Here is a 144179-nt window from a genome sequence, read left to right as displayed (position 1 = left end):
CAGCGGATTGTTTCTTGGTTTTTGTTAGGGGTTAAGGTTTTTAAGGGTTAAAAATTATACATGTACTTAAAGTTAGTAGAAATAGGGACTTCCCTGGTGGTGCAGTGGTTAAGAATCCACCTGCCAGTGCAGGGGACACAGGTTCGATCCTTGGTCCAGGAAGATCCCACATGCCGCAGAGCAACTAAGCCCGTGGGCCACCACTACCAAGCCTGTGCTTTAGAGCCCACAAGCCACAACTACTGAGCCTGCACGCCACAACTACTGAAGCCTGTGTGCGCTAGAGCCTGCGCTCCACAGCAAGAGAAGCCACTGCAATGAGAAGTCCGTGCACTGCAACGAAGAGTAGACCCCGCTCACTGCAACTAGAGAAAGCCCATGTGCAGCAACGAAGACCCAAAGCAGCCAAAAATAAATTTAAAAATAAATAAATAAAATAAAGTTAGTAGAAATAATAAGGTAGACATTTAAGTATTCAAGGGGGTAAAAGATGTGTGTTTTCAGTAAAAGGAGGACTGAAAAAAGAAAATCAATTTAGTTAAGAGAAAAGAAAGTGGTATTGTCCTGAAGTGTCTCCAAGAGAGATATTAAACTAATTATGCTTATTTGGTCTATTATATTACATGGGAAATATTGTCAAGTAAAAGGTAACATTAAGCCTTCTCTTTTTCTTTTTGCAAATTTAAATTTTTTTATTTTTTATTGAAGTATAGTTGATTTACAATGTTGTATTAGTTTCAAGAGTATAGTAAAGTGATTCAATTATACGCGCGCGTGTGTGTGTGTGTCTGTGTGTGTGTCTGTATTGTTTTACATATTCTTTTCCCTTAGTGGTTATTACAAAATATTGAGTATAGTTCCCCATGCTATACAGTAGGTCCTTGTTTATCTACTTTATATATAGTAGTATATATAGGTTAATCCAAACTCCTAATTTATCCCTCCCCACCTTTCCCCTTTGGTAACCATAAGTTTGTTTTCTATGTTTGTGGGTCTATTTCTGTTTTGTATACAATTTCATTTGTATCTATTTTTAGATTCCACATATAAGTGATATCATATGATATTTGTTTTTCTCTGTCTGGCTTACTTCACTTAGTATGAGAATCTCTAGGTCCATTCAAGTTGCTGCAAATGGCATTATTTTATGCTTTCTTATGGCTGAGGAATATACCATATCGTCTTTCTTCTTTATCCATTCATCTGTTGATGGACATTTAGGTTGTTTCCATGTCTTGGCTATTGTAAATAGTGCCGCAGTAAATATTGGGGTGCATGTATCTTTTTTTAAAAAAACATCTTTATTGGAGTGTAATTGCTTTACAATGGTGTGTTAGTTTCTGCTGTATAACAAAGTGAATCAGCTATACATATACATACATCCCCATATCTCCTCCCTCTTGCATCTCCCTCCCACCCTCCCTATCCCACCCCTCTAGGTGGACACAAAGCACCGAGCTGATCTCCCTGTGCTATGTGGCTGCTTCCCACAAGCTATCTATTTTACATTTGGTAGTGTATATATATCCATGCCACTCTCTCACTTCATCCCAGCTTACCCTTCCCCCTCCGCATGTCCTCAATTCCATTCTCTATGTCTGCATCTTTATTCCTGTCCTGCCCCTAGGTTCTTCAGAACTTTTTTGTTTTTTTAGATTCCATATATTTGTGTTAGCATATGGTATTTGTTTTTCTCTTTTGGACTTACTTTACTCTGTATGACAGTCTCTAGGTCCATCCACCTCACTACAAATAACTCAATTTCGTTTCTTTTTATGGCTGAGTAATATTCCATTGTATATATGTGCCACATCTTCTTTATCCATTCATCTGTTGATGGACACTTAGGTTGCTTCCATGTCCTGGCTATTGTAAATAGAGCTGCAGTGAACATTGTGGTACATGACTCTTTTTGAATTATGGTTTTCTCAGGGTATATGCCCAGTAGTGGGATTGCTGGGTCGTATGGTAGTTCTATTTTTAGTTTTTTAAGGAACTTCCATACTGTTCTCCATAGTGGTTGTATCAATTTACTTTCCCATCAACAGTGCAAGAGTGTTCCGTTTTCTCCACACGCTCTCCAGCATTTATTGTTTGTAGATTTTTTGATGATGGCCATTCTGACCGGTGTGAAGTGATACCTCACTTTAGTTTTGATTTGCATTTCTCTAATGATTAGTGATGTTGAGCATCCTTTCATGTGTTTGTTGGCAATCTGTATACCTTCTTTGGAGAAATGTCTATTCAGATCTTCTGCCCATTTTTGGATTGGGTTGTTTGTTTTTTTGATATTGAGCTGTATGAGCTGCCTGTATATTTTGGAGATTATTCCTTTGTCAGGTGCTTCATTTACAAATATTTTCTTCCATCTGAGGGTTGTCTTTTCATCTTGTTTATGGTTTCCTTTGCTGTGCAAAAGCTTTTAAGTTTCATTAGGTCCCATTTGTTTATTTATTTTTTATTTCCGTTTCTCTAGGAGGTGGGTCAAAAAGGATCTTGCTGTGATGTATGTCATAGAGTGTTCTGCCTATGGTTTCCTCTAAGAGTTTTATAGTGTCTGGCCTTACATTTAGGTCTTTAATCCATTGTGAGTTTATTTATTTATTTATTATTTTTTTTGTGGTACGCGGGCCTCTCACTGTTTTGGCCTTTCCCGCTGTGGAGCGCAGGCTCCGGACGCGCAGGCTCAGCGGCCATGGCTCACAGGCCCAGCCGCTCCACGGCACGTGGGATCCTCCCGGATTGGGGCATGAACCTGTGTCCCCTGCATCAGCAGGTGGACTCTCAACCACTGCGCCACCAGGGAAGCCCCATTTTGAGTTTATTTTTGTGTATGGTGTTAGGGAGTGTTCTAATTTCATTCTCTTACATGTAGCTATCCAGTTTTCCCAGCACCACTTATTGAAGGGGCTGTCTTTTATCCACTGTATATTCTTCCCTCCTTTATCAAAGATAAGGTGACTATATGTGTGTGGGTTTATCTCTAGGCTTTCTATCCTGTTCCATTGATCTATATTTCCGTTTTTGTGCCAGTACCATACTGTCTTGATTACTGTAGCTTTGTAGTATAGTCTGAAGTCAGGGATCCTGATTCCTCCAGCTCCATTTTTCTTTCTCTTCAGGGTCTTTGTGTTTCCATACAATTTGTGAAATTTTTTGCTCTAGTTCTGTGAAAAATGCCAGTGGTAGTTTGATAGGGATTGCATAGAATCTGCAGATTGCTTTGGGTAGTAGAGTCATTTTCACAATGTTGATTCTTCCAATCCAAGAACATGGTATATCTCTCCATCTATTTGTATCATCTTTAATTTCTTTCATCAGTGTCTTATAATTTTCTGCATACAGATCTTTTGTCTCCTTAGGTAGGTTTATTCCTAGATATTTTATTCTTTTTGTTGCAATGGTAAATGGGAGTGTTTTCTTGATTTCACTTTCAGATTTTTCATCATTAGTGTATAGGAATGCAAGAGATTTCTGTGCATTAATTTTGTATCCTGCTAATTTACCAAATTCATTGATTAGCTCTAGTAGTTTTCTGGTAGCATCTTTAGGATTCTCTATGTGACAGCTTTACTTCTTCTTTTCCAATTTGGATTCCGTTTATTTCTTTTTCTTCTCAGATTGCTGTGGCTAAAACTTCCAAAACTATGTTGAATAATAGTGGTGAGAGCGGGCAAACTTGTCTTGTTCCTGACCTTAGTGGTAATGGTTTCAATTTTTCACCATTGAGGGAGATGTTGGCTGTGGGTTTGTCATATATGGCCTTTATTATGTTGAGGAAACTTCCCTCTGTGTCTACTTTCTGGAGGGTTTTTATCACAAATGGGTGTTGAATTTTGTTGAAAGCTTTCTCTGCATCTATTGAGAGGATCATATGGTTTTTCTCCTTCAGTTTGTTAATATGGTGTATCAAGTTGATTGATTTGTGTATATTGAAGAATCCTTGCATTCCTGGGATATACCCCACTTGATAATAGTGTATGATCGTTTTAATGTGCTGTTGGATTCTGTTTGCTAGTATTTTGTTGAGGATTTTTGCATCTATGTTCATCAGTGATATTGGACTGTAGTTTTCTTTCTTTGTGACATCTTTGTCTGGTTTTGGTATCAGGGTGATGGTGGCCTCACAGAATGAGTTTGGGAGTGTTCCTCCCTCTGCTATATTTTGGAAGAGTTTGAGAAGGATAGGTGTTAGCTCTTCTCTAAATGTTTAATAGAATTTGCCTGTGAAGCCATATGGTCCTGGGCTTTTGTTTGTTGGAAGATTTTTAATCACAGTTTCAATTTCAGTGCTTGTGATTGGTCTGTTCCTATTTTCTATTTCTACCTGTTTCAGTCTCAGAAGGTTGTGCATTTCTAAGAATTTATCCATTTCTTCCAGGTTGTTCATTTTATTGGCATAGAGTTGCTTGTAGTAATCTCATGATCTTTTGTATTTCTGCAGTGTCAGTTGTTACTTCTCCTTTTTCATTTCTAATTCTATTGATTTGAGTCTTCTCCCTTTTGTTCTTGATAAGTCTGGCTAATGGTTTATCCTTTTGTTTATCTTCTCAAAGAACCAGCTTTTATTTTTATTGACCTTTGCTATCATTTCCTTCTTTTCTTTTTCATTTATTTCTGATCTGATGTTTATGATTTCTTTCCTTCTGCTAACTTTAGGTTTTTTTGTTCTTCTTTCTCTACTTGCTTTAGGTGTAAGTTTAGGTTGTTTATTTGAGATGTGTCTTGTTTCTTAAGGTAGGCTTGTATAGCTATAAACTTCCCTCTTAGAACTGCTTTTGCTGCATCCCATAGGTCTTGGGTCGTTGTGTTTTCATTATCAGTTGTTTCTAGGTATATTTTGGTTTCCTCTTTGATTTCTTCAGTGATCTCTTGGTTATTAAGTAGTGTGTTGTTTAGCCTCCATATGTTTGTATTTTTTACAGATCTTTTCCTGTAATTGATATCTAGTCTCATAGTTTTGTGGTCAGAAAAGATATTTGATATGATTTCAGTTTTCTTAAATTTACCAAGGCTTGATTTGTGAACCAAGATATGATCTATCCTGGAGAATGTTCCATGAGCACTTGAGAAGAATGTGTATTCTGTTGTTTTTGGATGGAATGTCCCATAAATATCAGTTAAGTCCATCTTGTTTAATGTATCATTTAAAGCTTGTGTTTCCTTATTTATTTTCATTTTGGATGATCTGTCCATTGGTGAAACTAGGGTGTTAAAATCCCCTACTATGATTGTGTTACTGTCAATTTCCCCTTTTATGGCTGTTAGTATTTGCCTTATGTGTTGAGGTGCTGCTATGTTGGATGCATAAATACTTACAATTGTTATATCTTTTTTTTGGATTGATCCCTTGATCATTATGTAGTTTCCTTCTTTGTCTCTTGTAATAGTTTTTGTTTTAAAGTCTATTTTGTGTGATATGAGAATTGCTGTTCCAGCTTTCTTTTGATTTGCATTTGCATGGAATATCTTTTTCCATCCCCTCACTTTCAGTCTGTATGTGTCCCTAGGTCTGAAGTGGGTCTCTTGTAGACAGCATATATATGGGTCTTGTTTTTGTATCCATTCAGCCAATCTGTGTCTTTTGGTGGGAGCATTTAATCCATTTACATTTAAGGTAGTTATCGATATGCATGTTCCTATTACCATTGTCTTAATTGTTTTGGGTTTTTTATTGTAGGTCTTTTCCTTCTCTTGTGTTTCCTGCCTAGAGAATTTCCTTTAGCATTTGTTGTAAAGCTGGATTGGTGGTGCTGAATTCTCTTAACTTTTGCTTGTCTGTAAAGCTTTTAATTTCTCCATCAAATCTGAATGAGATCCTTGCTGGGTAGAGTAATCTTGGTTGTAGGTTTTTCTCCTTCATCACTTTAAATATGTCCTGCCACTCCCTTCTGGCTTGCAGAGTTTCTACTGAAAGATCAGCTGTTGACCTTATGGGGATTCCCTTATGTGTTATTTGTTGTTTTTCCCTTGCTGCTTTTAATATTTGTTCTTTGTAGTTTGATTAATATGTGCCTTGGCATGTTTCTCCTTGGATTTATCCTGTATGGGACTCTCTGTGCTCCCTGGACTTGATTAACTATTTCCTTTCCCATATTAGGGAAGTTTTCATCTATTATCTCTTCCAATATTTTCTCAGTCCCTTTCTTTTTCTCTTCTTCTTCTGGGACTCCTATAATTCGAATGTTGGTGCGTTTAATGTTGTCTCAGAGGTGTCTGAGACTGTCCTCAATTCTTTTCATTCTTTTTTCTTTATTATGCTCTGCAGTAGTTATTTCCACAATTTTATCTTCCAGGTCACTTATGTGTTCTTCTGCCTCAGTTACTGTGCTATTGATTCCTTCTAGAGAATTTTAAATTTCATTTATTGTGTTGTTCATCATTGTTTGTTTGCTCTTTAGATCTTCTAGGTCCTTGTTAAATGTTTCTTGTATTTTCTCCATTCTATTTCCAAGATTTGGGATCATCTTTACTATCATTTTTGTGAGTTGTTTTTCAGGTAGACTGCCTATTTCCTCTTCATTTGTTAGTTCTGGTGGGTTTTTACCTTGCTCTTTCATCTGCTGTGTGTTTCTCTGTCTTCTCATTTTGCTTCACTTACTGTGTTTGGGGTCTCCTTTTTGCAGGCTGCAGGTTTGTAGTTCTCCTTGTTTTTCGTGTCTGCCCCCAGTGGGTAAGGTTGGTTCAGTGGGTTGTATAGGCTTCCTGGTAGAGGGGACTGGTGCCTGTGTTCTGCTGGATGAGGCTGGATCTTGTCTTTCTGGTGGGCAGGTCCGAGTCCGGTTGTGTGTTTTGGGGTGTCTGTGACCTTATTATAATTTTAGGCAGCCTCTCTGCCAATGGGTGGTGTTGTGCTCCTGTCTTGCTAGTTGTTTGGCATAGGTTGTGCAGCACTGTAGCTTGCTGATCGTTGAGTGGAGCTGGGTCTTAGCATTGAGATTGAGATCTCTGTGAGAGCTTTCGCTGTTTGATATTACTTGGGGCTGGGAGGTGTCTGGTGGACCAATGTTCTGAACTTGGCTCTCCCACCTCAGAGGCTCAGGCCTGACACCCAGCCGGAGCACCAAGACTCTGTCAGCCGTGCGGCTGGTCTTCTTAAAGCCGGGCCACCTGCAGCAGCCTGACCAATGGAATATTCAAGTTGGAAATGTTGCCTTAGCACTGGGTGCTAGAGGAGATCTCCATCACTCCATACCAGAAATAAAAAAGGATGGACAACTCCCTTATACGTTGTAAAGACTTCTGACAATGGCAAAAAATCAGTTCAATGGGGGCAAGGAAAGTCTTTTCAACAAATACAGGAGAAATAATTGGTTATGCATATGGAGAATCTTGAGCTTTACTTCTTAGCCATGATGCACAGTTAAATTCTGTTCCTCCAGGGAAAATTTCAGGGCCCTGCCCCTGCCACCACCAGTAATAGAGATGGCTTGGGAAGCATTAGAACCACCTCTAAGCTGGGGTTTTTATGAATCTGAAGTGGCTCCTCCACCGTCTCTTTCCCTTTCTGCCAACGGAAGCAGAAGACTCTGAGGCTTTAGAACAGGGCCGTGCTCCTCAGCATGGTCGAGGTCATCAAAAATGAGGAAAGTATGAGAAGTTGTCACAGCCAAGAGGAGCCTTGGCTTCCCATGGCCAGCCGGGCCCGCATCCCCGGCAAGAATTGGCTCCCAGGCCCGACGTTTCCAGGTACCCGGAAGGGGGAGCGCATTATCTTTTTGAATTATGGTTTTCTCTGGATATATGCCCAGGAGTGGGATTGCAGGATCATACAGTAGCTCTATTTTTTGTTTTTTAAGGAGCTTCCATACTGTTTTCCACAGTGGCTGCACCAATTACATTCCCACCAACAATGTAGGAGCGTTCCTTTTTCTACACACCCATTTACAAATGCTGCACCTGGCAAGGGGTTAATCTTCAAAATGTACAAACAGCTCATGCAGCTCAATATCAATAAAACAACCCAATCAAAAAATGGGCAGAAGATCTCAACAGCCATTTCTCCAAAGAAGACACAGAGTTGCCAAAAGGCACATGAAAAGATGCTTAACATCGCTAATTATTAGAGAAATGCAAATTAAAACTACAGTGAGGTGTCACCTCACACCAGTCAGAATGGCCGTCATAAAAAGGTCTACAAAAAAGCTTTCTTTATATTATGTCTAAAGTATGTATTATCAGTGTTCCAGAAGTTATATGAAATTCCTGGAAATTTTATACATCCTGACATAGAACGTTCTCTGTCATCAAAATTGAGGTTCATGCTAAAGGGACTGAACCCGAGTATTAGGGAAATGCCCTTTCATGCAAAGGCAACAACAGAATGTCAAGATTATAGCTCCTGCTGGTAAAGGCCATTCAGTGTCTACAAAAAAATTAACCCTCATTGACAGACTTTTGCCATCCTGATGTCCTTGTAACATGGCAACAGTCTGCTCCTACATCAGAAATTAAGATGGGTAAGCAATGCTGTTAATTAAACAGTCAGGGCTGTGGGAAACGCAAAACAGCCTCTTGGTTCTTCCTGGCTCCCTGGAAAACCCCATTATATTTGATGTGTGAAAGCCTTCCCTGGCTGCAAGGCTGATGCACTCATAATGATAAAGAAACTGTTAGAAAATGTGTTTTCCGCTTGGTATACTTTCCACAATCTCCAGCGAACAAGGCGGCACCCACTTCACTGGACAAGTCATACAAGCCTTAACAAAAACCTCATCAACTTCTGAACTTAATCATCAGGCAAGGTCAACAAAACTAATAGAAAAACTGGACTCAAGCAGAACAAAAGTTAATTACATGGGACTGAATGAACTGATAAATATGATTATCATTTATATGACTTTTTGTCTGAACTATGACTGGCTTTTAAACTCTGTTTTCCAGATAGAAGAAAACCTTTCCCTTTAAGCTAATCATGACTGATAGCAGTTTGGTAAAACATACGTTTGTAACCAGAATGGAAGCATTTATCTCTTCTCTCTACCTGATTCCCCCTGAATTTAGAATCTCTTCGGTTCCTAGTAGGCTTTCCAAGTGAAAAAGGAAGGCCACTTCCTGGCAGAAATAAGAACCTCAAGATATTTTGGAACTTGAGAAGGGAGGAATGCACCTAAATCTGTAGGTATTGTAGGTAGAATCCAATGGCATGGCCTTCCTGGCCTTGAGAGGCCTTTGAAAACTTCAATTCGAGATCCCTTATGAAAAGTTCCAATAAAGGCCAATTTAACAGAGCCTATATGATCAATTACACTTATGTAGATAATCAGGCCAAGTGTATAGAAACCAGACTTAGTTTGCAAAAAACAAAAAATCTTAAATGACTATGGTCGAAATGAAGATAATTTAGAGAGAAAAATTGTTTCAGTAATACACCTTTGTAGATATTGAGGTTTTATATATACTGAGGTGTTGTATTTACTACCTACATCCAAGAAACCACTTTGTTGTTATGTCACATTATTGTAAAGTTTAATTGAATTATTAAAAGGATATTCGAAGCTCACTTCTGAATCTGATCACAGTGATCTATCTTTGGATGAAGGTCAGGTGCTCCATGACCTGCACCTAGGAGATTGTGCATACTGGAAAAGATATCATTTAAAGGACTGTCTCCAACCTAAAGGGAAGGATTCTTATCAGGTACTCTTAACTAGATCATACACAGTGAAACTGAAGGGAATGAACTCTTGAATTCATATTTCCCACTTAAAAGGGGCCTCTGCATCGGACTGGTTTACAGAGGGGACTGCTAACCTCAAACTCACCTTAAAACAACCATCAGGCCAGGTGGAGAAGCTGACGACAACAGTGGTCGACAGCTGACCCAAGTATCCAGGCCAGGCCTGTGAGACCCATCCTACTGGTCCAATAGAAGTTATTCAAATGTTTGTCTTCCTATCAAAATTGAAAGTTACTCTTTTACTTCTAGCTATACTTTTGCCCCAGTATTCAGGATGGGAAGAAAATTTTTTAGTAAAGCCGTCACAAAGCGTATATACTGGGATAGGCCCTTCATAATACAATACCGATCCCTGACTTTTCAGATGTTCCTCATGTTACCACTCACCCAGACCAACTTCCCTCTGACCTAATCTTTCAAGTTTAAATTCTTCAACATATTAGTATGTCCATTCCTTATCTGATACTATCTTCAGTTCTTAGAGACTGAGCGCAACTTACCCCGAACCCCCTCCCTTTCTTCCTTACTTCATTGAAAAATGTTTTAATAGCTGACAAATAGAAGGTTTATGTTTATTAGAACATTATGCTACCCCATTGTCTATACATCAGGAAAGAGATGAACCTCCTTTCTCTCTTCTTTACAGGGTCAAGCAATCTATGTTAGCAAGATAGCAAGACACCGGTGGCAAAATCTTTGTGGCATCTTGGTTCGTAATGCAGGAGTGTATGTACACAGAGATGATCAGACATTTATCAGCCACCATTGGTCAAATAGCTGAAAAGACTGCACTGCAGCACAACAGACATCCCTAATTCCTTAGCCCAATTAGAATTAGATAATTGGGTTGTCTTAGATTTTCTAGTCCTCACACTTACGGGTTAAATTTTTTTTTATTAGAATGGAGATAATAGTAACCTGTGCGACCTTGTTATTACAATGATAATTCCCGAGATAATGGTCAGTAGAATGATAGTAAAAACAATAGGGTTTCTTAGTACTGAAAGGATACAAACCAACATTCTTGGGGTATGGGCCCAATAGCTCAGTTAGCTGACTTTATTCTAGAATGTAGTACAAACTGATAGCATGAAGAATTTAACATTAAGGGTAGGTTCAATTTCTATGATTCTGGAAATAAGAGCGTTTAAACCTCTATTATTTACTCTGTCAAAGTAACTCTTTCTTCAGACATAATATGTTTGTGGTAGGATGCCTGATGTGATGACAGGTAGTGAAACTTCTTGTATACACAGGGCTAATGTTAGTGGTAAAATTTTTTCATAAGAGATATATATGCTGATCGTATATACATGTGGCTGATTCACTTTGCTGTACAGAGGAAACTAACACAACATTGTAAAGCAGCTATAATCCAATAAAAAAATTTGTGCGTAGGATGCTTGAATTCATAGAAAGGAGACAGCTAGGAGTGCTTTAAGGATGACATTGGCTGTATAGAATTCTGGCATATGGGGGTTGTCAAATGCTCCTAAAAATAGGGTTGTTGTGAAAATATTTATTACAATGATATTGACATATTCTGCTAGGAAGAACAGGGTGAATGCGTCTGCTATGTTTTCTACATTGAACCTAAAGACAGGTTTTGATTCTACTTCTGCTCAATCAAATGCAGCTCTGTTGGTTTCTGCTAGAGTAGAGATAAACATGCTGGCTAGTGGTCAGGATGGGAAATTTAGTCAAAGGCATTCTTGTGTAATAATTACTGTTGAAAGTGTAAATGATCCATTTATCAGTAGGACTGATAAGAGAATAGTTGCTGCTGTTACTTCTATGACACTGTGCTATTGCCTGTAGACCTCCGATGACTGTGTTTTTTTTTTTTTTTTTTTTTTTTTTTGCGGTACGCGGGCCTCTCACTGCTGTGGCCTCTCCCGTTGCGGAGCACAGGCTCTGTTCGCGCAGGCTCAGCGGCCATGGCGCACGGGCCCAGCCACTCCGCGGCATGTGGGATCCTCCTGGACCGGGGCATGAACTCGTATCCCCTGCATCGGCAGGCAGACTCTCAAACACTGCGCCACCAGGGAAGCCCCAACTGTGTATTTTGAATCCGAAGCTCATCCAGATCAGAGGATAGTAGAAATGGCGAGGTTTGATATGACTGCTATAAATAGCACACCTAGGTTTATATTAACTAGCAGATAGGGCATGGGGAGAGGAATTCATATTGTGAGAGCCAGGGTTTAGAGCCATTACTGAGGATGTAATAATACATACATAAAATGAGATCGATGGTCATAGTGGTTCTTTAATACATAGTTTGACTGCATCAGCAAAGGGTTGTAATAATCCATAAGGGCTGATGATGTGTGGCCCCTTCTGGTTTTGTATATAGCCTAGGACTTTCTGTTCAATGAATATGACGAACGCTACAGTGAGTAAAAGTGGAATAATGAGTGAAAGAATGCTGATTATATGTATTTTCTTAGGAAAAGGACTTGAACCTCTGCGGAAAAATGTTTTAGTTTTACGCAATTTACTGGACTCTGCCACCCTAACAAACCCTGCTCTATAGTGGGGTATGTATCAATTAATTGAATTGAAATAATATCATCAATTAATTTGAAGAACGTTTTATAACGAAGGCCTTATTTCTCTTGTTCTTTCATGCTGGGAGAAATCTAGAAGAGAAACTGACCGGGATGACTCTAGTCTGAACTCAGATCACATACATAGGACTTTAATCGTTGAACAAACAGATCATGAGCAGCAGTTATACCATTCAGATGTACTGATCCAGCATCAAGGTCATACATCCTATTGTCAATATGAACTCTAGAATAGGATTGTACTGTTATGCCTAGGGTAACTTATTCCACGTATCAGTATTTTGGATTAATAATGATAAAGCATTTTGACTAGTTGGTCTAAATTTGAATCACTCAGAGGTTGTCTTATTCTCCAAGGTCACCCCAACCAAAATTGTTAATCCGTTAAAAGCTATGTTATCCTTTAAAGTTCAGTTATTGTTTATTTTTTTGGATTAAGTAATCAATTAAAGCTCCATAGGGTCTTCTCATCATATATTATTCCCACCTCTTCATGGGAAGGTCAATTTCACTGATTAAAAGAGACAGTAAAACCCTCGTGTGACCAATTATACAAGGCCTCATTTAGAGAAAAAAATGACTATGCTACCTTTTCCACACATAGGGTACTGTGACCATTAAACAAGTGTCACTGGGCAGGCAGTGCCTCTAATACTAGAAGTGCTGGAGTTAATGTTTTTCATAAACAGGCAGGGTTTGTGATTTCCCAGTTCCTTTTGCTTTTTAAAAATTTTTCCTTAAATGCATGCCTGTGTTGGGTTAATAATGGTTTTAATAAATAATTAGGTAATGGTTTACGTTGATTTTACTGCTAACTATCAGCGGGTTATTCATTCTGATATAAGCTTATGCCAGGAGAAATATTTCTTGTTACTCATATAGACAGTATTGCTTCTATTAATTAATAGATTAGTCCCTTATTAATTTTGGGGTTGGTTTGTATACTATTGGTATTATGATGAATATGTGGTTGACCTTGAATGCTTTCTTAATTAGTGGCTGGTTTTAAGCCAGCTGTGGTATTGTTTATGCTTACTCTCTAGGGAACTTTGTAACTAAAAGCTGTACCTTTTTAGAATAACATTTAAAATTATGTTAAAAGTGATGTTTATTTGTTTGTTTTTTGCGGTGCGCGGGCCTCTCACTGTTGTGGCCTCTCCCATTGCGGAGCACAGGCTCCAGACGCGCAGGCTCAGCGGCCATGGCTCACGGGCCCAGCCGCTCTGCGGCATGTGGGATCCTCCCGGACCGGGGCATGAACCCGCGTCCCTTGCATTGGCAGGCGGACTCTCAACCACTGCGCCACCAGGGAAGCCCGACCTAACGTTTTTATGTCTGATAATTATGCTTATTGCGGTATTGTTCTTTACCAGGGTATCCTGAGGTTGGTGATATTTAGGGCTGGTGAGGTTCATCAGAGTTTATCAGTTATAGAATAGGCTCCTCTATCGGAGTATGAATCAGTGCCAAGTCCTTTGAATTTTAAGCTAGTAGATGCTAGTAGTACTCTGATGCTAAGAATAGTGGCTTAACTAATCCCAGTCTAGATCTTAGCTGTCCTGTAATCAGAAATGTTAAAGTCACTTTCATCGCTTTTTATTTTAGCTATGGCTTTTTGCAGCTTAGCGAGGACATCATTTTATTTTGGGGGTAATCTTTAACATGCTTTACACTGGATTTCTACTAGCTTGGGTTAATCTTATGACCGAGGTGGCTGACATGAAAGTTACCAACCCTAATTAGTTCATATAACTTACCCAGACTTCCATTTTGGGCTTAATTTTTATCAACGTCCATTCCCATGGGGGCGTAGTTTAGCGAGTTGTTTTGAATTGCATTTTAGTGCGCTTGATGCCTTTTAATCTCTTTTGATTTAGAGGCATTCTCACTGGGATGCAGATACTTGCATGTGTAATTTCATGTGAAATTAATGGAAAGGCTAGGATCAAAGCTATGTGTTTATGGAGTTAGTAAACTCACCCAGGCATTTACAGGGCCTTGCTCTAATTATTAAACTCCATCAACAAGTTGAGTAGGATTTGTACGTATCACATTTATGTACTTAATTGATGCATGGATATTCAGTGTACTAGTTTGGGTTGTGTTAAAATTAGTATTGAAATTTATTTTTTTCTTGTGGAGATTATTAAAATGTCATTTTTATTTTAAATTTTATTCAAGGTAAATGGCAGATTGAGGGGGACGTCTGTCTATATAAGCCTTATATATCTAAGTAATTCAATGGTAGAGTTAGGAGGCTAGTTTGTAGTTGTACTAACTTTGGGCTGGTGAAGTGAAGGCAGTAGGTTTATTGAATGAGTTAGTTGAATCTTATATAGTTCTATGCTTTGACTTGTTTTGGGGGTTTGGCAGGGTGATAATTGTATATAAATTATGAGAATTAGCAGGGCTAGGGGTTTGATTAAGCAAGCTATTTACCTGATATGAGTGTGCATGTGTACAAAAGTGTGTAATTGCTCAATATCCTGTGACCACTGACTCAATAACATATGATGTTAAGAGTCTCATGCCCTACCGACTGAGCTAGCTGGGCACGTGGTGGGAAGCAGCTGCACGGCACAGGGAGATCAGCTCGGTGCTTTGTGACCACCTAGAGGGGTGGGATAGGGAGGGTGGGAGGGAGGGAGACGCAAGAGGGAGGAGGTATGGGGATATATGTATGCGTATAGCTGATTCACTTTGTTATAAAGCAGAAACTAACACACCATTGTAAAGCAATTATACTCCAATAAAGAAGTAAAAACAAAAACAACAAAAAACATATGATGGTAGATGATGTTGGAAAATAATATTCAGTTTCAGCTCAGCTACAAATTTCTTGACGGTGTGAAGGCCGCTATGGCCATAGCATGTCACAGAACCTCCCCACCCACACCAGTTCCAAATACCAAAAGCATGAAACCAGTTATGTGTGAGCCTGGGCTGATTAGTCATTAGTCCATCGAGGTATATTAATGAAGGCGAAAGAGTGGGTGATTTTAGGTGAGATGGTCCTGAAATAAGAACCAGATGCCATTCGTTTATAGGAATCCCCATGGTTCATGAGCCTAGAATGAGGAGAGAGGCATATCTGTGGGTGGGTTGAAGGTTTATCGTGGCTAGATGATTAAGCTCTGGTTACAGGTTATGATAAACATGTTGAGTGGAAATGATTTGATTTTATGTGGTATGTATGATAAACATAGGTCCTATATAATATCAGTCACTTCAATTACCCCTGTGAATATTTGTGGGGACTGGAATCTAATGTGAATTGAAATGTTTAATGCATTATGTAGTATCAATAAGCTGATGTACATGCTTATACACATGCAGTAGATAATTCATGATTATACATATGTATTACGTATGAGAAATCATATGTACTTACTTATGTGGAAGAGCACATAGTGCACAAAGTACATAGGAATGTTAGTGTAATGTTAGTGTCCCATAAGCAAGTTGTTCAGGGAATCGTTTAAGTAGAATTTCAGTTTTGGGTGCTGATGGTGGAGCTGGAGTTTCTTGCTTGAGTCTTAGGGAGTTATGCTACTCTCCTTTTCTGGTTTAGAAGAACCAAATAATAAATATACTACAAAAACTCTTCATTTTAGGAGGTTATTTTCAATAATGCTTATTAGTGGCATAAGGACTGTAATTCTAAGAAAGTATAGAGTAGATCCCCTTTGTCCGATGATAACAGAATGGTGATCAGTGGTTTGTCTTCCAATCCATGTTAATGTTCATAGGTCCACTACAAGTACTCTGAATAAACATTGGCTAAGAGGTCATAATATTATACTTTGTTGCTTTGCTGTATGAAGTTTTGGGAAGATTGAGGAATGAGATGGCTAATGCTAGTACCTCTCCTACTTGTTGTGAATGGATCAAGAATTGCATAGGAAAATAAGAAGTATCATTCTCGTTTGATGTGAGGGGGAGTGTTGAGGATGTTAGGTGGAATATAATTGTCTGGGTCCCCTAGTAGGTCATGTGAGACTAGTAGTAGTATTAATAAGCTTTTAATTGGAACAAGGTAACCAAGATATCTTTAATTGTCTAGTATGGATGAAGTGGGATTTTGTCCATATAAGATGAGATCCCTCTTGGACTGTTAGAGCCTCTTTCATGAAGGAATAATAGGTGAAGAACTGTTAAAGCTGCAATAATGAATGGAAGGATAAAGTGGAAGGTGATGAATAGGGTAAGGGTGGCTTTATCAACTGAGAATCCTCCTAAGATTCAATTGACTAGGTTAATGCCAATGTAAGGAATTGTTGAAAGGACATTTGTAATGACCATTGCTCCTCAAAAGGATATTTAGCGTCATGGTAAGACATAACCTGTAAATGCTGTGGCTATTACCTTAAATAGTACGATAATTCTGATGTCTCATATTTCTAGGAAGGTGTAAGATCCATAATACAGGCCCCTCCTTACATGGGTAAATAAGCAAACAAAGAATAGGAAATGTCGGTTTGCATATAAATATCAGATGATTCATCCGTAGTTTACGTTTCAGTAGATATGCTTAACTGAAGAGAAGGCAGTTATTGTATCTGATGTATAGTGTATTGCTAGGAATAACCATGTTAAGATTTGTAAAATTAAATAAATATCAAGCAGGGAAGGAAAATTTCATCATGATGAGATTTGATGGGGCTGGTAGATCAATAAATGCATTGTTAACAATTTTGATTAATGGGTGGGATTTTTAAATGTTGGGCATTAGTGTTCTTATAGTTGAAATATAATGATGATTTTTCAAGTCATTGGCCATGGTTACATTCCATGTAAGAATAATGATGACAGGGACTTCCCTGGTGGTCCAGTGGTTAAGAATCTGCCTGCCAATGCAGGGGACACAGGTCCGAGCCCGGGAAGATCCCACATGTCACAGAGCAACTAAGCCCGTGCGTCACAACTACTGAGCCTACACTCTAGAGCCCGTGCGCCACAACTACTGAAGCCCTTGTGCCTAGAGCCCATGCTCTGCAACAAGAGAATCCACCGCAATGAGAAGCCCGCGCACCGCAACAAAGAGTAGCCCCCGCTCGCAGCAACTAGAGAAAGCCCATGCGCAGCAACGAAGACCCAACACAGCCAAAAATAAATTAATTTAAAAAGAAAAAAGAATAATGACATAGATTGTATTTATTTTAAGTACTATTTTGGTAGTTAGTTTTGTAGGTTTTTCTTCAAAACCTTCACAGGTTTATGGTGGGCTTGGGTTAATTGTGAGTAGTGTGGTGTTGTAATGAATTGTGGTAGATCGTTTTTGTGCTTAATGGTTTTTAAAATTTACTTAAGGGGAACGTTAATAGTTTTTGGTTATGCAACAGCTATGTCTACTAAGCAGGATCCTGAGGTTTGAGATTCTGATAAAACCCTCTTAGGTATATTTCTTTCATGTCATGATGGACATGCAAATTAAACTCACAATGTGAACATCCATTCACATACAATAAATGGTCATAATCAGGAACAAACAAATTAAAATGCTGGCAACAATGTAGAGAAATTGGAACCCTGACACATTGCTTATGGAAATGTAAAGTGGTGCAGACAATATGTACAGTAGCGTGGCACTTCCTCAAAAAGATAAAAGCACAATTAGAGTTGGGTTCAAGAACTCTACTCCTAGAAATATGCCACAAAGAAGAGAAAGCAGGTGTACAAACAAAAACTTGTACACGAATATTCATAGCAGCCTTGTTGACATTGGCCCAATGGTAGAAACAATTCGAATATCCATCAGTGGATGAATGCATAAGCAAAACAGGGTAGATCTATAAACTCCCATATTATTCTGCCACATACAGAAATAGAGTAAGATGCTGCAGTGGATGTGGAAAACAGTATGGCGTTTTGTCAGACACTTAAGTTAACGTATGATCACATCAAAATCCAACCCACAGGCTCACGTCGGCTCTCACCAGCTGTTTCAAACCTAGGGAAACGTCTTTTTGCATTATGATCCTGTTTTCTTCTTTTGGAACCATGACTGATACATCTCATCAACTTCACAACCTTGATGGATTGAAAAGTGCACAGGATATGATCTGGTTTGCCTTTTCTGTATGGTAACAAGTATCAGTACTTCATTCATTTTTATTTCTTGTGATTAATTGTACATACCAATTACCATTTAAAACATTGTAAGTGCAAAATTCTATGGCGTTAACCACATTCACATTGTTGTACAAATAACCTCAGCATCCACGTTCAGAACTTCTCCATTTTCACGGTGACTCTCTGTGGCCATTTGACACTAATTCCCTTTAGCCCCTGGCAACCGCATTTTGAATACTTCCTTTGAATCTGACTTCTCTGGATAACTCCTATAAGTGGAATCATATCGTTTTTGTCCTTTCGTGACAGGGCTATTTCACTTCTCCTAATGGCTTCAAGATTCATATATATTGTAGCACATGTCAGAATTTTCTGAATTTTTAAGGCGGAATGACATTCCTTTGTGTGTACACCACGTTCAGTTTATCCATTGATCCATCAATGGATGGAGACTTGGTTCACTTCCACCTTTCGTTACTATGGTTAATGCTGCTGGGAAGATGGCTGTACCCATATCTGTTCCAGTCTTTGTTTTCAATATCTTGGGTATATACCCTGATGTGGAATGAATGGATCGTACGTTAATTCTCTAATGAAGTTTTTGAGGAACTGCCATACTTGTTTCCACTGCACCATTTCTCTTGATCCCTTTTATGGCAGAATAATACGGCGATTTATGGACCAACTGCATTTTGTTTATCCATTTACCCATTGGTGGACATTTGCATTGTTTCTTCCTTTTGAATATTGTGAACAGCGCTGCTATCAATAGATGTGTACACCTGTGTTTAATACTTTCTGTTATTTATTCTAGGAGTGGAGTTGTTGTTCCATCTGGTAATTGTATATTCATATTGAAAACATAGGTTGCGCTCTTTTCCATGTCCACAATAATGATTAACGGTTCCACTGTCTCTGCATTTTTGCCAATATTAGTTACTGTTAATTTTCTTGATTATAACTATTTTAGTGTATGTGAAGTAGTTGTTGCATTGTGGATTTAATTTGCATTTCCATCCTATCTTTTCATCTGCTTGTTGACCATTTGCATGTCTTGTATAGAGGCGGGTCTGCTTAAGTCTTTTTTTCATATTTAAAACAGCTTGTTTGTTGATGAATTGTACAATAACAGTTCTTGATATATACTGGATAAAGACCCATCCGATATATAATGTGGAATTATTTTCTTCCATTCTGTGGGCTGTCTTTTCACTTTCTGGATTGGATCTTTTGATGCACAAAAGTTTGATGTACAAAGTTTTCCATTCTGAGGAAATCCAATCGGTTTCTTTGTTGTTGCTTGTGCTTTGCTGTCAGATCTAAGAAACCATTGCTAAATCCAAGTATATGAAGGTTTATTCTCATGTTTTCTTGGAGATTTTACAGTCTTCCCTGGTATTAGTGGGGGATTGGTTCCAGGACTCCCAGAGCTTACCAAAATCCATGGATGTACAGGTCATTTTTATAAAATGGTACAGTATTCGCAAATAACCTGGGCACATCTTCCTGTATACTTTAAATCATCCCTAGATTATTTATAAGAACTAATACAGGGCTTCCCTGGTGGCGCAGCGGTTGGGAGTCTGCCTGCCGATGCAGGGGACAAGGGTTCGTGCCCTGGTCCGGGAGGATCCCACATGCCGCGGAGCGGCTTGGCCCGTGCGCCATGGCCGCCGGGCCTGCGCGTCCGGAGCCTTGCTCCGCAACAGGAGAGGCCACAACAGTGAGAGGCCCGCACACCGTAAAAAAAAAAAAAAAAAAAAAAGAATACAATAGAAATGCTATATAAATATTTAAAATACAATGTAAATTCTATGTAAATAGTTGTGGGCATTTGGAAATTCAAGTTTTTCCTTTTGAAAGTTTTTGGGAATTTTTTCCCTAATATTTCTGATCTGGAGTTGGTTGAAAACATGGATGTAGAACACGTGAATACATGCGGCTGAGTGAAATTTTATTTTTTACATTTAAGCCTTTTATGTATTTTGAGATACTTTTCATATGTGGTATAAAGGGTCCAGTTTCCTTCCTCTGCCTACGGATAGCCAATTGCCTAGCACCATTTGTTGAAAACATCATTTCCCCCCAATTTCATGCTGTTTACTCTCGTCTAAAATCAGTTCATCCTATACAGATGGCTTTATTTCTGGGATCTCCATTCATCTCTATGTATAGCTCATGCCAGTATCACAGTGTTTTATTTCCTGTTGCTGTGTACTAGCATTTGAAATTGGGAAGTGTGAGCCTCCAACTTTGATTTTCTTTGTCAAAATTGTTTTAGCTGTTTGGGGCCTATTGAAATTCCATAGTTTGGGGCGTCCGATTCTCCCCTTCGCATGTATGTACCCCAATTTCCTTATGCATTCATCTTCTAAAGAAACCCTGATTCCTGGAAGGTTTAGACGTTATGAGTAGAGCTTCTGTGCATAACATTGTTCTTTTTTCATTTGGATATAGTTTTTCAAAGCAGTTCTGTGAATACTGGAGGCATAAAGATGGATCTCAAGGGGTGAGACTTGCTTGGCCTTGGAAAATACTGCCAAACTGTATCTCAAGCGGCCATATTTGTGCGCCATCAGCAACGAAGGAGAATTGCCGTTTGGCCCCATCCTCCAGTGATCGGTGTTGTCCTTTTGGGAGGAGGTTAGCAGTTCTAATATGTGTGTAGTGCTGTCTTATTGTTTTCATGTGTAATTCCCTGATGGTATACGACATGGATCATATTTTTGTCCCCTTTGTAATCTTCTTTGGCCAGGTGTTTGTTCAGATCGTTACCCATTTTTAATGCAGCTGTTTATCGATTTTTGTATAATGTGGGTACAAAGTCTTTATCAGATATGTATTTTGCAAATATTTTTCTCCCAGTTTGTTGCTTGTCTTTTGGCTTTCTGAATAAGGCATTTCGCTGAGTAGAAATTTTTAATTTTATAGAACACATGAGTATTCTTACCCTTTTGTGTGTGGGCTTTACATGTTGTGATAAAATTCGAAGCTTATGATCTACGTGACCAAATCCATGGCCATGTCAATTTTCTTATATGTTTTAGTCTTTAATTTTTATAGTTTTATTTCTAAATGTGTCTGTGGACAATTTTGAGTGATTTTGGGTGTAAGGTGTAAAGTTTGTATCTACATTCATTTCATTGCATATGGTTTCTAACTGTTTTATAACTCTTTTTGAGAATTCATGGGACATTGCCTCCACCTATCTTTATTCCCAAACATTAGTGGATTCGGCAGGACTGCCAGCAGTGAACTCAGCCTCCACTAAACTGAGTGGGTGCGGCCTGCATTTCCTAGTTTGCCAGCAGAGGGCGACAAGCACGTCTCTCTTACCAGTGCAGGGCCTGCCTGATCTGCCCACAGACCTGGCTCTGTGCACAGCTGACAGGAGCTAGGTCTCCTTAGGACGTACCAGGGATTTGGTTTCAGAACAATGCAGGTCTGCATCCACGTTGAGTGGATCTCTGTTTCTTTAGGACCTGCTGCAAGGTGCTGCCATGGGAAGAAAAGTGATGAAAAATTGAGGAGAATCTTTCGTGCATGGCTGACTGCTGGGGGTCTGTCATCAGAGGACCCAGCAAAGGAAGGGCCTGATGTGAAGAACTGTGTATTTCAGTTAGCTTTGTGTGCGAAGCAGACGATGTCCAGTGTCCTTCTGCTTGTGATGTTCCATTTTCCAAGCAATTTATTGGGGAACATGTCCTTTGGCTACTGCATGTCCTTTGGATGGCAGCTTTGTCATAAATTAACTGACCACGTATTTGTGGGTTTATCCCTGGGCGCTCTATTCTATTACTCTGGCCCGTGTGCCTCTTTTGTTTACTCCAGCTGCTGGTCTCCTTTGTCAGGATCCCCTTGGCTGTTCGGGGTCCTCTCACACGAATAGGATGCTAGTCTCCCCAATCCCCTGCTGCCGCCTATGCCTGCAAGACTCTTCTCAACACAGCAGCCAGAGCAATCCAAGGAAGCCAAGTCCACCATGTTACTCCACTGCTCAAAATGGTCTCTCATCCCAGGCATCCCAGTTCCTCTCAATCACCTCACTGTGGCCACACTAATCTCCTTTGCTGTTTTGAGCACACCACACGTTTTCTTTCTTCTGCCTGGGAGGACCTTTCCCCTCACATCCTTAAGACTCCCTTTCCTCGCCTTCTTCAGATCTTTGTTCAGATGTCACCTACCTTGTGAGGGCTTGCCTGACCACCTAATTTTAAATCGTATCCCAGCCCTCCCGGTCTCCCTTCCCCGCTTTACTTTGCTCCATAATACTTATCACCATCTGACATTTTATCTGTTTGTTTAATCTTCCGTCTCGCCCCAGAATGCAAACTCCAAGGAGGCAGTGATTTTGGTTGTAGTTTTACTCCTGACAACTACTTCTGATGTACAGTTTAAGAGACTTGGGATCAGGAGTTGGAATTTAGCCCATATTCCAGTGTTTCCCAAACTTTAAAAACAAATGTCCCACATTAACACAAACATCTCAGCCTCCATATTGCAAAGGGCCTTCAGGTGAGAATCATGGTCTCACCTATGCTATTTGTACCAGTCAATATTTTGTTGACTTTTCTGTTCTGTGAATTACAAAAAGAGGTGTTTTTTGCATTTTCAAGTATAAAAATTATACTGACTCATGCCTTTTCAAACTACACCTGAGCCCTCCATCTCCTCAGGGAGACTCTGATAGGCCTCTTGAGGGGTCACTTACCCCACACTGCATTGAGTCTGACTAAAATAATGGGTGCTTCTGTAACAGTGCAGTGTGGCCTTCTCAGTTCTGGGTGGAGTTGAGAAATATGTTAAATTTGGAAAACAATATTGTTCACTCCAGACAGAATTTTCCTTGATGAGCAAAAACTTCATGTATCTAAGACCATGTCAAAAAGTAGATGAATGCAAAGAAAGCAAAGGCTTTGACAGTATGAAATAAAAAGGATTTAACATACAAGGCAGAAAACTGAATGAATCTTAATAGGACTTTCAACAGGTTACCTTCTCTGCTGTTAATATAAAATCTAGGTATAAGCTTAAAATATGATGGCAAATGGTTCACCAAACTGAGAAGTCGCATGGCAAAATGACAAGCCAATGAATGAGACTTTCGGCCACAAAAGACTAACCCTCAGGTGAGGATACATATGAGGAATGATGACCCAAGGTCTCTGGACATGGATCAGTTTATCTTTGAAGTACATCATGTCTATCCAAGACAGGTATTCTCTGAAGGGCCACACTGGTCATTGAGACTTGGGGCAGTCGAGAAACTTACACCAGAGAATGGAACATAAAGGGACTCTGCTTGGCCTTAGGTGTCTCTTGTTTTGGAGTCATGAAACTTAGAAATCCAGCAGAAGTATTGCCCACTCTCTCTTTAAAGAACTGGTTTATGTCATAGAATAGAACCCTCACAGAACCCTTTGATGTTTCTATTCTAAGGTCTATTCTTTTTTTTCTTTTGAAGGAACTAGTCTATAGATGTGCATTGTATCCAGTTGATTGATGTTGTTGAGTTCAACTATGTCCTTACTGATTTTTCTAAGGGCTATTCTAATACATGGGCTAGTATGAGTGGGATTCTGGTATTTCAGTAAAAACAAGATGCTTAGAGATTCAGAACCCTATTCCTTCCTCTTTGTTAACCTTCAGTTCCTCTGGAGTTGCAGGGACTAGTTTTTATGGAGGTTTATTTGAGGATACTAAGAGGCTGCTGAGGCACTAATGGGGAAGATTCTGGCTTCTCTCGTTGGGGGTGCAAGTCAGCTCTAGACTATTTACTCAGAAAAGAGGGGAATATATTCCCACACAACAGAAGTGCATGGCTCTCGGCAATGATGGGACCCTTCACAGCACCTGCACACCGTAGGTCTTCAAAACAATTCTGCTGAATGAATAAATAAGGACCTCAGTCCATCAAAAATCAGTCTAGATAAATGCAGAAGACTACTGCACCCTTTCCAGATGGTTTGTTCTTTGTTACTGAGGACTCCTCACTTCTGCTATTCCCTTCCTAATAGGTGAGGTACAATAATTTTAAATGAGAAGAAATTCTTACATCAGTGAGAAAGTAAGGTCACACAAAGAGTGGACAGGCTTCTTGTAATTTATTTGAGTTATTTTCAAGCGACAGCTACAAAAGTTCTTAAGTTTTATAATACTTTTGATAAGAAAATAAAATTTAAATAAAAATACATTCTCAACAATACAACATGGTTACACAAATTCACTACATTAAGTTTTGATAACTTATATTTTCAAACTGGACACTGTAAAAAACCAATATTTACTAGCAACATTAATTTCCAAAAGTTAATAAAAATGGAAGCAGATAATATCAAGACTGGCAATTTAACTCTAGAATGAGTCCTGTATTTTTCACATACTGTAAGGACACCTAAAAGGCTTTGTAGCATTTTGTCTTTACAGGATGTACCATTAGAACAAATTAAAGGTGCTTTTACTTAAAAAAACAAAAAAAACAAAAAAAATCTGTCTTCTAAAACCTGGCATGAATGAGCCTTTCTGATAAATGAATGAAATTAGGCTTCAGAAACAAAAACAAAAGCCACATCATTCGTCATCTTTTTTTGTACAATAAGGAAAGCCTTGTTTTGACACTTAACCACTACCCGTGATAAACATATTTTTCTTTGGCAAAGAAAATAGTTCAATTTGATAAATTATATTCCTGGGAGTAAAAAAATGTTGCTATTGCCCATTATCATATTAAATGAATATTAAAAAAACAAAGCTAAATAAAGAACAAAACAAACGATAACAACAACAAAACAAGCAACATACCAGCATAATTTTAAATGATAGAAATGGATAAACTAAGAACCAGAATTGGCATTTATGGCAAGAGTTTCTCCATATCATCCTTTTCTTTCCTTCTTGGGGTTTTCAGGGTTTTAGGGTAAAGTGAGCTGCCATGTATTTTTTTCAAGTTTAGAAAAGACAGAGAAAGCAGATCAGGTAGTAAAAATCAAAGTACTCATAAGTAACAGCAGAGGAATGAGGAGGCCCTTGGGAGCAAGTAAGTACCTTGGTTATTTTGGGGTCCCACTGACATGGTCTCTTATTTCAGAAGACTTTCAAAGAAAATTTCATGTCATATTACTTGTTTTTAGGCTATGCCAAGGTGGTTAATTCCAGTCAAACTGGCTGTTTAAAAAGTGTCATGTGAAGAAAATAACTAGTAACTGAACTCTTCAAATTCTGAGTTACGTATTCACACAGCCTTGGTCCCTTTGAGAATGCTGTGATCTTTAAAAACCGTCATAACGGAGGGCCTGACATTAGAAATATTAGAAGAATATAACTAAAGAAGCCACTAGAGAGTAATGAGTGGTACCTGGCAATGCTCACATGGCCTTTCCAGGCAGACATTCAGAGACCCTTAAAATGAAATTTCAATCTGAATGAAATTCAAAAGTGAGAAATTTATTAAATGGTAAAATTCTTTCACAATGATGAATCAATGTAGTTTATGGAATCTACTAGCTCATAAAATTTAAAAGACTTTTCAAACCTGTCTTTAAAATGGGCCAGCAATGACCTACCATAATGCAGACTAGGACTGATTCTTAAATAAAACCAACTGATTTTTACAAGTCCTTTAGAGACTTGTACATTAGAGACATTGCTCCATTACAATCATTTATGGAACAACTTTGATGACTGTGTGTGAATGGTCTTTAAAAATAATTACCTAGTAACATTATAATTTAAAAACAATTACCAATAACATAATTGGCAAAGTGTATCTTGAAATATAGCTTATGCTCAGGGAAACAAAAAAAGCACTACTAGCTAGATTTACATTAATAAGTAGTCACAGTTTTAAACAGAAACATGTAAAATACTCCAAAGTTCAAAGTACCACATTTAGAAAATGTTTTGAATTTAAAAAGACAAAATAAGAGTACCATGGTTTTTAATACTGATGAAGCAAAGTGCATACCTCTTAACTTCAAGGTGGCAACTTGCTTCGATTGCTTATTTACAGTTATGATTTTCAGGATAAAAGTAAATTAGGGAAAAATAGGATTCAAACAGTTGCTTGCCCAAATTCCATTTGGCTAGCAGGCAATAAGAAAACAGCAGTGAAATATAAACATTTTCAGGAAAGCACTATTTCTAGACTTAAACACTGATCATTCAACTGATCATAAAGATTAGATACCACGGAGTATCTAAAGTATAATCTGGGGTGGCCCAGATGAGTAAAGTGCGCCGAGTGACTGTTCTTGAGTTAGATCTCAGCCTCACGCTGGGAGGAGGGCGTCCTATGGTGGTGGCCCTTATAATAATGGAGTAATGAGTGAAGTCGAGTGAGTTTACCACCACCTTTTCCCATTGTTTACTTTCTCTTCTTTTTCAAAAGTGAAGTCCTTAGAAGTCACATTAACCTGAACTCTCAAATCAAGAAAATGAGTACCTGATGTTTAAACAATGAAAAAAATTTAGTGGTCTCATTTTATTTCATCTGCCGTCACTCATCCCAAATGTAAACAAGATGCAGACAACAGTTCATGTTCCCTGATTTCTCCTATCTGAGTTCTGTTTGCATCATCTCTAAATAGACAAAAGATCTACCAGCTTTCCAGGATACTCTGGCAGTTTTCTAACATTTCTGTCGCTGTTCCAAATGTAATCTGTAATGACCAATGGACCAAAGGAGATCATTTTTTTTTTTTTTTTTTGAAGAGGGAAGGTCTAGATGAACTAAATGGAAAGCTCTGAATAGTCATGGATTGAAATATTCCAGTAAAACACAATGTTGGCAGTATAGAGCAGGCACTAATGGTTGTGAAAAGTCCACAGAACACAGAGTGTTAGAAGAAGAAATGGTTTCTTGCTATGGAGGAGTTCTCCTTTTGTTACAAAGCTTCTTTAGGAAGATTCTTTCTATTAAAAAGAAGTTGCAGAAACATGGCTTTTGACACGTAAGATATGAAGGGAATCTTGGGTTTTAAATTCTCTAGGAACACATCAATACCAGGATTCCCAAACAGTTAATTTCAATTATTAAATATTAAATACAAGGTGAATGCAGGTGACAGTAAAGCCAATGTTCATTCTTAAATACTATGAACAAAATATATGATGAAATGAAAAACTCCAACAAAAATAATATTTTCCAGTTCTTCTGAGTCAATTGGTCAAACTCTAAAATGTTTTCCCAATAATTGGATTTTCCCTAGAGAAAAATAGAGGAAATAAGATGAACAAATAAAATATTTAGTACAAGAAAGATTGGAATTTTTTAACAGAGGAAAATACAGCTGGGAAAGGGGGTGTGGGTACAGGAGGAGTGTGTGTGGCTACAGGGGGAGAGTACTATTTAAGAAGGGTGGTCAAGCATTGACTAGGACCTCATATGGAAACCTTCCGGGGCTCCAAGAAAACTGGATTACTACTGTTAGAAGAGAACAAAGTATACTAACGTAGAAAAGACAGTATTAGGATGCTTACACTAATCTTCCTAATGTACTGAGCCTTCTATCTAGGGAGAACACAAATATTTATACCTGTCAAACTGATTTTTATTGTTTATAAAGCATATATAATTATCAATCCACACAGGTAAAAAAAAAAAGTAAAAATGGCGGGGCCAAGATTGAAAGCCCCTCCTTAATCAGCTGTATGACCTTGTGCAAGACACTTAGCTTCCCTGAGCCTCGGTTTCTCTAGCTGTGAAATGGGAATATAACGCTGTTGGGCTGATGTGAGGATCAATGAGAGAGTGTGCATTGTGGCAAACACTTAGTTGCTGGTCCAAGAACCATCTCTCCCTATCTACCTCTGTGCGAATCGAAACCTGACTCTAGCGCTAGTACTGGGCAGCCCTGTGTTTCAGGGGAAGCTAGGGGTAACTTTGGACAAGGTTTCCTTCCTCTTGAGGAGGAAATAGCTTTGTCTGCCCCTGGCTGCTATTATTAAAAATGTGGGGCTCTGAACTATTGCAGCCCAGCTGTGACCATGAGGGGACAAGTTTGAGGAAGACAGAAATCATCTTGTTGAAGATGGCTGAGGCGCTGGATTGTCCTTGATGACACTGTTGAGCTGAGCTAACCAACTGTAGAAATCGGGACTTAATTTGTAAGGTTAAAAAATTTCCTATTATTTAAGCCACTTCAATTGGGATTTTCTGTTACTTGCTGCTAAAAACTATCTAACTGATGCAACGTAAAGTACTAGGTACAGTGCCCAGGGGTAAGGAGTAAGCTCCTTAATAAATATTAACTCTTGCTGCTGTTTCCACCAGTGTCCATCTGCATCTGAGATGGATCCAAAGCATCAACTACAAGCTACTTCCAGCACTACGAAGCTGATTCTTTTTTTCTAGTACTTAGTGTGTATAAAGGTACTGTAAGAGATAAGGAAGAGGATCAGCAAAACAAAACAAAAACAGAAAACTACTAAGTATCCAGTTCAAAGATTACATTGAAATATAACATTAAAAAGTGATGACAAAGTACTGCACCAATATAATGAAATGATACCAGAATTGAAAAAGACAAAGATTCCTGTATGAGTGGCCAGGGAGATTCTTGCACAAGAGAAAGGTTCTGAGCCGGTTTTGAAAGACGAAGGTAAGCAGGAGGCCTGCACTTCAGGTGTGAGTACAGGGTAGCAGAGGCAATGAAAGTATTTTTAAAAATACTTACTTGCTCCCATATTTTGCACTACTTGATCTTTTCTTCCTATACTTTTCATGAGGTTCATCTAGCTTCTCTACGACGCTTTTTATTTGTTGAATTGTCTTAAAGGTTGTTACAGAATCCTCGATTACAAATTTAGAATAGTCATCAGGCTCTTTCTGTGGTCCTTGATAGACTGCTATAGTTCCACAAGCCTCTACAAGAAGCAATAAAATCTCTGATCAGACAACTAAATTCATTAAATGTAATTTGTATTGATAGTATAAATAAGAACTTTTCGGGCTTCCTTGGTGGCGCAGTGGTTAAGAATCCGCCTGCCAATGCAGAGGACATGGGTTCGAGCCCTGGTCCGGTAAGATCCCACATGCCGCAGAGCAACTAAGCCCGCGCGCCACAACTACTGAGCCTGCGCTCTAGAGCCTGCGAGCCACAACTACTGAGCCCGCGAACCACAACTATTGAAGCCCGTGTGCCTAGAGCCCGTGCTCCGCAACAAGAGAAGCCACTGCAATGAGAAGCCCGCACACCACAACCAAGAGTAGCCCCCACTCACCACAACTAGAGAAAGCCTGCGCACAGCAACAAAGACACAATGCAGCCAAAAATAAAAATAAATACAATAATTTATTAAAAAAGAAAAAAAACTTTTCAAGGGGCTCAAGCTGGGAAGATCTCCCCTGGAAATGCATAGATAACCAAAATACATATATTTTATTAATTATGATAATCACATTTATTCAAAAACAGTATTTTTACTTGATGAATATTATGAAAAAGGCTCCCTTTGGGAGTTTGTCAACTTTCATATAAGTAACATTTTGTTAAATCTATGAGGTATCTTTGACTTTAAGAAAATGCCAAAGCAACACTTCAGGCATTGGTAATGAAGGATCATGGTTATATAAAAGTATTTTAATTGTATAGTTACCTTCCATTTTCTGCAGCTTAAGTAAACTGAGGGTAAAAAGGGAATAAATTCTTTCTGTTTCTCTGTCTTCATCAATATCTATTTGGATGTCTGCAGGGACACCTCTATGGTAAAAATGAAATCAAAGACATTGGAAAAATATCACTTTGTTAACATGCTAAAGACTTTTGATGGTTTGAGACTGAAAATAGAACCACAGAATTTTGCAGAAGGAACCTTAGGAATCTAATCTAATTTGATAATTAAATAAAATGGGGCCAAGAGAGGTTTGGTCATTATGTGACTAATCAAAAGGAAGGGAATTTTAAAGTGAAATCACTTTCATTACCTATGCTTCATCTCATTACTCTTTAAGTCTACAGGGCTAAGCCCTTCTTCCTCGGTATCTTGCCCAAGCTTGCACATCTATTTAAACATTGCCCGTTTTTATATTTTGACCTGTGCAACCATGATTTAGTTGAGAACATTTTCATCGCCCCCAGAAGAAACCTGTATTCATTAGTACTCCCCATTCCTCCCTCCCACTGGCCCCTCACAACCACTAATCTACTTTCTGTCTCTATAAATTTACCTATTCTGGATACTTTATGTAAATGTTATCATATGGTCTTTGTGTCTGGCTTCTTTCACTCAGCATCTTTTCCAGGTTCATCTGTGCATGTATCAGGACTTCAATCCATTTTATGGCTGAATAATATTCCATTGTATGAATGTAACACATTTAAAACATTGCTTCTTTAATCAAAAAGAAACTTACGCAGTACATGGCTTGCAGCCCAGAGCGTTTTCACTGGTCTCCAGACAGCAGAGCCAGTTTCCGTTTAGATATGCAGAGGGATGATAAGAGCTGAGCCTGTTCTGATTGCATCGGCTCACCCTGCAGAGTACATCTATCCATTCATTAGCTTCCACACAGTTATTTGCCTGGACATAGAGTGGTTTCTCTGTGTGTATCACTTGGAACATCTTCATAGGCAATTAAGACAAAAAGTTAGTGACAGGGTCTAAAAACCAAACAGTACAAAACACAAAAAGGTACATAAGAGAAATCTAGTTTGGTTGGCTAGGTAACTGCTGCTCAGGTATCGTATAAACTATTATGTTTCAAGCAAATTAGTCCCTGGGACTGAGTCACATGGTACTAAACGGTACAACAGAGTATAATTTTTAGAAATCACACAAATCCAAAGGAAGGAACTATCATATAATCAGGAATAAAGGGACAGAATTTCAGATGGAGGAAAAAAGTATGAGTAAAGACAAAGCAGTGGGAAAACAGAAACAAGGAAATCATCTTGGTTGACTTGAGTGTATTGGTATGTACTGAAGGGTAGCAGAAGATAAGGTTGCACAGACTGGTTGCGACTATATTCTTAAAGCCTTGAATGTCAAGCTGAGAAGTTTGAGAATATACAAATATTGAGAAAAGTACCTTTAACTTAACAGGGGAGGCAGACTATATAAAGCATCAACAATAATGGACAATTTTAAGACAGATTTCTAGCCACCAATTATAAGATATTAATGATTAATAACAAATACTAAAATAAACCTTTTTAAATTTCCAGCTAAGTAATATATGCAGTTTAAAAAGCTTTAAATTATGTAACTTACATTTTTCTTGTTGAAAGAGCTCTCTTCCAGTTTTTCCACAGCAAGAATGTTTTTCACTGGAATCGTGTAAATTGCATCTTTGCCTAAATTATAAAAGAAGTAGGATAAAATTAAAATAATTTCCATCAGAATTATAGAGGTGAGAGGTTAACTCCATAAGATTTAAGATCATTCTCTTGATGGTAGGTGTATAAGAAACTTACAGATTTCCAAATGGTGCATATATAAGAATCCTTTGTTTTATGGAACAAATGAATTTTGATTGTTTTCTATAAGGTGACTCCCTCTTTATTTTTTTAAAAATAAAATTAAAACATTTTCAAGGAAAAATGAGGGAATAAATCTGATCTCCATGTAGAAAATAAAAATGTTATTATATTTGTAACATTAATTATGTGGGGACTGAAAATATACTTAGCAATAAAGGTCTACTCAAAACTTGTGGAGACATGGAATTTTCTTTCATGGAGTTATTAAATAAACAATGAATCTGTATCTAAGTGGATTTTTCTGCTTTTCCAATCAAATATTTAATTAAGGAATTAACCCTCAAAACAATGATTTGAAATTGAAAAATTGTTCATTACTATCACATAATGGCTGGTCAGCTGACTAGAGCTACCAAATTTACTCTAAGAGATACAGGAAATAAAAGTAAAATTTTATTTGGTAGAGTGAATCATTAACCTAATTTAAGAATTTGGGGACTTCCCTGGTGGTCCTGTGGTTAAGAATCCACCTTCCAATGCAGGGGATGGGGGTTCGATCCCTAGTCGGGGAACTATGATCCCACATGCCACGGGGCAACTAAGCCCGAGCGCCACAACTACTGAGCCTGCATGCCACAACTGGAGATCCTGTGTGCTGCAACTAAGACCCAACACAGCCAAAAATAATAAATAAATATTTTTTAAAAAAAATTTGGAAATTTGAGTTTTCTAAAAGAGCTTCATAATAAGGTGGCATGAGGATACGAAGCATTTCAACTTAACAATTTACTTGAGAATAAACTACATTCATATAGTCATAGAAACTATAAGAAACTATAAGCAAATATAATTATGACTTTTTCTGGTCATTTTGTAATGTTTTTCTTAGAGAATCAAAGCTTTGCTTCCTCTTCCACCAAACTTTGCTTTAATGACATGTGGGTTGAAGTGCTGGAGGCTAAGACCTTTATATTTTCCATGGATTAATGTACAGCTTTTTGGTCAAAGACACTAATTTGATTAATAAAGGTTTTCTTTCTTGAACAGAGAGGTTAACAGAGTATTTGCTAAGCCTGGTTCCTGATGTAAAGTCTAAAATTCGTGTAATTCAAGAAGATGTGATATACAATTTTTAAAGATAAAGTCACTTAATTCAACTATCATACACTGAATGTTTACTATATACCAGACACTGTCCTGTAACCACTTGGGATACAGGCATAAACAGAACGCATAAGGCCCCTAATGAAGTTTGCATTTAGGTCTGGAAAGACTGACGAAAGACAAATATTAGGTAGAGATGAATGCTATAATGACAACAACCCAAGGCGATATGATAGAAAGTAGTTGGGAAGTTACTTTAAATTGGGCAGGTAGGGAAAACTTTTCTGCGGAAACGACATTTAAATTCAACAAATACAAATTACATATACATGGGAAAATAAGAAAAGACTATCAGCAGTCTCCTGGGAGCTAGCTACAAGATCAAATTTATGAGGAGGTGTGGGGAGATGGGAAGGGAGTAAACTGGAAGAAGCCACAGCCCAAACCACACGTAGGAAAAGACATCTGTAAAAGGAGGGCTGGTTTAGAAAAGCTTCAAGCCAGAGTCAATGGACATAGACAGTTGGCGGGGCGAGGGGGAACACGCTCAGACATGTGTGATGACAGTCATATCACTGATTGGTACGCTGCATCTGGAACAGCTGGGTCAATTAGGTCCTCACCGCCCCCCCTCGCCCTGCCACCTTGTGCTAAGCAGCAGTCAACAGAGGCACAGCCCCAGGCTAAAGCAGTAAGGATGCGTACTGGGCTGTAAAGCAGGGCTGCCACAGGCTGTTGAAAGCATTCACGCCAGAAGACAAGCACGAGCACCCTTGCCCCTCAGCAGCTCGTCCTGTCCCTCCCTCGAAATCACTGGCTGTAAGCTACTGAACACTCAAGCAGGTGAATGGACTGTAACACAAAGATGAGCAAATCGCCAAAAAAATCACCAAACAGATGAGGAAAATCAGCACTCTGGAGGAGGCACACATACAACAAAGAGAATAACATCTGAGGAAATCAGAGGTATAATAAATGAGGGAGAAAGGAGACATGCCTTTCGGTACTAATCTACATGGGGCACCACAGAGATTCCAGAGAATTTAAAAATTTTGCAGGAAGTTTCTATCTTTAGATTTGTTGAATACACAAAAGCATGCCCACATCCTAGAATTGCTGTATTTGTTCATTTCTGGACAATACAGCATATGTAGAGAAAGTGCTCCAGGCACATATGATGTTATTAGAGTTAATTTCAGTTGATAATGTTAATTGAAATGAATTGCAAGGTGAATTAGTAAAATGGAAGATTTTACTGAGGACTTTCTAAAGTACAAAAGGACAAAGAAACAGAAAGTAAAAATGTTAAGAGCCATGATGGATGAATTTAGAAGTTTTGATATCTGTCTAATAAGCATTCCAGAAACAAACTAGAAAGTGTTCGGAGTAAAATTACCAATGAAAATGTCCCAGAGATAAAGGTATAAATCTTCAGATTGAAAGGATCCATCAAGCTGAGCGGGATGGAAGAAAGGTAATACTTAGACACTGGGCAGTAAAATATTAGAGCCTGAAGATTAAAGAAAAGTCCTAAGAGTTTCTAGGGAGAAGAATCAAGGCTAAGAATCAGAATGACATCAAAATTCTCACTAGCAACAAAGGAAACTAGCAAACCATGGAGAAGTATCTTAAAAGTTCTGTGGGAAATGATTTTAAATCCGATCTAACTTACTCAAGTGTAAGGGTAAAACAGACTTTTTTTTTTATTGCAAGGACTCAGAAAATTTATCAGCCCTAATGCCTATCTGAGATAATTCCTTGAGGACATACTCTTGCAAAATAAGTAAGAATTCAGGAAAAAGACAAGTACATTATATAAAAAATAGTGCTGGGCAAAGAAATCAGAAAAATTGATAAGCATGGTTAGAAAAATCAAAACATAAAAAGGTAAAAGAAACAAGAGAACCTCTAATGATTAGTGATGTTGAGCATCCTTTCATGTGTTTGTTGGCAATCTGTATATCTTCTCTGGAGAAATGTCTATTTAGGTCTTCTGCCCATTTTTGGATTGGGTTGTTTGTTTTTTGATGTTGAGCTGCATGAGCTGCTTGTATATTCTGGAGATTAATCCTGTGTCAGTTGCTTCGTTTGCAAATATTTTCTCCCATTCTGAGGGTTGTCACCTCACACCGGTCAGAATGGCCATCATCAAAAAATCTACAAACAATAAATGCTGGAGAGGGTGTGGAGAAAAGGGAACCCTCTTGCACTGTTGGTGGGAATGTAAACTGATACAGCACTATGGAGAACAGTATGGAGGTTCCTTAAAAAACTAAAAATAGAACTACCATACGACCCAGCAATCCCACTACTGGGCATATACCCTGAGAAAACCATAATTCGAAAACAGTCATGTACCACAATGTTCACTGCAGCTCTATTTACAATAGCCAGGACGTGGAAGCAACCTAAGTGTCCATCGACAGATGAATGGATAAAGAAGAAAAAGAAACGAAATTGAGTTATTTGTAGAGAGGTGGTTGAACCCTACAGTGCAGTGAGTCAGAAAGAGAAAAACAAATACTGTATGCTAACACATCTATATGGAATCTAAAAAAAAAAAAAAGGTTCTGAAGAACCTAGAGGCAGGATAGGAATAAAGACAGACATAGAGAATGGACTTGGGGACACAGGAAGGGGGAAGGGTAAGCTGGGACGAAGTGAGAGAGTGGCACTGACATATATACACTACCAAATGTTAAATAGTGGGAAGCAGCCACACAGCACAGGGAGATCATCTTGGTGCTTTGTGACCACCTAGAGGGGTGGGATAGGGAGGGTGGCAGGGAGACGCAAAAGGGAGGAGATATGGGGATATATGTATACGTATAACTGATTCACTTTGTTATACAGCAGAAACTAACACACCATTGTAAAGCAATTATACTCCAATAAACATGTTAAAAAAAAAAAAGAAGAGAACCTAGTACTAAAATTTCAGACGACTTCATTAGGTAGACGCTATTAGGGAAAAATAAATTGAAAGCATGCTCATGTTCTTTCTCAGCTTGAACAGAGACTGTGATTAACTGCAGACAACAAGGTAAACATGTAAGTTTAAACCTGTCTATTAACAATTTAAAGGTAGAAATAGGATGCCCAAATTCTCTCAGTAGGTAGGACAGAATGAACATGAGTGGGACTGATTATTCCAATTAAAAAGGCAGGAGAAAAACCCTCAATAAACAGAAAAGCCTAATAAACAAAAACATAAAACAAAGTAGCAATTACAGTAATCACAATAAATGTGAGTGTATTATATTTCCTTATTAAATAACTAAAATCCAGTTTAGGTTCAAATCATCATTACCTCCTCAAAAAGTTAACCATGAAGTTAGTTACCATATGACTCACTGATTCCACTCCTAAGTACATAGCCAAGAGAACTGAAGACATATGTCCACACAAAAACATATATGTGAATGTTCACAGCAGCATTTATTCATAATAGTAAAAAAAAATGGATACAATCTAAATGTACATCAACTGATGAACTGATAAACAAAATTCGGAATATATCCAAACAACAAAATATTATTCAGCCATAAAAGGAATAAAGTACTGATTCACGCCATATCATAGATGAACTTTGAAAACATTATGCGAAGTGAAAGAACCCAGTCTTACAAGGTTATATACACATTGTTTAAGTCCATTTACATGAAATGTCCAGAACAGGCAAATCCATAGAGACAGAAAGCAGATTTGTGTTTGCCAGGGGCTGGGAGAAGGGAGGAGTGAGCACTGACTGTTAATGGGTATAGGTTTTCTTTTTTGGGGGGATTAAAATGTTCTGCTACTAGTGGTGATTGCACAACTTTGTGAATATACTAAAAATGGATTGTACACTTTAAGTGGGTGAATTTTATGGTTATGCGAATTATATCTCCATTAAAAAACCATTACCACCCCAAGAAAAACAGAATTCCAGCTATATATCGGTCCCAAGGAACACAGATGAAACAAAATAACTGTGAATCTATCTTTTGATAGTAGTGTAAGGAAGCTGAGTAATTCCATTCCTTAGAAAGTAAGTATAAAACTGGGCAAATTATTAAAAACAACCACTTCAGAGCACTGGAAAATAACCAAAGGCAAGTAAAAATCTGAGACGTGTTTACTCAACGAACAACTGCTACCGCATAGGATAAGAACTGTGCAGTTTACAGTCTTCCTCCCTGAGGGTGTTTCCAAATTGTCCAGATCAGTGAAAACTCACAGCTTTACTGGCTGGAGGTTACAAATTCAGTTTAAGGGTGAGATTTTGGAAACGAGAGCTATAGAAAGGCTGAGATAATAAACCTGCCACATCCTTGGCTAACTGCTAAAGATGCATGTATGTGCCATCCCAGAGAGTCTGGCAAAAGTGGAAAGGCTGGGGAGACATGTGAATTTGCTGTGCCTTTGAATGTGTTCCGATTCACAAACAGCTCAGGTGATGAAGGGTGGAAGACTTACTGGCTTCAGGTATTTGAGCACTATGCTCAAATCGCTGGCTGACCACTGAACTAAGCAAGCTCAGGTGAGAGCCCTAGGGAGGGAGGTAGGATTAGGGACAAAAAAAATCTGAGCAAAGACAGCAGCAGCTATACACTGACAGAGAGAAAGATAAAAAGAGACCGACAGACACACACACGGAACAGACGTTACAGTCTGAGTTCTTCAGAAGAACAAACAGAATCCAGACACACTATAATGTATTACCTACAAAGCCCAGTTTTTAACTAAAAAATGAGATGTGGAAAGAAACAGGAAAAGTGTGACCCACACTTGGGAAAGAAAGCAGCCAACTGAAACTGACTCTGAGTGGACTCAGACGTTGAATTTATTCTATTAGTGAGCAAATCCACTATTATAAATATGTTCAAATAATTCAAGGAAAATATGCTAATAATGACTGAACAAATATGGACTCTAAACAGGAAAAGTGAAACTATAAAAAGAATCAAACAGAAATTTTAGAGCTGAAAAGCACAATAAATGGAATGACAAATTCACTACATGAGCTGAAGAGAAGATTTGAGATGGTAAACAAATCAATGAACGTAAATAGAAACTATCCAATCTAAAGAACAAAGATAAAAGGGAAAGAAGACAAATAAACTGAGTCTCAGAGAGACCTGGGAGACAATATCAAGCATGCCTGAATAAGTATATTTGGAGTCCTAAGAAGGAGAGAAAATGGACAGAAAAAAAATATTTGAAGTAAAAAATTTCCCAAATTTGGTGAAAAACATTAGCTTATGGTTTAAAGAAACTCAAATCCCAACAACCTCTTGAAAAATTTCAACTGCCAAGCAACACATTTTATGCCCATTATCATAACAAAAAAGAAAGAAAAAGGAGTGATGATATAAAGAGTGGGAAAGTCTTACTTTAATGAAGTTCGGTTTATCTTAAAAAGATGTTTAGTGCATTTGATATCCTAAGAAATCCCTGCATACTCTACAGTTGCAAAGATATTTTCACTGAGGCCTATGATCCTCTTACCTTGAATTAAATTTTTTGTGCAGTATGAGGTAAGGTGAAGTTCATTTTCTCGTTTATCCAGCTGTTCCAGCACCATCTGTTGAAAAGACTTTCCTTTCCCAACTGAACTGTCTTGACACTTTTGTCAAAACTGAATTGACCATATATATGTGTGTGTGTCTTTCTGGACTCTTGTCTGTTCACTGATCTCTCTAGCTCTTATGACAAAATTTCAGACTTGAATTACTTAGTAATTAGTAGTCTTAGTCTTAGTCCTCCAACTTTGTTCTACTTTTTCAACATTGGCTCAGCCACGTTAAGTCCTTTGTTTTCCCATTGACATCAATTTTAGAATCAACTTGTCAATTTTTACCCAAAAAATCTTGGGATTTGGAGTGGGATTGTGTTAAAATCAAGATGAATTTGCGAAGTGACTTCTTGAAAAATATTGAACCTTAAAATCCACAAACATGATGTATGTCTCCGTTTATTTGCATCTCCTTTATTTTATCTCAGCAATGTTTTATAATTTTCTTTAAAGTCTTATACTTATTTTTTAAAAAATGATCCTAAGTATTTTAGGTGGGTGTTTTTGAAGGGGGGGCTGCTACTATAAATGGTATTATTTTTTAAATTTCATCTTCTTTCTTTTTTTTTTTTTTTTTTTTTTTTTGCGTTTTGCGGGCCTCTCACTGTTGTGGCCTCTCTCGTTGCGGAGCACAGGCTCCGGATGCGCAGGCTCAGAGGCCATGGCTCATGGGCCCAGCCGCTCCACGGCATGTGGGATCTTCCCGGACCGGGGCACGAACCCGTGTCCCCTGCATCGGCAGGCGGACTCTCAACCACTGTGCCACCAGGGAAGCCCCATCTTCTAACATTTTGATGCCAGTTTATACAAATACAACTGATCTGTATATACAAATCATGTATCCCAAGATCTTGCTAAATTCACTTATCAGTTCAAACAGTTGTTGTGAAGATTCCTTAGGAATTTTTATGTAACTCCATATGTCCTTTTCTTCTTTGGGGGGGAGGGGTCTTACTACATTGTTTACAACCTCCAATACAATGCTGAAGAGAACTGATTAAAGTGCATAATCCTTCCTTTGCTCCAGATCTTAGATATGATGTTACATTTATTCTAATTACTTTTTATACTTGGGCTTAACCTATCATTTGGCTATTTGTTTTCTATTTGTCCCATCCGATTTTTGCTCCTCTGTTCTTCCCCTCCTGCCAAATTTATTTTTTGTGCAGGGGAGAGATGGATTATACTTTTTTCTTTAAAGTTTTCTTCTAGAGATTTATACAGCCTTAACTCATTACAATCTACTTAAAATTATTCTTGTGTCACTCCACATAAAATAGAGGACCCTTGCAATAATTTACTCCATCCCCTTCCTTTGTGCTACTACTGTCATATATTCTACATCTAAATTTGTTATAAACGCTGTAATTCAATGTTATAAATTCTGCATTAAACAGATGTTTTTAAAAAATTAAGACAGACATTATTACATTTATGTACATATTTACCATTTTCAGTGCTCTTCATTCCTTCCTGTAGATCTAAGTTTCCATCTGGTGTTACGTCACTTCAGCCTGAAGAATTTCCTTTAGCATTTCATATAGTGCAAGTCTACTTAACAACTTATCTAAAGGATTATTTTCATTTTTGAAGGAAATATTCACTAGAGTTCTAAGTAGAGAGCTTTTTCCTTCAGCACTTGAAAGACATCATTCCACTGTCTTTTGGCTTTGGTTGCTTTTTATAAGAAGTTAGCTGTCACTTGTATTGTTCTCCTGTATGTAATCTGTCTTTTGTTCCTCTGCTTTTGAGATTCTTCTCTTTATCTTTGGTTTGATTATTATATGTCTAAGTGTAGTTTTCTTTGTATTTACTATGCTTGGTGTTCACTGATCTTAGGTCTGTAATAAAATGTTTTTCGCCAAATCTGGGAAATTTTAGGCCATTATTTTTTCTAGTATTTTTTTCTGCCTCTTTCTCTACTCTGCTTCTAAGATACCAATCATGCATATGTTAGACTGCCTGATACTGTCCCACAACTCGGTAGGTTGAAGGTTCTGTTCATTTTTCCCAATATTTTTTCTCTGTGTTGAGTGGATAATTCTCATTAATCTGTCTTCAAGTCCACTGAATCTTTCTTCTGACATCTCCAAACCATTGTTAAGCCCATCCAATAAACTTTTCATTTATGATGTTGTACTTTTCAATTCCGATTTCCATTTGATTCCTTTTTATAGTTTCTATTTTTTTCTTTTGCTGGAATTCCCCATCTTTTTAATCATGATGACTATCTTTTCCATTAAACCCTTGAAATATTTATAACAGCTTTAAAGTTCATATCTGCTAATTCCAACATGTAGACCATATAGGGGTCTGTGTCTGTTAAGTGCTTTTTCTCTTGACTAGTGTTGTATTTTCCTGTTTCTTCTCAAACTTGTTAATATTTCACTGTATACTGGACACTAAGAATAATACAGTGTAGAGACTCTGGATTCAGTTATCCTCCCTCAAAAAGTTACCTCATTAGCTGATCACTCTGAGGCTTGGCTTTATACTTTGTTTATATGATACTTTGTTTATTTAAATCTCCTTAATCCTAGGGCATAGTCTTTACTTCTGAACCACCACCTTCTAAAATTCCAAACTCTGTCTCTGAGGAGGAAAGAAGCTGAGATCTCTTCTCATCTTTTTTAATCTTTCAGTTACTGCTTTTCACTAGCCTCTCTGAAGTTCCCCCTAGCATGAGCAGTTCGAGTCAGCTAAGGATTTCAGGGGAGTTCAAAGCAGATTGGAAGGCTCCTCCTTTTAATCTCCTCAATTTCTGCCTTCTCTGGCAGCCTTGAACTCTGTCCTTTGCCATTTCAAGGCAATAAACTATGGCTTTCTGGGAATTCTCTGGTGGTCCAGGATTCCATGCTTCCACTGCAGGGGGCATGGGTTCGATCCCTGGTTGGGGAACTAGGATCCCACATGCCATGTGGTGCGGCCAAAAAAAAAAAAGCAAACTATGACTTTCTGTTTGAATTCTACCACCTCATACTGCACAGATTGGGAGGCTCTCGGGGGGAAAGCCAAATAGACATAAATCTCACCCAGCACAGTTCTCATCTTCCAAGGGTCAAATTCTTCAGAGAGCTGTTTTATATATTCTGGCCAAAGTTTTTAGTTGTTATCTATGAGACAGTTAGTCTAGTACAAGCTTCTTTACTATTACCAGAACTCCCATGTCTATTTTTAAAAAGCAACTTCATCAGTCTACTTGTGTAAGCCCAAATCCCTGGAGTTATCCTTGACTTGCTCTTACTCTTGATATCCGACCCTATAGCAAATCTTGTGAATACTATCTTTAAAATAGATCCAAGATGTGATCTATTTTTACAACCTCCGTTGCTACTAACAGGTCCAAGTCATTATCTTGTCTCCCCTGAATTAGTGCAGTAGCTTCTTACTTGGTCTCCTTGCCCCCTTCAGTCTAATCTCCACACAGCACTCCACATGGCAAGGGAGATCAATCCTATCAAAACATAATTCAAATGATATCATTCCTTTGCTTAACACTCTCCAGTGCCCTGCCATGTTATTCAAACTCCTTCAATGATCCACAAGCCCTATAATATCTAGCTCCTCCATGGTCTTTTTGATCTCAGTTCCTGTGATTATCCCCTTATTCATTTTTTTTTTTATAGTCACAAAAGCGTTCTCTTGTCTCTTGAATACTCCAGGTGTACTTCTGTTTCAGGGCCTCTGTACCAGCTGCTGTTAGCTATGTCTGCGTCACTACTACCTCAAATTTATCCACATAGCTCACTCCCTCACCCTCGGTCTGTGCTCAAATGTCACTTTCTCAGTGAAGGCTTCCCTGACTAGACTTTTTAATATTGCAACTCTCCTGAGTTCTCTATTCCCCTTCCCTGTTTTATTTTTGTCCATCTCATTTATAATCATCCCATATAGTATAGAATTCTTTTGTTTGTTTACTGTCAATCACTACTAAACTATAAGATCCATGGGGGTAAGGATTTTGGTATGTTTTGTTCACTACTGTTTTCTCCAGAGCTTGGAACAACATCTGGCACACAGCAGGCACCCAATAAAATATCTGTTGAATATAATGCACAGACAAATCAATGGTGTTCTTTAGTTATTAAAGAAAAAAAATACTGCAGAGCCCTGTGTATGAAAATATGAGCAGGTAAAAACCAAGTCAACCTAAATGTATTGAGATGCATGTTTAAAACATCATGGAAACTTCTTTTATATTGTCCACAGGTTATATGAGCTAGAACACTGACATCATATGGAAGTTGTGTAGGCTGTATGTATGTATCTGTGTATAACAGGTCATCTAAAAGTAGACAATATCTAATCAACTTTGGAGAACACAAATGGAATTTCAGAGATGAATTTGTTAATAACTTATTATTTAAAAAAATAACCTATTAGTAGTAAGCTTGGCAGAAATTTTAGAAACCCAGAGCAGTGGTTCTTAACGTATTCAGATAACAGCATATCTGGAAAACATGGTGTCCTCTGAAGAAAACAATTTATTAAAAATTAATAAATGCCTTAATGAAGGTAGTAAAAACATGGTCCTTACCACTGAGGATCTTAAAAAACTAGGGCAAGAGATAGATAAAATTAATGACCACACAGTGTGACATAAGTTATCACTAATGTGCTAAAGAAACATAGTAAGAGAATACTCAACTGAGGTGGCCAGAAGCTTTATGAAAACGACTTCCATAAAGAGCTGACGCTTGTTCTGAGGGTTAAAGGACAACAGATTACACAGGTAAAGAAGGAAAGAAAGGGATTTCTAGATAGAGCAAATGCAAAAGCATGAATGTAAAAGAGCACAACTCAAAGGAGCTTCAAGAGTTAGTCTGGCAAAGTGACATATGGAGAATGCAGAAGATGAGGCTGGATGAGATAGGAAGAGGCTGGAACATCAATAACTCATTTGATTCCAGCATACAACTAGGAGAACTTTTACTTGTAGAAGATGACCATGTTATAGTGTATCAATATAAAATCATAATCACACTCAGATCCATAAGAAACTGTCAAGGTAATCATGACTGATAGCTGACTGAATGCCCTACGATATTCATTTGCCACATGTTAATTCAGTGATATTGAAGATTAATTGCTTACTATTACTAAGTGGGCATCAAAATTTAATAACTTATTTGAGAAAAACCCTTAAAATTGAGAAAATTCTATTAATTACTTTTCCGGTAAACTGGAAAACTATTATTTGATTCTAAGTGGTAGAAATACTTGATTCAGAATACTAGTGTTCAGTAGGAGGAAAGAGTGAAAGATTCAATGATTTAAAGCTATGTTACAGAATATTTGGGAGGCGCTCTTTCAGACACCAAAGTCGTAAAGTGTAATAAGAGCCTAATTACCTAGCAGTCATAGCTATGCAAAAAACTGCAAGGAAACAGGAAGTAAGCAAAACATTTGCTGAACAACCAAAGAGAGAATCCAAAGCCTATGGATTTTATTCACAGAGGAAAGTCCTGAAATCGTCAATCAAGGCCTTTTAATCTTATGTATAATTTTAACAAACACAGTACCTACATCTTCACTCATAGTATATTAGCAGTAGAAAATGGAAGTAGGGGATAAGAGGTGGGAGTGAGATGCTACATTATTGTTCACTGACAGCACAAGAAATTTAAGGTGACAGCCTGAACACAGAGGGGGATAATGAAAAACTGTATAAAGCAAACACAGGAACACAAAAAAGCACAGCAGTCCAAGGCATGTAGCTGGGAAGTAAACAGCTGCACACACCCATAAGCAGCCCAGAAAACATCACTAAATCAGAGTACTATATAATAATTAATATTATCAATGACAGCCCCAAGCCATCTAGAAAATGTTAACTTACGTTCAATGAACTCTTTTTTAGAAGGCAGGGAAGCATGTAATATATTTTGGAAAAATCCAACAAAATAGTTAAAAAAAAAAGCATGGATGCTTAAAACTGTAGGCTTTGGTAAATAATCTTGAAACTTCATATAACAGAGCTGATTCCTCCAATGCCATTCCAACATGTTAAATTTCTTAAGGCCTGAAAATAATGTAACTTCTAATGTGTCTATTTTATACCTTAGAGCAGTCTAATCATTCTAGAGAATTTTATCCTCATAAGATCACTGGATAGAACAGAAGTTCTTGAGAACTGTGCATGGACTCTGGGACTATGAACTCCCTGAAATTATATGCAAGGTTTTGTGTCTATATTTGTTCATGAATTTTTCTAGAGGAAAAGGGTCCAAAGCTATCATCTGATTTCTAAAGTCTTAAGCCAAAGAAGACTTTAGAATGTTGGTTTAGATTAGAAAATACTTTAAATGAGGAGAAAATAGCCAACTTATTCACAGAGGATAACTAACTTACCTTAAATTTTATTCCAGTGTACTGCTGATGTAAACATAATTAGCATATTATGCCAGCTATTTTAAAAATGGTGCTATATATGTGAGAGCATTTATATAGTATTCAACATAAACTGTAACTTCTAAAACATTAAAAATATGCTTAGCTTAAAGAATGCTGTCTGGAAGGGCAAGTATGTAGCTGATTGATCCTTAGTCATTGGAATATTTATATTCCACAATAAATTATCTAGGTGCCTAAAAATATAGTGCATTTGGCCTCTTATGTCTTACTAATATATTTGGACATATGTAGTCATTCTGGCTAAGGATCCTCAGGAATTATGAAACAAAAAAATTTCTTTTCACTCTTCTAGAGTCTCCACTGAAGCACTCAGCTTAACTGAGTCTACATTCTCTTGAAAGTATCTTACGTCTGGTGTTTGTTTTTATCATTTCAGAATTTATACCAGAAGTTCTCTTAACAGATCTTTACCTAACAGATTTGTCAGATTAACCAAGACTCTCCATTTCCTCTGTAGAACTTACTGAATGATGCTCATGGGATGCTGAATGCTTGTGGCTGCTAGGGTACTAACTATTAAGCTTGTACCCTTCTGTTTCCATTGGTTAGGCTGTTTTGATTACCAAGTCCATTGTGTTTGTTCCCAGACCTATTTATGCCATTTTTCCATGGTGTAATTATAATTTACTTAAACATTATGTAAAGTGACAAAATAAGTGCCGCCTACCAAGAGGCATATATTTATTTGAAAATCAGGCAAACACTCTGAAAAGCCTTTCAAAAAAGGAGACCAACACCCACACAAATAAAGTTGATTTATATGGGGGTGAGACAGCTGCAAAAACTTAGGGTGACTATCATGACACTCTAAAAGGATTCTATAATTTGACTACTTTTCAAGTATTTAAGTTCTAGCTTCAGTTTAGAGAAATCAACCTGAAAACTGATGCATTAGGGTTATGTTTGCACAAGAAAGAGGGGAAATCTAATCTATAGATCCATATTCAAAGAAAAGATCTTGGCTATCATAAGACTGCTAAACAAACATATAAATATTTAAGGTATGAATGCATCTTTTTGTTTGTTTTTAAGTGATTCTTGCTTTAACTGACCTTTCTGGTTAAGTGAACAGCTTTGGATCCTGATCACTCTGAACAGAAGGAATTTTACTGTATGTGACCTATGATCTAGATACTAAATTCTTGCTAAGGTATCAGAAACTAGTGGCCTTCTATGGATAATGCTTTACCCCCAAAGGAATAAACTTAAAAGGTAGAGATTTTAAGCATTATGTCAGTCCACTGAGGGACAAACTTTGCCTCTCCGAAGCCCTCAAATCACACTGTAGGAAGATGGCTCTCTGTACCCAAACAGATAGCCAATTTGTGCCTTTTCAGGGGGCAAATTACTAGAATTTTCATCTTGGAGTTAGCTTGGCAATAGTCTAGAATGAATCTTTTAACTGAATAGGAATCACAGCCTATGGTATGACTGTAGGAACTTTTGGCAAACCACTGAAACACTCTCATTTACTAGAAACTGATTCTTACCAATTTGACTCTGGAAGTTAAAATTCTGAGTTTTAAAATATCTAACTGTTGTTCCTTATAGATTGATTACAAAAACAGGGATTTACTAGGGATTTTTAGAAAACAGAGCATACTGTAGGAACACCACTTTTAGTAACACAAGACATTCAAAGGGAGAGAAAAGTGTAATTTACATGGTGTTACTCGTCAAATATTTATTGTATTTTTAGTGTGTGTACATCACTGTGAGAAACCATGAACTACAGTAACATTAGTAAAAAGGTTCGCTAGTCACATTAAGCAGCAGAAAAAGAAATCTTCAGTGGGAATCAGGAAAAGCCCCACAATAGAGCATAAACACAACTACCTGGCTGCTTGTGGTAGGTGAGCTCTCTGCTTGTTAAGCAGAACCACCGTTTCTTGAAATTCTTTTTTCCAATCCGAGTTCTTCCCTGAGCTCTTTTATACATCTCACTGCCAAAACAACAGATGTAAACATTTAGCTACAAATATTAAAATAATTAATCCAAAACAAAGAATTATCCTTTAATTTTAAATGACATGAAGAGCTGTCAAAGACTATATTAAGTTTATGAAAATGTCTTTGCCATCTATAACTCCTGCATTTATTTTGGCCATACTAAGGGAATAAAGTCCTTAAATAATTTGATATTTACAACTGTACTATCCAGAACTAAAAAGGTCAAGTGAGTAATTTTCCCCTTTAGCTTCCAATGAAAACACTACTTTAAGACTGAATAATGCTGTTACTTTTTTCAGTACTACTCTACCACCCATAATCTCATTATATTTGCAAAACAACTATAGCACTGTATGGACAAGAAGTCATGCCCATCTGGCATAAAGTTTATAGGATAGTGAGGGTGACTTACCTGATTCATGTTACTTAGGCAGTTTTAGCACAGAATAAAGCCCAGATTTCCTCACTCCTGGACCCATGCTCTTTGTACTTACTTAATGTCTATACTGAAATATGACTTTAAAATCTAATTTCATTAAATTACCCTTCTTTCAGGTGCACAGGCTCACTGGTACCACTGGACACTTTAGTTTCAGTAGATGAAATTTCATCCAAGAACTAAATGGGGAAAGGGGCAAATATTACAACTTTGTGACAAGGTACATCATAAATTCAGTTTATCAATGTCGCTGATAGATAATATCGTGAAGTTCTTCATTATTAAGGAATAAAGCAAAATACATACTTAATTGTAGAGGAAGTCCCTAATTTACATATGACAGGTATTCTAAAAGTTTAACGTTAAGTTACTTAAAACCCAGGATATATGTCCCTGTAGAAATAACTCAGCCCACAATTCCTTAACTGCAACTCTGAAATCTAAAAAGCTCTGAGTACAAAGAGTTTTTTGGTTTGCTTTTGATTTACAGTAAACTCATTTACAGTAACTTAACCTGAACTGGTGAAAGGCTACTTATAGCCTGTATTTATCCTACTTAGTGTGAATATTCACTAATGTGCTACACAAACATTACTGTGAGGCACACTGGGGGTATTTTATTATATAATATATAGCACATATCTATTATCTTTCAAAACTTTGAAAAACTGAATTCTGAAATACTTCCGTTCCCAAAGATTTCAGACACAGGATTGTGAACCTATACTGTGGGTCAGGAATTGTCAAACTATAGCTCAGCAGGCCAAATTCAACCCGTTTTTTGTAAGGCCCACAAGAACAGTTTTTAAATTTTTAAAGGGTTGTAAAAACAAAGAAAAATATGTGGCAGTCCCCTTATGCAGCCATCAAAGCCTAAAGTATTTACTCACTGGCCCTTTACAGAAGAGTTTGCTGACTTTCATCGTATATAATTGACTTTAGCCCAGAGAGCTAGTATTTCAGTTATGACTAAAGTGTAACTGGGTTCTTTGGAATAGCCTGAAAATCTAATAACCATTTAGAAACTTCCCATGGAAAATGTAGGAATGTGGTGGCTCAAGAAAAGTTGAAGTACCCAAATCTAGCAATGGCAAACTACCCAGTGAAAAGCATGTAAGCTTCAAGAATATGCTACCTCAACTGGTCAAGAGATTCCTGACATGTGGCCTTCTCTTCATGGGAGAGAGAAATTAGTAGTTCAGGAACAATTCCTGTTCTTAGAGAGGAATCCTATTTTGCTCCATAAAGGAACTATTTATTCGTTTAGTCCTTGTTTTTTCCTTTATACTTTTCTATGTTGTCCTGCTTAGGGTTTAAAACAAAAACAAAGTACATTCCAATAAGGATGACATTGAGGCACAAGTGAATAATCTAAAGTAGAGTTTGTGGGCACAGTCATTTTCTCCTAAGACTGGCTGTAGATTGCCCACCAGAACCTCCACTTGTGGGATTTTCCAGTGGAATGTTTACTTCTAGTTTGCTGGAAGAAATCTTGGTAACTGAAAGAACAAGAACAGAGTTTCTTTTGAATTATATATGGGTGACACAGAACAAGTATCCAAGGAAACTAAAGAAATGTCCTACTACATCTTCAGTTCTCACAGATCAACCATCCACTAATGGAGCGTGAAAGAGTTATTTAAATATTTCATTTCTTAATATTTGCCCGCGGGCACTAATTTTCTTATTTGATAAATATTTATTATTTATTTATGGTAATTATTAAATTTATTATTTATTTGTCATATTGTTAAGGAATATGAGGTAAATCCACTTATATAAGGTGAAAGAAAACATAATAATTAAGATGGACTACAGGCAGGGTAAATATAGGCCCCAATTTGCTCAGGGCCATCCTTGTCTACAACTTTGGTCCCCTCATAATCAAAGTACTCCTTTTCACCCTTGAAAACTTTGTGGTTTTGGACACTGAATTATATGGTCAGCCTGTTTACAGACCTATTCAGGGTATTTTTCCTAAACTTTGTGGAAATTGTATAGGATTCAGAATTATAAACTATTTTCTTCTGGAGCAGTGATCAATGTCACTAGTGAGAACACCACTAATTGAGAAATTGGGTTTCATAAGCTTTTGTACTTTCTAGCACTGCACATATCTAGATTAGTAAATAATAAAGAAAATTCATATATTAGGGCAAAATATCCTACGTAAATGTGAGACAGGAGATGTACTACAGTGATAGTGCATGAGAATGTGAGTGGGTGACTCAGAGCAGATCAGGAACAGACTAAACTCCTGGCACCCTTAAATACTTTCTCCACTGACATTACCAACTATACACATTCCGATTGTATCAGGAAAAAGAAATCAGATGCTGCCACAGCCTAGGTCATAAAAAATGGAAAAACAACCCCAAAACAAAAGACAGAACATCATAATCTTGCCAACAAAAGTCTGCCTACACTGTCCCACAAACTGTTTCAACAATGTCCTGAGAATAAAAGGGCAGCTTTTTCTTTGCCTATTCTTTTGAGAGACTTTCTCCTCAAAAACATTCAATGGTTGCTGAAAAACATTTTTTTTTTTGGTTGAACTTGCGCTATTATTCAAGACGAAAAAAATCCAAGTGGCTTTAATTTTTTAAATGATCACTTTCATTTACGAGTCCCTGTAAGAAATTTAAAAGCACACAAAAAACTACAAACAAAATATACTCCTGGCAGTCACCTGTGAATCATGCTACAGAAACTGAATGCAATCTTTAAAATCTAACCATGCTAATTTAGATTCATTAAGTTAGAATTGTGATAAATAAGATACAGTAATTTCTTCAAGCTAAGTTTAGATGTACTTCAAAATAACTTTTCTTTACAAATTTTTAGGGTTTTATAACAATGCTACTTTTTGTTTGGGGTGATTCAGAACTAAAGACTCAAGAAATTACAAATCTTCCCAAAACATTCTCTACTTCTAAGTATAGCAACTTTTGTTTGTTGCAGCTCTTTTGTTATGACCTCATATACTATAGACTTCTGTACACTTTAAATTAAAGTAACTTTCCTCAGGTTACTAACCACAAGCCTATATTGTTTATAAGATATTCAATAATTCATATATTTTCTCCAACGGCAATTAAGTGCCTACTATACATCAGGTACCATTAAGTCTTTCCCCCTAGACCAGAGGTTCTTAATCAGAGGCAATTTTGTTCCTCAGGGGACTTTTGGCAATGTTTAGAGACAGTTTTAGTTGTAAAAACTGGGAACATGCTTCTGGCATCTAATAGTAGAGGCCAGGGCTGCTGTACATTTTACAATGGACAAAAATGTCCCTCATAGTCAAGAATTGCCCAACCAAATTGTCAACAGTGCTGCTGTTAAGAAATATCAACTCTAGATATTTGTAATTTGTGTTACTAAGACACTGGCAATAGTAGCTGTTGCTAAAACTCATTTAGGTATTTTCACAGCTGAAAAATCCATAGTTCTGTATGGGAGGAGAAATATACTAAAAGACAGCCTTTTCATGTTTGATGGACAGGTTAAACATTTTTTTTAAACTGGGGATTGATTCCTAGGAACAATATAAAATGTTATTTGCCTAATGCTATATGATAAGAAGTTAATATTTCCAGAGTAAAACAATCATACCTTTTTAACTGCCATAATATATCCTTCTTCTTGAAACATTTTGAAAAATTCACACATGAATGTTTCTTTGAAACTTGACTAAGAAAAAAACACATGGAATTTATATATGTTAAGTAGAGAACTAAGAATATAATTGACTGTATTTTTAAATTTAGGATTAGGGCCTAAAGGGATTCAATCGTATATTTCAAGAGAGTTATGGGGCTTGGAGCTGAAGATTTCTCTCAACAGCTGCTGAATGATTATGGCACAAAAAGATAAACAAAAGGCTTTTGCATCTGTTAACTAGACTCTCTTTCCCATCTTAGACACATTAGTTTAAATGAAACTGTCTTCTGTAAGGGTGACTAAGACACAACATCTAAAAGACAACTATCGCCATCTACACATATATATGTTTTTGGTTCTGCTTTGTTTTTAATTTGAAAGGGAGTAAAGTGAGGGAGAAGGGATCACAGGGTACAACAACATTTAGAAGTGTGAATACAGAGCAAAAGATGTAAAGACTTACCTTGCTTTTGGACAGACTCCCCCAGCTTCCCAAAGTTTGAATGGTTTTTGAGATGAGAGTTAATGTTCTAACTGTCTGTGGATCCTAAAGAATGTAGAAAAGACACAAAAAGTCTTGTTAGGTTTTCAAGAAATAGAATTTGTGTAAAAAGTAGAATAGAGTGAACGGGCTACTTTGCTCTGAAACAGTGACTCAAAAATGTTCGTTCAAACCAGCTAAAATCTAGCTAAGGACTGGCACCATTCACTGAACTAAGGAATTAAGAGACTAAAGAAGCCACATGTAATTGACAGTTCCTCTCAAAGTAATTATATCTAATGACATGTTATACTTTCTTTTGAAAGCCATAATTTAATCAATATTAATTTTTGGGGGGTGGGTACAGTATGGCAGATGGGATTACCTAAAAAATTGTATTCACTTTTGGAATGTCAATGGCATCTACTTTTTTCTACCATATGACTTAAAATGGCAGTTTCCAAATTTCTGTATTCAACCCACTTGTAAGCATATTCAATACTTTTATGGCTTCTGTAATCAATTCTTTTCACCATGGAAGCAAAGACCTAAATTCAACTTAGGAAATGAGAAGTCACTTAGTTCATGTAGGATCTTAGCAGAAGGTAACTATTTGAGTCTATTATCCAGGCCTATCTACCAGAAAGAAGTAAATATAAATAAAGTTGACTAAACAGTGCTCCCTAATGAATCCTTGCTGCTTCCTTTTTTGTTTTTAATTGAGGTATAATTTACATACAATAAAATGAACAGATTTTAAATGTATATAGTCTGATGAGTTTCCACCAATCCATCCATTTGTATAACCAATTCCCTTATCACTACATAAAACATCTTTTTTGTTTTGGAGATTCAAATACCCATAATCTGCCATCAAAAGGTATGTTGAAGGGTTTCCCTGGTGGCGCAGTGGTTAAGAATCCGCCTGCCAATGCAGGAGACACAGGTTCGAGCCCTGGTCCGGGAAGATCCCATATGCCACGGAACAACTAAGTCCGTGCGCCTCAACTACTGAGCCTGTGCTCTAGAGCCCGTGTGCCACAACTACTGAAACCCGCGTGCCTAGAGCCCGTGCTCCGCAACAGAGAAGCCACCGCAATGAGAAGCCTGTGCACTGCAGCGAAAAGTAGCCCCCGCTCGCCACAACTAGAGAAAATCTGCACACAGCAATGAAGACCCAATGCAGCCCAAAATAAATAAATAAATATTTTTTAAAAAAAAAGAGATTAAAAAGAATCAAAATAAAATTAAATTAAAATTAAAAAAGACATGTTCAAGAAAATTTAGATACAGAAATGCTTTAGTTTAGTGTTTGGTTGACATTCCTTAATATTTTAGTATCCCCACACTGAAAATAGGCAGTGACTGTGAAGGTGAAGAGATGACCAGGATGTAAGGCAATTCTGGAAAAGAAGGAATATCTGAGATATGATCATTACGATATACTCGTGAAACAGTTACACACCTTAATTAAGGTTATTCAGAAATATTTTAGCTACAACATCCAGAAAATATTTTAGCTACAATATCTATAAAAGGTCCCTCCAATTCTCTGCCTTTGAAGAATATAAAATTCTTAACAATGTGCTAACAACCTGAATTTGAACTGAATTTCATCAAGACTTCCCTGTTGAAATTTGGTTTTGAAATCAATGTTTTAGCTCATTATTTTCCTGAACTGAAAAAAGTGAGCAAACCATATTTTACATAATTTCTGCATGTCAGAGGTTTGTTTACACCAACATGGCCCTCACTACTATTTGACAATCGTATCATTTAGCTACTGCTGATTCCCTAGTGTACTCTACAAAGAAGCCGTTCTAAATTTTCACCCTGCTACTATCTGCCATCATAATTTTTCATAGATGCCCAGGACCTTAGTCATCTGGCACCTAGTACACAGACTAGCACCAGCATATAGTAGATGCTGTATTACATTTATTAAATTGAACTGAAACGTTGACTCTGTCACCCCAAAACAACACATCTTATCCTTTTTTCCTTATATTAAGTTGAACCATGTGAAATTGCTGTTGACTATTTTTGATCTACAAAAAAACCAAAACAAAACAATTTCATAGGATTCACCATAATACTTCAAAGGAGAAACTGTTATTTCCCCCGGCAAGTTTATCCTATCACTTTTTCTTTTAAAGACACTCTTTCTGAATCATCCAGTACATTGATATATTAGTAAGGCCCCATCTGTCTTTAATTTCTCCCTTTCTGTTGGTCTCTTCTCCTCTATTTAAACCATACATAGCTTTTCCCATTTTTGGAAAAGACATCATTTGATGAGCTCTCTCTCTGAGCTACCATCTTTCACCTATCAAACATTTACTGAGGGCTTCCCTGGTGGCGCAGTGGTTGAGAGTCCGCCTGCCGATGCAAGGGACGCGGGTTCGTGCCCTGGTCTGGGAAGATCCCACATGCCACGGAGCGGCTGGGCCCATGAGCCGTGGCCGCTGAGCCTGCGCGTCCGGAGCCTGTGCTCCGCAATGGGCGAGGCCACGACAGTGAGAGGCCCGCGTACCGCAAAAAAAAAAAAAAAAATTTACTGAGCACCTACTTGTTCTAGAAATTGTGCCATGTGCTTGGGATACACAAATTTGAAAAAGATCCCGCCCTTGCTGTTAAGGTATTGACAGTCCACATGCAGAGACAATAAACAGATGATTATAGAACAGTATGACAAGTGCCATGACAGAGGAAGCCCCAGGGTGCTACAGGCACATATAAGAGAGGAGCCTAACCCAGACCGAAGGGTTAGAGAAGTCTGCCTTGGCTGAGTCTTGGAAGGAGCTATCAGTGAGAGACTAGGGGATAGGATGAGAAGGAAAGTTCAATCTTTCTTCTTTACTATGAAACTTCTCAAAAGAATGGTCTACCATGTCAATGTTACTATAACCCATATTTTAAAATTAGTGTTTTTCAAAAGAAGTATTTATTCATGTGTATATGTACACACACATGTACATACTTGAATTTGCCCGTGTCTTTTAGCAGCAGGGCGAGCTCACTTTTGATATATTTCCTAGGTAAAACTGCATTCACCTACTTATTCCTTAATCTTCTGCAACTGGATTTTCTTCTTTTCTACTCTACTAATATTCTCAAAATCCAAAGAACTTATAAATGTAAAATCTAACAACCTTTAACTGGTTCTCCTCCTCAACCACTCTGTAACTTTCAATAATAGTCTTGACAATGTCATCGCCCTCAGGTCACTGGGATCATTCCTTGCTCTCAATTTCTATAGTATGGATTGTCTATACTCCTTACTTGGTACTAATCAGGTGCTAGTTTTAGATTTATGTATGTAGTTTTAGATTATGTGTCTTATATATTTGCCTTATTTCCCCAATTAGAATGAAAGGCTCACTTAAAAGCAAACAGTAAAGTTATATGACAGTTTGAAGCAATCCTTCTGACATACTGATTGGAAAGGTGACTTCAAATAAGGACTTTACTGTAACATCTGTTACAGGGATATGCAAATTCAAGTCTGAATATAAGGCAGGGTCACAAGCTCAGAGGTAGGAGTTCTGTTTATGTCCAGAATGTCATCAAGCTTTTGCTGCCCCACAGTTCTGTACAGCTTCAGTAATATAGCCACAGAAAGGACAGCCCTGTGAACAAAAGGCACTGGCCCAATCCTCCGCTGTAGCTACTCAGAGACCATTTGTTCTTTGACAAGAAAGTGTGTGTTGCTGCCACAGCAGCATGGTTTTACTCAGCTCTCAAAGTTAAGTAAGTGGCCAATGTGTAGCTGTCAAGAGAAGCAGTGGCTGCAGAGCCCAGTTTAACTCCAAAACCTGTGGGTCTTCCCTACACTGTATTAGCGAGTTTCCTAAGGGCAGGGAGTGTCTCTTCCTCATCACTGCATCTCCAGTGCTGAGCACAGCATCTGATACACTGTAGGTGCTCAAACACCTGACTGCCTAAGAGGCAGGAAGGAACAGGGGTAAGCTTACAGCCTGGGAAGACTGAGTGAGTCAGTCAGTGAACTTTCTTAATCCAGTTCAAATTGAGTGAGATCAAATCATAATTTATTAGTTGTGTGACCTTGGAGAAGTTCTTGAATTGTGGTTTTCTTATCTATAAATAAAGATGAGAATAGAATTTACCTCACAGGGTTACTGGGAGGACTAAGTAAGTTAGAACATATAAAGTACTTGAAGAAGGCCTAGTACAAAGCAAGGACTAAATAAATGTTGGCTTTTATTATTTGTTATAAAAATCAGAACAAAAACAATTAGATAAGATTATAAAATGTTTGGAACATAAAAGGTTAAAGAATTAGCAATAATACACTGTAGGAGAAGGAAAAAGAAACAGCAAAAATAAGGAATTTTAAAATGTTAAGAAACATGTAAATCTATGCAGTGCAGATTCAGATTTAAGTAACTAAATACGACTTCAGAATAGAAAGATTATATGCCTTAAGTTTTAAATCTCATATATTTATATCATCATCTCGGGTGAATAAAAAGTAAAAATATGGAGATACCAAACAAATTACATTCCAATGAAAGTTTCTACGCCTTTCAGAAATGAGCCTCTTCAAATTTCTGTGAGATTTAAAGATACCTGCAAGATCAAACTAAACCTATAACTAATGAAAGAAAAAAAAGACATCCCTGTATTATGGAAATTTACAAACATACAGAATAGCAGAGGGAAAAGATGATGAATCTTCTTTGTACCCATCACCAAGCTGCAGTTATTACCAACATAGTATTATTATTCATGTGCATATCTTTTAACAATAACAAAAAAATAGAATTTTCCACCTTCTCTGAAAGAATCAAATGGCTAAGAAAAACGCCCAGTAAATTTAAGTATCCGTTATAAGAAAACATAGCCAAGTGAAATTTGCCTGTTATTTTATCTTTTCTTATTTTAATAAAAATAAATTAAAATGGAATAAAGCTTTGAGAAGAACAACACTTACTGGATGATGAGGTCGCAAATGAAAAGTATGAGGTGATACTACCGCTACAGCAAAGAAACGAAGAAACACAAAGCTGCTCACTGCAGAATACTGAACATGAGGGTCATCTGCAGGAAAAAAATGGTGAAATGTCATGCACAAAAACACTGAATTAAAAAACAAAGATGACCAGGTAAAAAATATTGGAAAAACATGTAAATTAAATAGGAGGTAAATATAATTTGTATAGTAAGAACTGAGTTGATGAAATGATAGTAATGGTTATGAGTAAATTAAAGGAAAAAAATCCTATGACTAAAAAAAATCTGAAAGAAATAATAAAGAAAGTGAAAAACAAAGCTGCTATGTTGTCAGAAATATTTTAATTTGGAAAAATACCTCTTTCCTCATCTGCAAGAAGAGACTCCTGAAATTACAACAACAAAAATAAAAGTAGTATCTAGCACTACCTAGTGGTAATACTGAATCCCCTAAGACTAAGATAGGCGATTGTCTTCAGTTTTAGGATACTGTTTCAATTTTCCCTCAAAAATCTTGACAATATCAAAGGTTATGTAATATAAACAATTAGACAGAAATCTTTACTTTAAAAAAGCTACCAATATTCCCTATAAAAATGCAGATGAACTGAAGACAACTTGTGGCTTTGATCATTCAGCTACAGCTTTTGTTGCTGACTGGAGTCAACACAATGCAACAATCAATCAGATGGTAAAGAAGCAGGTGAGGGAAACAATGTCTGCATTTGGTCTGAGTTTTAACTCTTCTAAGTCACTCAGCAGGTGGTCACCCACAAGTCATTTAATGTGTAGTTCTTTAATAATACTTGCTTCCCATGACTGCCTCCCCACTCCCCACCCATCTTCCCAGGGCAGTAAGAACAAATGAGAAAACAATGAAAATACTTTTTGAGAATAGAACTATCACTACTGGAGTCTACTGAGAATATCTAAGGCCAACAAAAAGATAGTTAAGGAAATATGTTTGCATTTATTAAAAAATCATAGGATGTGTTTTAGATTATTCACATAAAGAAGAATTAAACAGCTAATGCATACTGAAGGCCAAATTCACTGGGTAGTGTAGAGTACACTGATTAGTAGCATGCTTTGGAGTGGGCCGGGCCCAGGTGTGAGACCCTGCTTGCCTGCTGGCCATGTCACGGACCTTGGGCAAATTACTTGACTTCCCTAAACCTCAGTTTCATCAACTGCTGAAGGGGAGCAGTACCTATCTCATGTGGTGTTGTGTAGGTGAGAGAGTGGAAGATAATTCAGGCTAGCACTGTGCCTGTTCACTAAGTCCTCCTCAATGTGGTTATTATGATCTAACACACTATTTAAAAATACAATTTCAGTCAGCATTTCATCTTTCCATACTTTAATGTCTCTGCTCCCCTTATTTTCATTACAAAGTCTAGATTTAGTATGCTTATTTCAAGTTAACTGTTTATATTTTTACTATAATTAGCAAACACATCTAGGGCTGAATTTATCTACATGTTAGTTGGACAACTCAACCCCACTTTAGCTTTGGGTAATTTAGTGGAGCAGCAGATAACTGCACACACCTGTGTGCACATAACACACTTAAAAAATATGATAAAATAGCAAAATCTCTTCAGATGGTTACAGAAATAAACTTACAGTTTCACACGGCTGGATAAGACTGATAATTTAAGCAGCTGCCTTACCTCCTTACCCTCCCCCCCATTACAGGCAGATCTGGAAAGACAGCCATAGTAAGTTTATTTACTTATCAGAGATGCATATAATTAGAATAATTCCAAGTGTTGAGAATCAGAGATAGCAACTGTTAATTTAATTGAAATGTTTCTAAGCAAAGCCTTGACACAGGTGTTCTTGCAAAATTAAAGCATGCCAGATATTGATATGTTACCTCAAAATTCTATGTATATTGCAACAGAGATGTTTCTAATGTCTAAAACCATTTCTGCAAAAACCTCTCATCACTAAGACCTTAGCATTCTCAAACTGTCAAATCTAGTCAGTTGTACAGAACTTAAAAATTCTCACTATTTTGAATGCATGCAAGTGGAAAAGGTAGTTGGTACAAATAACAAAGCTGTTTTTGTTTATCATATCTAACGGTCTTGTAAGCAGCTGGTATAAATACTTATATACTGTTATGGTTCTAAATTTATGCCTTTCTTAAAATTAGTGTTGATTTTGATTTGCTTGTATAAAGTTGCTATTATATTGAAATAAGCAAGAGTATTCTGTTTTGAGATTACAAGAAAATTAAACAGGTGTTTCATTAAAATGCTAGAACTATTTCGAAAAATGAAAGAAGACTATATACTTAACAAACCATAAACACATAAACTAAATAGATAATAAATCTACAGAAAAATCAAGTATAGAAAAAAAAGGAGTATTTTAGTAAAACAAGGCACTTACTAGGAAATCTTTGAGTGGCCATTTGCCTTAGAGAATAAAAGATATCACACATTACAGTGGGGCAACTCATACTTGATTTTACGATTGTACTGAATAACTTGTCTACATAGTAGCGCAGATTCTCCTGTAGGATTTAAAAAGGTAAACATTAAGATTTTGACTTTTATACATCTTCAACAGCCTTTATGGAAAAAAATGCAGCGAAAATGAGATATATTAGGCAGTCACCATCTAGTATTCTAAAGCTTTGCTTCCCTTCTCTAAACGCACTCAGCTAAAGGACAATTGCATCCTGAACTCATTTAATGAATTAGATTTAGACTAGTTAGATATAAGAGGTGAATGTATGGAATAAAATTCATAAGAAGCAGCAGAGAATAAAATGATCCAAAGAGAAATGAGGGAAATAACATTCTAAAAACTAGACATAGGAAATGCTGCTAATAGTATAGGCATTATGCAAATAAAAAGCACTGCTTCCCTCCAAATAACATTACTACAACATAAGTGAGAGATAGGTATACCATTAAAACCAATTTTAATGCAGTTATAAAGACAGAGAAGACTTACCTTATTATTTTCTACATTATCTCCCTCTTTCAATTTAATAGGATCAATTTCACAGGATTTTGAGGATTCACATATCTGGAAAATAGATTAATTCTTCATCTAATGCTCTTTTCTAAATAATTTGGCAAAATGAAAATAACTATTATTTTTCTGATCATACAATTATAAAAATTAAAACTGTAACAAAGTTTAACCCCCCCATCCAGAGATAATGTATACAATATGCCTAAAGAACTGTATCAAAAAACATTTCTCATATATTTGAAACTCCAGCTAAAATAAACCCTATAACAAAGAAATAATTATGTAGAGTATACTACAATGTGCCCTTCAAGTAATAATCCATTGATGGAAAAGTAAATCATTTATATTACTTCTAAAGTGTTCACCTGTGTTCTTTCAGTAATGTGTGAATGGATATATCATCCCCATCGGTAGATAACTTGATGAAAGAGATGCTATAATAAGGACAAACTATTAGTATCAGAGGTTATATTCTGTACCTCATCTAGAATAGGTTTTAATGTTACTTTCAGGTAGTGCCTTCCCACTATTTTCATCATCTCATCCAGACATCGGGTAGCCAAGGAATTTCCTCTAAAAATTGTGTTTGCATCTCTGAAATACAAATAGAAATAAGGTGAAACCAAGTGTAATAAACAAAGGCTGTAAAATCAATAATGAGGTATTTGACTTTGGTCATATATACAATTTTAGTAATTTTTACCAACCTGCTACAATTAGGATTTTCAAACTTACCAAAAACATAAAAAAATAAGTTAGCAAAAAAAAGTAACCTATATTTGAACTACAAAAGTAGTGTGTGTCTAAAACAAGTGTTAGACTATGACAGGAACAGGAAGCCATCTGATTGCTTTTAATGTCACACATGGGCATATAAGGGTGCTACATAATGGATAAGGAGGAAAAAACCTTTCTGTCCTGGTGTTTTATTTGTGACATGTGACTCATTACAATAAAGAAGCAAAGATTAGTAACAGGAAATTTTAACAATGAGTGAAAAAAATCTTTTAATTGTTAACTTTACTGTTGGTGGATACTGCTTGCTAACTTAAAGAACTGCCTTTTATTACTTGCTAAGCAGTTCTTTTAAGACCTCTATACAGAAAGAGGCTGGTCAATACAAAAGAACTGAGATTACGAAAACAATTTGGCAAATTAAGGTCCAATTTCAACAGCACATAATCAACATTTAATAAAATATAACTCTTACTGTGTATCTTTCAAGTCTAATTCAGCTACTGCAGTGGCAAAAGGAACAAGTTTATCATGGTGGAGCAGCAGTCGTACAAGGGGCAAAACAGCATCATTTTTATCTCGACATATTTCACCCAAAATGTAAGCAGATGAGGCAGATATCGGCTAGAATATAGAAAGGTAGAAAACAAGCACAAAATCAAAGAAGCATGATTAAATATTCAATCATTAGCCTTTAAAAAGTAATTCAAATATGTTCATTAATGATAACTGTTGTATAGAATAATATTTAATTTTCTAGATTTTTATCAGAGATGAAATTTGGAGCAGATATTGGTATACAGTACTCTGGTTCAGAACATATATATATTTATATATATATATATATATATACACACACATACATACAGAGTGTGTGTGTGTGTGTGTATATATATATACACACACACACACACACACACGTATATATAGTTTTAATAACTTGATACTCTGAAATCTTTTCCTCATAATTTACAGAATTATTCTAGCCTTTCCATATTAACACACAAGATTTTTAAAGTACCTGAACATCTGGTGATTTTAGCAGCAAAGTTTTCAAAGGACCATAGTACTCTGAAGGAAGCACACAGTCTTCTGTATAACATATATTTAATCGAAGGGATCCCAGGTCATCAGTTTTAGATGACTTGTTTCCATTGTCTCTTGGTTGTAGCAAGTACCTAAAGTAAAAATAGAATCAATTCTATGCAATGGTAATGGGCCTCAAAGTTGGTGAGGTAAACAAACAGCTAAGCTATCAAAACACTAAATCCAAAAAGTCAACTTAATATATAACGTTAGGATAATTCATTAAATAGCACAGTATTAATTTTCAGAGGCTTAATAGTGGCTGTCTATTGAACTAGAAAGCTAAAAATAGATTTTAATCCAGGAAAAAAAAGTACAGATAATACAAAAATCAAGATCTCAAAAGGACTGAATAAGAGTCTGATTAGCTTGCAGGTTAGGAAAAAAGTAATAAAAAATGAAACACAAAATCCAACATATTATCAAAAATAACTCTTTACCAACTGAATTTAAGAAAGACACATTTGGTTGAAATAGATAAGACATACTACAAGAAGGTATAAGTGATCTCATTTTAAAGTAAATCCTACATTGTAAAAATTTGAACTTATTTTTTAAAAGTCAGTGATTGAAGGTTTATAAATGATTTTTATATTATTAAAGAATTAACAGTACAAATATATTGAAAATGTTTTTATTTGCAAAAATCAGATTTACATGAATTTTTCCAGGTAAGTAAAAGGCAAAAAATATATATGTAAAAAATAGAGGCAGCTTTAAATATTCCAAGGAAAGAGAAGTGTTTAGAAATCAAGAGAAGTTTGTAGGACCAAAACCAGAAATCTAAGTTATTTTTAAAGACTTTCTGTCATGGAAATTTAAAAATACATACAAAAGTAAAAAGAGTAGCATACTGAACTCCCATGTACCATCACCTAACTTCAATAATTATCAACTCAAGGTTATTCTTGTTTTAGCCGTCTCTCTACTCACTCCTCCCATCCCACTCCTGCATTATTTTAAAACAATTTCCAGGTGTTTTATAATTTCATCTATAAATATTTAAGTATATATAACTATAAATATATATATAAGCTTTTAAAAATCATTACTATCCAGTCAGTATGCAAATTCTCCCAAACTTAAACAGTTTTCTATGTTCTATTCAAATCCAAGTTTTATAGATTGTAATTGGTTGATAGCTTAAGTTTCTTTTAACTTATAGATACCCTCTAACCACTAAGAAATCAGGTAATTTATCTATACAATTTTCCAGACTTGGGACTGTGTTAACTCTATCTCCATGATGTCATTTAACATGTTCTTTTGTCTCCTCTGTATTTCCTGTAGTATTGTAGATAGATCTAGGGGCTTGGTTAGATTCAGATTTCATATTCTGGCAAGAACATTTCATTTAGAGTGTTGTGTAGTCCCACCAAGAGGCACTAATGTCTGACTGTTTTCTCTTTTTGTGATATTAGCAATCACTGATGGCCACTGCTGAGAGTCATTAATCTACACAGGTTGCAAAATGATAACTATGATTCTATCATCCCTCCTTCACTCATTAGCTAGAATGCTTTTTATAAAGGAGTCAGTAGTTTTGATATTTACTTTTGATGTCTTCCCCTAACAGACTAACTTGTTTAAAAATAGAAGAGAGGGGGTTTTAATAGAATTCTAGCTTTCAGAAAGATATGATAAAGATATAAAAGAGAACTAGAGAATTAACCAAGAAAAATTTAAAAGATGAAGGAATGGTAATGTAAGGAGAAGAAATTATACAGAAATTATATCACTACCCACAAAACAGGAATTCTTGTCTCAGAAGACCAACCTTCAGAACTTCTAGTCTCTGATTTGAGAAATAATGATTTAAAGAATTTGCCTATGGAAATAATTGGAAATAAGCCTATTAGCAAAAATGACTCTGAAGTGCCTCTAAGGGAAGTCTAGCTGGCTGATCCCCAAGCATCCTGACGTGGGCATCACTTTGGTCAATTTTCAACAATGCAGTGTATGTTCTGTAGCTTTGCAGACTCAGATACCTAGTTTTAACAGCACATCTCAAAGTGAACCTGAATTGCAATGATTGAGCACAGAGACTAATATATTTAAAACAGAAGGCCAATTACTAAATTTATGAAAAGAAATACGGTTGACCCTTGAACAACATGGGTTTGAACTTCACGGTTCCTGGAAGTAATCCCCCATGGATACCGAGGAAAGACTGTACAACAGTGAAATGGCAAAGAGACCCACACTTTTTTGTGACTAATACATTTTATTATGGAAATGTTAATTCACAAAAGTAGGGAGAAGAGTGATAATATTAGTAAGCAACACCCTCACCATCACCCCCATGCACTTATCACTTGGCTTCAACAATTATCACTATTTCCCATAGTGTTTCATCTACATCTCCTACTTCAACTAATACCTTTTTTTACCTGTTAATACAATTGTTTATGTTTGATCAATACATTTTTTACCTATTGGTAAGCTATTTGGAAAGCCAAATTATTTAGCAGAAGGTGCTGTGGTGAGTACAGAGACACAACACAGAGATCTAAGGAAATCTTAAGAATCTCTCAGCTAAGACAATTTTGCCAAGGAAAGAACAATACTTCTAGAACAGAATCCCCTTACCGCTTGACTGTGCTTGAATGGGCAGCAGCCACCCATGTTGGCCTCTTTGGGATACATTTTTATTCTGCCCCTTCTATTTTAACTCATGTTTTCCATATATGGAAGGATAAAATTACTTGTGTTACAGTTAAAACCCAGCCTCCCAGGGACTGTGCCTACCCATCCTAAACAGTGTCCTCATACTCTAGTCAGGTTACAGACTCTGTTTTGGTTTGTTCTATAGAAATTATACTCAGAGGGCATCTCTAATTCCCTTATCTCCGAATTACTGGGGGAAGGAATATGCTTTATCCCTCTGGTACTCTCATAAAACTACAAAATACCCGCAAAATAGGTCTATAGTCGTAACATGGCACATTCTTTGCAGAGGGATTAGGGCAGTGTTATGCCAGTTATTCGTTTTTATGCATACACTGTTCTAGGATGCTCAGGAACTCCAGAAGGGCTTGCTCCTGCCACTCTTTTTAAACCTGTCTCCTTAGGTTTCTTTGGCAGGATAAGAAATTCCTATAGACAAAATACTCCACCCATGTCTACTTGAACAAAATACAGAATTTCAAAATTGCCCTACCCATTCCTTGAAAAGATCATTTTTTTAAATGAGAAGGGACCGCTCAATTTTCTTTTTAATAATATTTTATAAGCAAGGGACACTCAAATCTTTGCTGGCAGCTTAAAACAGAGAATATTTTTGAGTTTTAAACATATTCAAAAATATTTATGCCAAAGTACAAATTTATTATTTTACATTGGTTAAGAGCAAAAACTTTGGAGTCAAAGAGTTTGGTCCAAATCACAGCTGTATGACCTTGGGAAAACTGCTCAATCTCTCTGTGCTTGTTTCCTCACCTCTTAAATAAGGGGTAATAATAGTATCTAACTGATTTAATCCCTAAGGAGGTTATGTAAGTAAAGCACTTAGAATAGTGCCTTGTACACAGTAAATGTTATTTATAAAACATTTATATACATATAACTATTACCACTTAAAATATATTAAATAGCTTTTCCGGTAAACAGCCTGAGGTAACCTCTAAAAATGGTTCATTATTCCCTTGACCCAGAAAACCACAAAAAATCAGGCAAATCAAGAGGTTCAAATCTTCGTGTTCACTTTAAGAACACTCGTGAAACTGCCCAGGCCATTAAGTGTATGCATATCTGAAAAGCCACCAAGTATCTGAAGGATGTCACTTTACAGAAGCAATGTGTGCCATTCCATCATTACAATGGTGGAGTTGGTAGGTGTGCCCCAGGCCAAACAGTGGGGCTGGACACAGGGTTGGAGGCCCAAAAAGAGTGCTGAATTTTTACTGCACATGCTCAAAAATGCAGAGAGTAATACTGAACTTAAGGGCTTAGATGTAGATTCTCTGGTCATTGAGCACATCCAGGTGAACAAAGCCCCCAAGATACGGCACAGGACTTACAGAGCTCATGGTCGGATCAACCCATACATGAGCTCTCCCTGCCACACTGAGATAATCCTCACAGAAAAAGAACAGATTGTTCCTAAACCAGAAGAGGTTGCCCAGAAGAAAAAGATATCCCAGAAGAAACTGAAGAAACAAAAACTTATGGCCCAGGAATAAATGCTGCAAAAAAATAAATGCAAGTAAAAGTTAAAAAACATATATATGTAAAATAACTACACGTAATGTCATTATTTATATAATTATGTACATGTAATTTATTATTTTAAAACATTGTTACAAAAATCTCAATTTAAACAATCTAAAGGAGCCCTGGTGAATTAAGCAATCTTGTATGAATTAGAGCTAAAAAGAAAAACCTCAAGATTTGTTAAGTAGAGGATATCTGGTGTGTCTGAGGTCTAGGGATACAAAAAAAAAAAAAAAAAAAACCTCAAGTATATTTTCTTCAGTTTTTGAATGAAGTGTTTCAGTTTGAAAGAATAAGGAACAGGAAACAAAGAGAAGTTATCAACTGAAAGTGGCACTCAGTTGCTCACATGTATTTTTTTCATTCATAGTTAGACAAAAAAGCAATCCTAATGTTCTCAAGAGTCAGCAGCTTTGACAGCCCCTTAACAGAAGAAAAATCAGCATTTGAAAAATTTTAACAAGGTCTGTATAATTAAAATTGAGGTAGGCAGGCAAAAACTACAATTATTTTTGTATAATGCTGCCTAATCTGGAAAATAACTGTTCAGAGGCACCTTTACTAATACTTAAATGTTATTTCTGGTTCCAGAAAGATAATCATTATCAACAGATTTTTACTAAAGATAGAAGATTAAAGATAGGTGCCAAAATTAGCAAACTACAAAACCAACTCATCTTAAAGTAAATATTAATCTAGTTTTAAATTCGTATAAAGTGCTTATATTGAAAAAAACTCCAACCATGTGTTTTATTTACTTCTTGAATCTTACTTTCAAAATTTTAAATTATAACATGAAAGGATGTTTGCATCTATTTTCTTAATGTTCATTTTGGATTATTTAGGAGGAAATTACTGTGCCAATGTGTACAATCACACAGGGGCTTTGCACATGTTAAGTTCTCTGATACTGATGTAACTGGTGAAATGAGATTGAACTAGACGATCACTAAGGTTCTCTTTATTTATACCATTACAAAACAGTGGAATACTGGTACCAAAAAAAAAAAAAGATGCAGAAATTCTATATGTACTGATGTGAAATAATGGCGATGACAGCAGCAATAACTATAATGATGAGAGCCTGAGTTATACCCACGGTATACCCACTTGTAACTTACTTTACATGAAACCAATTCATCCTCTAACAACTTTGGGAGGCAGGTACTGTTTGTACTATCCCCATTTGATAGCCAAAGAAAGCAAATGCATGCAGGTGGAACAACTTGTCCAAGGTCACCCAGGTAGTTAATGACAGAGTCGGGATTTCAACCAAGGCAATTTCGTTCTGGAGTCCACACTCTTAACCACTATAAAAAGTCAGCAAATACTTACTGAAGTTCTACTAAATTGAAAGTGAAAAAAAGTAAGGTACAGAATATGATACAGTATGTGTCCATTAAGGACCTAATTAAACTCAAAAACTTTTGCATAGCAGAGGAAACCATAAACAAAATGAAAAGACAACCCACAGAATGGGAGAAAGTATTTGCAAACGATGAGACTGACAAAGGATTAGTCTCCGAAATTTACAAACAGCGCATGCAGCTCAATATCAAAAAAAAAATAACACAATCAAAAAATGGGCAGAAGACCTAACCAGACATTTCTCCAAAGAAGACATATGGATGGCCAAGAGGCACATGAAAAGATGCTCAACATCACTAATTCTTAGAGAAATCCAAATCGAAACTACAAGTTATCACCTCACACCACTGAGAATGGCCATCATCAAAAAATCTACAAACAATAAATGCTGGAGAGGGTGGAGAAAAGGGAACCCTCCTACACTGTTGGTGGGAATGTAAACTGGTACAGCCACTATGGAGAATAGTATGGAGGTTCCTTAAAAAACTAAAAATAGAGCTACCAGATGATCCAGCAATCCTACTCCTGGGCATATATACGGGGAAGAACATGGTTCAAAAGGGTATGTGCATCCCAATGTTCATTGAAGCACTGTTTACAATAGTCAAGACATGGAAGCAACCTAAATGTCCACTGACAGATGAATGGATAAAGAAGATGTGGTACATATATACAATGGAATAGTACTCAGCCATTAAAAAAGAATGAAATAATGCCATTTGCAGCAACACAGATGGACCTGGAGATTATCATACTAAGTGAAGTTAAGTCAGACAGAGAAAGACAAATATCATATGATATTGCTTATATGCGGAATCTTAAAGAAAAAAAGACACAAATGAACTCATTTACAAAACAAACAGACTCACAGACTTAGAGAATGAACCTATGGTTACCAGGGGGGAAGGGTGGGGGGGAGGGAGTGTTAGGGAGTTTGGGATTGACAAGTACACACAGTGCTATATTTAAAATAGATAACCAACAAGGACCTACTGTATAGCACAGGGAACACTGCTCAATATTCTGTAATAACCTAAATGGGAAAAGAATCTGGAAAAGAATAGATTATGTATATGTATAACTGAATCACTTTGCTGTACACCTGAAACTAACACAACATTGTCAATCAACTATACTCCAACATAAAATAAAAATTTTTTTTAAATGTGTACATTTGTGTAACGAATGGGAAAGAAGGATATATCCATGTTTGCCTATACTTACATAAAATATTTCCACAATCTCAAACTAGTGGCTGCCTCAGAAGAGGGAAAATGGTTAGCTGGGGGACAGGGGCAGGAGACAGACTTTTACCTTTTGAACTGTGAACCATGTGAGTATACTACCTATTCAAAAAGTCTAATCAAATTCTGTGATCTACATATGATAAAGTTAAAACTAGATATTATCAACACTAATGAGCTAGAATATTAAGATTAGAAAGAATATGCCTGGGCTTCCCCAGTGGCGCAGTGGTTGAGAATCTGTCTGCCAATGCAGGGGACATGGGTTCGAGCTGTGGTCTGGGAAGATCCCACATGCCACGGAGCAAGTAGGCCCATGAGCCACAACTACTGAGCCTGCGCTCTAGAGCCCGTGAGCCACAACTACTGAGGCTGCACGTCTGGGGCCTGTGCTCCGCAACAAGAGAGGCCGAAACAGTGAGAGGCCCGCGCACCGCGATGAAGAGTGGCCCCCGCTCACAACTAGAGAAAGCGCTCGCGCAGAAACGAAGACCCAACACAGCCAAAATAAATAAATAAATAAATAAATTAATTAAAAGAAAGAAAGAAAGAAAGAAAATATGCCTGAAATCCTGAAGGTAACTAAAGCTCTTCCTGAGTTTTCATGTAGTTACCATCAACCCCACAAGGGGATGCTGCAGCTCTACAATTGACAAAGGAGGCTGAGATTTAATTTGACTTAAAAGAAAACTGCATACACATTTTTATATTTCCTTACATGCAGAGAAGTATAAATGAATTAGCAGATGTTTCTATTTCATGTTGTATAAATTTTAATACATACTTTTAGGCAGGTTACTTTTAAAATATTATTAGCAAAAAAAAAAATCTATGGGAATAAAATCAATTTGTTTGTTAGTGTTCTTACATCCTGCCTAGGTAGTTCTACAAATTTTGCCAAATTTGGAGGGCCTCCAAATTTGAAGACCTCTTACTTAAAATAGGGCTATAATGGCACATTTCAAGTTCACTTTGAGGGGCCTTGGGAGGCACAATGACTCACATTTTATTTTGTACCAAGTAGCATGGCATATCATTTTAAAGACTTAATGAACTGAGTTCAGAAATTTTCATTTAAAAATGTATGCTAGGGACTTCCCTGGTGGTCCAGTGGTTAAGAATCCACCTTCCAATGCAGCGGATGTGGGTTCGATCCCTAGTCGGGGAACTAAGATCCCACATGCAGCGGGGCAACTAAGCCAACGCACCACAACTGGAGAGCCCACGTGCCGCAACTACTGAGCCCGCATGCTGTGGAGCCCACACACCACAACTAGAGGGAAGCCTGTGCAGTGCAATGAAGAGCCCGCGCACCGCAACGAAGATCCTGCGTGCCACAACTAAGACCCGATGCAGCCAAATAAATAAATGAATAAATATTTTTTAAACAGTATGCTAATTTTATAGAAGGGGGAAGAAGATTGGCAGGGGTGAATGACAAGCCTCAAATGTTCATCAGTTTTTCATAGTGACCAAGTTTCCATCTATGGATACATTTTGAAAATTACAGCATATAAAACGCTATCATAAAGACTAATAAATCTTAGATCTGCATTAGCAAGAGGTAAAAATAAAATAAAATTTTTGACACTCTAAATATCAGTCTAGGGACTTCCCTGGTGGTCCAGAGGCTAAGACTCTGTGCTCCCAATGCAGGGGACCCGGGTTCGATCCCTGGTCAGGGGAACTAGATCCCACATGTTGCAACTAAAGATCCCGCATGCCACAACTAAAAGATTCTTCATGCCACAATTAAAGATCCTGTATGCTGCAACTAAGACTTAGGACGGATGGATGGATGGATGGGATGGAAGGGAAGGGAGGGGAGGGGAGGGAGGGAAGGAGGGAAGGAAGGAAGGAAGGAGGGAAGGAGGGAAGGAAGGAGGGAAGGGAGGAAGGAAGGGAGGAAGAAAGGGAGGGAGGGAGGGAGGAAGGAAGATCAGTCTACTAGGGAGAACTGTTTAAGGACAACAGAGTCCAAAGTGAAGAATGCCTGACGGCACTCAGGAGAAGCAAAATCCTAAAGGCAAATGAGACTGCTGTCCACAGTAAGAAACATCTGAACACTGTTTCAACTCCTCTTCCAGGCAACTGAAACTGAGCCCTAAAAAGGGGGCCTTAAGAGGCAAATGAGAAAGGCATGCTGTTTATACTCAGTTGAAACCCAAGTCTAGCATGAGGGCTACTGGGCAACCTACTGGAAGGGAAAGGATATACATGCTTTTAAGTGCTGTAGACAGAAAAAAAACAATAGTTTCACACTGATTCTACTAAGGAAACTAGCAGATGTTTAATGTTTAATGTCCGAGCATTAACATGAGTTTAATGTCACTATTAGAAGTCACAAGAAGGTAATATTTAGCCAATATTGAGCCACTAGAGCTCCTGAAAAGTGTGTTAACTGGATCAGCTCAACAACATCTAGATCCTAGGCATTTAGAAAATAACATCAGAGCCATCCATGGTGCATTTCAATGGGATTTGGGGTAGGAAAATCACTGGTGAGATCCCGTAAACAGCTGAATCCCTACAATAAACCTTTTGCTTTCAAACATCCACAGTTCCCATGCCCATTAATAAAGCTTCTGAACTACAGATGCTGATTTGTGATCAAGCATCTTCTCACATGGGCAACTCTTACGTAATGTTCGAAATGTTTTATATTTTTTCTTTAGAGTTAAGATTAAGTTTTTGAACGGGAAAATATTCCTAGGCAATTCAGTTCTTTTATCTCAGTACCAGAGGACAAGTCATAAAACTAATATAATTGTACTTATATTTCTGCAACAATAAATTAATGGCCAAATCAGTTAATGTTAATAACTTTGGGCTTATCCATTAAAAACTTAAAATATGCTCAAAGTAAGCATTTATTTGCATATACAGTGCATGAAAGGGGATGACCTACTATGTAGTTCACTACAATGTTTGTCTTCTTACCAGGCTTGATGAGAAGCATCATTTCTTAACACGTTCACAGGAACCTTAATCTCACCAAGGAAAACATCTTGGACCAGGTTTCCATTGTTCCACAAGTCGATCCTGAAAATTTAAAAACTGGCTTTATTTTTTGCAAACAATGTGTAAGAGAACGCACATGACCAAAAAGCTTCAAATTACTATGATTCATATTCCAGCACTAATTTACGGTTCTGGGTACTTCTGCCATAAGCATCTTTGCCACAGGTGACATCTTTGCCTCAAGCACTTTTTGCTGCAAATATTTTCACCACATAACTAATTGGTCAAAGGCAATTTTGTGATAAAAGATAAGAGAGACATTAAAAAAGACACAAACATAAAAAATAAACAACAAAATTAAAAAGACTTTATTGCAAAATACAAAATTTATTTGAACACATTCAAAATGTGTGTAAATTCATGGCAATGCTGTGCAAATACTGACTCTATTTTGTGGGCTGTACCTAAACGCTTATCTTCCAAGTCTTTCGTTCACAGTATTTCACACGTTGTTTTTGTTTTTGCTTCTTGATTTGTCTCCTCATTCAGCATTGCACTTTTTTCCTAAAATTTCTTCCTTCGTTAAGACAGGTATGCGTTTCCAGACACTAGGATGCATATTGGTTTCTGAGTTTTATACTGAAGCCTCCACACTCTTGTTTGTTCTTGCCATAGTGTCGCACGTCTGCTGATGGATGCTTCGAAGTTCTATGCGAAATGTGGCTTTGCCTCTGTGCCTTTCAGGCCCTCAGCCTCTTTCTCCTCCAATGAGGTGTGTTTCCAAATAAGAAACCAATTCTTGGGGCAAATCACCGTCACTTGTCTGCTCAATGAAGCTATCAATAACGTCGATAACCAGGAGAAATGCTAACACATTTCAACCAGTTGAAACCAACTGTCAACTAGTTATTTTATTTTTCACAGCAAAGCTGACTTATGGCCAATTAGTCATGTGGCGAAAATGTCTGCGGCAAAAATGCCTACGGCAAAGATGCTTGTGGCAAAAGTACCAGACATAATTTTACATGCTTAAAAACAAGAGATGTTAGCATTGTCTTATACCTCACTATCTAAACTAAAAAAGCAGAATACTGCAGTAGCTTTTACTTAAAAGCATAGAAAGTGACTATCTTAAATAATCTAAAAGAAAGCACTTAAGTTTCTTAGTTTCAAAGTCTACACTTTATTTTAACCTGTAAAAATAAGGACTACAGAGTTCCTCTTTTGCTTTTGAGAAAAGAAACCAACACAAGACTACAGTTTCTTTCTCAATTAAAACCAGTTAATATGTAAAGATAGGTGATTTAGAAAAATACATTACCTGATCATTCCAAACATGTGATTAATACACCCTTTAGATGAACACACTGTTAACACCACACCTATACATGCATTTACAAAACTTTCCCCTCCCAAAGAGCATAGATATTTAAGACCTAGGAAATAGCACAAACTTCAAACACATGCACCTGTTGAATCATCTTACAAGACTTCTTACCTCACTGAAATTTCTGTTAGACAGCAGATATGTTAAGAAGAATAAAAAAATTATTTCTAAATTGGCTAATATATAATTACTTTTCTATATATTCTTTGCATTCATTATGCTATGATTTAGAAATTTATGGAGCAATTAAATTTGGGAAAAACTAAAAATATAATAAAATAGGTGAAAATTAGCTCATTTTATTTTTAAAATAAATACACCTTAACTATTAGTACAAAGAAATCGGATTTTGAAAAGATTATTTGGATTTAAATTAGATGCACATTCCTCTAAGTTTCATCGATTAAGTTGCTAAAGAGAATTCTGTTAAGCTTGAGTCACCTTTTACAGTTAAATTTAGGATTTTCTTTTAGCACAGAACATAGCAATTCTGTAAAATCCAAGACACATACCTAATTTCCAGCTTTTCAATGTCCTCCTCTTCTACCTGAAACTGGGACTTTCTGGTGTAACTACTGGATCTGGTTACCTATAAACAAAATATTTTAGTAAAAAAAATTTTTTAATATCTTTTTCTTACATGAACTTTAAAAAACTATCATCCCTAAAATGTTCGACTGTGTATATCATAAACAGAGGAAAGTGCCTAAGTAATATTTTACCCAAAAGATAAATACAAAAACAGCTATGGAAGTAGCAGAGTGGCAAGAATAAGGTGGCAAAAAAAATATCAAAATCAACCTTACCTCCATACCCTTCCTTATCAACTCAATCTATGGCAACACTGGGTTCTCTGGCTCATATGTAATCTCTTGGTGACTCAGAGTAAAAGTGTTCTATTTCAGGGAAGCTGCATAGGCTAGGAACTGTCTGAAGACCTTCCCACATTTCTCAAGATACCAATGCCACCCGTACACTTCCTTCTCACATTTTTACCAAAAACATCAAGGCCGTTGGCAGGAACTTCCTCAACTACTGTCCACCTGAACATGTCCGTTCCCACACAGGCCTGTTTACTCGATGAGTGTTCTCATCCTCTTCCAAACAAGACGATGAGATGATCCTCCTCTTTTCTAAGACTGCTCCGTCCCCACACAGTATGCAGTAATAAGCACGCAGTAAACATGCAGCAAGCATTCGATCTATTTTAATTACAGCTTTCTTGACCAGACTGTTCACCTCATTCAAGTCTAAGAAAAATTCTCCCCTTAAATTATGGTCTTCCTATCTCTTTCCTTTCACAGACAAATATCTCAAAACTGTTACCCATCCTTACAGCCTCCACTTCCTCACCACCCACTCACTAGTTACTCACTGCAGTAACTCCTTATAATCCGGCTTCCTCACAGATCACCCTCCCCAAACCCCTCTCTTAATCATCAAGTCTGATGATGAAATTCTTGACCCCTTTATCTGGACAAGTGACCATACAACCATACTCCCTTTTCCCAGAGCTACTCTGGTCTTTTGAGTTTACCCAGCACTATCCTGGCTACCTTCTGCTCTCTTTGCTTCTTCCTCTGGTACTTCTTCCTCAGAACCTATAAATATGGGTTTTCTCCAGGGTTTTATATTTTATTTTGCTCTACATACGTACTGCATAGTGCTGTACAAAGTGCTTTCACATCCATTATCTCTTTTGTTCATCAGAACACTGCCCTGAAGCAGGCAGGGCTAGATTTATTATCCTCATCTTGAAAATGAGGAAGCTGAAGTACAGAAATTAAGAGACATACTCAAAGTCAAATACATAATATGTGGCAGAACTAACCTTCTTCACTTTTTTCCTTTATTGTATACCTCTACTCCTTTGGCTTTCTTTCCTGACTTGCTGTAAGCAATTCCTGATTCTTTATCTACAACCATCACCCATCACAGTCATGAACTTCCTATGGGAGGATTTTACATATCTGAGTCCAAGCTCATTATGCCCCAAACTGAACCACTTACGTTTTCCTTCTTAACTTTTCTATTTTTCCAGATTTGAAATCATGAAGACAACATTTGACTCCTCATTTTCTCTCTTCTTCTATAACCAATTTGTTATCTCGCCATCTGCAGTTTCTTTCTCATCCATCTCTTCCTCTCATTTCCATATTACTTCTCTTGAATCAGAGCCCCCCCTTTCTGCTTTTTCCTTTTTTAAAAAAACACCTAAGCTACAACAGTCTCTTGATCTCTGTTCTCTCTCTCAGCCATCTGGCCCACAGATCATGGTTAATTCTTCCCAAAACAGTGCATTACTCATTACTTCCAGGTTCAAAAACATTCAATGGCTAACACAGCACTTCAGCCTGGCTCTCAAGGCCTTTCATTAGTTGGTCCTACTCTTATCTTTTTAAGCTTAGTTCCCATTATTCCCTTTTAGTCAAATCACTACTTGCTACTCTTTGGACATAACTTTCTGCTTTTCTGTCTCTATGTCTCTGCTCAAAATGTTCCTTCTCTAATACTCTTTCCTCTGGCTTAACTCACTTAAGAGCAGAGCTACCCAGTATCTACTACTGCATTTTACTGCTGAGTGTATGCACACACATGTACGCTTTGGGTCTCCTGCTCTCACTAGAGCACAGAGATTGGACTTTTATCTTTATAATCAACTCAACAAAGGGCCCTTTGAATGAATGGTTCAAGGCCTAATATGTATGCTTGCATATAGCAAAGAGGTCAGGTCTTGACTGTCAAAGGACCATCTGCTTGCTGCTGCAAGTCGCCCCTTCTTGGTTTTCTCCAGGCTAGATGTAACAGCCATTTGTAAGTACAGAACAACTGAACTGAGCAAGTCCTGAGCCGGGAAATGGGGCGTCTCACACTGGTGCACTTTCTTTTGTTTTCTTTCTTCCTTGCCTCCACCCCCCACAATTCCTCCTACTTCAATCTTGGCATTTCTTCAACTGTGTTCCCTTATTAAAGTACAGTAAGCAGGCATGGCTAGATGTGCCCTCGCTCTTTTCACTTTGAAACATCAAGAAAAACACACACAAAAAGAAGGAAAAGCACAAAATGTAACTCTTTTTTTCAAATCTTCCTTACATGGTAATCTCAACTGCAACATGTTCTATGGGTAGAACACAATCTTTTAGAATACAGTTTGATTATTTTTGTTTTTTTCCTATAGTTTCTAATAATATGAAAAAGCATTTATTTAACAAATGCTCCACAGTAGAGAACTCCAAAGCACTGTATTTTGGGCAACTTCAAGGCAGCTGAAGTTCTCTAAGAAAATAAGCATGTGTCCACAGAGTGATTTAGCTAAAAAGAACTTAATAATAAGGCCTTAATCATATAATATAGTCTTGAAGCATTTTCACATTTGAACCTCCTAAAAACGCTGAGTTAGGTAGGGATGCTACTGTTTTCTCTTACAAAATTATCCTTTCACAAGATAAGAAATTTGAGTCTCCCATGTAGTGATTTGTTCAAACTCAACTGGGACCAGAACCCAGATCTACCAAGTGATATCGTACTTATTTAACTAGTGGTTTTCAAATAATATTCTGCAGAAGAGTCCTGGGGCCACTGCATGTTAGGTCAGGGGCTGGATAAGGTAGGGTTCTGTGTGAAGGGGGTTGTGATATTGAGGATGACTGAAGAGTAGGTGTGGTCCTAGACTTCCCCATCTTCAAATCAATCACAGCTCTGCCGTTATTTGTTTTATGCACTGGGCCTCTACTGTGTTACACTGTGGTTCTACTGCTTAGAAATGCTTAGTTGCATTAGTTAATAAAATTATGACTATGGCCAGAATTTGAAAAAAAGAAGTAAATCAGCATTCAATATTCAATGTTAACATTTAAATAAAACAAAATGTTACCTCAAAATAAAAGATTTCATTAAACTGCGGATTGCTTGTTTTCTTCTTTACTTTTGTCTTCTTTTGGTCATTCCTGTTCCAATGTGGTAGAGTTTTACCTTGTAGAACTTAATAGTACACAATTATAAAACATGCTATTTCCAACCAGGGAGCCTGACCTCTTTCTGTTTAACTGTTAAGATGACTCGGGGAAGGCAGTAGCTTTAAATATTACTTGGGGGAAAAAAACTGAGGTGTCTCTAAAACTTCAAATCAAAGAACACACAAATTTTGTATATCTGATATATGCCAAGATTATATTATTCTATGGCTATACTAGATTGACTGCCAAGCTTACTTCAGGGGTTTTTAATAACACATTCGATTATACAAGCAACTCGAAATAAATGGTAGAAGGAAGACAATGAGATTCAGAGTACCTTTATCTATGCTGAAAACTACCAGAGGAACACGAAAAGCATTCTTAGTTTACTTCTTGGGCTTCAGCCACAATGTGGCTTTTTAAAAAAAACTTTTAATTTTGAAATAATTACAGATTGAGAGGAGGTTGCAAAGAAATGTACAGGGAAGTCCCATGTAACCTTTCCCCAGCCTCCGCCAATGGTAACATCCTCCAAATGACAGTACAATATCAAAACCAACAGTGACTTTTTAAAACAAATTCACAAGCCAAATAATTTCTATCTGTACATTACTAAGCAATTACACTAAAGGATCTATCAGGTATTGATTATAAACAAAAACCAAAACCAAAAACAGCTCAACTAGATTAAACATTTTTAACACACAAAACTCAATCCCTCTGATAGTATGAATGTTATAGGATTGAGTATCTGCTTTTAGCAAACAGGTCAGGTTTATATTTTTAAATATAAAACCATCTATAATAATAATAGGATACTATTGTTTGAGAACCCAATAAGTACCAGGCATGGTGCTTTACATACATAGGGACAAATACATTTTTCAAAGTGACTTACTGGTGATTTTCTAAAAAATAAGAATACATAGCTTGGGGTTGGGAAGAAGAAGTGCATGTCTATGTGTATATACATGTGCTTGTGTAGAGGGAATAGTATGCTCTTTGTTTCCTGACTCTAAACCTTCAAGTTGTAGACAAATTTCAGACTAGTCAGGCTCTGAAAGAAACCATAATGAAATTATAAAACAGAAAATACTACAAAGTGTGATAGATTTTCCATAAATTATCGTAAGTAATTAACATCAATGATACAGTGCACTTCACCATGTTCTGGTACTTCAGCAGTTTGTCTACAGCTTGGAATTCTCTCTGTACAGCACAGATGCCATGAGAAAAAAGGTATTTTTAGTCCTGAGTTGTTTTCCAGATAAAAATATAGAAATTCCTTTGCTATTTTGAACTAGCATTTATTAAAACAGGATTCTACCTGCAATAAGATCTAAGACATTTGAAACTAGGAAGGCTGATGATGAATGAAGGTCAGGTTTATGTTTTAAAGTACATTTTAACTACTATAAAACACAGGTTGCTTCCCATAGCCTAAGAGTCTGGCAGATTTGAAATGGCACTCATTTTCTTTTATAAAAATAGGAGTTGGTTGTTTGCAAGTGAATAATAGAACTAACTGAAGATTTTTCTTTCAAAGCATTCGTTACTTTGTGTCATAAATAGCTATTTAGCAAGTTCTCTTAGAACTTTAATTTTGTAATTGTTAAACTTTAAAACTTAAAAATCTGATACTAATTCAATAAGCATTACCTAGAAGGGCCCACAAGAGAAACTGTTGCATAAGGGTCACAGCTTTGTCCATTTATGAGAGGCAACCCATGGCATGCCTTGACACTAAGGAAGAATAAAGAAAAATTAACGTTATTATATTCAAGTTAAACAACATAAAACATTTATATTCAAGTTAAACAACCTAAAACATTATCTTTAAATACGAATTAATACATTCAAAGGGTTAAAATTGTTTTCCACATGTCTGAAGTTGTATGCCTATATACCACCTACCCAAACATATGTACATATGCATTTATTTACTTTTGCTGTATTTCCAAATAGGACTAAACCACCACAGTCAGTACTGAGACTACCAAATAATATTTGGATATACACAAGGTCTATCCAACAAGGTACACGCTGTGGTTTGATAATAACATTAAAACTACTGTGGCTTCTAAAAAGGAAAAGAAAGCTGTGTGAACCTTAAAGGAGACACTACAAACCAAGTCAAATCTGTGGCATCATATCCTCTGCTAAAGCATGAATGAGAAACAAGGAAACAACTGTGGTTTCCACTTAAAATCTGATTCATAAATAAAGGGCAAGCCACATACAGTTCTGCAGCCTCTTATTCTGACTCTCAGTAACAGCTCCTGCATCATTCTGTAGAAAAAGTTTTAGACCATAAAAACCAAGGTCATCTCATCCACTCCATGACAACAGTCATTGGTATTTACAGAGAACACAGAATCTGACTTAATGACCTGCTCCTCAAATTTTCTCTTTATTGAGTTCACGAATTTAGTTTAGCAGCTAAGGGTGTACATTTCCCAGTGCCTACAAGAAACTCATGAGTGTTAGTGAAAAGTATTCTTTGTTGAAAGATGTGGGCTATTGAGCAACATCCTAATTTCTCTCCACAACCCACAGATCATATACGTGGGTGAGGAGCAAATGGTGTGCTGCCGAGTAAAGAAAGAAATGATAATATGACTCATTTCTATTAAATTGGGTATTAAAAATCAAATTTAAAAAATTTCTGAAACTAACCGAAGAAAGTACAGGCCAAGATAACAATTCTGATTATTGATGTCAGGCCTGGGTACAGTCAAATTTTCCCACTGTACATACTGTTTGAAATTTACACTTCTCAGGCGAAACCTCAAAATGATACCCATTTTGATATAGTATGTGCAGTTTACTATTTATTTTCACAAAATGCATCAAACTCTCACAACTGCCTTTAAGAAGGGTATCATCATGCATTTTTAAAGAAGAAAGTAAGGTTCAAAAAGCTTACGTGAGAAAGTAACAAAATAAGGCTAAAGAGGTAATACAACTTGTAAGAAGTGGGCCGAGACTCAACTTCTACTTTCTTAACCCCATTTCTAAAATTTAAGTCCTCCTACAGTCCCACTGTGCCTGAATATAGTGTATTACTTTCCTTCTAATACCAAATTTATCTCATGTAAACACTAATTATGTAAAATCTTAATCATAAAAATTCACTACAGTTTTATGAGGTATAAAAACACTGAGAGGACTTCCCTGGTTGCACAGTGGCTAAAAATCCGCCTGCCAGCGCCGGGGACACGGGATCGAGCCCTGGTCCGGGAAGATGCCGCAGAGCAACTAAGCCTGTGCGCCACAACTACTGAGCCTGCGCTCTAGAGCCCACGAACCACAACTACTGAGCCCGCGTGCCACAACTACTCAAGCCCGCGTGCCACAACTGCTCAAGCCCACGCACCTAGAGCCCGTGCTCCGCAACAAGAGAAGCCAACGCAATGAGAAGCCCGTGCACTGCAACGAAGAGTAGCCCCCACTCGCCGCAACTAGAGAAAGCCCACGCGCAGCAACAAAGACACAACACAGCCAAAAACAAACAAACAAATAAATATATGTTTTAAAATAAAATTTTAAAAAAATGAGAATAATGGGGACTTCCCTGGTGGCACAGTGGTTAAGAACCTGCCTGCCAATGCAGGGGACACGGGTGTGAGCCCTGGTCCAGGAAGATCCCACATGCCGCGGAGCAACTAAGCCCGCGGGCCACAACTACTGAGCCTGCGTGCTGCAACTACTGAAGCCCACGCGCCTAGAGCCCATGCTCTTCAACAAGAGAAGCCACTGCAATGAGAAGCCCACTCACCGCAATGAAGAGTAGCCCCCGCTCGCTGCAACTAGAGAAAGCCCATGAACAGCAATGAAGACCCAACGCAGCAAAAAATAATGAATAAATTAAATAAATAAATTTATTTTAAAAAAAGAGAAAAATGCTGTTCAGTATACAAACACTTCTATAAGAATACCCACAAACCAAAAAAGCAATACCCACAGTCCAAAAGTGTGAGTCTATAAAAAAAATCAGAAGTACTCTTAATTTTTAAATCTAAGTATAAAAATTGGGTTTTCTAACACACAAGTAGTATTATTAAATACATATTATTTTATTTGCTACGTACGTTATGAAATAATTTTCCTAATTACCTAGGATACAACTATTCTTCTAGTTGGTAAATCAAGCAATTTCACATCATAAACCATGGATACGCAGAAAACGAATGTTAAAATAACCTTAGTATGCTAAATTATCTTGTATTTTATTTATATGTGACACATAATGTATTTGATATTGACACATTTTTTAGGAATTACAAAGGAAAATAAGTTTAGTCCAAACTTGTTTATAATACAGAATGATCTGATTGTTTTCCTTGGATTTTTTTTTTTTTTAAACTAGAAGACAAATACTAACTTCTACATACAGGAGTACATAGTACAGGGAGTAACAGGGAACAGATTTATCCTCCCACCTCAAACACTTAAAAAAAAAAATGGGTAGTATCAGCAGCTCAGGACAGTGACCTCTGATGGGGGGAATAAACAAAGTGAGCCCTCTAACTGTCCTAGCCTACTGTTAGATGGTCTCCCTGAGAAGAAAGAAAGGGCTGTCAGCTGGGGAAGGCCAAAGTGACTAGAGTTCCCAGGGCAGAGTACTGGAGGAAAGAAAGCTGCACAGAAAGAAAGAAACCTCCAGAGAGCTACAAAAGAACTGGCCCCCCGACCCACCCATACCCGGAGTCTCCAGCTGAGTGCTGATAAACATATACATGTGAGGAAACTATCTGAGGCTGGGGAAAGAACCATTAGAAAAGAGCAGAGGGAACAATTCCAGAAGCCCACAAATGACTAGCAAGAGATCCCAAGGGCCACAGTAAAAAGCTGGTAATTATGGGTGCTGCCTCAGTAGTGGGAAAATATTAGCCCCAGACTAAAGGCCACTCTTGTTCCATCTAACAAAGCTTATAAGCAAACCACAAATGAACCAAACTATTTCCAAGTAACTAAGTCTTCAAGTATATTCATAGGAATACAAAAATATCCAGCAACTTCACAATATCTAGCATCCAATAGAAAATAACCAGGAACACAAAGAATCAAGAAAATACAACACATGATCAAAAAGAAAAACAAATCAATAGTAACAGATCCAGAGATGACACAGTTGATAGAATTAGTAGACAAGGACATAAAAAAAGTTATTATAACTATATTTCATATGTTTGGTAGAGACACAGAAGACATTAAATTTTGAAACTGTACAAGGTTTGACATGAAAAACACTGAGTGGCATTAACAGAAGATTAGATACGGCAGAAGAAAAGATTAGTAAACATGAAGACAGAGTAACAGACACATCACATAGTTATGTAAATGGCCTAAGCATGCCAATTAAAAAGGAGAGATTTTCAGATTGGACAAAAAAAATTATACACTGACTTTAAAACTCCTTTAAATATAAGATAAAATTAAGTTAAAAGTAAAGAAAGTGGAAAAATATAAACCATACTAATACTAATTAAAAGAAAGCTGATTTAATGGGTAATGACAAACCAAATGTCCATTAGCAAGGGTCTAGCTGAATGAATGATAGTATCTATAGGATGGAATTCTATGTAGTTGTCAAAAAGAATGAGGTAAATCTCTGTTCCCTAATTACTCTGCTATGGAGTGATCTTCAGGATATATTCTTAACTGAAAAAAGAGGAAGTTACAGAACTCTTTACTCTGTGTAAGAATGGAATGAGAAACATGAATATATTCTAATTTTTATTTATACATGTGCATATATTTATTTGCTTATACTTGTAAAAATACTGGAAAGAAAGGCCAAAACTTTTAAATATAGGAATTAGTAGGGTAGAGGACTGGGAATGGACTTGTTCGAAGATACCTTTATATAGTTTTGAGTTTGGCAACATAGTCAACTTTTATATTTCAAAAGTGAGATTAAACTCAAGAAATAACCCTTACAAAGTAAACAAAAACAAACCTGAGAAACCACTAAAAAAAAAGGGAATTAGTTCAAAGGACTAGAGCACAGTATTTGATTCTATATCCTTAGTGATATATTCTATATTCTTAGAACAAACAGCAGTAAGACCTCTGAAACTTCATTCAGTAACCTAATTATCAGTGGTAATACTGGTATTATTATTTTGAATCTATTGTCTATATCTTCGAAGATAATGTAAATAAATAATTATGTTAAGTATTTATGTAAAGTTAGGGATTAAGATTTTCAATGTTAGAGGAAAGAGATACCAGTATAAAATCAAAGTTAGATTTAAAATCTTGTAATATTAAATTAAGAAACATGAAAAAAAGGAAGAAGGCAAGTAAACCAGCCAGCCAGGCAGCCAGAGTGGCTATATTAATATCAAAGCAGATTTTGCAACAAAGAATATTACCAATATTAGAATAAAGAGGGTTATTTTATAATAATGAGTTCAATTTATCAAGCAGACATAAAAATCCTAAATGTTAAGTCCCTATTATAGCTGTAAAACAAATGAAGCAAAAACTGATAGAACTGCAGGGAGAAACTGACAAATCCACAAATAGTTGGCGATTTCAACACCCAATAAAGCAATTAAGAATGAAAGTTTAAACAATACTGTCAACCAACCTAACATAATTAACATTTATAAAAAACAGTGTATCTACCAAAAGCAGAAAACACTCTTCAAATGCACACAAAACATGTACCAATATAAACTATATTTTGGGGACAAAAAATAAGTTTTGGTAAACTTTAAAATATTCAGATCATACAAAATATGTTGACAACAGTGGAATTAAATGAGAAATCAGCAACAAAAAGGTATCTGGAAAATCCTCAAATATTTGGAAACAAAATTAACTTACCTCTAAATAATCCCATGGGTCAAAAAATAAAAGAAAAATTATAAAGTATTTTTAAATGAATGAAAATGAAAACTCAGTATATCAAAATTTGTGGGATCCGGCTAAAGTAGTACTTAGATGAAAATGGATAGCACTAAGGAAAGAAAGATTTCCAATCACTGACCTCAGCTTCAATCAAAAGAAACTTTAAAAAGAAGAGCAAGTTAAACCCAAAATAAACAGAAATAATAAGAGTGAAAATCAATAAAAGAGAAAACAGAAAATATATAAAAACAATAAAATCAAAAGCCATTTCTTTAAGAAGGTCATTAAAATTGATAAACCTCTAGCTACACTGATAAGGAAAAAAAAGAGTGAAGACACAAATTACCAACATTAGGATATCAGCATGAAGTCTACACATGTTAAAGGGATAAAAAGGAATAACTGAACAACTTTATACAAAGAATTGTACAACTCAGATTAAATGGTCAAATTCCCTGAAAGATACAAACTACCAAAATTACTGAAAAAAAAATTTTTTTTGAATAATTATGTATCTATTAAAGAAACTGAATTCCTGGTTAAAAACCTTTCCAACAAAAAACAAAACAAAACAAAAACATTCCAGGCCCAGATGGCTTCACTTGTGAATTCATATATTAATCATATAAAAAATAAATTACATCAATTCTATAGAAACTCAGAAAATCGAAGAGGAGAAAATACTTCCCAATTCATTCAAAGAGACCATTAATATCCTGATTCCAAAACCAGACAAAGACATTACAAGAAAAGAAAAGTACAGACCAATATCCTTCATGAACAGAGATGCAAAAATCCTTAACAAAATTTCAGCAAATCAAAGCCAGCAATACATGACAATGTTAACACAACATGACCAAGTGGACGCTGGCTTAACATACAAAAATCAATCAACAAGATTCACCATATTAACAGATGAAAATAAAAAAAGCATAAGATCGTTTGAATATCCATCCCTGATAAAAATTCTCAGCAAACTAGGAACAAAAGGGAACTTTCTCAACCTGATGAAGGATGGCTAACATTGTACTTACTGGTAAAAAAACTGAAGGTTTTCCCCCTAAGATAAGGAATAAGACAAGGATGTCTGCTCTCACAACTTCTACTCTGGTACTGGAGGTTCTGGCCAGTACAATAAGGTAAGAAGCAGAAATAAAAGGTATCCAGACTGAAAAGGAAGAAGTAAAACTCTATTCATAGAGGACACAATTGTCTATGTACAAATTCAATGGAATCTATTTTTCAAAAGCTAGTAGAACTAATAAGTGAATGTAAGAAGGTTACAGGATACAAAACAATTTTTTAAATTTCCATATAGTAGCAACAACCATATATTCAATTTGTCTCAAGTTTCTCTCCTCAGGTTCTTTCCCTCAGCCTGTTTCTCTAATATAAAGATCACTGCCTGGACTTCAAGTCACTCTGTACCTATCTAATTTTTCTGTTTTTTTCTCCAAATTTCTTGACCACCCCACTCACTCCTCACCCTACTGAAACCCAGTTTTTTCTGCATTTGTCATTCTATGGACAGTCTCCTCATTAAGGTCCCCTGAGTGTCATCCTCTCACTGGACTTCTTAGCTGCATGCAATATTCCTGATCACTCTCTCCTTGAAACGCTCTTCTCTCTTGGTTTCCTTGACCCTCACTCTCCTAACTTCCCTCATGTCACCTATCTGTCTCCTTCATGTTTTCCTCACATGTTTTTCTACGTCTACTGCTGGATTTGCTCTCAGTCAACTGCTCTCTTTATGCTACATAACCTCCCTTAAGCCTACTTCTATCACATCTATTCTTATGGCCACAACTACCATCAACCATACATTTCTATATGAGATCTCACCACAGAGTTAAAGATTTTTATATCTAAATGCCTGATGGAAATCCCTACCTAGATGTTCAAGAGCAGCTAAAACTCAACTCATTACCATCTCTTATTAAAGCAGCTTCTCTTCCCGTATTTTCTCTTCATTGTGTATACCACCACCACCAAGCAACACAATCTAGAAATCTACAGCCACACTTAAATTCTCCTTCCTCCTCACTTTCTATATCTAATCAATCAGTAAGTTTCAGTGATTCTACTCTTTAAATATTACTTCATCTGGCCTCTTTTCTCACATCTGCAACTGTTGCTCTGGCACAGAAGCCATCACCTCTGACTTGGATCACCCTAACACCCTTCAAATTCACCTTTCTATACTTACTGCTGTCACAAATCTGATCTTTCTAAAATGCAAATTTGTCCATACTCTATTGTCTACAATCTTCCAATAGTTCCATAAGCTCATGTAAGTTTTATAAGGTCAGATGGTACATAAGCGGCTCTTAAGATCTAGCTCCAGCCTATTTACCAATTTCTGACCAATCTTTGACTCAAGGTTCATATATTAGGCAACATCAAACTGCTTTTAATTATACACACACACACACAACACCATGCTGTTTCTCGCCTCCATATTTTTGCCTATACTATTCTTTCCTTCTGGGGAAAAAAAAACACACCTCACTTTTTCTAGGCAAGCTACTTTCTCTTCATCCTTTAAGAAGACAGTGTTACCTTTCGTCATTTAATTGTTTTAAAATTTATTTAGTGCCTATTAAGTGCCAGATGCTGGAGCCATGAGGTGAAAAAAGACAAACATGGCCCCTGCACTCATGGAGCACAGAGTCTACCTGAAGAAAGAGATAACAATCAATAAATCAAAAATAATAATAATTAGAAATAGTGGCAAGTGCTATGGAAGAAAAAGAACAGGGTACCCTATTTTAGAGTAAGTGATATTTAAGTTGAAACTTAAAGGACAAGAATGAACCAGTTAGAAGAAGAATGGGCATAACGGCATTCCAGGCAAAAGGAAAGGCAAATGTACATCTCTGAGCTGGAAGAGTAATGTCACATTTGAAGAAGTGAGAGAAGGCCAGCAAGCATATGAAGAGGAAGCACGCCACAAAATGAAATCAAAGAGGCAGGCCGGGTCACTGGTTCTTATGGGCCACGGTAAGGAGATTGGATTTTATTCTAAAAGCACTGCAAAAATCACTAAGTGCTTAAGCAGGGGACTGCCATGATCTAGTTTATGTTTCAGAAGACTGCTCTGGGCTGCTTATAAAGAGAATGGATTGCAGACTGGAAGACCAGCTAAAAGATTATTGAAATAGTCAAGGTAAGAAATGACTGGTGGTTTGAAATAAGGAGATGTCAGAAAGTATTATGAAAAATTAGAAAATTCAAGAAAAATTTTTATAGAATCAGTAAGAAATAGATCCAATCTTGGGGGACAGAGAGGAGAAAAGATTTTAAGTGACTCCCATATTTCTGCCTTGAGCTATGGGGAGGAGCTGGACAGATACAAGAATCAATACTGCAGCTTTAAATGTGTTAAATTTGCAATGCTGTGAGACATCGAAGGTAGGCTGACATGTAAGTCTGGAGTTAGAAAAAAGACCTGGGTTGAATGCATAAGGTGTACACAATTTTTTAAAAACGTTTTATTTTGCAATAATTTCTGACTTCCAAAAAGTTGTTAAATAATATGCAGAGTTCCTGTATACCCATCACCCAATGTTAACATTTTGTGTAATCAGAGTAGAATTACAGAAGCAGGAAACTAACATTGATACGATGTTAGTTAATAATAACAAGTTGTATTTAGCTGTCATGTCTCCTTAGTCCCCTCCATCCTAAAACAGTTCCTTACTTTTCCTGCTTTGTCCCATGATCTTGCCAGTACTGGCCAGTTATTTTGTAGAATATTCCTTAAATTTAACTTGTCTGATGTCTGTTCACGATTACATTGAGGTTATGTGTCTTGATATCCTTCTCAATGCAAATTAACAGGAGGTACTGAATGTCTCATTATCAGTGACATTAACTTTGATCACTCAGTTAAGATGGTACTTATCAGACATCTTATAGGGTTATTCTTTGAGACTATGCATATATGCTGTTTGTCATTACACTTATGCTCACTTAGCATCTCTAGATGATTCGTCCCTGCACTAATTATTATTGTAGTGTTTGCTAATAGTGATGTTTCTATTTCCATCACTTGTCCTATATTCATCAATAAGGAAAAGCAGTCCTTTCTCTCCCATGTATTTACTTAATTGTTACATCAGCATTGGCTCATGGATATTTATTTTATTCTACAGGTTTTAATCCATTATTATCATTATTTATTTTGATGATCAAATTGTCCCAGATTTGGTTATTTGGAGCTCTTTCAAGTTGACTTCAACATCCTTTCCACATGCCCTCATTATTTTCTGAGCAATTCCGTACTTTCTGATTCCATAGATTCTGTGGGCTCATCTTGTATTTTTCTCTGCCCAAACCCAGAAACTAGTCACTGCTAAAAAGACAAAACAAAACAAAACAAAACTCCTCCACGTTCTTTTTATTGGAGCAGTTCTATTACTGTAGCCATTGGCCACATTTAGCTATTTAAATTATAATTAATTAAAATTAGACAAAATTTAAAATTTAGCTCTTTAGTTGCACTAGTCATATTTCAAGTTTTCAATAAGCCACACAAAGCTAGTGGCCACCATATTGGACAGTTAAGACATAAACATTTTCATCATCACAAAAAGATCTAGTGCCTAGTGCTGACTAGAGAATGGTATTTAGAAATCAAGATATGGGTGCTAAGTATGCTCATTGCTACTGGGATGACACTGTTTGCAGGCCTTCTCAGTGAACACTCAGAGCTAGTGTATACACGTACACACACACACACACACACACACACACACACACACATCTATTAGACAATCTTACTTTGAAAAGTCTGCATTCAAAGGAGAACAGAGAAATGGGGATGGTAGCTGGGAGAGGGGGCTGGAGATGAGGTCTGGGAAGGCATGTCTTTTAGAATGGAAGATCCTAGAACATGTTTACATGCTGGTGAGAACAATCCAAAAGAGCAAGTAAAGCTGATGAAACAGAAGAAGGGATAACTGAAGGAGCAAAGTCCTTTGTAGGGGAAAGAGAAAGAATCCAGAGTTCAGATGGAAGAATTCACTCCCAACAAGAAAAGGAGCACCTCATCGACTAAAACATAAGGACAAAAAGATGGAGGCCAATACAGGTTTGCAGATTTGGATTCAGGAAGATGTGACCAATTTGCAGTCTGTAGTGATGGAGAATCTCATAGGTGTATTAGAGAAGCACAGTAAAACTCCATGATAGTTGTAAGTATCCAAGTGAGGTTTGTGATCATGAATTTAAAGTAAAATTAGTCTTTCTGTGTGATTTTCTCCAGCAATATTCAGGTGCAGACTGAACACAGAAGAAGTTGAGTTCATTCATATAAAAGGGATATAAATATAAAAGGAAGAGAAGATCAGGGGAGTTCAGGGAAACTGTAAGAAAATGACTATGGCAACAGATCATAGAAAAAGACCTAGAAGAAAGTAAAAATAGGAGCAGGTAAGAATGTGGTAGAGATTAGTGGATGGAGGTCTTACTGAAGTTCAGGAAATGCTACAGTGGGGAGCTTCCAGGTCTGGAGAATAATAGCAACTGCTGGGATATGAACCTTTCCACACACTGCTCCCCAAAACTGTAGTTCAGCAAGGAGCACAAAGAAAACAATACATAAAACCACGCCTTGAGCATTACTGAAAAAACAAAAATACCACAAACTTCAAATACCTCTAAAGTTGAGAAATCAGCAATAAGTTCCACAAAACTACTACTGGAGTTCTGTTGCTGTATGGACAGTGAATATGGACAGTGGAGGCTTAAGTGAAAAAGAGAAGCAAGAAAAGAATGCAGATCAGCGTATGTCCACATACAGACCTGTCTGTGAACATTTACAGCAGTTTTCTTTATAATAGCCTCAGATGGGAAACAATTCAAATATCCATCAACTGGTGAATGGGTAAACAAATTCCATACAAAGGAACACTATTTGTAAGTAAAAAGAAATGGACTGGTTTCCAGTTCTAGGACAAGATGAGTACATGCATACCTCCTTCTTCCCATTAAGCACTGCTAAAAACCCTAGATGTTAAACAAACATAAGAAACAGAAAGGTGAAGAGAAGAAGGCAAGCCAATTAGAGATCTGGGGACCCAAGGAAATTGGAACCCAGCAGTGAATTCCCTGGGCTTTCTTACACTTTATATATCCCAGACTGAGTGCTAGAGAAGCTACCAATCCAGAAACACCCACCAATGGGAGCAGACAACAAAATGCCCTAAGAAAAGCCAGCTTTCTCTAGCCAAAGGACCAGGAACTGGGCAGCTTAGCAAGATAGAAACCATTTTTAGGCAATAACCATCTACTCCAATCAAACACCGTGAGAAACACTGTGGATCCACCCTCACCCCCATCAACAAAGGCCAGAAGTTGAGGGGAGAGCCTAGACTTCTACCTCTGACAGGTTGTAATGAGCCCCTTCTTCCCATGGAGTCAGTAGAGACCACATGAGGAGCCTGGATTTCCATCACCAGCCAGCACCAACGAGGCACTCCTCTCCCTCCATGCCAGGGTGGTGTCAGGGAATGCTGAGTGGGAAGGTAAGACTTTCACCACTTTCTAGGGGTAACTAACTCCTCCCGACCAGGGTGTCAGTGGAGGCCACGTGGAGCAGCAGTAAGGTACTCCTCCCTATCCCGCCAAAGTGGTAACAGGAAGGAATTAAGGGGAGCGTGAACCATGACTTTCGTTCAGCAGTAACAAGGAACACTTCTCATTCTTCCCCCAGGGTTATCAGGAGCGGTTGAGTCAGGAACCTGGACTTCTACCTCTACCTGACAGTAATGAAACTGGGACTCCTCTTCCCCCACCAGCAGAGGGTCAGAGGAGCCTGGCTAAAAGAGAAGATTTAAACAAGACCTAGAGTCTCATTATATAATACCCAAAATGTCCAGGATAGAACTGAAAACCATTCAACATATGAAAAACCAGACAATCTCCAACTTAAATGAGAAAAGACAACTGGCAGATGACAAGGCTGAGATAACATGGACGTTGGACTTATCTGACAAAAAGGTGAAAGCAGCCACCATAAAAATGATTCAATGAGCAATTTTGAACATGTTTGAAATAAATGAAAAACTAGAAAGTTTCAGCAAAAAAACAGTAAGTCTCACCAAGGAAATAAAAATATAAAGAAGAACCAAATGGAAATTTTAGGACTTAAAAATAAATAACCAACATAAAAATAATTCAATAGTTGAGTTTAACAGTAGAATGGAGAGGACAGAGGAAAAAACCAGTGAGCTTTTAAAGACAGAACAACAGAAATAACCCAATATGAACAACGGAGGGAAAATAGACCAGAAAAAAAAGGGCAGAGCCTCAGGGATGTGTGGGACAATAACATATCTAACATTCATGCCACTGGAGTCTCAAAAGGAGAGGAGAGAAAGCTGGCAGGGCTGATAAATTTAACAAGAAATAATGGCTAAAAGTTTCCCAATATGGCAAAAGACATAAGCATATAGATTCAAGCTGAGCCAAAATCAAACACGATAAACCCAAACAAATCTATAGTCAAACTAAAACTTAGAAAACTAAAGACAAAGGAAAAAATCCTGAAAGCATCCAGAGAGAAACATAGGAAAACCTGCATAGGAAAAACACTTTGAATGATAGTGGATTTCTCATCAAAAATCATGGAGACTTGGGCTTCCCTGGTGGCGCAGTGGTTGAGAGTCTGCGTGCCGATGCAGGGGACACGGGTTCGTGCCCCAGTCCGGGAAGATCCCACATGCTGCGGAGTGGCTAGGCCTGTGAGCCATGGCCACTGAGCCTGAGCGTCCAGAGCCTGTGCTCTGCAATGGGAGAGGCCACAACAGTGAGAGGCCCGCGTACCGCCAAAAAAAAAAAAAAAAAAAAAAAATCATGAAGGCCAGAGGAAGTGGTACATTTTTCATGTGCTGAAAAAAAAAAGAACTATCAACCAAGAATTCTATATCCAGTGAAAATATCCTTCAGGAATCAAGAAAAAAATCAAGACATTTTCAGATGAAGAAAAACTAAAAGAATGTGTCACCAGTAGGCCTATCCTAAAAAAAATGGTAAGAGGAAATTCTCTAAACATAAAGACAGTGATAAAAGAAGGGATCCTGAAATGACAGGAAGGAAAGAATATGGAAAGAGCAAAAATATGAGTAAATACAATAGACTAGAATTCTCTTCTTTTCTAAATTGTGTTAATAACTGAAAGAAAAATTATAACACTTTGATGTGGTTTTCACTGTTGCACAGGAAATACTTAATACAATTATATTACAAATGGTGGAGGATTAAAAGGTAAGGTTTCTACATTTTATTCTAACCGCTAAAATGTCAACACCAGTAGACTATAAGTTACACATGTACAATGTAATACCTAAAGCAACCACTAAAAACACTATACAAAGAGATACACTATAGATTAAAAAAACACTATAGATAAATCAAAATGTAATCCTAAACAATGTTCAAGTAACTCACAGGAAAAAGAAAATAGAGGGGACAGAAAACAAAAAATAAAATGGTGGATTTAAGCCTAACATATCCATAATTATAAGTAAATGTATAAATTCACTAAATAAAAGACAGAAATTGGCAAAATAGATTTTAAAAAGTGACACAACTATATTCAATCTTTAAGAAACTTGTGCACAACTGGCTGGATCTGAGTGGAAAAAAGCCAGTCTCAGAAAGTCACAAACTATTAAGAGTCCATTTACACAGGATTTTTGAAATGACAAAATTTTAGATACGGAGACAGATTAGAGGTTGCAAAAGATTAGGGATGGGGGTGGGGAAGGAGTGGGTGTGACTATAAAGGGGTAGCATGAGGGAAATATTTACAGTGATAAAATAGTTTTGTATCTTGATAGTGGTGGTGGTTACACAAATCTACACATGTGATAAAATGATACCCTGTCACTATACAATGTCAATTTTCTGGTTTTTATACTGTAGTTATAGTTATGTAAGATGTAACCACTGAAGGAAACTAAGTGAAGAGTACACAGGACCTCTCTGCACTTTGCAATTTCTTGCAAATCTATGATTATCTCAAAATTAAAAAAAAAAAAAATCAAACTGCCAGAGTTCAAATCCAGGCTCTACTCTCCCTGTACGAACCTGGGCTTATTTAACCAATCTGTGCTTCGTTTTATCATCTGTAAAACGAGGACAACAGTATCTACCAAGTTATGGCAAGAAACAAAGAAAATAATACCTAAAAAAGGATGAACTCCTGATACATAATGTGGATGAATCTCAAAAGCATGCTTAGTAAAAGACACAAGAGACTATATATTATATAGATCGGTTCATATGACATTTTGGAAAAGACAAAAACTATAAGGAGAGAAATCAGATCATGGTTGCCTAGAGCTGGATATAAAGAGAGGGGACTGAACACATCTCTGAGTAATGCCTTTTGGTATAGTTTTGACTTTTGAAGTCATCCTGATATTCTACATATTCAGTAAAATAAAAGTAAACCAACAAGGATGGGGGAAAACAACATTAAACTAAATGCAAACCAAATCAATCCAATTAACTGTATTTCAAATGTACAACATAACTGAACTGAGCAGGGCAGAGAGTAATCCAAATACTTTCACTATATGCTCTCAGTCTAGGGGAAAAAACTGTAAACAAATCCTGTTTTTAGTAGGTAAATCCAAACTGAGGAACATGTGAAAAAACAACTGGCCTGTATTCTTCAAAAATCTCACCTCCATGAAAGACAAAGAATAGCTAAAAGTACAGGTTAAGGAGATCAGAGACATGACAACTGAATGTAATACATAATCTTGAACTGTATCCCTTCTTGGAGAGAAAAAATGTGTCTTAAAGGACATTATTGGAAGAGTTGACAAAAGTGAAATATTGTAACTGTAGATTAAAGTATTGAAATATAAAAACTACAGATTATACTTTTATTGTAACAATGTTAAATTTCCTGAATTTGATAACTGTACTAAAGTACATTTAAATATTATATTTAAGAGAATATCCCTTTTCTTAGGAAATACACACGGATATATTAAGGATTATAATATGTGCAACCTTCTTTAAAAGAGTTCAGAAAAAATTAACTGAGTAATATTATATATAGTATTTTATGTATATATATAAGCACATAAATATCAATATGTATATTTATATAGAGAGAGAATACCTCAAAGGATCTGGGGTGTTCATAATTAGGAGAATAAACCATAGCCTGGAGCAGCAGTAGGAGAGTAATATTGACCCTACTCCCTGGCTCTAAGGTATATGGGTATGGTGGAATACATAGGCTCAGATTGAGAAGGCAGTAGAGGAAACAGTACTTCGGGGGATATTCATGTATCAGTTAAGACAGAGAGAAAACATTCAGAAGCCAGGCATATCCCATTGTTTGTTGACAACACAGAGGAAGGGTTTGGGTGAGAGGGAAAAGGTGGAGGATTGGGCTGAAACAGATTTCCAGAACAGTTAGAAGATTTGAATCGGGGTGATAAAAATAAGTTGAGAGAAGAGGAAAAAAGGAATTCAAAGTAGGTGAGAATCAATACTGGTAATCTCAAGGTACACATTTAGTTTTAGCCCCAAGGTCCCTAATGCTCTGCTGTGCTGTATCTAGAGTTTCTAGAGGCCCTCTACTGAGAAGCTTTTCCAACTCATTCCTGCTTGGTGGTTAGACACGTTTATCTGTGATCCTATATCTATCATGTAACACACATTAAATAAATACTGGTTGAATGAATTAATGACTCATCATATGTAATCTGAGTAGACCAGATGTGAGAAAATAAAGTGGAAAACAAATTAATAAAGGAATGGCATAGCAGAGTTCATTTCTGAAAAAAGTTTCTGAAGTATTTAAAATAAGGAGTTGGCTTAAAATTCAAAGAATACAAAATGGAGAATTATATCTAGTTGACTTTGGTAAAAGAAATATGCTTACTGTACAACAAGCTGCTGGCACACAGTTCCATTTTCTGTTATCAGTTCATTCAGTTTTAATTCAAGGTGAACTTTACCCTATAATGAAAAAAAATTACAAACTGAGAAGTCTATTTTACAGATAAAATATTAATTAAAGGTATGTACTTTTTCAAATGGTAGCCATAATATTTAGTTATTCACTAACTAAATACTAGTGATCCTTAGCACATGGCTTTGTCTCCATTAAGTACTTGTTAAATGACTAATAACCAACAATGTAGATCAAAATCTGAAAAATAAGCTTATATCACACGTGGTATTAAATTTAAGAATTTTATGCCCAGTTCAACAAATATTTATCTCAATTATCATAAATCAAAAAGAAAGACAAAACTTACGTTTTAGGAAATTTTGAATTTAGCAAATTACAAGATGTAGAATGCTTTTTCCAGAGAAGATAATAAGTATAGAGACAAGTATCATTAAAAGACAGAGAAATCATACAATTCTAAAACAATAAAACTAAGTTAAAGCTAGTAAGATTCAATTTGCCAACACTTACTTTTCTCAAATAATTAAGATTTATGGAATATCTACTACATTTTAGGAGGCACTGTGGGAGTGGGTAGGAATCCAAAGGAGTATAAAACAAAGTCACTGCTTATAAGAACTCACAATCTAGCTGGGCAGACAATAAATAAGAGATAACAATATATGGCCAAGAGCACTGATGAAAAAATGGGATACTGAAAATGAAAATAAAGGACTACTTTCTTAAACAGCCATTAATAAATGGATTTTTAAAAAATTCAGTAGTATAAGTTTAAAGCAAACTATCAACTTCTCAAGAAACAAAGGCTTAGGAACAATATAATCTAGAGCTTGATATTTCTACCCTGCCACTGGTGATGAGCAATTCTAAACTGGCTATGAGCAATTCTGAACTGGTTAAGAATCAGTGTTGGATTACCTCCACCCAGCTGACAAGACAAACTGCCACACTGCCAACTGGAGATTTCATGGGTGTGATATCCAGGGACTACTGATATAAGTTATTTCATCAGAGATAGGAAAGTTTATTATCTAGTCACTGTTCCTCTTTGGAACAACCCCTTTCAGACATACACAGAAATCTAACCTGAATCAGCCTTTTTTTTTTTTTTTTGCGGTACACGGGCCTCTCACTGTTGTGGCCTCTCCCGTTGTGGAGCACAGGCTCTGGACACGCAGGCTCAGCGGCCATGGCTCACGGGCCCAGCCGCTCCACGGCATGTGGAATCTCCCCGGACCGGGGCACGAACCCATGTCCCCTGCATCGGCAGGCGGACTCTCAACCACTGTGCCACCAAGGAAGCCCAATCAGCCTATTTTTAATCGGCATATTTTATACAAGAGTGAGTCTGAGGTCCACTAACTACAAATCTCAGCGTTAGACAGATGAGCAATAAACACTGATGGATCTCAACACAAAAGTCTGCATGAGAAAGCTAAGCTCTAAAAAACAAAGGCAATAGCTGTCATAAAATTAGCAGTTAGATGGAACTGGAACTATATCTAGCCAACCTTCCACTAAAAATCTAGACACAAATATTTATAAAACCATACATAATTTATAAAATAGGTCTTTCATTAGTCCAGCATTTAATAATCACAACTCCTACTATTCAACAGTGACCTCAAGAAGGTTCATGATAGGTAGTAATTTATAGTATTACTCAACCAGAATTTTGAATCATATTTGCTGTCACACCAGCATCTGTGTCACTTGACAAATGAGTGAGCCTAGCCAACTGCACCAACATTTACATCTCAAAGCAGTTGTACCATTTTAACATGTATGTATTTTATGGTAGAAACTGTATACTAACAAGGCACTCCCAACTGTTTCTCAGGAAATGTCTAGGATCTAATCTATTTTTAAAACAATACAAACAATATAGAATAGGAAAAAAGTATAATAATTTCATTCACAACTAAAAATCACAGCACTGTATCAACTCAAGACTAGAAATCAGAAGATATTTAATGGGGTTCTCCCAGGAATCATTATCAGAGTCAGAGCCTACCTAATATGTTCATTACTCCCGCTGGCTGTTAAACAGAACATTCCTTTGGCATTAGTCAACAATAACGTAATTACGTATTAACCTGGTCAAGAAAAGAGTGGGGAGAGAACAAGCAGACACAAGACACATACTATAAGGGTGGAACACTAAAATTAAAAAGCATTATGAGTTAAATTAAGGAAATTATAATTTCTAAACTATAAAACACTACCTCATTATATACTTTAACATGGAAATATATACATGATACTTAGTAGAAGGAACAAGTCACAAGAGGGTGTATAATACAATATTAATTTATAAAAATAAAACATACTATATATATTACTATATAAAATTACTACAACGCTATCTACCAAAACATTGATAGAACTTATCTTTGGTTGGTAGGATTTCCAATTGTTTTCTTTTTGTTCATCTAGATTTTGTAAGTTTCTACTACCATTGTGTTTTGCTTTCTAATGAAGTAAAATGAACAAGAAATTTTAAAAATTATTTGAAGCTACTTTTTAGTGTTAGAAACCCAAATTTGAAAACATTTAAGAAAAATTTAGTATTCCTTACTATGTTCACATGACAGTTCAGTTTTACTTGCATTTGTCACCATTTTATAGATTTAGATTGTAGCAAAACTAGTTTATTTGTGGGGTAGGGAGGAGAGTTCAGCAAAACATTTCCTAGTTTCCCTTGAAGCCAGGGATAGTGGCTAAGGATAGCCATAAGATACAGTTCTGGCCAATGAGATATAAACAGAAGTTGCCGGTAGAGCATCCAAAGAAGCTTATTAAAAAGGACTCCCTAACTTCAGCAGTGGCTTGAGAGGCTGGAAAGCTTACTCAAAACTTTCCACAATCTCACACTGGGCATGATAAAAATGGGAGCCCAGGGCCCACCAAGATAGAGTGGCTCTCATAAACACCCAGGCTTTCTGTTGGAACCTTTAAAGGCCTATGCTTGAGTACAAAGGGTGAACAACATAGATCGGCCTTTACAAAGAGTAAAACCTAGCCTGGAATCAGCCAAATCCCTAACTGGATTAAAGTGATCGGTTTCCAGCCTAACCACATGCCAAAAGCTAAAGTAAATCTTTCCTGGAGGAAGAAAAAAATATCATCCAGAGTTTCAAGTTATCTCTAAAATAGCTCATATTTCAATGTCCAGCATTCCATCAAAAATTACAAAGCATGCCCTAAGACCACACACCAACCCACCCCCTGCAAACACAAAAACCAAAAAATCAAAAACTGACAAAGAGCAGATTCACAGGAGACACAGATGTTGGAGTTAATGGACAGATTTTTCTTTTTTTGAAATAGAAAACAAAATGAAAAACTCAGCAAATACCTGTAAAGTATAAAATATGTCAAATGAAAAATTTAGAATTAAACAATAAAATAACCAAAATGAACATGTATTTAACAGATTAGCCACAGCTGAAAAGAGGATTGGTGAAATAGAAGACAGGTTAGTCAGAGAGGGAGAGAGTATAAGAGACATATGAGACATAGTAAAATGGTCTATTATTCACGTAACTGAAGTCCCAGAAGAGAGGAGAAAGAACGAACAGGGGAAAAAAAAAGCTGAAGAGATAACTGCCTGGAATTTTCCTAAACTGACAAAAGACATCAAGGCACAGTAATCAAGAGCCCCTAGGAACACCCAAGTAGGATAAAAAGAAAATCACACGTAGGTGCAGCATAGTAAAACTGATGAAAACAAAATATAAAGAGAAAATCCTAAGGTAACTAAAAGAAAACAGGGACATTACTTACAAAGAGGTAACTGTAAGATGCTGACAAGGAACTATATTTGGTGATAAACATGCAATGTCATTGGTCCACAACAGCTTTCTTATTATCCAACCTCCTAGGGGAGGTTCAGTGACAAAATAGTGACAAAATTTAAAAATAAATCAAATACTTAAAGGGTATTATTCTATATATATTTCATACCACTAATTATATTAGGTTGATATAAGCAATTATATCACATTAATTTGTATTAGGCAGCATATTTAGGAACTTATTACTGTCTGAAGGTTTATATTCTAACTTTATTTCAGTTACTGCTACAAAAATTTCACACAGAAAAATCTGTGATTATTTTAATTTTATAGTAATGTATAGTCTTGGTACCATTTAGAAGATATTATGTGAATTTCTGCATACAATTTGGGAAATTCAAATGAATACAGTTATTTGGGCAAAACACAATGCACGCACTTAAAAACTTCCTGAGTCTAAACGTTTTTTTGTTTTATCAACATTAATAAATTAATTTAAACAACGATTAAATTAAATTTTAACAACCATTCCACAGAACTCAAGTATATTTCAACTGATGAAAATTTTTCTTCATATGAAGGAAACTTCTAGATTTCTGATAGATGCTTTTATATATAGTAATTAATTCTATAAATCATTTTGGACACGACTGCCTATCTGATGAAAAAATAAAGGTTTTACTTAATACCTTCTGTTTATGGATGGATTTGTTTTCTCTTTAAAGAAGTATTTATTATGATCTAGAATGGCTCATTCCTTTATTATTTCATGTTTATAAATTTACAAATGAAGTTTTTAAGATACCTTTATACTCATTATGTCTTAATTGAGCATGTAAAAAACCCCTTGATTTATGCATTATTAGCTATAATCTTTGGATTTTTTAAAAATGCTTGCTTGTTTTAAACAAGGGCAGAGGCCATATTACCACCCCCCAAACACACAAAAAAACACAACCTATAAAACAATCAATAACTTATGGCAGGATCCAGAAATTCAAGATAAGCCTGTTGGTAAAAGGACTTATTAACTAAGTAATTACATCAAAAGGATGTGATTGATATTGCATCTGGATTCACTGCTTGTACAAGTTGTGTGAGACAAACACCCTTAATTAATGAGAGCACCAACTTCTCCATATGACAGATTTGGTTTAATCAGTCTTGTATAAAAGCATACTTTTTATTATAGTACCTAAAAAATAAAGAAAGGAAAAATACTTAGTTACTGTGAGCTCCAGGACCAAATAGCTAAAAGCATGGCTGCAGATGACCTAAGCCAAAAGAAGATTTATAGGAAGGGGCACTGATACAACTCATATTAACTTCGTTTATGTGGCAAAGAATACAGAGAAAGAACACCAAGTGAAATAGGATGATAACCAGGACCACAAACTTAAGGAAGGAAATGCTTTGAAAAAGAGGGAGCAGTCAACAGTATCAAAAGTTGCTGAAAGACCATGTAAGAGGAGGACTAAAAAATGTCCACTAGACTTAACACAGTGTCATGCGTAACATTATTGAGAGCTGTCTACGCTCTCCCTCCAACCCACTGTGGGGTTTGAAGGCAGATTAGAGTGGGTTGAGAAAAGAATAGTTCAAGCCACAGGGGAACGCTGCAAAACAAAACAAAAAGAAAAGGAAAAAAAAAGTGTAGCAAAACACACTCATGAAATATTATTAATACTGTCTTGAATGTTTGAAAAGAAAACTGAAAACAATTAACATTAACAGCAATAATAAAGCGTCTGGGAAACAATTCAAGGTAAGAGGTTAGTGTTCTTAGCAATTTTTGAACTGTTTTGGTATAAAACCCATCTTACTACTATGGAATCCTTTCATCTGAGGGCTAAATTATGTTTCTACATGTTACTTCCCTAGAACTTTAGAACTGAAGGGAATCCTATATACTGAAGTTCTCATGTCACAGTTGAAGATCCTCAGACAACAATAATTTAGCAAGTCTTTTGGGTACAAATGCCAATTAGAGCTAGGAAATCAAACATCTCCTCTGAAGTAGAGATACCAATCATTTCCTCTACCTAAATCCCTTTCTTAGGGGACAACGCCCCAAAACTTTAATCCCCAATCATATCAAATTAGACTGCAGTGGGCATGTGACCCAAGTCTGCCAAATTTTCTCTCTAAATTGTGGCAGAGAACTGAGTCAGACCTTAAGAGGGTGAGGGGGCCGTATGCTCAAGTAGGCCCAAAGATGGATGTGGCATTTTTTAGCTGTCAACAAGAAATTAGAGTGGATTTATAGAGAGAAGCAGAAGGGAGAGACATGTTAGTCTCATAAGACATACGAAAAGAATACCATGGAATCTCATCATTAAACAACGTTTTTTTTCTTTCCCCTTCATTTTGCAAAGTGAATAGTTATTAAAATTAGAGCAGGGGCTTCCCTGGTGGCACAGTGACTGGGAGTCTGCCTGTCAATGCAGGGGACACAGGTTCGGGCCCTGGTCTGGGAAGATCCCACATGCCTCGGAGCGGCTGGGCCTGTGGGCCACAACTACTGAGTCTGCGCTCTAGAGCCCACGAGCCACAACTACTGAGTCCGTGTGCCACAACTACTGAAGCCCACGCGCCTAGAACCTGTGCTCTGCAACGAGAGGCCCCCGCAATGAGAGGCCTGCACATCGCAGCGAGGAGTGGCCCCTGCTCGCCACAACCAGAGAGGAGTCTGTGCCCAGCAACGAGAACCCAACACAGCCAAAAAAAAAAAAAATTAGAGGGAAAAAATAGAGAGAAAACATTAACTATTCACTTTACAAAATAAAAGGGAAAGAAGAAAAAGACTATTTAAACAGTGAGCACTTATACTCGAGCACAATGAGCACATGAGTAGGGAGAAAGGAATCAGTGGGTCTCAATCCCATGTGCCTCCTGCAGTACCTACTGCTGTGTTGAGAAGTCTACACTTTAAAGATACAGTATGTATTTTTCATTCACCGTGGTGTTAAATGCAAGCCAGCTATTTTATGTGGTGGTCAACCAAAAACAAACCACCCACCCATTATTTTAGTTTACTTTATGAGAAATTAAAGTCTTTTCAAAAATAATTCTATGCGAACTGTATCTAGTCTATTATAGTAAGAAACCTGATCTCCACTTAGGATGCAGCTCCCATGTAAATGCCTGACAACTTTCTAGCTCTCACTGGCCATACTGAAATTCTTGTAATTATACTGCAAGGAGCTTCCCAGGAACTTTCTAATGTCCCTCCCTTTTTCTTTGAGCTAATTTGGGTAAGCTTCTGTGCCTTATACTCAGATTTTCCTAAGTGATTCTCTTAATAATCTATGTTGAAGCCTTTTTATGACCAACAGTACAGAATAGTGAAAGGTAGTAAAGCACCGTGGTTAGGAGTTTTAGAATCAGACATGCTCTTTATGGGAATGATGGTTCCATCACTTAACAGTTTTGTGACTTTGCAGATGTCATTTAACCTCTATGAATCCATTTTCCACATCTACAAAATATAGGTAATGCTACCTACACCTCATAATGCTAATCTGAAGATTAAGTCAGATAAAATATATTAAATCCTTAGTACTGTGCTAGATATATGCTGTTCTAATTACTAATAGTAATTATTAAATTCCTGCTGAACTCAATCTGTCTCACAGCTTTCTCCTATGGTGCCATCAACTGCTCTTATTTCCATGATATTTTAATGAAATTTTATAAAACTTATGCAAGTGAACAAATTCATTAACAAAATAGGATTTGTATGAATCAGGCTGCTTTTCTAACTTTTTTAGACTCACGAGGTTGATTTAATATTCCTAGATCAGCTTTGGAGCGAAACAATATTTCCAATGTACCAGATTAATGTGATAAGTGTCATGCACCCCCTCCCATCCCCTAAAGTACTCTTCCTTCTAAAGTTTATTTTAAATAGTGAGTAGATCTTACAGATCAACTATCATTTAAGACAAAAGAACTGTAAAGGTTAAAAACTCATGGTTATGAAAATAATTCGTAGCAAATAAAAAATGTCATGATATCTAACGGTTAAATGCTGTTTGCAGATTTTTGTGTTTCAGCCATGAGTTTTATACATACAATCAAATAAAAAGCCTGTTACCCAGTACTGATCTCTAATACCATCTCCAATAATTATATAAAGAGTATTCTATAGAAATTTCTAACTTTGGAGAGCTGGGTCCCTTAAATCCTTTAGCAAGTAACACTGGCCACAAGAAAAAGAATGGACTTTAATAAACTACATCTTAAAATAATCCTCAAACTTCATTTTAGACCAAATTCTCAAAGCCTTTTCTTATCTTTCTTTTTTGTTAAAACTATTAAAAAGAAAAACTAGCACTTCAAAACTTTCATGTCTGCCTTTTGGTAAAGGCGTATTAAGGAAATGGACACCTGACTGACTGGTGGTAAACAGACATTTTACATTTGTAACTATTAACAGCTTTCAAAATACTCTTAAAGGTATTTCATTTAATTCTCACAATCATATGAGTCAACATGGCAACTTTCATTCCCATTTTATAGAAATAAAATTCAAGGTCAGTAAAATAACCACATATGAAAATTAGGACCTCAATTTTTAGACTTCTACTTTAAAACCCTTTCCACTTCATCACATTGCCTCTCACCTGGATCATTTACCATACAGTATAACTGGGATAAGAATAAAAGTTATTGTCAAATGGAAAGAAAAGAACATTAAAATGGGGTAGGGTGGAAAAACAGGAGAAGTTTCGATTATATTTTATACTTAAGAAGGGGTCTTAGCAAACAAATACTTAATTTTTTGAGAATTTAATCAAACAGAATGCTTGAGAGGTTATGAGGAAACAGACACAGGCACTTTATTTGCAAATACCTGTGGGGGTGTGTGCAGTACTTTTTTCTTACCTAAAACTTCTGTTTGAGTCATAGTGGCAAATTATAACTTCTTTTAGAGAAGAAGAATTCTGCTTGCTGTTATGCCCTTGGGAAATGGTTTCACAATCCTTATCATATTTTATAAATAAATAGGGTTACAAAAAAAGGATTCCCTTTAGATAGAAATAATTTCTAAGAGTAACTCAGACTTTTGAGAAACAAATACAAAAGTTAAGCTACATGGCTAAACATACAGCTTTATTCACACACAGAATCTTTAAGATCTCTTATTTTGGCAAGAGGAAAGAAGAGCTTTAAAATAAGTAATGATACCCTTTCAAATAAAAAGAAAGATGAACAAAAGGAAGGGTAGGTATGGGAATGAAAGCTCTGCATGGTGGGCTCAGGCATGGTTTGAATGAATAACATTTTCCCAAGTCTAGTGTATTAAGAGTAAAGAGAGCATCCTGGTCAGAACAGATGAAATAAATCACAGACTTCTAAGGATTCTCCTCAGAATTAATAAAATATATCTTTTCCATTAAAACCGTTTCCCCATCTAAAAAAGTTAGTAATTTGCTACTGTGACCCAAATAAAAGAACTATGGAAGGAAAAAAAATGTCCTCCTAACATAACCCCCCCAAACACATACGTGTGCACATACACGTACATTATCCTTGATTTCATGTGGCGAGGCATTTCCTTCCAGTTATATGTTACTCAGAGGTCTATAATATTTGGTGCCAGAATTTAAAATAAGGTATGATAAGCTCTCTCTAGATGAACTAGCATAATTAGTTCGTTTTACACTTATTTTCTGTGTGTGACAATCTCTTCCATCACTTAATCCTTAATATTTACCTGAACCTCTGAATTGGAATCAATAGGCTGTAGTGAAAACCAAGTTTCTCTGCCACTGTGGTTACACAAGTCTTCTTTTTTGATGGCTACTTTTCCTGTAAGAAATAAGTAAAACAATGAGGAAACATATTATATATAACCATTAGCACTGTTACATATGATACGTTGTAGAAAACATTTAAAAATAATTTGTATCTGTTGATATCAAAAAATCCATTTTTATAAAGCGTTTTTCTATATCCTAAAAAATGAAAATGTGCCTCATTTCCCTCTACCCATTGGCAGACCCTTCTCTGGGCCATTTTGAATTAGGGGTTTAGACCAAAACTCAGTTGTATTTATATGCAACTGCGTTTTCAATGTACAATGATAGTGCAAACTAATCCTCTCAACTCCTTAACACTATGAATAAACCATATGTTCTGTCTGAGCAGACATATCTGCATTTAATAAGAGTTTATAAGCTCTAATTAAGAGAACAGAAAAACAGTATCATATGGTCACTAATAATTTTGAAAACTGACTTGAAATTATGGGATTAAAACAATTTTATTAAAAATTTGCTTTATCAAAACACTGTAAACACTGCTTATGCTGCTTCAATGCATACATACACACAAAAAAATCAAAGCAGTTCCCTAAAGAGTTTCTACGTCTCAGAGACAGATACAGTACAATGAACAAAGAAGTATGAGAGGAAGAAACAGAAATGTTCTTATTATAATGAAGTATTTGCCATGTTGGTACAAAGCATTTCCTTCCTCAATTCAAGTTTTAAGAAGTAGACATAGTTTTGCATATGACCGACAATTTGTTCCAATATTCAACACAAAAGCTTCAACAAAGGATATATGCTAAAGTAAAAAATAGTTCACTTTATTTTATCAAACAAGAATTTCCATTTTAAGTACCCTAATTATACTTCATACCCTTTTCACTTATGACCATCTTGAGCTTTTAGTTCAACATTTGAAAACTTTGAGAAAACAGTAAAAAAAATTTCTGTCAAGATATATCAATTTTTGTGTATCAAGTGGAAAGAAAAGGCATAACAGGAAAACAAACACAGAAAAACTGTCTTTAAAATTTTATTCTAGAATTAGACAGTGGTAATGGTTGCACAACTCTGTGAATATACTTAAAACCACTGCACTGCACACTTTAAAAGGGTAAGTTTTATGGCATGTAAATAACACATCAATAAAGCTATGATTTAGAAATTTAATATTATAAGACCCTTATTCTACAATTTCCAGGATTTTTAGTTTTATACATAATTTATGAATGTGTATGTAGATGTACATACATGTGCATGTATAATGCATACAAACATCACTAAAGCAAGCCCCCAACTTAAAAAAAGGGCTTTTAAAAAAGTTTATTCAGAAGTTTTCTGGTTTGATTCATTTACTGATTCAACAAATAATCACAATGGCTTTGTATTTTAAATGGTGAGTTGATTTCCAGACTTCCTTAACCAAAGTCTATTTAACCAATAATGCTTCTAAAAACTAGAGTAAGAATCTACCTGTTCTATTTATAACTCACAACTCAGATCACTGGAAACACATCTTCTTTGTCACAAGTGCCTTCCCAAGAGAGAATCCTCTCTTAGTTCACAGGTTAAAAAAAAACAATCCTAAGGCAAGGACCCTCTTCCTCCTATTTCATGTCTCATGTATCCATGGTACTCACTGTCACAAAAGAATTGAATGGTTCTTGTCTTCTGAGGGGGAAACTCTTTTCTGACTAGCCGTATAAATAAGCCGTTTGTAAGTTGAGAAAACCTGCAATTTTATTGCCAGCTCTTATTCTTATCAAGTTCCTTTTAAGATGTCAGTTTCTAAAATGTAAAGATTTAGTCAGCCTGAAGAAGCAGGGAAGAACACATGATCTCAAGAAGTCAGAGAAACTGACAAAGAACAACAGAGAAAAATAAAGAAAAATATTTGAAGTCATTAGGTATTAGGATACCTGCAACATGTTCAGCACTTCAATAGGCAATATAACATATGAAAAAGAAATATATGTCATCAGCCCTAGGGAATCAAACAGGGTAGAGAAGGGTTAGGAGGGGAGGGAAAACGAATAAAAGAATGAATGAGAAAGGTGAGAAGGTAAAAGGGAAAGGAAATTGGAGAAGGAGGAGAGGAACAGGGAGGGGAGGAACAAGTGTCTGAAATACAAATAAGACCAAAAAAATCGATCATCATTCTTATTTGTTGTGAGTTATCCTTAGTTAAACAGGTTAGATGACAGCTTTTAAATATTAAAGGTAGGCAGACTGATACAGTGGAAAGAGCACTGAACTGAAAGAAAAGCCAGCATTTACTGAACAGCTACCAGGTAGTAAATATTCTTACACATTTTGTTTAACCTTCATAACAATCTTGGGGGAAGAGCATATATTACAGATGAGGAAAGCTGAATGATATCAAAAACTTGCCCACTAATAAGTGCTAAAGCCAGCTTTCAAAACCAAGGTATGCCTGCCTGTTCATGCTCCTTCCAACACAGACACTAACTCTGTAGTGTCTACACTACAGACACTACAGACACTAATTCTGTTACTTACTAAGCTGTGTGATCTTGGGCAATTTATTTAAATTCTACATCTCATTTACCTCCTCTGTATTTGAAACAACTTTCAGCTCTAATGAAACCTATTCCATGCCTCCAACAGTCTCCAAAGTGTTTTAGTTTAATGTTTACTATTTTAAACAAAGTTAACTCATTATTTCACTAGCTGTGAGATCACCAACATTGAAAATAAACAACTATATAAATAATCAACCAACCACCCCAGGAACCAAATACCCAACACATTATTTAAAGGTACCATTTCATTTCCCCACTGTACTGACAAACCCATAGACAGAAAGAGCTTAGACCACATATATACACACATATATACCAGATGCTATATTAGTTCCTTAAAATCAGACAAGGAGAGGAAACACAAAAAGAAATGAAGGAACTGTGGACACAGAAACCATTTCTGTTGGTCTCTAAGTAAAAAAAGTATTCTTAGCTTTCCATTACCACTTCTAAGAAGCATTTTCTTACCATCTGTAAATATCATGTTATACTAGGCCCCCATTTTTAAGCACAACATATTCTTAGAAATTTCATCCTGATACAGATCACCAACTGGCAAAATCTTGATGGCCTTGTTCCTACTTGGCTGCTAGTAGAAATGGCCGAAAGGGCAGATAAAAGTAGCGATAAGTGTGACTGCCTACACAAGATGAAAAAGAACCAGAGGACTGAACAAATTCTGGCAGTATCAGTGACAGCAATTCAATCGATGGCAACACTTAGATGCCTTCGTGTACAGGGTTTAGATTGATACCTTTTGGTCTCTGTGGTAGACTGGTATATTAATGGCTTCCAATAAATCATACTTCCTTGTTCTATGCCACTGTGTGGTCCCCTCCAGCACTGACTCTGGGTTTGGTCATGCCACTTACTTTTGCCAATGGGACATCAGCAAATGTAATGCAAGTAGTCTTAATAAGCACCTGCAGTAGGGCTTACCCTCTTGCAACCTCAATACCGTGTGGAGTGGAAGGCTCAGATAATGGACAGCACCAGCCATCAGACATATGGGTCAGATCATTCAGCCCAGTCAATTTTTCAGGTAACTGCACATTAGTGACCCCAGGTGAGACCACCAGAAGAACCACCCAGATGAGCTTGGCCCAAATTGACAACCTGCAGAATCATGAGCAAATATATGATTGCTAAATTAAGCCACTGAGTACTGGGGTGTGATTTGTTATGTAGCAATAGATAACTGATACAGTCCCTATGCAAGCAGACACAAAAGTGTAGTCATAAGCAATTTTTAAACAGTAGGTTTGACTTAAGAGCTAAATGCCAGGAGAAATTACAATTCAAAGGGTTTAAGAAATACCTTCGCTATCTTAAACCCAACCTTATTTCATAGGTGAACAAGGCCTAAGAAGGTAGAGTGACTTATTTAAGGTCACAAAGGCAGTTAGTGATAGAGTCATGAAAGGAATTCAGGTCTCTAATATCCTACTGAAATTCTCTTATAACATTCTAAACCATGGGGAAAGAAAAACAAGTTAACCAGTCTACTAAGATAACCATGGTTTAACTGCTTAAGCCTAGATCCCTCTGAAAACTAAAATAACTAGAAAATACACATTAGAAGGTTAAATATATATGTTTTAATATTATTAGGATCCTCACTGGAAATGGAATTTTATTCTTACATGAAGTTTTTCTCTTCTCTTTTTCTCCTTTTTTAAGGGAAGAAGACACTATAACTTAGGACAATAAATCACACAGTAAAAGACTTTTAAAGCCTTAATTTTATAATATTCTATCTTTTTGCAGCTTGGTTCCTATGTTTCAAGTTTTCAATTAATCTATAATCAAGTTTTCATACTAACTGTTCCTGGCATATAAGGATTCCTAATATGAAAAACTATGCCCCATATTAATAACAGTTATTACTTCCAGGAAGGGGACTGGGAGGGGGGGGTCAGTGGCCAAAATTAATTGTCTGTAATACTATAATTAAAATTTTTTTTACAAAAAGGAAAATATCCATATATTATTATATTATACAATTAAAAATAAAAAACAAACAGGCTGGGCTTCCCTGGTGGCGCAGTGGTTGAGAATCTGCCTGCCAATGCAGGGGACACAGGTTCGAGCCCTGGTCTGGGAGGATCCCACATGCCGCTGAGCAACTAGGCCCGTGAACCACAACTGCTGAGCCTGCGCAGTTTGGAGCCTGTGCTCCGCAACAAGAGAGGCTGCGATAGTGAGAGGCCCACGCACCGCGATGAAGAGTGGCCCCCGCTCGCCGCAACTAGAGAAAGCCCTCGCACAGAAACGAAGACCCAACACAGCCAAAAATAAATAAAGCAGCTTTCATTTAAAAAAAATAACAAAAAACAGGCTTTTAAAGCTATTCAACAAGTACACATTCTTAGATCTTCTTAAGTTTAAAAGGTGGCTCTCTCAACCCTAGCTCAAATTTCATTCCCAGAAAATGCTATGGCACTGTTTAGCCCACAATTGGACAACTCAGTTATAAAATAATTGAGGGAACTCAATTTCCAGTAGCTCAAAATTTAAAAAAAACAAAGTGCCGCCTAACTTTATGAGTTAATGACAAAAGAAAAATACGTTAAAGTAAAAAAAATGTAAAAATTTATAAGTGAAAATATCAAGATTATTTTCCAACTTTAAATTAAAGGCTATGTACGAACTGTGTTTACTTTAATAATAATAATTCCTATCTGTAAAAGGAAAAACAATTTCTACTAAATGTAGAAATTTTATTCCTTAATAAGAATAAACTTTTTTTTAACAGTTCCCACACCAAGTTATGGCCTTCTGATACCACTCCTCAAAGGACTGATTTTTACTTTAAAAACAAATAAAAAAAACAAAACAAGGGCAACTTTTGGAAATCATAATTATAAACCTCAACTAAAGGCTTTTCCAAGAAATACTATATAATGACTACTTGTAAATAGGTAATGAAAATTACAAAACATTTTCTTAAAATGTTTAGTCAATCAAAGATACACACTCTCTCAAGGGTCATTAATAATCACCAACAGCCTCTATCCAATCTTTATCCTACTCTACCTCTCTCTAGTCTTGCCATTAAAAGATCTCCCTGCCTTCTGAGATATTCATCTCTTCTCTCTCTCTTCCAACTTCCTGATACATTTAATCAATCTTCACTAAAGCCTCATTTTCCCTGCAACCCTCCTTAAATGCTCCCAGGGCAATTTCATTCATTCCAGTGGAGGCTTCAAGTATCACTCAGTGCTAATGACTCTCAAATCCATACCTCCACATCAAATCCAGATTTCTTCTCTGAGCTTCAGATCTGTATTTCCAACAGTCAACCAACATGTCCACCACGATACTCCCCAGGTAATGCAAGTTTAACTTGTTTGACATCAAAGTCATCATCTCCCTTTCCCATCCTGAATGCTCTGTATCTCAGTTAAAGACAACCACAGAAACAAGACCATTTTTAACTCTTTCCCTTCTTATATCCTCTTTATCTTCTTAGTACCTAAATCCTATTTAAAGCTACTCCTGTGAAGTACATTCCCTCATTTGCATTTCCACTGCCACTACCCTACTCATCTCATTTGATAATAGCCTTCTTGATGGCCTCCCTGCCTTTAACCTCTCTCCATTCTAAAGCATAAACTATAGATCAGGGGTCCCCAACCCCCAGGCCACGGACCCATACTGTTAGGAACCCGGCTGCACAGCAGGAGGTAAGTGGCAGGCAAGCGAGCAACACTTCATCTGTATTTACAGCCGCTCCCCATCGCTCACATTACTGCCTGAGCTCCACCTCCTGTCAGATTAGTGGCATTAGATTCTCATAGGAGCATGAACCCTACTGTGAACTACACAAGCGACAGATGTAGGTTGCACTCTCCTTATGAGAATCTAATGCCTGATGATCTGAGGTGGAGCTGAGGCGGTGATGCTAGCACTGGGGAGCGGCTGCAAATACAGACTATCATTAGCAGAGAGGTTTGACTGCACAGAGACCATAATAAATCAACTGCTTGCAGACTCATATCGAAACCCTGTCGGTGAGTGGCAAGTGAAAACAAGCTCAGGGCTCCCACTGATTCTGCATTATGGTGAGTTGTATAATTATTTCCTTATATATTACAACATAATAATAATAGAAATAAAGTGCACAATAAATGTAATGTGCTTGAATCATCCCAAAACCGTACCCCTCCCCAGGTCCATGGAAAACCTGTCTTCCATGAAACTGGTCCCTGGTGCCAAAAAGACTGGGGACTGCTGCTACAGATGACATATTTAAAGTAGATGTTCATATACTTTAAAAATATGTGTATATATAGTTATATATATGTGTATATATGTATACACACTTTAAATACGTAACCTATAGACTCTGAGTTTGTAGTTTGAAAGTTATTGTTTACACCACAGGAAGTTGTTAAACTACAAAACTATATTCGTATATGCAGTTATATATGATTTTTAAAAGGTTCCTCATTCTTAAAAGGCTCAACACTACTGTCTACAGGATAAAGTCCAAATTCCTTAACACAGCTTTAAGGGTCCACCACAACTTGGTCCAAATCATATTCCCAGATTCATCTTCTACCACCCTTGGCCTAAGTGATTTACATTTTCCAGCAGATACACCACAAACATGATCCACTTTTTCTTCTCTGCTTCTGCTAATCCCTATTATCTTGAAACGTCTTCCTTTTCCTACCTAGGTAGTCTCTGTTAATCCTCCACCAAACATAATTAACTCTTCTTTACTCTGTGCTCCCAAGTACTTTGTTCCTACCTCCAGCACAGACCCTATTAAATATATTAGGATTAGAGTATAAATCAGCCTGAAAACCTGGGAGCAACTTGAATCTTATTCACCTTAATATCCCCATCTTTTGTATGCCACATAGACAAGTGTTTGTAAATGTCTGTTTAATTAAATTAAGGATGGAACCTCAGGGGTGATCCATAATTAAGGGTTTGCTACACAGAGAAAAGTCTACATATAAGTAAAGAAGTCAGAAGGAAGACAACTAGGAAAATACAATGTCATTAAATTGCCTTTTCCTTGGCTTTCAACAAGTTGAATAAGCAATCCAAAGAGTCTAATGTGACATAGAGGCAGACGAGGATTGAAAACTATGAAAATGCCTTTTGTGACAAAGTATTTGTTATGTATATAGCTGACAGAAGTTAACATATTTATCAAATATGGATGCATAAGAATAAATAAAAGATAAAATTCCATCCAAAAGAAAAATAAGCAAAAGAATTAACAACTAATTCATAGAAGAAAAATGTAAAAGACCAATAAACACATGAAAAAATTCCTCAAGTTCACTAATAATCAGAAAATACAAGTTAAAATGAAATATTTCTTTCACTATCAAACTGGAAAAAAAAATTTTTCAATGATAATATCCAAGAATGACCAGGGTATGGTGAAATGATTACGCCCATGTCATGTTTGGGGGAATGTAAATTAGTACAATATTTCCGGGAGCCAATGGAAAAATATATATAGAAAAAACCTTAAAAATATTCAAACGCTTTGGCTCAGTATTTTCACCTCTAGGAATTTATCCTAGAAAAAAAGACATGCAAAAATTTATGCAGAAGGATGTTCATAGCAACACCATTTAGAGTAACAAAAATCTGGAAACATAAATCTCTACCACGAAAAGAGTAGTTAAGATAATACATTCCTATAGAAAGGATATTTTAAAAATTACTTGTGAAAAATATTTAATGACATGGGAAAAGGATCATTAGATGATATTAAATGAAAAAGGAAAAAAAACTTGAATAAATAGTACAATGTAATAATATAAATGTGTGAAATAAAGAATGGGAAGAAATACACAAATTATTAACTATAACTGTTCTTATGCAGAGTCATTACCAATCCCTTAGAACATGTAATAATTTTACAATTAAGAGAAAGTATTATTGTTTTTAAAAGGTTATTTTATCTGCTCTAAAATGATTTTTGGCAAACTTCAAAAACAAGTTTGTCAGAAAAATGAAGTCAGATTACAGCGATTTAAAAAGAAATAAGTAGGAAGCAGAAGGATATAGACTATTTGTTAAGGAATTCAATAGCAAAAGCAGAAACAATTTAGACGGTAGTTAAGAGGTCAAAGCCAAATAAAGCGTAATCATTTGAACTGTAGGAGATGAGCATGTTTCAAATGGGAAAGGAGAGATGGAGATGATGAAATTCAGGACACTAAAAAGGGAGAGTAATGCATGTAAATTACAGACCTCTACCTGTTATTCAAAGATAGTAGTGCAAAGACCATGAACGTGACAATATGTGGCCAGTTAGTTTTGTCCTAGTCGATGCCTACAGATCATACCTCAGACGATTACTTAAGAAACAGTTACCGGTCACCAATATAGCCAGAGAGAAGAATATGACTAGATTAAACCGAATTATTACTTCTGTTAGAAGAACTTCAAAAACAGATGTTCTTTGGTGGGGATCAAATACTGTGATCTTTGTAAAAAACATTCTTTGAACCATTCAACAATATTTACAGAGCATTTACTAAATATAAGGCACTCGGGCAGTGACAGTCTCTGCCTTCGTAAATATCATATACATTCAACTAGAGCACCTAGACATTAAACAACAAACTGATTTGTCAAATCAGATTCATATAAATCAGAGTTCTACCCAGGATCAAGCTTTACTAATAACATAAAAGAAGTAGACAAATAGACTCTGATACACCTAAAAAACAAACAAACTGATGAACAACTATAATGAATACTACAGAAAGGGACCCACCAGGTACTATGGAAACATATGGTGCCATGACTAGGGGGAGATTGGTTATGTCACTTCCCTGAGGAAGTGTCACCCAAGCTGAGCATTCAAATTAAAAATCAGATCCACAAATGAACATGAAGTCTACAGGAAAGGATTAGAAAGTTGAGAATATATTATTCTGTTGTTTTCAACACTTTATACTTAGAGAAAGAATGAATATAAACACGAATGTTGTGATTAAAAGACAATTATGAATAGTACATACCTATACGAAGGTCTCTTTGTAAAACATTCTTATCATAAACATAGAAAGACAAATACTGGAAAGTTCTTGGAATCTCAAAGTAAAATTCTTCACTGAAAAACGGGCTAAAGAGAAAAGGGGGAAAGCTCATTAAATTTAAATTCAACAGTGTCCTCCTATAATATTTTCAATAAAATAAATTAAAATTACAGATTAAACACCATAAAGAAAAGCTTCAAGAGTTCCAAAATAATTCTCTATGCTAAGTTTCAGCTAAACCCTGTACAAACCAAGCTGAACTCTGAAAGGACCTCGATTGCCAGGCTGGGCTCTGAACAAACAGATTTTCTGGAGTCCTGTGGACAGAAGATCCAGTAACTGCCTGGGGTCATGCTCACCTGAAGTGGACACAAATGAGAGCTGAGGACAGTGTCATTCACACCATCATCATCTCAAAAATATGTAAATCACAATAATACATAACACCTAAAATGAATAATGCTACGTAAAATGTTATTTTAAAACATACTTTAAAAAATTAAAATAGGTTATTTTTAATCAACTTTACTGAGGTATAAACTATATAAAATAAAATCTAATTTAAAGTACAGAGGTTAATGACTTTTGATTAATTTATAAACCTGTAGAGTGCCCATCCCAATCAAGATATAGTAACATTGCAACTCCTCACAAAGTTCCCTCTTGTTTCTCTGCAGTTACTCCATCATACCTGTCACAGGCAACCAGTGATCTGATTTCTAGCACTAAAGATCTGGTGTAGGATTTCATATAAATGGAATCAAATAGTATGTACACTTGTGTCCAGCTTCTTTCACTCAGCTTAACGTCTATGATATCTGTTCCATCTTGCTGTGTATATCATTAGTTCATTTGTTTTAAGTGCTGGGTAATACTCCATTTATGAATATTCCACAATCCATGCTCCTAGTGATGGCATTTGAGTTGTTTCCAGTTTGGACTATTAAAAATAAGGCAGCTATGAATATTTTTATACAAAGCTCTTTTATGTGTTCAGTTCTTTTGGACAGGTAACTAAAAATAGAATTGCTGAGTTAAAAGGTAGGTGAACTTTTAATTTATGAGAAGCTGTCAAACTGTCTCCAGTGCGGCTGTGCTATCTTGCACGCCTACGAGCAAGGGATAAGTGCTCCAGCGGCTCCACGTCATTGTTAACTTTTGCTACTGAAAGCCTTTTTAAAATCAGCTACTCCACAACATTATAAATCAACTATACTTCAATAAAAAGTTGTTTTGAAAAAAAATAGCTATTCTAGTGAATGTGACATGATAAATGTATACACCCGTGTAATCTCTACCCCAATCAAGATAAAGAACAAAGTTCCCCTGTGCAATGACTCACTCCATACTGTCACGGGAACCAGTGATCTGATATCTATCGTGACACATTATGTTCAAGAATGTGTAGTGACAGAAGTGGTTTTAAACTGCATTTCCCTGATGACTAACGATGCTGAATATCTTCTCCTGTGCTTGTTGCCCATTTGTATATCTTATTTTAGGAACGATTTGTTTGAGTTTCCTCCACATATTTTAAAAGGTTTGTCTGTCTTCTTACTGGGTTTTTGGTCTGTTTGTTTGTTTGCTTTAATAAATTCTGGATGCAAGTCCTTTGTCAGAATATTTTCTCCTAGGTGTGGCTTGCCATTTCATTTTCTTGACAGTGTCAAAGAGCAGAAGGCTCTGATTTTGATAAAATCCAGTTTATCAGTTTTCCTCTTTTATGATTGGTGCTTTTGGCACCCTAAGTAAAGAAATCTTTGTCTACCCCCAAGTTGCTAAGAGTTTCTCCTACGAAACAGCTTATTTTTCTAAGTTCATTTTAAGAATGCTCTTTTGATATTTAAATTCTCCTATGAAGACATGAATTTCTGAAATTCTAGTTAACATCTTTTGTCAAGAGTACCTCTTTCCTGAGAATGTTTAAAGAACAAAAGGTACTTTAAAAATGTCACCATAAAATGCAATCTCTTCAGGATGTCACAACTTAAAGAGAAGCTAAAATGCAAAGTAAATGACTCTTAAAGAAGTCATTTCTGACCCTGTCCAGAAAACAGTTGACTTAGCTTTTTAGTTGTTATAATACCCGGTCAACTTTTGTCAATATATTTTTCACTTCAAACGTAACCAAAATAAACTTAAAAGGTGGTCTGTCAAAATAGTCTTTCTAATTAGTCTCAATATAGCAATCAACACAAAAACAACTATTAGGTAAAGACAGGTTTAGGTATTTTTCTCCCTTGCATCATTTTGTATACAATTGAGAATTTCCTTTATATATTACACATCCACACTCAAATATTATTTTTAAAACACAATCTAAAGCCAAATAAGAACAAGATGAGAATTATTCACTAAGTCATCTGTATCACTGTATCATCACAATCTCAACAATCTAATCCCCACATCTGGGCGCCCACATCTTTATTTTATAAATTAATTAACTAATCAATCCATTTGAAAAAAAAGTTTTCAACAACGTTGGTTAGAAGCAATAACTAGACATATAGTTTTTATAAAGCAATACTCTACTGTTATCACTGACCTATAATCCTGCATATCACTCCTAAGGAAATTCCTGGTGTGGGGAAGAGAAGCACTAGGTACAAGAAGTGTCGCTCCTCCATTTGTTTATAGACCACCTACTTCTGAAAAGGATTTGAGGTAGAGATTTAGGAGCTATGGATTCCATATGTGACTCCTACTTACCTGCCATGAAAAATTCTATATCCAGACTACCTATAAAAACTATAATATTCAGAACCCATAAAAGATCTAAATGATATCTACTGACTTTTGACTTAACAGCTTATCACAACATTCACTAGGGTAGAAAACACTGAAATGAAAGCAAGGTGAGCAAGGGTTTATACTACAAATTCTTTCACCCTATTCCACAAGGAAGAACGCTAGGAGGCACCTAGAATCCAAGAAACATGTAGTCTAATTATACTGAAATGACCTAAGGTAACCACTGCTAGCCTTAAAATATCTTCCAAGTTGCTATGCATCTAGCATAATAATTTAAGATGGATAAAAATACTTGGTTTTATCATTTCCCCCACACAAATATCTGGAAAGGCAGGCAAGAGTTCTGGAAAAATAGTAAGCTTATTTTAGTTATTCATTTACAAAGCTATATTACATACTAGAAACTACCACAAATATTCAATTTATTGAAAATTACTAGTTTTGTATATAACTGATTTTTGTTTGATACGGAATCAACATACATTAAATAACAAGTTGAGATTTAAATAGTTTCAGGTCCCTATCCCAGTTTTGCTTCTAACTTCCTTTATTACATGCACAAATTATTCAGGCTTTTGGTGACTCAGTTTCATCATTTATATAAATAAAAACAAATTCTAATACAACAGGGATAGGTGATTTACGATTTAAAGATGTGAAGTATACTACTTCAAATCTCCTTGGATTACTAAATATTTCATCCACCATACGTTCATTCCAACAACTCTTCATTCCCTTATTTTAAGTCTTGTCTCTGAACAAGACTGCATCCTTCCTGTACAGCTCCGCACTAGAATTATATCCACAAACACTATTACGGGGAAGAGGTGGCACATCTCAATTTTATGAATTATAATTTACTATGATACGCTCGCAGTGCTATTACACTTCCAAAAAATGACAAATCTACGTAAGAGTTCATTCCCTTACAATGCCCTACTTAGTTAAGTGACTTTTATAAACGTTAAGGGGTAATTTATTCTCAAGAGAAATAAAATAATGATGTACTTTGAGAAAAGTTCAAATGAGTGGGCAAATTTAGCCTAGAGAAAAAACTGAGGTATATTGGTAGTTGTTTTCAAAAACTTGAAAGAGTGTCACGTGAATGATGGCTTAAACTTGTTCTCCAGAAATCCAAGGGACACAATTAGGAACAATTAAGAGGAAGACATATTTTGAGGCAATGAAAAGCCACATGAAAGCAAGCACTGTGGCTATCTTGTTCTTGTGGATGTATGAATAAATAGCACCCAGCAAGTTCTTGGCATATGGTAGGTTCTCCTTTTGACAGACATTAATCATTAAATGTAAGAGCTTTTCAAGAGTCAGAATACTTCTAAGACCTAACAGGCTGCTTTTAGGAGGCAGTGAACTCCTTGGTCACTGGAACATTATTAAGCAAATGCCATATGACTACTTGTCAAAAATAATTGTCGGGAGGAACTAAGCGTATGGCATTTAGTCCAGCTCAATGAACATTAAGGTTCCTTCAAACTCTGAGATTCTGTAACTCTAAAAATGAACTCAGAATCTATAAGGAAAATAAAAGTTTCAGATGAAGGAAGTCTTCTTGATGATTACAGTCAGGAAAATGTGTAAAAACTTTTATTCAATATATATCATATGAATGATAATTTACCAATTTTTTACAAACCTTAAAGATTTTTCAACAACTTGGGTACGATAAACTTCTTCCTGGTCCAAATTTATGGTGCAGAAACAATCTCTCATTTTGTTGGGTCCAAGATATGGCAATAAATTTTTCGCTTCACCTGTTGGCACAAAAATTAAAACTGGTGTTAAATATCACCAGCTGCCTCATGCTAAGTCTTATATGGGACACATTAAATCCAAAAGAACATATAAGATATAGCACAGAAGAAAAAATTAGTAATTAAGAAAGATAATCAACTTGGTCTAAAGGAATGTGGTGAGACAGAAGAGAGGAGCTGTGTGTAAAGGGGCATGTGAGGTCATGTTATACCACCGCATCCCTGATCCTAGAAAAGCGCAATGTCCCCACTTATGTCCTCATCCCATCCCACCAGCACCACCCTAAAGACATCTCCACAATTAATCCCCCTTTCCTGTATCATTAATTTTCCCCTCTACTGGATCATTCCTGTCAACTCATAAACAAACTTTGATATTTCCCAATTTTTAAAAAAGCACAAAAAGAAAAAAAAAAAAAAAACTCCCTTGACTCCGTCTCTTCCCTCATGATATCATTCCATTTCTAGACTCTCTTTCACAGCAAAACTTCTCAAAAACAATCATCTCTAGCCATTGTCTCTAATTCCTCACCTTCCAATCATTCTTTGACCCTCTCCAATCAGCTTTTAACCCCATGACAACAGTGAAACTGCTCTATCTAGGGTCACCAATGCCTTCCATATTGCCAAACCCAATGGCATTTCTCTGTCCTCATCATACCTGATCTGACAGCACTATTTATTTAATATAAGTGAATGCTAACATCCCTCCTTAAAACTCACTCTTTTCTTGGCTTCCACAACACAGTAGTTTTGGCTTTCCTCCTGCCTCATGGACCTCTGCTGACTTCTTTCCCTCCTCACGTCTCTAAATGTTGCAATGCTTCAGGGCTCATTTCTGGACCACCTTCTCTTCTTTCCCCATGCAAATTCCTTCAGTATACGGTGTTCATGCTGATGCCTCCCAGATATGTGTTTCCAGGCCTGATTTCTCCTCCTCAACATTAGATATGAATACTCAACTGCCTCCCTGGATATCCAGTAGGCTTCTCAAATTTAACAAGTCCCAGAAAAACCATCTGATTTCCTCCCCTAAAACCCACTCTCCCCCCAGTCTACCACCATCTTCCTCTCGTTTTCTCACCATGCTCCCCAAACCTCCCATCCCCACGTCCAGTCCATCAGTAAATCCAGAACTCCAAAATAAATCCCAAATGCAACCACTTCTCCTTGCCTTCATTAGTATCACCCTACAATCCACTCTCCATCAAGGAGTATGATCTTTTAAACATACTTTTCAAGTCAATTACCCCCCTACTCCAATGCCATTCCATTTCACTTAGAATACAATTCCATTTTTAAATGCCCATTTTCATGGTCTACACAGCCCTACTGAACTGTCCTCTCCTCTCTGACCTCTTCTCCTCCCACTCTCCGCAGTGTTCACCTTCTTTCCATTCATCAACCATGTCAAGCTTGTTCAAGCTTACGGCATCTGCCTGAAATGCTCTAACCCTACATCTTCATATGGCTGCCTTTTCCTATCATTCAAGTCTCAGTTCAAATGTCACTTCCTCAGAAACCTTTCCTGACTATTTATCTAAAGTAAATAATCCTGCTACCATATTCCATGTCTCTGTTTTCTTCAGAGCCTTTACAACTATCTGGAACTCTTAATTTTTACCTAAATGTTTATTTCTGGTTCTCTCATTCTTTGGGAGTTCTTGGTTCCCTCCTTCAATGCACGAGAACTTACTGAGCCCCAAGATCTAAAATAGTGACTGTTAAATACTGAGAAATATTTGCTGAATGAATATTAAAGAATCAAGTAAGTCTAGTTTCGAAGTTCTTGTGACATGCTCATTGGCTAAAAGGACACACAAAACTGTGGGTGCTGAAATCAGACACCAGTGTACTAAATTAGGAAAGCAATGTAGTTGGCATAAGGGAAAGAGCATTTCCATGAGAATCAGGAAACCAATGTTCCTGTATTACCTCTGCTACTAAGTAGACAAATGACTTCAGACAAATCTCTGAAGAACAGTTTTCCTAACGAAAGCCTGGGCTAGATAAACTCAAGTCTCTTTCTGCTTACCAACTTTAAAACCAAAGGCCAGGGACTTCCCTGGTGGCCCAGTGGTTAAGACTCCATGCTCCCAATGCAGGGGGCCCGGGTTAGATCCCGCACGTCGCAACTGAAGATCCTGCATGCTGCAACTAGAGAACCCACATGCCACAACTAAGACTCGGCACAGCCAAATAAATAAATATTTAAAAAATAATAAATAAAACTAAAGGCCATTTAAACCAATATCTTTTAAAGAAGTCTAGCAGAAACTTAAGAAGCACCTATGAAAAACTCAATAAACAAATGATTTTTTTAAATTAAAATTATAAAAATCAGGGAACCGTCCCTCAGAGCTATCTGAGAGGCTGTCTCTCAGGCTTAAGTCCTGAGTAAGTCCACCGAATAAAACAGAATTCTCGAAAACTAAAAGTAGAATAAAATAAAATTAGAAAAATCAATGGAAAGGCACCAGTTAGATACTCACTGTTATTAAGTTTGCCACTGAGAGATTAGGGGAAAGAAATCAAGTTACCACATCATAGAATAAGCATCTCAAGTCAAAATAAAGGAATCTCATCTTTTAAATGACCCCCAACTTGCCTAATATGGGTTGGCCTTTACAAATTCACATTTCCTAACAGGAAAAATAATATATATTTGAATTTGTATCCATCCATCTTCTCTTCCTCAAAAGACTACAATGTCCCTACCTATTATCTATAGCTTATCCATCTACCTGTGCTCTCTCTACCCCATTCCCTCCCTCTCACTCCAGGACACTGCCCAGCAATTCTGTTTTCATTACTTTCAACCTTCTCCTTTAAGTCTCTCCTCCTTTGCCGTCTCCCCTCTGTGTAATCCAGAGGGTTTGGGTTGTTTTTTTTTTTTTTTTAACTAAAAATCCACCTAGGTCACCATATAGGGCCTGGAATATAAACAAATTTGGAATTAAATCATAATAAACATGCTCCATATCTAATGAGGGAATCTTAAATACTAAATCACTGCCCTTGAACATGTTGCTGTTCCATTCACACCAGTGCAATCTGAGAAAACTACACTATATAAATGTACACATATTCCACCGCCCACCTTTCTAAGAGGGAGACAGTGGGGGTTTATTTTGTCTACAGAATCCAATGAACTTGACATTATCAGATATTTACTCAGAATAATTAAAATTCAAGTTCTACGTAATATATAAAATGGACTCAACATCACTTCCTAGAAAAGCAGTTGTCACAATCTTTGAATATCTGTCACTAATGTTCAAAATAAACTACACTGAAAAGTAAATTCATCTAATCAATGCCAGATCACCAATCAATCATGCTAATATATGTTGATTAAGTCAGCTATCAACACTTTAAACTGTGACTCCAAAATACAGTGGTAATTAACTGGCACTTTATAAAAAACATAAATCAAAATAATTAACTGTCACTTTATTCTAAAAAATCAAAAGTAACTAATGGTTAGAGAATTAACAAAAATAACGTTGTACTCAATATATCTCTAAGCAGAAAGATTAATTTAATAGCACACACTTTATATTAAGCTACACAAAGAAGTGAGGAACTTTAGAAGATTATACCTGTCCTGTGGGTGATATTTTCATAGGGCCTCACTAGTTCTAGTTGATTATTGTATATAAATAAGCAAATGCATTGGACAAAAACCAAACAAACAATAAACTACTGCTCCTTAAAAGGCAAGCTTCCAGACAACTTATTTTATAATCTCTGCTTCAATCCCTCCCCTCCTACTCACAGCCTAAACCTACAATTTGGCTTCTGACCCTATTTCTTTACTAGAACTTCCAAGAACACTAATAGTATTAAGTGCTACCAAATCCAGTGACTGTTCTTCTGGTCCCACCTTATTTAATCACACTTCAGTGTTTGATAACACTGACCTTTCCTCAGCTTAGGTAACCCATTCTAATTTTTTTTTTTGAACTCCCTCTTTCAGGCTTTTCATCCACTACCTACACTTTAAATGTCAGGTAACTCTGAGCATCCACAGACCACTAAATTCATCATATAGGTGGAGAACCAATTTCAGGCATTTTTTTTTTAATATGTCATTATAAAACAATTTTAAAGTATACTAAAATACAAATACTTGTAAGCCTCTCAACATTATTTGATGGTATTATGTGCCATCTTTCTCAATTTATCTATAGCGCATTTGATGATGGCTAGCCTTCAGGAGAATCAGGGTCTATATCTGTGGCAGATATGGTGGGTCAGTGTTCATCATCTGTTACAATGTCCTTTGGTGTATGATTTCCTGTACTGCAGAGACTAGAAAGCTAAAAACTACATTTCTCAGCCTATTTTGTAGTTAGGGTTGTGGATGTGATTTAAATTCCGTTAATTAGATGCACTCGCTGGAAATTTGGAGGACAAAAGAGAAGGGAGGTTGCATTTATGTTGCTTCTACTAGCAAGTACTGTCATGAAGATGTCCAAGTTTCCCGCAGTAGCACTGGCTGCAGTCCTTGTATCCAGTCACAGGTTTCATAGATATCAAGAAGAAGGGTACAAGGCATCCATTCTGTCACACAGGTTGTGGCCAGTGTGGCTTAGCTCTAGGGCCAGCAGCAGCAGGGGAATTCCCTGGCAGTCCAGTGGTTAGGACTCCATGCTTGCAGTGCAGGGGGCACAGGTTTGATCCCTGTCGGGGAACTAAGATCCCACAAGCTGCACGGTGTGTCCAGAAAGTAATAATAAAACCTACTTCTAGAGCTAGCAGCAGTGACAACAGTTTACTGATGAAGATGGTTGCTTGTCGTTGGCTGTTTCCTAATAGTGGAAGATTCCTGATCATGGTAGAGGTGGCAAGGTTCTACAGCTAAAAGGTACAACTTCCTAATTTTGCAGGCACCTTTCTGATCCAAAAAGAGGTAGTAAATCGCTTTGTGGCCCAGATGCAATGTGGCTTTTGAATGTCATTCTTGAAAGTTGGACTAGAGTCTATTTCTTCAGTCTTTCTAACAATTCTGTAAGCCACTTAAAATCTTTTATTTAAAAAAAAAATCTTTTATTAAATCTCTTTCTGCTTACACTAGCTAGAGTTGATTCTGTAACCTAATCCTGACTAGCTTCTTTTCTTATCCTTTCTACCTTTTCTAACAAATTTGAAAGTCCCATCTCACATTACTGGTCATCGTCATCAGAGTTTGGTAAGTCTTTCAACTAGATGTGGCTATCTGGATCAAACATGGACTCAGAAATTATAAAGCAGTATCTCACTGACAACCACTTTTACTGTTCCATTAGACAATGAGTTGAATAGCAGAGCACACTCAAAAGGTGAATGCTTCAACTTGGGAAATGGAAACAAATGGATCCTAACTCTGCATGGTTGTATCTGCCTTTGGAAAACATTTCTTCATTTCCTACTGCAGCATTTGGATGTGGTTTTGAAAACATGCTCAATAATACAATACCATGTTTCCATGAATTTGGGAGTGCCAAATTCTCAACATCCAAACCATGTGCACCATTTGAGTACCTCCATCTTATCCTTAAATTTACACATTCTATTTTGACTCTAAAGTAAAAAGATTAAAATGTGTTCAAGACATTCAATATATTGCTAAGATATGACACTTGAGCAAGACAGCTGAAATAATGGAAATAGTTTTTACTTGCATTTGAATGAAAGTAGAAAATGTTTTTCGCTTATTCTTGATTTTTAAAATTCTGTGCATGCCAGGGTACTTCAATATGCAAAGGTAGATACTTCTACAAAGGCAGATGTATTATTGGCCCTACAGCAAATATTATAGCTCTGACTACATTTACAGCTGTTGCTATTTCCTTCAACAATGAATCAAGAGCAGGAGGCATATTACTGACGAAACAACCATTCCTCTATGAAGAAAGGAGGCTGGCCTTCAAGCACGACATCTTTTACTCTATAACAACACCATTTCTTGTTGAATTTATAACTGGTACTCTTTAAGAACTTTTCAGTCTACATGACTTACAACATAATTGTTAACCAAATTTTTTTAAAAAATCTTCTCTCCTAAAGCATGGATTTTTAGAGATGAACCAATCCTCCACTGGGCATTTCTTCTCCCTCACAGATGTACTGCAAGTAGGCCAAGAACACCTTCACACTACACATCACTTGTTTTGTCAACCATAAAATGAAATAGCTGCCTGCCCATTCACGGGACATGAATTGTTTCTCTGCATCATACATATCTTGCAACTTCATATACAGAGTATATAACAAAATGCTGTATTTAGCTTTGATCCCCTTCCTTCACACTGTTGCCTGTTACTTTTTTAATACGTAAACATATATATCACTCCTTGCTCAAAAATCTTCAATGGCTCCTCCATATCTACCACTGCCCACCTTGCAGGATAAAACCTAAAATTCCTTTGTCTGGCATAAAAACCCTTCATAATCTGGCACCATCTACTACTTAATCTTTACCCCCACAAGTTATGCTCCAGCAGTACTGTACTTTTAGTTCCTTGAAAACACTGTGTTCTCTCATGCCCTGTACATTTTCAACACTATCTTCATAGCATGGGATGCTCTCACCTGATCTTTTTTCTCCTGAAAGCTCTGCTTAAGACCATCTTTGTAAAGTCTTCCCTCAACTCCTAGGTAGGCATGTCACCCTTTCCTCTCTTCCCTACTACATCTTATATGCACTTCTACTCTAAGGATCGTATTGGATTGCACTTGTATTTCATTCAACAAATATTTATTAAGTGCCTACGGCATGCCAGACACCTTTCTAAATGCTGGGAATATAACAATGAACAAAACTAGGTCTCTGCCCACGTGGAACTTTTATACAATTGAGACAGTGGGGACAAGCATCATAAACTCTTAAACAAGTAAGTATATAATATTTATTGCCATGGAAGAAAATAAAGTAAGGTAAGACAGTGAGGGAGTGCCAGGCCCAGAGGGTAGAGAGGGAGGAGAGCAATGTTATTCTATACAGGGAATCAAGGAAGGCCTTTCTGTGAAGATATTTGAGGAGATACTTGAAGGAGGTCAATGAGGGAGTGAGTCACGCAGATACCTGGGGAAAGAGATGATTAGCAGAAACAATAAAATATGCAAAGGCCCTGAGACAGGATAGTTTGGCACACTGAAGGAATACCAAGGAGGCCAGTATGGCTGTAAAACAGTAAGCAAAGTAGGAAGAGCGAGGAAACAGTAAGAGATGAGGTAGGACTGGGGAAGGAAACAGGTTAAATAGGGTCTTGCAGGCCAATGGAAAGTCTTAGGCTTTTCTGAATGAGATGGGAAGCTATTGAAGGATTATGGGCAGAAGAATGGCATGATCCAACTTTTGTTCTAAAGAATCACTGCAGAAGGAAAAGGGTGGAAGCAGGAAACTAGATAGGAGGCTATTGTAATCATTTTGATTAGAGATAACTGAGACTAGGGGGGCAGTCCTGGCATGGAAAGAAGTGGTCAGCTGGGCATATATTTTGAAGATAGAGCCAACAGGATTTTTGATAGTTTGCATGTGGATGTGAGAGGAAAAGGGGTCAAGGATCGCTTCTTAAAGGGTTTCAGCCAGAGCAGCTGGACGAACAGAGATGCCACTTCCAGAGGAAAGAGTCTCTTGTTGGGAAAGAGGGGTCAAGAGTTTGTATTGAGTATGTTAAGTCTGAGATGCCTATTAGATATCCAAGTGCAAATGCAAGTGGGCAAAGAAGTGCTGGCTAGAGATAAAATTTGAGAATCATTAGCAAGTACATAATATATCTCAAACCTTAAGACTATACAGGATCACAAGGAAGGTAAATGTGGAGAAAAGAAAAGAGATTTGAAGACTGAGCCTCAGAGCTCTCCATCATCATTTTGCATTAGTAGAGTTAAGAAGGAACCAGCAAAGGAGACTGCTACATGTCTCTTCGCTGAATATAAACTTAAGGGACAGGACCAATGCTTAGCATCATGCTTAGCTTATAACAGTTAATGAAATATCTACTGAATAAGTATAAGTATGTGTATGTTTATAACTTTAGCATGGGCAAAAAAAGGGGTTCTAATATCACATCACGAATTATAAAATTGCATATAAACTTCTTTTTATAAGTTTGATATAAGTTTATCCATGTCAACTGCTCCAAAGTTTTAAAAAGAAAATGTCTCCTGTATACAGTTACCAAAAGCACTAAATTTCAGAATTTTTATAGTGTTAATACAGAGATATCATATTGAAAACAAACAAACCAGTCCTGAAATGCACACATTCAAACATTTACTGAGTGCCTACTCAGATGCCAGGGATACATTAATGAGAAAACTGTGTCCTCATTGAACTAACACAGATGGACAGATAATAAATAAGATAAATAAATTAAAATGGTATGTTAGTATTAAGCAGGAATGGGCACCACATGAAATGGCAGAGGGAGGGGAGCCAAGGAAGGCTCCACCTAGAAGGTAACTTCTGCATAAATACCTGAAGAAAGAGGGGAGACAAGTAACTATTTTATAGAAAATAGCTTTTAGTCATTGGCAAAAAGTAAACAATTTAAACCAAGAAGATAAACACCATTGGGAATCAAAACCAATAACCTAGATTAACAGAAATAGAAAGACAGTCAACTCTCTGTGTACAAGATCAATGATTCTGTGCAAAGGTCACAGGTCCAGAGCCTACCATATAAATTTTACCTAGGACTAGAATCCCAAATATCAGGGTATTGGGTAGAGATTCCAGTGTTACGCTTCTGGGCATGGATGTGAGTATGCACATATGTGTTTATGTGTATGTTTTGGGGGGACTGTGTGCATGCATATATATCTATAGGTTTGTATGCATGTTTCTGTGTGTCCGAGAGGGGAACACTACTGGGATAAGTAAGAAAAGAAGATAAATATTTATCAAGCAGTTGCATGCTCCGAGACAGTGCTAAATATTTTCTCAAATACCTCATTTGGTTGGTACAACAACCTTGTGACATAAGCATTACTGTTCTCTTTTATAAACTAAAAAAAAAAAAATTCACAGTTACACAGCTGGCACAGTGAAATGACAGAAATCAAATTCCAAAGCCTAGTCTTTCCATTCCTATTAATGTCTTTCTGAACACAGCAGTGTTGAGAGGAACAGACAGCTATTCCTTCCTGAAACTATCCTAAGAGATCTTGTAGAATCTCCAATCTATTTCAAAGGATACCTTAAGCACAGAAATAAAAGCCAATACAGACCCGCCAGCGTGATTAACTCCCAAGAGAAACTGCAAAGGGCCAGGGTCCTGGACAAGATGATCCGAAGATAAAGATTATTTGGAGTGGGAGGAAAGCTAAATCATAATAATAGTTCACTATATTCATTTATCAAATAAATAATACATTACACATAGATTTTTTTAGGGACTTCATATATATTATTTCACTTAATCTTCAAGGTAACTTCTTCCAAGTAATTTTTTTTTAAATACAGAAACTGGGAATGGAGGGATAACATTCCAGGAGTAAGGCAGGCACAACGTGAACAAGTTCGGGAGGTGGAAACAGGAGGAGCACCTTCAAGGAGGCAGTGAATAGTACAAATTGGCTAAAGCGTAAAGAGAGATGAAAGGGTTATAAGAAAGGATGAGACTGTAAAGGAAAGGTGGCATCAAACAGAACCTGGAATGCCAAGCTAAGGAGTTTTAACTTTATTCAGGAAGCAACAAGGGTCACTAAAAGTTTCTGTGTGATCAAAACTATGCTTCAGGAAAATTACTAACAGTTACCAGGCCTAAACTAAGGGAATAAAGGGAAGATGTGAGCAAAAGAAAAATGGAAGAGGTACTACAGAGAGAAAATTCACAGAATTTGGCCTGAGTGACTCAGGATATGATGTTCTAATAACTGGAATAGCAACCTAAACAGAGGATTAGACCTTTAGATGGGGGGCAAGATATAAAACTATGCAAACATTATCATTTACATACACAACAAAAAAATGGAGTGAAACAAACATACGCTTAAAAATATAACAGCTTCAGTGTCGACAAGCTTAGAATAAAAGTAAAATGCTGTTATGCCATCTAATTATAGACAAAAAGACAATCCTATACGTGTTCTTTTTTTTTTTTTTGGCTGCACTGCGAGGCATGCGGGATCTTAGTTCCCCGACCAGAACTCAAACCCGTGCCCCCTGCAGTGAAAGTGTTGAGTCTTAACCACTGGACCGCCAGGGGAGTCCCAAGACAATCCTATGTAATGTTAACATATAAGGTCTTTCAAATTTTCGTATAATGTTTAATTTTAATTTTTGCAGTAAGATGAAAGTTGCACAAAATTCTGAAAACATATACAGTACTGGTGCAAGTTAAACAAATTCATTTTGGAGACACATATGAGTTTCAACGTGAGTTTTGTACTTAATGATCTGCATGTCCCTAGTCTCAACCTCCTGCATAAAAAGAGGTAATTATAATGCTTCAAGGACTACTGTGACCATTAGCTGAGGTCAAGCACTTACCACGATGCCTAGAACAGAGTAATCACTCAGTAAATAGTAACTAGTAGTGCCCTTCCTTGGTTAGAGATTCCTAAAAATTAGCATCTGTACACAATTCCCTTCACTCAAGCCATTAGGTTCTGACCAAAGATAATCTGTAATTTAACAACGAGATACACCAGAGAAGCTCACTTTTTTTTAATGAGACTTTTATTAAAGAAATAATACATTTCCACTAGAGGAAATAGATGCACAAACACCTAACCTTTCTATACCTCGGGCTGCACATCTCTAAAATGAGGGGTTTGAACTATTTCAAATGGGGGGGCACAATTTGGGGGTCAGCTAACCAGAGATTTATTTTGTCTGTCTTGCATAGTGTTAGGAAAAATGTAGCCAACATCTAGAAACTGGGAGAGTTAATAATAAATAAATCCATATTTCTGGTTTCTCTTTAATAATCAGAGACCTGGCAACGTGGTTCTGAGTAGAAACTGTAGACAGACAGCCTCTTTTGAAATCCTAACAATCCCCACCTGGCTTTAACTTCACTATGCCTGGTCTCTGTAGACTGGAGTTTCCAACACCTTAACTAGTTAATCTTCTAGGCCTCCGTAGAGATTTAAGATCCTGAGAGATAACACCTGAAATGTTTTAAAATGCACGTGGCAACACTGATTTCAAATGTTTTTAGATATTGCTACCTGTGGCCAGTTTAATCTCATAAACACTACAAGAACTGGATATACATTTATATTAAATAGCTGTTCATCAAGAAAACGATGAATATTTACTTTACCGATTATCACTACTGTTTACGTTACAACGTGCCAAGCACTACAGCAAGTCATCCAATCTTCCCACAACCACTCTGTAAGATTAGAATAACTACCATTACGAATTTATACAAAAGGAAGCTGAGGCTCAGAGAGGTTAGGTGATTACTAGAAAAGTAGCAGAAAATCATGTTTTCAACATGCTACAGTTTCATTTATCATTCAATTTCTAGATACCTAATAAATATTTCCTATAAAGAAATCTTACAGAAGAGCTCCCTCTTGTTCATTTTTTACAGTTCTCAATGGAGAAAGGAAGAGAAAAACTGCCGTAATCACACATGACCTTCCAAAAGTTTTCCTATTCACCCTCTTCAGAGTATGTCGGATTGCCCCAGGTGTACAGTAACAAAAAAGGAGGGGGGGGTACCTAAGAACCACTGAAGAGAAAAAAGTTACATAGCTGTTATTTCGCTCTCTAGTTGTCATCTCAAAAGCACCACTGGGAAGTTATACATTTACATTTGTGATACTATTGAGGCAGAGAATGAGACACCAATAGGCATATGGTGACTGCTGGAATATCTACTAGTAAGTAGGGTTTTCCAATGCATAAATTAACATAATCAGATAACTAGATTGTCAAGCAACTTTTCTTACTCCCAATAAATGATAAATTACCTTTAAAAATATAATCTGAGATTCTATAATCCCACTCAACTGGTCATCTTAAAAAAAATCAACACATTACATAATTCCTAGCAGAAATCTGGTTCTATGGAAGAACAGGCACTATGATATCAACCTGGGACCTGGAGGTTGAAGAAACAGGGAATAATAAAGTTTCACTAACACTGCACTCCTACTCCATCACGGAAATAAGGTACTGTGCAATCACCAGTAAAACATAAACGAGGTAATAGCACTGAGTGAGCACTTGAGTGGGCAAAGGACTCCAGGAATCCAGTATAGTTTAGGTGGTTAGCCTAAACTCAGTGAGCAAAGAACTGTCTTGTGGTTATAAAACCTGAACAACATAAAGTACAACTCTTGACAAGGCATAAAGTCAAGGTTAAAGCATGAATTCCATGGCAACTCCTCAAAAATGCCCTACTAGGTAAGATGCAGCTCCTCAGTGTGAAAGTCTACAGAACATAGTTAGGGGCCAATTGTTTTACACAAGTCATGTGCATAATAATTATCATACAGTTATCTATATTGCTATCATATTAATCACCTCCGATTGAAGCTTAGGCCGGAGCAAGAAGTTAGGAAACTACTGTACATGAAAAGGCAAGTTTCGCAAGGTATTGCCAGGAAACCTCCATGGGTTATAGAGAGACGTCACCAAGTTGCAGGCAGGATCTTCCTGTGGTTTGCCTTGCCCACTTCTGGTTTCAGTTTTGAACGTGTGCTGATCCCTAAGCTCCCTACAGCCCCCTTCTCAAGTAGCAAACCAAACTCTGAAGCACATATGGCAGAAATCTCTCCTAGGACAGGCCAATGGTCCCTACAGCTACAAGAAACTTAAAGGCTCCTAAGCTGACCAAGAGAGACTAGTATGGCAAGCAAATGAAAGGCCCAAAGCCAGGTGGTGACAGAACTAAGGGCTACATGGACAGGCCATATATGGGATAAGGCTACTATTTCTGATAACAGCATCCAGGAAGCCAAAATGGGACTCAGTCATGATCCAGAGTTTTTCAAAAAAAAAAAAAAAAAAAAAAAGTGGCACCTAGATATAAAGAAGTAGCACCCACACAGGTGCATGTATATGGGGTGTGTGTGTGTACACGGGTGTGTTTTCTAAGAGAACCGTTAACATGCACAAACCCACATGAGCACAGCCAAACAGACAGAAGAATAACATTTTTTGTGAAACCCGAAAACAGTACTAAAGATGAATTTTTATAGCATTCCAACGTTCTAATTTTATTGACATTAGACCATAACCAATTTAGGGATAATTATTAACTTCTTGACAACAGAAATGTACTCATCAGTTCTTCCCAATATACCAACTCACAGGCAACTTGGTAGAGAAAAGGACATGGACCTTGGCATCTTAAAGACCTTCTGAATACCTGCCCCTGCCCCTTTGAACCCTGAGCCTTTCCATCTGCTTCTTTGCTAAAATAGGAATTAATAACAAATTTCTTCATGAAATTGGATTAAATGAAATAATTTACAAAGTATCCTAAAGAGTACCTGGAAAAGAGTAAATACTCAATAAATGTTAGTTCACTTCCTCCACCTACCAAGAAAATTTTTTTATAAAATAAAACTGTCCAGGGACTTCCCTGGTGGCACAGTGGTTAAGACTTCGAGCTCCCAATGCAGGGGGCCTGGGTTCGACCCCTGGTCAGGGAACGAGATCCCATATGCATGCGGCAACTAAGAGTTGGCATGCCACAACTAAGAAGGCCACGTGCCGCAATTAGGGAGCCCGTGAGCCACAGCTAAGTCCCAGCAAAACCAAATAAATAAACATTTAATAAAATTAAAAATTAAAACTGCCCAAATTCAAAACGAAGAGGTTCCGTACTACTCACACAAATGTTAACAATATTTTAAGGGATCAAAATTATTCTTTTTACTATATTCCTCTGAAACAAAATACTGAATTTTTTTAAAGTCAACTTTCTGAATACAAACAATTGGTGAAAACAGGCAGAGCATATGGGAATTCACTGTATTACTCTTACAGTTTTGTGTGTGAAGTTATATCAAAATTAAAAGTTACCCAAAAAATTGACAGAAAAATTGACTTTATTTCTATGTGCACTCAAAATGTTACCCAACCTAACATTTGGTTGCCCTTATTTTTGCAGATAGGATAGTCTTCAACAGTTAGAGAAAGAGAGGCTCTCACAGAATAAGACAAATATTGTATCAAATTCACTTATACAAATAGTCATTTTTTGATAACATACCTCATACATAAATACACTCTCCAGAAAAGTAAACCTTTATAAGGCCAATTCCCTTTGTCCACCACTGACATAACCAATGTTGTTTATCTTTTCAAACACTTTTCTGTGCATTTTTCCATATACATATACAGAAGTCACATATAACTATACAAACCACCCTAACAACTGGCTTCTTTCTTATTCAACGATACCTCTTGAAGTTCTTTCCTTTCATACTACAGATACATCTCATTCTTTTTAGCCATATATGGGATAAGGCTACTATTTCTGATAACGGCATCCAGGAAGCCAAAATTCAGTCATGATCCAGAGTTTTTCAAAAAAAAAAAAAGTGGCACCTAGATATAAAGAAGTTGCACCCACACAGGTGCATGTAAATGGGGTGTGTGTGTGTGTGTTATAAAATATGTTTATGAACATACTACTTAGCCATCATCCTACTGATGGACACTTAAATTGCCTCTGTATTGTTTTACCAACAAGGTAATATTAAACATGTTTGTATATACCTCTTCTGCAGATATGTAGAAGTAGAAGTGAATAGGGTATACACACTTAAATTTTTAACAGATATTGCCAAAATGCTCTCCAACACTGCTTTCCAGTTTAAATTCAAGCAACAGTGAAGAAAGTACCTGTTTCCCTAAACCCTCACCAAATACTGAAAGCAATGAGCTCTTCTTTTTTCACAAACTGATGACTTTTTAAAATCTGTATTTCCCTGATTAATTTTTGTTAAACCTTTCCAGTATTTTCTTATGTTTACTGGCCTTTTGTATCTTCTTTTCTGTGGAATGCCTATTCATATCCTTTATTTTTCTAATGGCCTTTTCCTTTTTAAAATTTGGATGAACTTTTTATATACTCTGGACACTAACAAATAAGGAGTATAGATAGCAGGTTAAGAGTAACAGAGCCAGTCTGCCCACGGCTCACTCACTGTCTCATCTTGACAAGTTACTTAGTTTAGCCTCAGTTAAACTAAGGCTCAGTTACACTAAGGCCTCCGCACCTCAGTTTCCTCATCTGTAAAAATGTGGATAATAACTGTACTTATAGAGTCACCATGAGGATTAAGTTAGTTAATATACTTAAAGTGCTTTATCTTTTTTTTTTCAAACATCTTTATTGGACTTAAAGTGCTTTAAAACAGTGCCTGGCACAGTATAAGTGTTATATAAGTGTTTTCTTTTTCCTCTAAGATTTGCTGCCAGTATCTTCTCCCAATCTATTGTTTATCTTTTAGCTCCTGTTTATAGTTAAGTCTTCATTTACTTTTCCTCAAACAATTCTTTTTCCATCTCTATTCTAATATCAGAAAATTATATATGTAGATGAAACAAAAGACTGCCCTCACTGGATCTCATAACCAACTTCTCCTCAAGAATAAACAGAGACATCAGCCAAAGGATCTAAATTTAAAAAAATCTTTCCGCTAAAAAGATAGCTAACTTCCTTACTGCATAAAGCATTCCCACAAATCAGTAAGATGACTGATAAAGGAGCAGGGAAAAAGGCAAACCAAATAAACACCAAAAAATGGGGAAAAAAATTGCTCTTAAAAATATGAAGAAAGGGGCTTCCCTGGTGGTGCAATGGTTAAGAATCCGCCTGCCAATGCAGGGTAGTGTTCGAGCCCTGGTCCGGGAAGATCCCACATGCCGCGGAGCAACTAAGCCCCTGCGCCACAACTACTGAGCCTGCTCTCTAGAGCCCGTGAGCCACAACTACTGAAGCCCGCGTGCCTAGAGCCCGTGCTCCGCAAGAGAAGCCACTACAATAAGCAGCCCGCGCACCACAACGAAGAGCAGCCCCGGCTCACCGCAACTAGAGAAAGCCCGCGCGCAGCAACAAAGACCCAACACAGCCAAAAATAAATAAATTTATTTTAAAAATTATGAAGAAATCCTCAACCTCATTTAGAAGTGCAAATTAAGACTAAATACTAGGTGTTCCTTTTCATCTTACAGACCAGTAAAGATCAAGAAGTTTTAAAATACACACTATGGGGGTGTAAAGAAACAGGCATTCATATATTGCTGCTGGGAGCATAAACTGTTATAGTTTCTATGAAAAGCAATTTGCCACTGTCCTTTGAGCATAAAAATGCACATACCACTCAATTCATCAATTTAACATCTAGGAATTTATCCTACAGACACATGCATTCATATGAAAAATAAAATACCTACAAAATTATTTATTGCAGTAATGTTTGTAATAGCAAAAACTGGAAATAATCTAAATGTCCAGTCCAGGGGACTGGCTAAATAAACTGTGGTATATAGAGATGACGAAATTTTATGCAGCTGTTAAAAAAATGAGGCAGTTCCCCCTCCCTCCCTCCCTCCCCCCATATATACACACATATATTTATGAAAAATCGTCAAGCTACTACTATTAAGTGTAAAAAGGCAAGATGCAAACAATGTGTATATTTTTTTATGATATGTATATTGGTGAGACAGAGATGTTAATACTCACACATTTAAGTATAAATGCTTAAATAATCTCTGTATGCATACGAAAGAAATTAATTGGTAATGCTTGCTTCTGAAGAGGGAATGGCTAGGGGAATAAAAGAAGTGAGAAAAATTAACTTTTTAATGTATACCTTATGTACCTTTTGAATTTTGTACCAAGTATTTGTACTATCTAATCAAATGAACAAATAAACCTTTAAAAATAATCAATTGAAAACCTCCCTGTGATCACACCAAACTTTCTACTGGTACCCTTTATTCTTTTTTTGTTTTTTTTGTTTTTTGTTTTTGCCATGCCACGCGGCACGCAGGATCTTCTCCGATCAGGGATTGAACCCGTGCCCCCTACATTGGGAGCGCAGAGTCTTAACCACTGGACCGCCAGGGAAGTCGCTGGTACCCTTTAAATGGTCACGCACAACAGGTTGCTAACATTCAGGTAGTTGGTGGCTAGTCTGTTCAATGGGCAAAAGCTGAGGCTCACCACCCTAGCTGCCCATTAACAAACCCTGTGGAATGTTTTAAACCTCCAGGTGTCCAGGTACCACCCCAGAAATTCTGATTTAGTAGGTCTGGAGTAAAGCCTGGGCATCAGAACTTTTTAAGTTCACAGGTGACACTGATGGGCAGTCAGGTCTGAAAACAGCTGAGTTAGAGCATAACAAAAAAAGGTAAACATCCAGGCTCAGTCTCCACCTAGATTACAACCACAGTTTCATCACTAATCCTAACTACTTCACAAAGTTCTTAAAGAGGAACAGATGAGAGGATGTAGCTGGCACAGTGAAAATCTATTACTACTTCTGGATATTATCATTAAGATAGGCAGTGTAATCTTCATATATTAAACACAGTACTTTTACAACACTCATACTAATGAGTTCATCCTACATAGCATTTTAGTAAAAACTTTGATAGTAGTGGACTAGTGCCCAACAGGCCATTAACTGTATGACAGTGGAGTCTCTGAGTGTCAACTTCTTCATTTGCAAAATGAGGGGACTGAACAGGATATGTTCTCTACCTTCCAGCTCTAAACTTTTATAATTCTCTAAGAATACAAGTGTCTAAAAGCAACTATTGCTTTAGGATAAACTAGTAATAACCTTTTTCATCTCATTCACTGCTTAGGCCCATTTCACAGCCCAGTAGGTTGGTGCCCTAACACACATTCAGATATGTATTGTGTACTGCCGAATAAAGTAATGTCACAAAAAAAAAAACAAAAAAAACCTTGTTAGGATTCAAACAATATTATCTAATAAATCTTAGTGCATATTACACACAATAAGTATACTAAACACATTTAAGCATTAAAATAAAAGCATCCAATGTACTGTCTTAAAGTATTAATAAATGTTTCAAGTTAAAAGGCAACAATCAAAGACTCAGTGCTGGGCGGGATGTTAAAGACCACAACCAAACCCTTCATTTTACAAGTAAGAAAACAGAAACTCAGCAAAGTTAAAGAATTTGCCCAAAGTCATTCTGTCATTAATGATATTCTTAGAACTAATATCACTGTAACAAATTTGTCAAGTACTGTTCATTCATGTTTGCATGTCTACTGGTATAGCCTTATAAAGTATATTATTTTAGCTAGGGATTTTGGTGAAAATAATGACATACAAAACTAAAGATGTAGAAATTTCTTAATATACATAAAAAGTTTCTTAATTTACATTAATTGATTACTATACAACAAAACTGATAGCAGCACTCAAAAGCAAACAGAATTTCATTAGTAGATAAAACATAATCTGCTATTATTTTCAAATAATTTCACAAAGCACATTAGCAAGAAATAGGATTAGTATCTATGATTAAAGGATAAAACGATAGTTTTATTTCAGCTACGTTAGTTCCAGTCTCTTAAGAGTCTATTCAAAGAGTTCTAAGTTAAAAAAGAAAAATTCTATGAACTCATTGAGGTTTACCTCCTGTCTTCCTCAGAGCAAATGATTAGCGGACTGCTCTGTGAACTTTTACAAAGAACCCTTTTCTCTCATTTCGATCCATCTGAAAGATGGATTCTTCCTCCATCTTAAATAACTCATCATCTCATTTCAAATTTCTGACAATAATGAGTTCTTAGCATGAACAAACCCTTTTTAAATCTCTCTCTATTAATTTATTAAATAACATCTCATTTCAAATGTCTGATAATAATGAATTCTCAGCATGAATAAACTCTTTTTAATTTCTCCCTCTCAATTCGATCACATTGGTCAATAAAATGTTCTGATTTATATTTTATTACCAAAAAATTGAAACCTCCCATGACAAATAAAAATATTTAATGTGTAAGGTGGGATTATTAGATTTTTCTCTTACAGGCTCAGGACCAATTAGTAACAATATTCATGGAATACAGTCAGGTAATAATATTCAACCCCAATAATAAGCAATCAGAGCATTTAGATAAATTTAATCCTTTTCCTAATACGGCAACTTTGGCATCAATTCAAACCTAAGCTCAGTTGGAACTGTGATTTTGAAAGGGATGAACTTCCTGCCACGGACCCATGTAGTTTGTCTTTAATAATACTATCATCTTCTAGTTTGTTTAGCTGTAAAATTTACAGAACACTTTCACATACACTACATATCTCAAATCCTCCTCAGGATAACATAGTGAGAGGTAAGACATTTTCTAAAGGCCTATTTTGTTCTAGCCACCATGCTGACAACTGGACATTAAAAACAAAAAACAAAAAAAAAAACAAGAATGAATTCTACCTTGGAAGAACTCACAGTCTAATGGGGGAAAGAAATGATTTCTATACAATGTGTTACAAGGAAATCAACAACAACTTGTGATCCCCCAGCAGTACAAAGGCCTACCACATTCTCTCCAGGAATGAGGGTAGCAGTGTCCCGCACACACGGCTTTGGTCAGGGGATCACATGGAGCAGGCTTCTGAAGGATGAGTAGGAGTTCCCTGGCATAAATATGGGGTGGAAGAAAGGAGAAGACACGCCCAAGCAGAGGGAACAACATGTACAAAATGGCTAGTGATGAGGCATTATTCCCATTTTAAAGGTGAGGAAGACAAGCTCAAAGGTAAGTGAGCTGCCTAAAGTCACATGAATAATAATTAACAACGTATGAAACAGAATTCAAGTCTCCTGATTTTAATCAGCTTTGTACACCAGGAAATGCCAGCACATGTTGGACCAGAACATAAAATAAAGTTTTTAGCTACTACTTTATTACTCCTTCCTAAGAGATGGCCCATATCTGATTCAGTTCCTGGGGGGATGAAGAGAATGATCGGGGAGGGGATTTATTTAATCCTCAAATCAAGCCTGTGAGATAGAGGTGTTTTAACTACCCCCACTTTACACACAAGAACAGAGAGACACACAGAGGTTAACAAAAGTCAGAAATTAAGTGAAGAATCAAACCCAGGTGACTAACCTGACCAAGCCTCTAAACTCAAGCACTTAACCATATCCCACAGATCCTACACAGGGAGACCACGTGAGTTCTGGGACATATCGTGGTCCCACAGATCTTGTACTGTACCACACATCTCAACGTTCACACAAATCCTCATTGGCTCCCTTATCAATCCGGTCTCCCTTGAGCAGGTCAACCCATGCATAAGGTGGTCTGGGCTCCTTGAGCAACATTTTTACAACATGATTTACCTGGATGAGAGCAAACTTAACAAAAAACAGTAACCAAAAAGGAGGACATGACAAAATAACAGCATGAAGCCTGAAAGTATAAAGGAGAAAGCCCCAACCCCCATCTTTCACTTGTGTATGGGATTTTTAGGGAGATGGGGCCAATGTCAAAGTGCTTCAAGAGGACTAACATACCGGCCACTCACTGCACAGGAGTTCAGACCAAAGGATGGAGTCTGCAGTACAACCTTGCTTTCCTTGATGAAAGGTTCATACAACTCTAAGACATCCAACAACTAAACCTGGCTCTTGAATATTAATATTTGGAGCTACCATGGTTTCCTACTGCACTAATATGACTTCAAGGAATTAAGGGTCGGCACATAAGCTCAAATACTGTAGCAACACTGGATTAGCTAATGTCAGTTGATTGTTTGAAAGTGACCACAGAATGTCATTTCACCTTGTGAAGTACACGGGGAATATATGGGATATATGGAAATATATGGGAAATTTAATAAATACTGGAGTGATATGCCTAAAGAAGGTTGTGGACTACTATTCTAGAACTTTAGAGAGATATAAATCCAACCCTCCCACTATCTGCTGGAATAATCTGGAGTTGAAGGGTCCTACCCAAGTCCAGGAGAAAGAACATTTCCTTTCAGGCTCACTTTCAGACCTAAGAATCTATAATTCCCCAAGTCAAAGGCTCTCAATCAGCAGTTGGAATCTGCCAGCTCATCTCCAGGCTGGTGGGCACATCAAGCTTTCCTCCGAGGTCTCTCTCCCAGCATGGTGAAAAAGAAAGCTGACACAGTTACCCACACCCCCAAGCTGCTTAATATCTGCACAGTCAGAACCGCTATCATCCCATTTCTGTGACTTTAGCACCTGCTAATAATGACACTTCCAGCCCCCCAGCCCCCAGCCTGCAAAACCCACATGTCAGTTTCAGGGAAACAGAAAACAGCATCTCTTCACAGGGTTCTGAAGGTCAACCAACTCTAGATTACACCAGCTAAAAGGAGGGCACAGAAACGGAGAGGGAGATGGGGGGAAGCTTCGTATATAAGTTTCCTAATACGTTTTTTCTATGAAACAGACACTCCATGACCTGAGCTATAAGCTGAGCAATTCAAAAAGCAAGAAGCTGACTGCGATACAGATGTAGTACTTCGACTATGGTTAAAGAGGTAATATCATTCCCAGCAGCTGGACGTTCAACCTCCAAGTCTGGGTAGTGGGGTTGCTCTCCCATAGAGACAAAGTTGAGTTTTTTTATTTGGAGGCCCGAGTTCCACTCACAGTGATATCACTTACTGTGCTATCTTTGCCATGGAGCAGGTGAAAGTGCAGGGCAGCTAAGTCCTTCTGGAAACAGCCCAACCCTAACTCTCGATTCCAAGATATGTGTATATGTAGTTCCATGGTACAACCCGCAGCTATGTAAATCAGCGAGGCTCCAATAGACACTGCCTAGCATCAAGTGACACTAAAATGTAAAGCAGTGAAAATCTGAAAAATCAGATCAGTGGGGGGGTGCTCTGGCCCATTCATTTATAGTTTTCCCAAATATTAAATTAGATATATGCAAATATTAAGCATAAGACTTAATTTGAATACTGAAAAGATTTTATACCCTAGTAGGTTGTGCTGGGATCTTAGACATAGACAAGATCTCCTTCTCTGGTGTCATTTTTCCAGGTTTTAAGAACTGTACTCTCTTAAGAACCCCAGCACTACTTCTGGAAATAAAAAGGTGAGAGAATTTAATATGTCTGCTTCTGAGGTTTAATAAAATCCCAAATACTTGAAAGGGGGATCAACTTGAAAAAGGCAAGTGGGGAAATCCAACCTCACTTAATAATATCACTATTCAGGAAGAGGAAAATTTTACATCCTGTGCAAGAAAGAGCATTGTTAACCATTTTAATGCAATTCGATTTTCTTCATACGGAGTAAAAAGTACTCCTAATGACTAAGGGCTATTTACAGGAAACATGAAGCATGTAGCATGTTTCCAATCTGAGGATACTGAATCAAGAAAGCAAAACTAATTTTCAACCAGAGCAAAAATAAACTGTATTGACATATCTTATCTTACAAATAGCCAAAAAAAAAAGTGTTTCCTCTGAATAAACTACAGTACCGTGAAAAAATTGGCAATCTGACGCCAAAGGGTCATTTTTTAAAAAAATAAATGTCCAAATGACTGAATTCAAATGGTCTGTCTACAGTAATGCTCAGGGCCTCTGAGTAAAAATGTGAAGGCAACTAGGATGGCTCACTCACGAATAACAATTAAAGGCATAAGAAAGAAAGAAATTAAGTGGGTTAAGTGCGGGCTGGATGACTGTTTTGAGACCTGCTCACAGGAAGCCACTACATCCTGCCTTAAGTCCCTGTCAGTCACGCTGTCTCTCGATTCAAGTCCCCGCCGCAGCGAGGTGGGGCGAGTACAGGTGTCCGGCCCCAGCCCCTCCCGGAGCGCTCACTCGCGAGCACCCGTACGGCGGCCACTCGAGTCCCAGGGCGGCCCGTTTCCCCAGCCCTGGGCGCCTTTTCCACCCTCGCCCCGGCTCGTGAACCCAGAAAACAGGCAGCCCCCTCCCCTCGGGCCAGCCTCAGTTCCCCGCCCTCCTCCTCCTCCTCCGGCCGCGCCTCCCGGTAATTACCGCCCGGCTCCCACCGCCGGGCCGCTCCCGAGCCAGCAGCCGCCCGCAGGCCTGCGTAGGAGGGCAGCCGGAAGCTCCTCACGCCCCCAGCTCACGCCCCCAGCCGCAGCCCGGGCCGGGGCGTCCCAGCGTCCAGGCCGCGCCTCAAAGCCGAGCCCCTCACGCCAGCGCTGCCCCCGCAAACGGCCCCCCCCCCGGTCCCCGGCAAATTCCCGGCTCTCCACTCGCTCCGGACTGGGGCAGCCTCAGCCCACGCCGCCCCGTCCGGGAGACGCCTCCCCCAACACACCCCCCTTCCAGCCTCCCCGGGCCGGTCCTCCCCGCGCGCCTCGCCCGGCCCCCGCCCAGGCCCCTCTCGGCCCCGGGGTCCCAGCGCGGCTCGGCGCCGCCACCCCCACGCGCCCGCCGCCCCCTCAGTCCCGCGGCCGCCGGCGGCGGCGCCGCCGCCGGGTGGGTTCCCTCACCCCGGCCCCAGCTTACAGATCTTGCCCCGCAGGCTCTGCAGCACTCGGACCTCGCGACTGTCCTCGTCCCCGGCCTCCGGCTCTGCCGTCGCAGTCGCCGCATCGGAAGAAGCCGCAGCAGCAGGCGCCGCCGCCGCCATGGTGCCGCCCGGCCTGTACCGCAGCCTCGCCGCCTGCGTAGCGGGGCGAGGCGGAGCCCAGCCGCGGCCTCCGCGAGGGCAAGCCGCGCCTGGCCCCGCCCCCCGGGCCGCGGCCGGTCTCGCCCCGCCCCGCCCCGCTCCGCCCTGCCCCCGCCCCACCAGGGGCCCCGCAGTCGCCGCCCCCGCTCCCCCGAACCCGGGCAGCCAGGCGCGAACCCACCTCTTGGCTTTCCTCCTCTTGGCCCCGTCAAAGCCCAGGCTCTAGCCAAGTGTGGCTCTGAGTCGTGGCTATGAGCAGCCTCAAAACCCCACTGAGAAAACACCGGCCCTCACGAGATTCCCCAAATCTTCCTGGGAATTACTCCCCCCTGCCGCCGTCCGCGGATTTCCACATCTAACGCTCAAGGGAACTCCCTGTGGGAAGAAAAGAGAATGGAATTTGACAGTTGCGTGGACCTCCAAACTACCTTATTCAGAAGGAGCCCAGGTGCCTTAGAGACTCCCGCAGTAATGTCCACATGCCCTCACCCTCAAGCCAGACGCCACACACACACAGATTCTTACTTTTAAGTCAGAACACTGTTCGTTCCGCAAAAGCTGGTTCAAAAAAAGGTCCCTCCCCCCAATCTCAACCTCAGTGCAGCGCCGGAGACCCTCCCATAGAGAAATGTTGAAGCCTCTACCACCGCTTGGGTACTTGGGAAACAAAGAGCAAAGAAGGGTCGGGTCTCATCTCCCATCCCCCCGCCCATAAGTGAGCTTGTTGAAAAGTTGATTGACACTAGGAAATTCGTAAATCTTTGACTAGTTTGTTAGCTTTTTTTCCAAGGGAACTTTTTGCAGTGAGTAAACTGCATGAATAATACCCTGGTATGTGAGGAGGAAGATGATTTCCTAGTCTTGAGGTTAACTGCAATGCCCTAAGAAGGAAGAAACTGTGACTTAATAGGGCAGGGTAGTTGTTTTCTAGGGCAACAATAGGAATCATTCTGTCAACAAATATTTTTTGAGGGTCAGACTTAACAAATGATAGCTTCAGAGACTGCACAACGTCAAGGGGAAGACAGCCCCAGCTCTCCAGCAGCTCAGTCTGGGAGAGGACACAGAGAAGGGCAGAGGCACTGGGAGAAAAGAACTAAGATGATTAAACTGGGGAGTCATGGGAGACCTTCCTGCGAAATGTACTGCAGGATAAACTGAAGACAAAGGGGGAGAGGTGGAAAGGGGCCAAGGAGCAGAAGCCGCTTGGGCAAAGGCTGGACAGCCAGAGAGAATGGCCTTGGTATGTGTCTATGGCCGAGGAGTGACACTACCAATTCTGCGTGTGTTGCCAGTGACCACTATGTGATTTTTACACATGTTGGAGAAAGTGAACCTACTCCTCCTATATGAATGTTTTGCTGTCGTTTCAAAAATAGGTCCAAAGCTTAATTCCCTACCTTCATTTCCAAATCTGAGTTCACAGCCATATTCTGTTATCAGGGCTAGAAACTTTGACTCTTTTTTGAATCCCTTGTCCCCATACAGTTTTCAGTTGCCACATCCTTCTGACTCTGCCAAAATCTCTCCTCTCTCTTCCTTCCTTTCCATTCCCTGTCATTGTCCTTATTAAAACCATCCTCATTTGAGTAGTGCCAACATGTCATAGTATTTTGTGTGTGTTTTGTTTTCAAAAAGAGGGAGCTTATGAGACTGACTTGGGTCTGAGCCTAATGCTATCACTTTTACACGTGTGATGTTTGGGCAAGTTACGCAGTCTTTCTGAACCTGGTTTTAAACCGTAAAATGGGAATTCTATACTTACTCTTCCCTCCTCAAAGGGTGATTCTCAGGATGAAATCATTCTTGAGAGTGTGTGTGAAGCATCTAGTGGAATGCGGGGCAGGTAGCAGGTTTAACTCAGTAAACATCACCTCCTGCTCTTGACTGGAACTCTTAGAACAGGTCTCCCATCCCTGTCCTTCCTCCCACACATCACTTAAGCTTTCTAAAGCAAAAATTGGAGTTTGTCACTTGTCTGCTCAAAAAAGCATCAATGGCTTCATTCATCCCTTAAGCCGGCAGCAAGCTACACCGTACAGGTCATGAACAGTACTAGAAACGATGAAGAGTAAAGTTCACATTCCTCGGGCGAGCTTTCAGGGTTGGTCCTGGACCCAGCCTACCTGACTCCTCTTATCTCCGGCCACACTGAGCCACTTTTCCCACCAGCTGGACTCTGTTAGGAGGGCCCTTCCTCCTCCCAGACCAAATGCTGCCCCATCCATCTCTCTTTTTCTCTCCCAGACAGAGGTTCTGATCTGTACCTGTTTATGGCATTTATCACTTTCTGCCTGGTGTTATGTTACCTGTGTACTTGTTTATCTCTTCTTCTAAATTCATTTTTTTAAACTCTTCCAATAAATATCTGCTGAATGAATGATTTGAATCATATTAGCTCACTTCCTCTCCTCTGCAGACTCGAAATTTTCCTGTTTGGGAAATTCTGATTTGTATTTATTATTCATTTTCATACCTGTCCAAATGGTTAAAATAGGAATGGGAAACCTTAATAACAACCTATAATTTAAAATTAAAAGCTAGTTTTTAAAGGTTTCTTCCTTTCTTTAAAATAACATCTGTACAGATTCTCCTAGTTTCCTTTCTTTTCACTAGCTTAACCCCAGGTCCATAACTCTATCACTAAATTGTTTGAAAACAGTTTTACATGAAATGTAAAATTACACACTTTTCCTCCCAGGCAGCCTTCCTGTTGCAGATTTCAGAATTATCATACTATTTCACTAAAACTCAGAAACTTCTTTTTTTTCTTCATCCAAATTCATTCCTAATTACTCTAATTCTGAATAAATGTTTAAGGACATTAATATTCTTTTGCTGGTACTGA

At 37.2% G+C, this 144179-nt stretch overlaps 1 protein-coding gene and 1 pseudogene across 3 annotated transcripts; one reads left to right on the top strand and one right to left on the bottom strand.

The window, feature by feature from the left end:
• Nucleotides 1–24408: 24408 nt before the first annotated feature.
• Nucleotides 24409–141330, bottom strand: RASA2 (RAS p21 protein activator 2). Of its 3 annotated transcripts, none has more exons than XM_027091750.1 (24): nt 141169–141330; nt 117606–117723; nt 113183–113286; nt 103584–103678; nt 94035–94111; nt 77921–78004; nt 76180–76252; nt 72818–72894; nt 70898–70999; nt 61069–61225; nt 60523–60671; nt 59792–59906; nt 59289–59363; nt 58719–58842; nt 56299–56405; nt 51327–51410; nt 50816–50893; nt 47309–47382; nt 46648–46757; nt 31531–31613; nt 30674–30882; nt 29917–30020; nt 28995–29184; nt 24409–27523 (listed from the first exon to the last, which is right to left on the bottom strand). In XM_027091750.1, the coding sequence occupies exons 1-24, from the start codon at nt 141290–141292 to the stop codon at nt 27493–27495; spliced, it is 2544 nt and encodes an 847-aa protein (XP_026947551.1). In that variant the 5' UTR covers nt 141293–141330; the 3' UTR covers nt 24409–27492. The 3 variants fall into 3 exon arrangements, with proteins under 3 accessions (XP_026947551.1, XP_026947552.1, XP_026947554.1); XM_027091751.1 differs by having other exon boundaries at nt 46651–46757; nt 141169–141329; XM_027091753.1 differs by lacking the exons at nt 117606–117723; nt 141169–141330 and adding an exon at nt 113452–113470.
• On the top strand, nt 64711–65332 carry LOC113612126 (60S ribosomal protein L17 pseudogene; annotated as a pseudogene).
• Nucleotides 141331–144179: the final 2849 nt, after the last annotated feature.

Source organism: Aethalodelphis obliquidens, unplaced genomic scaffold, assembly GCF_003676395.1.
Source record: "Aethalodelphis obliquidens isolate GAN/ISIS:26980383/991018 unplaced genomic scaffold, ASM367639v1 scaffold72, whole genome shotgun sequence".
NCBI classification, from domain to species: Eukaryota; Metazoa; Chordata; class Mammalia; order Artiodactyla; family Delphinidae; genus Aethalodelphis; species Aethalodelphis obliquidens.
This window is presented reverse-complemented; position numbering and strand designations above follow the sequence as displayed.

Coding starts and splice junctions, on each gene's coding strand:
- RASA2 (XM_027091750.1), bottom strand. CDS start 141,292: ATGGCGGCGGCGGCGCCTGCTGCTGCGGCTTCTTCCGATGCGGCGACT. Junction 61,226..70,897: donor GATGCTTCTCATCAAGCCTG/GTAAGAAGACAA, acceptor TTTTTACTTTAG/GTACTTGCTACAACCAAGAG. Junction 59,364..59,791: donor TAAAACCTATTCTAGATGAG/GTACAGAATATA, acceptor TCTATTTTCCAG/ATATGTGAATCCTCAAAATC.